General features: G+C 35.4%; 1 protein-coding gene across 7 annotated transcripts; it reads left to right on the top strand.

Moving 5' to 3' along the window:
• Positions 1 to 11,076: 11,076 nt before the first annotated feature.
• ATP2B1 (ATPase plasma membrane Ca2+ transporting 1) lies at positions 11,077 to 126,032 on the top strand. 7 transcript variants are annotated; one of them, XM_077111581.1, is made up of 22 exons: positions 11,077 to 11,171; positions 62,791 to 63,219; positions 73,008 to 73,205; positions 79,124 to 79,378; positions 79,464 to 79,589; positions 83,120 to 83,260; positions 85,459 to 85,497; positions 86,249 to 86,410; positions 87,899 to 88,113; positions 90,578 to 90,820; positions 92,154 to 92,395; positions 95,007 to 95,244; positions 99,931 to 100,110; positions 100,794 to 100,881; positions 101,233 to 101,339; positions 106,736 to 106,927; positions 107,160 to 107,373; positions 107,788 to 107,999; positions 111,751 to 111,858; positions 113,680 to 113,862; positions 114,238 to 114,324; positions 122,255 to 126,032. In XM_077111581.1, the coding sequence occupies exons 2-22, from the start codon at positions 63,012 to 63,014 to the stop codon at positions 122,564 to 122,566; spliced, it is 3,750 nt and encodes a 1,249-aa protein (XP_076967696.1). In that variant the 5' UTR covers positions 11,077 to 11,171; positions 62,791 to 63,011; the 3' UTR covers positions 122,567 to 126,032. The 7 variants fall into 7 exon arrangements, with proteins under 7 accessions (XP_076967696.1, XP_076967693.1, XP_076967692.1 ...); XM_077111578.1 differs by lacking the exon at positions 11,077 to 11,171 and adding an exon at positions 11,379 to 11,503; XM_077111577.1 differs by lacking the exon at positions 11,077 to 11,171 and adding an exon at positions 11,903 to 12,126.
• Positions 126,033 to 126,319: the final 287 nt, after the last annotated feature.

The following is a 126,319-nucleotide window of genomic DNA, read 5'->3' as shown; positions in this document are numbered from 1 at the left end:
AACGTTGCCTTATACTTACTACTTAAGTACTCAGTACAAAGAATATATTTAATAAACATTCAATTTGATGATTTCTCTAAAAGCTTGCTTAAAAAATTTAGTCAATTCTACAGTTCATCTCACTAGATTTTTTTCAGATTCTCTTCTGAGGAATTTTCAGAGATCCTAACTATAACAGCTTATATTTATTGAGCATTTACTATATGACAAGTACTTTTTAAATGCTTTGCATGTATGGACTCATCTATACTAAACAACATGCTAGAAGGCTACACACGAAAAACTGAGGAACAGAGAGGTTAACTTAGCCAAGATCTCACAATTAGCGACTAAAAGAGCCAAAGTTCAGGTTCAAGAATCTGAATTTTCATCCACTGAACTATATATTGCTAGTGGTGTCACTGATATTGGAAATTCGTGTTAGTTATTTCAGGATAATTTAACTGCTTTTATTTTGTAAGAGGTGAATGAGGAAGTTGAAATTAGACTGTTGTTCTCATTTCCCAGCTGATAAGACAAATTCACAATGGGTTGGCTTAAACAACAGGAATTTATCGGTTCACAGTTTTGGGGTTAGAAGTCCAAAATCAAGGCGTCAGCAAGGCAGTGCCCTTCCCTGAAGACTGCAGTTCTAACGCTGGCCAGCAGCTATCCTTGGCTTTCATGTCACATACGGATGCACGTGGCTGCGTCTTCTCTTTCCTCCTCCCAGTTTCCCTGGCTTTCTCTTCATAAAGCCTCCAGTAGTAGGGTTAAGGCCCACCCTTATTCAATTGGGCCACACCTAAACCAAAAATAACATCTTTTAAAGGTCCTGTTTACAATCCGTTCATCCCCACAGGAATGGGATTAAAATTAAGAATGTGCTTTTTTTTCTGGGGGACATAATTCAGTTTACCACAACTGTTATCAAAGTATGAAAATGCCTTGAATTTTTCTTGTGTACGTTTGATATCTAATAATAATTATCATATATAGGAATTGCGGTATTTAAAGGAAAATATTGGAAATGATTGGTCTTTTCAAACTAAAACAACTTCTGAAAATAGAAAAAAGTGATAAGGAAAACAGCAAAAAAATATAGAGCAACATTATTAATCAGTAGCCTCTAAAAATGCAGAAAACTATTATGAAAGTGATAGTCTATATACTCTTTCCAATTTAACTATTGAACAAATACAATGCTTACATATATATATTGAAAATGAAAGATAAATTCATTTTCAAATTCTGAAAAACCTAGAGCAGGTATATATATTAATTATTCTAACAGAAAAAAATAGCAAATATATACCTTGATTTTTAAAGCTAAAAGATTACTTAAAAGAAGTAAAATCTTAAGCATTTTTCAAGACTGGCATATGAAAGTATTGGATGAGTTTGAATTCATAATATGAAATGAAAGTACTGCAAAAGTTTATAATACATTTTTAAGAATTCTATTGTATCTACTATAGCCATTTGTAACTTGCAAACAGGTCTTCTCTTTAGGCAAAGAAATACCTTTGACAATTAAAGTACAAACAGAAGAATTAATAAATGTATTTATTAGCCATGACATTTTTCACTATGATTGACACATCTATTGATTAACCATTTTAAGCAGGCAGAAAGATACAGTCTTATTTAGACTCTTTCTAAATGCAATCTAAAAAATATCAAACAAAATTACATGGACATATCTCAGTATGTTACTTAGGCTGTTTCCCATCCTGATACAAGGACAAGTAAAAGAGGGGCATACACTTTCATCCTGGAGGGTAAGGAAAGTTACCACCAATGTAATATAATTCGAAGTAGAAGAAAGGTTAGAGGAGGGAAAGAAACCTTTGAGGTTCAGTAGCTAGATATAAATTCACTAAAATTAATGAACTTATTCTTCACTTCCATCTCTGTGAGGCAGTATCATCTACCCATAAAAGCCTAAGAGAAAAATAAACACTCCCTTTCTCATTCAGACAAACTAAATTTTGCTACCCTCTGTGTAAGTCCATGGAAGATTTCCTTATGTGGCTTTAGGCAAGTAGGGAGCCAAATCAATCATTCAAATATTTCACTGTGGAAAATTATATAGGCATTCTTTTAGGTTTTAATATATCACTATTTTTTCTAATTCAAACAATACAGAAATGTATAATGTAAAATATGAAAGATCTCTGTACTCAATCCGGCATAACCAGAGTAAAAAGTTATTATAATTTGTCAAGAGTTTTCCAGTGCATAGTTCAAAATACACATACACAGATTATTATCCAAATCTACTATATTCAAAAATTTTAAATGTTTTTTATATTAGGAAAGAAAGTAAAAATAATGTATTCGTATTTGTATGATAATATACCTGGATTTACTGTTTGAACTCTTGAAGATAAAAAAAAAAGAGTTAAGTGGGAAGGCAGTTTTTTTTTTCTGTTTATAATAGTAATAGAGAAGATTCTAAGTATCTGGGAAAGGACTGATAAGGCACAGAAACAGGAATAATATGAGGCAATTAAGTACCCAGCACTGAATATCTATTTTTAAATACTCAAAGAGGGATTATAAAAGATAATGAGAATGGACGTCCCAGTCAGAAAAGGATGGTAAATTGTATGCAAAACAAGCATAAAAATCATGATGGGAAAGAGAGCTGTGCCGCAGCTAAGAAATTGGGAAAAGTAGAAAAATAATGATCTTTAGTTAGAATAGGTCTACCCAAAAAAACATTAAGTATACAGAAGGCCATGTGTACATGTTAATATAACAGTAGACTAATGGAATCCAAGAAAATTTAGTATGACAAAACCAAAATGATTATTTAGTGTAGAAGGCTTTCTACACTAAATAATTATTTAGTGTAGTTCTATAAACTTTCTACACTAATTATTTAGTGTAGTTCTATAAACAAGGCATGATTTTTTTTTCAGTTGGGCTTTAGTAAATAAACGCAATTTCGCTGTAGTAAAGTTTTTGTTCTATGGTAGAGTGACTTCATATAACATATAGAAATAAGGCATTTGAGAGATGTACTCAGAAAAAAAATAGGTGAATAAAATATGAAATGAAATAGTAATGCACAAACACACTCAACTCTCAATTTTGGGATTATGTGTGATGGTTGGAGAGCATTAAAAAGGGGCTAGAAATGGAAGTACGAAAGTCAGACACAGAGTTGAGAATCTCGACAAAGCAAAAGAGTCAGCCCATCAGGATATTTTTCAAAAATAGGAATAAATAATTAAAGTTCAAGAAGAGCCAGTGAGATCAGAAACTAAGCAACGAGCAAGCAGAAACGAGTATAAATAGATGTGAGAAATCTATTCACTGGATCAAAAACTGGGTAGGCGAGCAGAAGATTAAGGAGAGTACACAGTTACTAGAGTTCAGGGCAGATGGTGAGAACCTGGAGGACACAGGTTCTGGAAGAGCAAAGCAAAACAAATCATAAGAACTTGGCTGTTAGTCTGGGAAATTCAAAATAGCCAGAGTGGTAGAGTAGGTTGAACAATTTGATTCTACAACAAACTTTGTCTCCATATGATTCTCCATTATCACCATAAAGAAAAGGTCTCAGCCTCTCTACGTCACAAGAGTGAAATAGTAAGATGCATTTACAATCATCGTCAGTCAGGAGAATTCCTATCAGAATTACTTGGGGAATTTTTTCAAAATACAGACTCTTCCCAGATTCTGACCCATTGGGTTTGCTCTGCCCCCACCCCCTCTGGTTTATAAGTTAAACATTCTAGTGTCAGATTCTTTTAGTGGATACCCTAACACTTTTATTATGTAAACTTTATTTAAAATTAAAATGTAGCTCTAACCTCCTCCTGAACAATATATAGACCTAAAATGCTCAGCTAAACATTTCTCCCATCTTTTATGTTAATGATGTCCAATATTTTCATTCTACTTTTTTTAAGTCCTTGTCTCTTATCTGTTACTATTATCTTTGTTTTATACAGTCACAATTTATGTAGATTCACCAGTTTCATTGTTTGTCAGTTCTTCTGAAATCAATTCTCTTCTTTTTGAAATATGTTCTTTGATCATTCAGCAATAATCGGTGAGATGTATATTCTCTTAACGTTTCTCTGAAAATTTTTAATTCATCTTCTCTCTTGTATGATATTTTATCTAGGTATGGAATTGTAGGACAGTTATTTTCCCTTAGAACTTTGGAGATGTTACTCATTTATCTCCTGGTCACTGTTATTGCTAATATGAAGTTCTTCTGTTCGTCGTTTTTCTTTTTCTGTTTTATCCTCTGGTTGCTCTAAAACTTCTTTTTATCTTTCATGTTATGCTGTTTCTCAGGGATGTATCTAGGATGAATTCCTTTTCTATCTTTCCTGCTTAGTAGCTGTCCCCCAAAGTACTGACGTAAGACAAATGTCCCTGATGCTCTTTTTTTCCCTGATGCTTTCTTGACACTTCCCAGGCCAGTTAAGTCGGCAGGAATTGGTACTAGCACACCACCAGCTAGAACGATTGTGACTTTAGAGGGGGGTCAATTCGAGCCTCTGAGTCACTGAGGTCCAGCCACCTCTTCTCTCATTACAACTCCACCCTTACACCTTTATGACATATTTCCAAGTTCAGGTAACTCATTGTGTTGATATCTGCTTATTGCCTATTTACTGTTCTACCTTCAAGTTCTCTGTTTCAAGGACCTCAGATTTCTTTTTCTTTTGTGCTCAGCTATCTGTGTACATTTTTTTTCCTTTCCCCCCACCCCCAACATTATGTACACAACCCTCCCAGCCTCCACACGCAGACTTTTAGTGGGTGGGGTTGTGTGATGCATGGATTCTGATCTGAAGAAGACTGTGATATGTGAAGTCAGAGGAATGCTCAGCAGATGTGTCTGCTCCTCAGTGCCTGTGGCCTTCCCTGGTGAAGCGATGCCCCAGTCTCTCTCGAACTCTTCACACCCGTAACCACAATGGGAAATCCCTTACTCTGAGTCATCAGAGAATATTATGCAAACTCATATTACTATAAAATCATACTCTAACTTTACTTCAGCCTTGGGAAACACCTTCTTTATCCTCCCGTTCTAATACTTTGCCTAACTCCATTTCAGCTGATAGATCTACTACCTATCATAAAAGGAATTGTAAGATTGGCATTTATGTCTTACACCATCATCCTTCTAAAGTTCAGGTTTTACTCTGTCTTCACACTTTTTATTTTTTGACCTTTTTCTACCTTTTCTTTCTAAGGTGAATCAATTCTACGTGTAGTGAATCTTACCCCTCCCTTATCTCTCCCGTACTCTCCAGAATTTTCAATTCTCCTTTCATGGACCCATCCCCTCTGCCTTTAAAAAAAAAAAAATGAATAAACTGGCTTTCAGTGACTTGATTCTTGAGGGCCTGTGAATTGACTTGCTTTCATCATCTCTATCTGGAAGGAAAAAAAAAATTGACCCAGAAAGAAGTTCTTTCAGGTCACCAGAATAAAAGAATAAGGCTGTGGACATAAATTTAGAATTCATCATCTGATAGCTTATTTGCTCATTCATTTATTTCAACCGATTTTTATTTCGAGCACCTTTTAAGTGGCAGTCCCTGTTAGGCCTGACACACAATAAATGCTTAACAAAAGCTTCTTGGCATAAATGAATACATGAATATCACCTTTCTGCGAATGACTCCTAAATGGGAATATATCTTGGTTTCTCACCCTAGAAAGCTGAGAGGACATTTGTCAGGATCAATAAACAATAAATAAATGAATGAGTAGCATTATAGGGGGTGAAGTCACAAAAATGAGTGAAGTTTATAGATGTTATGATACAGAGATGGTATCAGAATACACAAGGGAGGAGAAAGAAGAACTTGTAAAGAACACAGCAAAAGAACATGCTGATAAAGGCAGGAATTAGAGGCAGTGCGGTGCTTTAGAATCACCTGAAAAAACTAACATGCAGATATGTTGTTTCCACTCCAAACTAACACAATCAGAAGGTCTGGGAGTGTGGCCCAGGAATCTATATTATTAAGCTCGCACAGGTGATTCTTCTGCACAAGCAAATGTCATGAAAAACAGAGGAATTTCAAAGAAAAGTTAGGCAGCAAAGGAAAATTATATAAAAATTTAAGCACTAAAAAAAAAAATCTGAAAAATGTAGGTTATTTCTATATAGCTTTCAACCTTGGATTGGCCCCGAATGTGAGAAAATCCTGCTGTTTTTTCTATTGTTAGCATAAAAAAGAAATCGATGTAAGCATAAACCGGGGATGGTGGCGCAGACAGCTTGGAACCTGGATCTTGGTGACCTTGTCGAGCAGCTGAAGCAACCACACTGTCACCTACCTCTGAATTTCTTATGTAAGGACAATAAATTCTGTTCATGAAAGCCACTATTGGTCTGGGTTTTGGTTACATACTGCCAAAAGTATGTCTAACTAATTCAGTAAATTTAAGATTTTTATTTGCTGGGAGGAGGTTGAGATCCAAATTAGTTAAATTAAGAGGTGATTAATGGTTAAACTTGGCGCGTGCCAACAGGATCTCCAAGTGTCTTACAGGGGCAAACAATTCTGTGCTAAGATAGTAATGCATTTGACCAAACAGTAAAAATGTATACCTTGTTTGCAGTACATTTACTTGGTAATAAGTGGTAAAGAGTGAAAACGTATGAATAATGACAATTTATTGAGCATTTACTACACACCAAGCCTTAAGTGGGCTTTACATATCTCATTGAAATCTCACTATGCTTTGATACCCCAACAATAAAACTCACCATTGTAATGGGGGAAATTAATGAGTTCTATTTTTGTAGGTGAGAGACATCTTTATATCTAAATATATCAAAGCTAGTACAATACATTTTATGAGTAATGAGAAGATAGGCAAATCAATGTGCTAAACTTAATTCCCAGGTACTTTCCCCAGCATTTTAATTAGCCATCTTCTTTTGCATTAATCTAAATCCTATACTTCTTCCATAGCACAAGTCAAGTCCAAACCCTCCTTTAGGAAACCATCCTCAATTATATTTTGCTATGAGCTTTCCCACTTTTGAGTCTCTGGAATTTAGATTTAGAACCATACCTATATGACCTAGATTATACAACACTTGCGGCTGTAAAATGCTGTATACTTAGATAGGGTATTTGAGTTGATACAAAGTAATTCCTGTCAAATGATGAGATCTTATCATTTTGGGTTTTGACCTACAAAAACTTTCCATTATGCGATTTGAAGATTCTTTACTTTTTTAGGTTTACCTTTATCACACTACATTTAATTCAGCAACTGTAATTAATTTGTAAATACTAGATTAACAACTCTCTGCTTTTTCAAAAACTATGTAATGTTTCTCTTAATATCTCCTGATGATTCAGGTCAGTGGAAATTTGACACTTTATCATCTACTTTTTATGAAGCATGGAATATCCCTCTTCCCCCACCTCCTCACATCTATCATTCTTCTTTAGCATTCTGCAATGATCACAATTGATACATACATACATATAAAAGTGTGTATTCCAGGAAAGGGTATAGTTTAAAAAGCACATTGCCACTTCATATCTTTATTTTGTCCTATTACTAGATACATGTGACAAAATTCTTGAAGGGGTGAATATCCTAATGTTATTTTTTCCATTTAATTACATTTAAAAGTAATTTCCATTTAATTACTTTTGAAAGATTAAGTATTTCAAAAGTAAACTGTATAATATATATTATATATGTATATCACTGTATAATATATATCAGCACTAATATATATCTAGATCAAAATAAATCCATGGGATAAGTGTGCTACCAGATTAAAAGGATATGGTTATATCATATACAGTGATATCTTTGAATTCAGCTAGTTTAATTCCAATATTTTCTTGATCTTCACAATGAGAAACAGCCTATTAAGAAGGTTTCAATATTAAGTCTGTGGGAGAAAAACCATATTTACATTTCTCAATGTAATGCGCCCAGCTATTTCTGTATACGCTACTTGAAGAATGAAAATATAAAAACTAAACTGCCCAGCACAATTATCTTGGTTATGGCAGCATAAATGTATCATTGTATGTGACTCACATTCATTAAAATGCATATAGCTATAGCCTGGGATAATATAGTTGAATATCATGCTTTAAAATGAAGATTCTGAATAATTTTTTCATGACCCTAACACTTTTTTTTTAACTTTTTTATTGTATAGTATAACATATACACAAAGCAAAGAAATAAAAAAACAATAGTTTTCAAAGCACTCTTCAACAAGTAGCTACAGGACAGGTCCCAGAGTTTGTCATGGGCTACCATACGATCCTCTCAGATTTTTCCTTCTAGCTACTCCAGAATATAGGAGGCTAGAGGGCTTAAATTTTTTTTTATCATCACAATCAACTGTTTTTCCTTCTTTTTTGTGAAAAATAACATATATACAAAAAAGCTATAAATTTCAAAGCACAGCCCCACAATTTGTTGTAAAACATATTTTAGAGTTTAACGTGGGTTACAATTTCACAATTTTAGGTTTTTACTTCTAGCTGTTCTAAAATACTGGAGACTAAAAGAGATATCAATTTAATGATTCAGCATTCATATTCATTTGTTAAATACTATCTTCTTTGTATAACTCTACCATCATCTTTGATCTTTCCATCCCTCTCTTTAGGGGTGTTTGGGCTATGACAATTCTAAATTTTTCATATTAGAAGGGTCTATCACCAACATGGGGTAGGGAGATGAACTGTCTGATGTTCTGAAGAGGCTGGGCTAGGTTTCAGAACTTATCTGGACCAGCGACCCATCTGGTGGTTGTAGGTTTCTGGAAAATTACTCTAGTGCATGGAACCCTTGTGGAATCCTATATATCGCCCTAGGTGTTCTTTAGGATTGGCTGGAATGGTCCTGGTTGGAGGTTGGCAGGTTATGATAGGTAGCAAGGTTTAACTGAAGCTTGCATAAGAGCAACCTCTAGAGTAGCCTCTCAACTCTATTTGAACTTTCTCTGCCACTGATACTTTATTAGTTACACTTCTCTTCCCCCTTTTGGTAGGATGGAATTATTGATCCCATGGTGCCAGATCTGGATTCACCCCTGGGAGTCATCTTCCATGTTGCCAGGAAGACTTTCACTCCTGGATGTCATGTCCCATATAGAGGGGAGGGCAATGATTTCACTTGCTGAGTGGGGTTTAGAGAGACTGAGGCCACATCTGAGCAACAACACAGGTCCTCCATAAGTGACTCTTAGGCATGTCTATAGGTAGTCTAAGCTTCTATACTACCTACATAAGCTTCACAAGAGTAAGCGACATGTTCGAGGGCATGGCCTATTGATTTGGATGTCCCTAATATTTGACACAGTATTAGGGGATTCCCTGATAAATGGTTTAATATTCCATATTCTTTCTCCCAATCCTCAGGGGACTGACCCTAACACTTTAAGAGCATATATCTCATTATTTGAAAGTGCAACAAACCCACAAAGGGAACAGGTTCTAGTTTATTATCCATTTTTCTAGTGTACTATAGCAATGATTCATATAAATCTGTAATATCAAATTCTTTATTAAAATAGAATGCACAATTAAATTTTTCTTTTATGACTTCCTTGGAGAAAAAGAAAACAGCCAATGATTGTAAATGTTTCTCCACCGTTTTCAAAAATATTCAAGGGAAAAGGAATACCGAAATTTACAGAAGTGAAATTTAGCTCATCTGTTAAGAATGCTCTGAAATAACGTCAGGCAAGGCTACTGTACCACACCAACAAATTCCCTAACAATGATTAAAAAAAGAAAAAACAGTATTATCCTACTCAGTACTAATTTTGCATGTCAAGGGCACAGTTCAAAAGGCCGGCAATGTCTACCCTGATGAGATATTTCAAAAATTCTTTTCAACAGAATCAACTTGGAAATTTTCACTTTTTAAGCTTCTTTCATCTAATTTGATTCTAAGCCTTAAAAAAAATTAAAAAAAAATAAATTCTACCAGCGAGTGAACATATATAATAAACTATTTCGCATCGCCTAGATGCTTTTGAGAAGACATTACAAACATTCATTTTGCCAGTCCTGGAGTTCAGGGAAAGGAAGGACTCTGCAGATTCCATCCTTTTATTCTGAATAAGTAATACTGAAAATAACACTGAGGATAGAGCACGGCACCTTAGGTAAGACACACTTTTTTAAATATTTGCGTTGTGTGCGTAGAAAGGAAAACATACATTTTAAAAGTAGATGTCACGAAGGGTGGTTGTTTTCTATTTTATTAACCTCCTAAATCTCTTGAAGGTTGGGACAAAGTAGACTACCTTTTAGAGTCTAAATTCTGCACACTACTCGGGCTTTTCCATTTTCTTTTCCTCTCACGAAAGGGTGCGGTGTTTAGATGCTCTAAGTGAATTAAAAGAGCCAGCAGCTTGGCAAGGGTAGAAAGCAACCCCCAAACGAAAACACAGGGATTTTAGGCGCGGATCCTGCGGGGCCTGTTTGCACCGGCCGTTCGCTTGAGTTAACCCTTGGGGCGCTGTAGCGGCCGCGGCGCGGGAGCCGGGCGTGCTCGCTCAGTGCCTGCGGGCCGGGCCAGACCGGCGACCGGCGCCCAGCGCCAGCAGGGGCGGTGGACTCTCCTCCTCAAGGAGGGAGTGAGACCAAACGCACTTTTGTCATCCGGCGCGTGCGCTTCGGCCCGGGACAGGCATCGAGTCCAGCCTGCAGTGGGGGCAAAGACTGGGGGAAGAGCCGCGTGTTCACTGAGGCGGGGTCCGCCTTAACCTTTCCTCGCCAGCAGCGTTCGCCCCCACCTTCGCCCAACTCCAGGCCCCTGAAGGGGTCCCGGCCGGGGGCGTCTCGGGAGGGGTTGCAGGTGAAGGGTACCCGCGCTCCTCCTGCGGCAGTCATCGCTCTCCTGCCTCCACACGTCGCGGGAGCGAACCGATCCTGCGCCGGAGCGGCAGCTGTGACTGACTGAGTCACCGCCCCGCGCACTTCAGCCACCCCCTCCTCCCCCGCCGCTCCCCCAGCTCCGACACGTCATGGAAACACAGACGTCAGAGCTCCTCAGCCAATCACAGATATCGGCAGGAACGAAAGGGCGAGGAAGAGGGGGCGGGGGCAACGGCGAACCAAGGCGCTCAGGGAAAGAAGAGAGGGAGGGCCGCGCACAGGCTCGAGTACCCCCGCCCCTCACCCGGGCCACCCTTTCCCGACCGCGCGGCAAGTTCTAATCGCCGGGGGCGCGCCTGCCGATCGGGAGCGCGCTTGCTGGGTCCTCTTGACGCTCCCTCCGTGCAGCTCCGCTTCGCTTCCAGTCCCGGTTCCAGCCGCGCTCCCCTCGCTCGCGCGCGCGCGCGCGCGCGCCCACCCTCCCGCCCCCAGGTTCCCCGCGGGCCGCGTCACGTGACCGCGCCCAGCCAAGGGGGCAGCAGCGACGGCGCGAGCTTTGGCGGCGGCTGTGGTGGCGGCTGTGGCAGTGGGAGCAGCTGCGCCGCCAGCGTGGAGCGGGAGGCGAGTGGGTGTGGAGAGAAGGGCGCGCCGGACCGGAACGGGTGAGAGTTTTCCTCCCCCTGCCTGCCCCGGCGATCTTGCGGGACACCCGCTGCAGACGGGGCCCCTCCCCGGAGCTGCGTGCAGCCCCCTCGTGTTCAGCCACCGGCTCTCGGGTGGCTGCGGGCCCCGCCCCAAGCGGGCCGAGCTGCGGCGTCCAGAGAGGGGGCTGCACCCCGCCCGCCCCTGCCGCTGCGGACGGCGGCGTGAGGCCGGCGGAGCTGTCCGTGCGAGCGCGGCGCGCCCTGTGTGCGGCTCTGCGGAGCCGAGGAGGCGGGTCCTGCGGGGACGCGGGCGGCCACTCCGCGGCTGCCGGCCTCTGGGCGGGGGCCGGGCCGGGCACCGCCTCCTCCTCCTCCGCCACCGCCGCCGCCTCCTCGCAGTGCAGCGTGAGTAGGGAGCCCCGGCTGGTGGACGCCGAGCCTCTAGGCTCCGCGGCCGCCTCAGCCCCGAGGTGCAGCCGCACCTCCGCCTGGCGCCCGGAGCCCCCGGAGCCGGCTGTAGACGCGCGGAGAACCGAGACCCCATTCTCTGCGCCTCCCGCTGTCTTTCATCTCCCCCCGACCCCACTGCAGCCTCCCCTTCCTTCTCCCCCCTCGGAAAATGGTTCCTACTGCCGGGCGAGGTGAGTGGCGGTCGCCGGCTGCCCGCGTCGGGGGACGGCCGGGCAGGTCACCTGCGGGAGAGGCCGGGCGGGACACGGGGGTCGGGGCATCGCGGCGGAGGTCCTGACCTCTGGGGCGCTCGGCCGACTGCGGCGCTTTGGGGAGAAGTTGACTGGAGCTTTCGGGGGGGGGGGGTTGGGGTGGGGGTGCTCCTCGCAGGTTGTCGTCTGCTGTGCCCGCCCCGGGAGATTGTAAAGGTGAGCGGGTTTCTCGCGGTGTACCCGACGCGCCGGGTTTGGCCGTGTCCCCGCCCGGAGCCTGAGGGACAGGGCTCTGTGGGGCTTGGTGTCTACACCTTCAGCACTTCGTCTTCTCCCAGCCGCCTCGGCCGCGCCGCAGCCCATCCTGCCGCTGGCCGCCCCCGCCCCGGCGCGTGGTGACCTTGAGGGCAGCGGTGCCCGGCGCTCTGTGTCCCCGCGCCCGGGGTAGGGTCACCCCTCTAAATCCCCGGCTTCGGGCCCCGTGGCCGGCCGCCGGCCGGGGCTAATTAATTGATGCATGTCAGACTCAGGACGGTGATTCCCGGCGACTTGGAGAGCCTCTTCACCTCTCCTTTCTCCCCGCGTCTCTTGTCAGGTTCCTTAGGATGTTCGCAGTTGCTTCCGATTCCTTGTTTATGGAATTAAAAAAACACAAAACTGTGCCCCCCCCCCCTTTTTTTTTTTTGAAAGGGTCAGTAAGAAAGAAGACAGCATCCCAGTTGCGGGGGAGTGATGGTGGTGCTCCCTTGATTTCATTCTGCAGGAGACCCCTGAGCTAAGCTAGTTAGTGACCCTTGGTCCTGCGCCTCCGTCACCAGCCACATTGGTCTCTGTGCGCATTTCATTCACCAGTTTTCTGCGGGACTCGCGGCGCCGGGAGCGCTCGCACCCTGAGCGGCGCGGCGGTGCTTGGCGCCTGGGCGAGGGCAGAAGGCTGTGAAGACAGGCTGGGGGAGGGGAGTCTGTAAATTCACCGAGGGCTGGACTCCTTAGGCGTTATTTTTACCTTTCTCTGGTCGCTGCAGAAGGCCACCTTTGGCTGCCGTGCACGCTGCTTTTCTTGGTGTATTAATAATCTAATAGCTAGTGCTGGTATGGATTGCTGCTCATGATAAATTAGTTATAGGGATTTTTAAATAGGTGTGTGGATATATATATATATATAAGCATCTGCTTGGACGGTCTGCCTTTAAACATGGAAGCCTTTGTTGTGTTCAACCTCCCCCACCTGGGGACAGTCATATTTTAAAATAAGGCTCTTATTCAGCGTGGGTGTATCTTATAATAAAAACTACTTGTAAAAGGCCTGGTTTGTGTGAGGCTCTCCTCGGTCCGAGTGTGTAACCCGTTGGAGGGTGGCCCCGTGAGTGAATGGAGAGAACCTTCACCACTTGCGGTGCTGCCAGCCTTCCCGAGACTCCCTGTCCTTGTGTGTGCCACGGGCGGATTGGGGGAATTAAGAAGGATTGGAGAACCTGCTTTTTGTAACTTGTTCGTTCACTTGGGCTCCCCTCTCCCTCTTTTTTCTCTCTGTTCTTCTGGTGAGTTCGAATTTGAAATAAATAGGAACGTTTTTCTTATAGTGAGCCTTTGAAAGTTAGTATATGAAAATGGGCTTATTCAGCCATGATTTCAGGGGAACGTTTTACTTTCTACCTAGCTTTCTGTGAGACAGTAAATTGCTGTAATTAAGGGTGGATCTCTGTCCTGATTTTGGCTTGAGTGTAACTGCAAGGATCTTTGAAAAGTAACTGTTATTTCCTACCATATAGTCTGCAAAAGTGAGTCACATTCGGGTGAGTTGAGGACAGAGCGCCACCTTTAATTTAAAATTTCGTGATTTTCTTTTATTAAAATGGTGAGAATTCAAAGTATGCGTTCCTGATTTTTATCTCGGTTTCATTACTGGCATCCCCATTTAGACTTATAAGGAGAAATTGTCTTCATTATTCTGTGTTCCTTAATTCCTCACCCTCCTTTGGGGGAGGGGAATTTCTGCATTATATGAAAAACTGGGGGTTTTTTTGTTTGTTTGAAGATTGGGATTTATGTAGGATTCTGAGATGAGGTGAGAAACGAGTTTTGGTTCATGTTTATGATAAAATATGGGGTTATTGATGTCTGGATATGCTTAGAGAAAGAAATAAGGAAAGTAATAGCTGCACTGTAAGTTGATGTTGAAATGTAGCCATTGCCACCAAATAAGGGTACCTACCAGATAGCGGTTTTACAATCTTTTTTTTTTTTAGCTGCTGTGCAATTAACAGATTCTAAAATAAACAAGCAAACTTGGTAAGATTATTAACCTTACCTGAACAAGGTATATTTTGTTTACCATCTTCCAGCAACTTGCTATTTATGGTTTTACTTAGGTTTAACAATTACCTGTTCCTGAATAATACAAATGAGGATTTGCAGCAGAAGTACTTATATTCAAAGTGATTTAAGACCATGTTGGAAAAAGTAGTTTTGATATGTGGCTCCTTTCAAATGCATCTTATATAAAAATAAATGGGGGTTTTAATGCTTAGAAAACAAATACTAGTGGCAGCTGAGTTGGTGAGATGTCCTTCCCTGACCACTTGCTTCCTATCCACTTCCCTCCTTCCCCACCCCCATCAAATATTTAAGGTTCACTGTCTCTTTAGGCACGGAATACTTTTTGGTTATTTTTGACTGCACATATAGCATGTGTACACATATAGCAAAAGGTTAAGCTCTCAAGTGTAATTTAACATGTGCATATTACCAAATATAGTTTTAGTTGCAAACCACAGAATATTGCCCTTCTCTCTGCATTTGTGTTAATTCAACTGGAATTCCTTCACACACTACTGTACAGCATCAGCTGTGTGCTGTAGACTTATGTCTTTATTAAAATTGAACAAAAAAATCTATTTGCAATGGAATATGGCCCCAGGTTAAAGAATGTTATTTGAGCAGTTAGATTGATTTATGCAGTGTACTTGTATATTGTGATGCATAGTTTGATAGAATCCTTAATTTGGGGTTTAAATTTATTAATCCTCTGACTGACCTACATGTAAACTTTATCTTGGATAGAAACAGTCTCTTACCCTGCAAAGAAAGTAAGTTGTGTAGGTTAACATATTTTAAAATCAATGGCCAATTATAACTATCATTGTCTTTTGTAATATTAAAAAGTATTTTCCTCGTTATTCTTAGTTTTTTCATTATACATACAGCTAAAACTGGTCGTTTTCATTTAATTCTGCAATATTGGAATGAATGCGCAAACACCAAGAAAAGGAGTAAAAGATAAGGAAGCAGAAACTTAAGAATTAAATTTTTAGAACACAAGTTAAAGTATTTACTTGAAGGAATAGTTATTTTCTAGTAGTTATGATAGAAGAGTATAAATAGGTTATTTTAGAATATATAGGATCTGGGGTAATAGTGCAAAGAAAATGATATACAGTAGTTCTGAGATAATTTTCAAAAAGATATAATCAAGGTGGGCCACAGTGGCTCAGCAGTCAGAGTTCTTGTCTGCCATGCCGGAGACCTGGGTTTGATTCCCAGTGCCTGCCCTTGCAAAAAATAAAAAATTAAAAAAATAATCAATAAAATAACTTATTTTTTCACTTTTACTATTATATATATATATGTGCATGCGCATTGTTGACATGTTAAAAATTTTTTATCATGGAAACTGTCAAACGTGAAAGTAGAGAGAATGATATATTTACTGACCAATTTTGACAGTTATCAATTCATGGCCTACAAAGTTTCATTTGTATCTTCACACAAGAAATAGATATTCTATAAATGGAGACATAGAAAATCTAATTTAGTTATTCTTTCATGTTTATAATTTACAGAATACACACAGTATTGTCCATTATCTAATTGAGCCTGAAAGCTCAATTTTTGTAGTCCTTGTTTATATAGCATATACTTTTAACATTTTTCTGGAGTTAATCTGTTTTAAAGCAGACACATAAAGATAGTCTCTGAAATTTACTTATCTTAATAGTAATGCCTTTGATTTATGAAGTGCTCTACAGCTTTCCAGAATGTATTTACATACTGTCTCATTTGATTCTCAAAATAAATTAACCCTGTGAGAAGAGTAGACATTTGTACCTTTTTTTCTTTTTTTCAGGTAGACAAAATAATTTGCCTAGGCCCTGAGTTCACATAGCTTGCAGTGAAACTAAGTAGCTTCTAATTTTTGCTCCTTTGCTCTTTCCATTAAAATGTTTATATAAATTTATGAGTTATGTAAGTTTATGAAAAAAATCAATTTCTGACCAAAGTAAATTTAATAGTGAAATATAAACAGATTTATTTGGGTTTAGCTTTATAAATTTAATCATTGCTTGTATTTGGTATGCATACACTGATTTACTTAACAGCTGAATTAAATGAATTTAAGCGTATTTGAAATACTTTATTTTTAATATTATAGATTGGATTTTTTAAAGTTTGGATTTTTGTTTTCAAAGACCTGGTAGTATTTGAAATGACTAGGGGTGTCTTAAATCTCAGGTTAAAAATAAAGTGGGCTGTAATAAAAGTTTTTTCTTTTAATTTCAGCTTTAATTTTTTAATGTACTGGTTTTTCTTACCAAAACATATTTATTACCTAGCTCTTTCTGAAATATTAACTTGTTATGTAATGAAACTTAGTTTAGAAAGGTCCCAAATGAGGAGATTTTGGTTCCTGAAATCCAAAACCATATTGTAAATTTCATGAGGGAAGGTAGTTCCCAGCATTATTGTGTATGGGAGTCACCTGGGGAAGTTAGTGCATGTGCAGCTTCTTTGGTATTGTCCCTGCAGTTCTGATTCAGCAGATTTGGGGCGGGTCCCCAGCAGTCTGCATTTTGACAAACACTGACATCAAATTTCGAGTATGTTATAATTATATTATACAGTAGAAATGCCTTTATTAATCACAAGGATGTAATTGATTTATTTTACTCTGAACATAGTGATTGTTGTAGCATAATTTGTTTTGATGATGTTGGTGGGTGTTGTGACTGTTGTAAAACTGGCAAATTTAAAATATTTCTATCATCAGTGTGCAGTCTTCTTTCAAAAGATCTATTTGTAGTTATTTTTAAGATACTTGCTAAGTACAGTACGCTCCTAGACAGAATATTCTTCACTTTTTGTTTTCATCATCTTGGTATCTGCCATTTTTAAGTGACTTGATACAGGGCTTATTTTCATAAAAATATTGCATGCTGTTTTAGTACATTATTGTATAATTATGGTTTAGTACTTAATTTTGTTAGAAGGAAAGATTTTGGAGGTTCTTTCAACTTTAAAGGACATAAATTGGTGAATAGTGGTCTTTATTACTTTCAGTTAACAAGCAGCTGCTTCTTCAAAAACAGCCGATTAGTGTTAAATGATCCTTTACAAGAACACTGCTGATAATCAGACTTACTGATAACTTTCTTTTCTGTGTATTATAATGGAAGTTAGTAGTATTTCATTTAAATGCTAATTAACAGTTTGTGTAGTTCATCGGACTACTGTAAGAGCCATTGGATTTGAACTGATCTGACTTCTTGAACTATTTTATCTAATACTGTGTACCACAAGTTGTTATCCTGTTTTCATGATTTTTCTATTAAAGACAAGTTTTTAAATGCATTTTTCATCATTTTAAACAATATGTTAAATAGTTTTGACTTGCATTTAAAATACATTTATAGTAAAATTCATTTCAAAGCAAGACTCTGCTAAACAGGTTTTTATGTTACGAAAACTAGAGTAGTTGGCTGTGCCTTAGGGAGTATATAGAATCATAGGTTATAATTTGCAGATGATTGTGGAAATCTAAATTGATATGAGATTTCTGCAGAGAGCTTAATAAACTGTTGTTAAATTTATCCCCATATTCATTTAAAGCTATTTTCTATTAGATTTTCCCAGGACGGTTCAGTTATTCTAAATAGTATGTGGTGTTTTTAGTTATTTCTTCAATAAGAATATTATTTGATATTTCTATGTACTATAACTTCCAAAAGTATGGCTTCTCAGAATCTGGAATACCAGCCTTGAATTAATATTACAGTCACCTGGGCTTCTGGTGGAAAAAAAAGGATCGTTTTGAATGGACCAATGTTTGCTTACACTGTGAAATCTGAGATTACACTGCCTAACTGTAAACTAGTAAAGACCTTTACTACTGTAAAGACCTGATAAATTTAGGAGTAAAATTTATGCTTTCTGAAAAATAGACCTTAAAAAGAATTTGGCTGTTTAATGTAAAAAATACTTAACTAACATGATTATTAGCAAAGTGTATCTGTTGTTGATTGTATTAACCTCATGAGTTAGTTTGCTCCTAAGAGGAGGATTTAAAACAATCTTTTACTTTCAGAATTCTCGGTGCTACTTTAATCTACCATTTGTATTTGTACCATTTTTTTTTCTTTTAAAAGCTTTCATACTGTTACTTCTTCATTAAAAAATTCAGTGGTTCACTCTTTCTCTCTATCAAAATATGACTTGACTCTGAAAGCATTTTATAAGGTAGCTTAGTGTTTCCTAAAGTGTTTTAGAACACTGATTCTAAGAAATGTTTAACAGGGGGTTCACAGGAAAAGGGGCTAAGTCCAAACTCCAGGATGTGCTGGTTTATGCCGTTTTCCCTTTGGAACTTCTCTGATCCTTTAGTATATTAACATCTGTAGTATTTTGTCCCATTTTCCCACAGAATCTCTTTCTGTGGATTATGTCACACAACTTTTCTATACTACCTAATCAGAATCACTACGATGCACACCTCCAGAGGGTGCTGTTCATATGAAACACAATATGAGTCATGCTTCATGGAATTAAGCAGTGCTGCAGTATTGTAGTACTGTGATTGCCCTCTATAAGACAATCATATTGTCTGGCAGTTTCTAAATAACACTTTTCTCATCCCCCTTTTTGACTTCGTGTATGTTTTTCTTCTCACCTGATAGGACCCACAATCTTCTTGGCTATCTAAATCTGCCAAAAGTCAGTATTAGTCTATCTTTTCCAGTCATGCTTCATTAATTTTCTTGTCTGAATTTTTCTACATTTGTAGTCTGAGTCAAACACTGCCTAACTATTACTCCTTTTGTTTTATTCACTAATTACACTTGGAGATAATATAGGGGAGTTGAATAGATAAGACATATAGATTTTTATCCAGCAGCTGTTGAACCAATAATTTTTGGTTGAAAAAACTTGATTTAGAATTTAGACACTGTATAGCTTGTATTATTAAAGCAAAACTGATATGGTTTAGGTTACTCTTCTTGGAGAATTTCTGAAGTGTTTTTATCTTTGAAATTCTAACCTTGCTTAGATGCGTTCATAAAACAACCAGTTTTACCTCTTGGTGGGCAGCCACATTTCATAGGACAGTAGAATTTAGCTTCTGTATAGAAAGCTCTTTTCCACTTCTGAATTTCAATGTGGTTATTCGTTTGTACATTTTTAATTTTATTCTGATTCTAATAAATCATTATAGCAGGTAAAATTTATATTTTGAAAGAATTAATTTCACCTTCCTTTGGCTAGGGTTATCATTTCCTTTCATCAAGGTTAATGTTACTAAGATGTGCTTGTTGCAAGTCCATTTAGCACACTTATGATGGAAAGTGTCATAATTTGTAAAACATATATGGTTTAAAACTTAAACTTGTGGTTCCTATTTACTGGTAGGTTACTATTGGAACCAAGTTTTGAAATGTTTGTTTGCTACAAGTTCTTATTTTTCCAGGAGAGTATTTTCCCTGATCGGAGAGTGAATTGTTTAGTGCATAACCTGGTGCAGAATTACTACAGGTTTCAAGGAGAAGTGTAGATAAATAGTTTCTTGTTAAAGTTTAAAACATAGTAATATGGTAATTCTTCCTACTGCCTTCCTTAGATCTAGAAGGAAATACTGTACTTTATTATTTCTATTGAATGCTCATGTAATACATTGAGGAGTAATTTTAAACATTTAATTAATAATTTATGTAGATTTATACATAAACCTTTATGTTAAAAAATGGTTGAAAACGTACAAGTTACTCTCTGCTTGTTATATTCTGGTGATTAGCACAGCTTGAAACCATACAGGTGCACTGCTATTGATTGTTCTCCCAACCTTTTAAATTTTATAGACCTAATTGTTGGTAAGGCACTGTAGTGGGAATTCTTGGACTTGCCTCTGTTTTAACATTGCAGTATTAATCATAATAAAATTATTTATCAAAAGAGGCATATAAATTGGTTTTGTTACTGAAAGAATAAAAAGAAATCTGTGAAGGCAGAGATAAATAAAATCAGTAAATGTTAAATGGGTTAGAGCAGTAAGTCTGTTTTTCTTTTGAGAGAAACATGGATGACATTGGCATATATTCTATGCTGCCTTACTAATACTTAGGATTTTGTGAGATTTTCAGTTCCTTTGCTACAATTCTTTTTGTTCTTTCAAGAAATCATGTCCCAAGTCAAGTGAGTGGTGCTTTAAGGATAAATGCTCTCTTTCATTAATTTGTTTTTCAGAAGTGACTCTCAGACTTCAGGTGCTTTACTTTTGACACTCCAGACAACAATTACTATGGTTGAGAGGTGCTGAGTTAAAAGGCACCAGTACAAATAAAGGCTGAAAGTAAAATGGGAAGGAGGTGATGGCAAAGCCTAGGGAAAAGGAGATCCCCCAGCCTCAAATCCTCTGAATGTTGGGTGTCAGAAAAACAAAGATCAGTCAGTCCAGGGGTAAAGTTTCAATTAACTTGCTTTGCGTTTAAACGCTACTGTTTTTGTATATGTTTTTGGATACCAGAACCTCCCTGATTCTGTTACCTTGGAACTTTATAGTGGTAGCATTTCTTTCACTAGAAATTCCCGCCTTTCTTAAAGTATTACGTATCTTTATGGTATTCCGATCTGTGACTTGATCTAAATTTTTTTTGGTTTGGTTTTTGCTCCCTGATGGTGTCTAAAATCTCTCCAGATCTAGGTTTGAGTTTTATCTTTGCCACTAAAATAGCCTGTGACAGTGACTGTGGGTAACTCACTTATTTCTTTATCTCCTGGTCCCCCTCAATTGTCTAAAGTAGTATGCAGATAAAGTCAGGTGATTATAAATTTTCAGTCTTTGAAATTTTGATTTTTTAAAAATTTATATTGTCATAGTAGATATGTTGGTTTTTTATTCTTTTAGATTTGCCTCGTAATTTTGTTTTTTATATTAGCTTATCATCATTTAATGTTTTAACCTGTGATATGCTGTATTTAATTTATGAAGATAAATGCATTTATTGAAAAGTAAATTATCTAAAATTTCCATTTAAAGCAGTGGCATATAACCGGCATGTAACTGTTTTCTCTGCCAAGAGTTTATTAAAATGAGAGTAATGGAATTCTTAAAAAAAACACAAATCCACAAGGGAAAGGAGAAAATCACAGCAAAATTTGGAAGGCGCTGATTGTGTGGTACCTGGCTTAGTAGGCACAGAAAGGTCAATCCTAAATCATTAATGGAAAAGTCCAGAAGAAATTCAGTTTACATTACAAAATTTTCCAAAGGCCTAGAGTTGGGGAAACCAGGTATCTCTGGTAAAGAGGTGACAGTGGGGTTAAAACCAGGGAACTGGTTGAAAATTTTAAGAATTTGCTACCCAGTTCCCTTTGCCCCATTCTGTGCTGCTCAGTGAATCCTCTTCCTGGACCCTTGCAGCGCGCTGGAAGCTTATTTTCTGGTGAAGGCTAAACACCCTGGGGAACACCAGGCACAGTTGAAAACCAGGGAGAGTTTACATATTGACTAAGGCCCTTAGCTTTGTTGCCCCACTTTACTTTCAGAATATTGACGGACAGAGGGGAAGTCGTTTCTCTGACTTTAAACATCTCAAGAAAGAAGACCTAAAGATTCTGGCATTGCGGGGCTTGAGTGTGTTGTGAGTTGTCCAAGAAAATGTCTCCATCACATCATGCTGCAATGACCCTGTGTGATCAAAAAGCCCACAGATCCAGGCTTCTGTTTAAGCTTATTCATGCCCTGTTCATTTCTCTCATCTATATATATTTTGAAAACAGCTTTAAGATAAAATTGGAATGGTATAAAACTGCACATATTTAAAGTGAAAAGCTTGAATTCTGACATATGTACAATAAGACCTTGTTTTATACGAACTCAGCACAAGTGAATTAAGGTGTTCATGCGATTGGCAATTGGAAAAAAATAAAGGCAGAGAGAATGAAAACTTTAAAAATTATTTCTATAATTAATTTTGTTTACTTATTGTTACTACAGTGTTCATTTGCCTTTATTATTAAAAAGTATGTGATAGGTATGCTTGTGTAAGAAATATTTATTAAATAATGGGATTTACTGATATATATGTGATTTTCAACTTACACACAAAGTCTTGGAAAGTATTGTTGCATAAAATGAAGTTCTACTGTATATGCAAGTGAAACTTCCACCACAATCAAATTACAGTCATTCCCCTACAAATTTCCTTGTGCCTGTTAGTAACCTTCTTCCTTCCTTCTCTTCCGCTTCTCCCATCTTCTTCTGTCCCCAGACACCATTAATCTGCTTTCTGTTACTGTAGGTTAGTTTGAATTATCTAGAATTTTATGTACATGGAATCATATATTATGAGTTTAAAAAAATTTTTTTTGGTCGGGTTTCTTTCATGCAGCTTTATCCATGTTCTATATATTAATAGTTCATTGCTTGTTATTGCTGATTAGTATTTCATTGTATGAATATACCACAGTTTGCTTACCCATTCCCTCACGAGGGATGTATTAGGTTCCAGTAACTTATATCTTCTATGACAATGTCTGTTTAAATCTTTGTCCATTTTATAAATGGGTTGTTTTATTATTAAATTGTTATTTCTTTATATATTCTAGATAAAAGTACTTTGGGGGCCACAGTGGCTCACCAGGCAGAGTTCTCGCCTGCCATGTCAGAGACCTGGGTTTGATTCCCAGTGCCTGCCCATGCAAAAAAAAAAGTACTTTGCCAAGCATTTGTGTTTTTGCTGGGGGTGAGAGGAAGAAAATAATGGAAGATAAATGTGATGCCTAAACCAAGAAAAGCAACTAGAAGCACTATGAAATTATTTGTAGGGATGGAGGTAGGTACTAAAACAAATGGCCAAAAGATTGAAAAATAGTGTTCCTAATTGCTGCCGACAGGAAAATGGGGGACGGGGACAAAAAAATTGCTGATGTTAAAGAGAAGCTTTCTAGATCTCTTTCTCTAGACAGATTTTATACAGTTTTCAGTTTGTCAAAACTAAAAATGGATATGTATATGGAGTAAGTTTAAATGTGTGGATAACCCAGATATGTGATTTGATTCCTGTTGTCTGTGTGCAGCGTCATTTAGATGCAGAACTCACTATTACTTTGGGTAAAATAATCCATTTTTACAAAAGCATAAGTGAGCAGTGTGGACTTGACTGAAAATGCCCTTAGCGAATGCCATCTACTGCAAACAGCCTAAAGCCCTCTTTCTTTCCAAGATTGCTCTATCCTCCACTTTCCAAATTTTTTACACTATTCATTCCTTTATTGTGTAGAGCATTGGCTTTCCTGGGCAGTCCCCTGAGATCACCCTCTCTGCCACAACCCCCCCCCCCCCCCACTGTGGCACACATACACACCCAGCTACTCAAAGATATTTCTTTCCAATTATTACTTACAATTGACTCCCTGAAAGGAATCTGATGTATTCTCTCTCTATTTCTTTATCTGGATAAGTAAATAGAGTTTAATCCAATGGAATGTTGAGAAAGAAGTACATTTTTGTAGGTGTGTCTTAACAGTCAGTCATATTTTAAAATTCCACCCACCTCATTCTCCTTATAGAACTTGATTTTTGACTGAATTTCTTCCTCTTCTTCTTTCTTTCAAAAGTAGGAACTCTAGGGGAAAAGTGGTTGTCTTTTTTTTTTTTTTTTAAACGAAATATAACATATATACAAAAAAAGCAATAAATTCCCAAGTACATTTTAACAAGTAGTTATAAAACAGATTTTTAAGTTTGGTTTGGGTAACAGTCCCACGATTTTTGTTTTCTCTTCTAGCTACTCAGAGACACTGGGGACCAACGGAAATATCAATATAATGATTCAGCAGTTAAATTCGTTTGTTAAATCCTATCTTCTCTGTTATACTTCTCCTTCTCTTTAAATAACCTAATACCTAAAAGCAATAAATTTCAAAATACATCATAACAAGTATCTGTAGAACAGATTTCTAAATTTGTGTGGGTTACAATTCCACAATTTTAGGTTTTTATTTCTAGCTGCTCTAAGGTACTGGAGGCTAAAAGAAATATCAGTATAATGATTCCACACCCATACTCATTTGTTAAACCCAACCTTTTCTGTATAACTCCACCATCACCTTTGATCTTTCTCTCACTGTTTAAGGGTATTTGGGCTATGTGCATTTTAACTTTTTTCATGTTGGAAGGGGATGTCTATAATATGGGATGGGGGATGGAACTAGTTGATATTCTGGAAAGGCTGTCTCTTCTGCATTTCAGGACTTACCTGCTCCATGGACCCATCTGAAGGTTTTAGGTTTCTGGAACCTTTGTAGAATCTTATATAATGCCCTAGGCGTTCTTTAGGATTGGCAGGAATGGTTTTGGTTGGGGTTTGGCAAGTTATGATAGGTAGCAATGTCTAACTGAAGCTCGCTTAGGGTGACCTCCAGTGAAGCCTCTTGACTGTATTTGAACTCTCTCTACCTCTGATAACTTATTTGTCATACTTTTCCCCCTTTTGGTCAGGGTGGCAGGCTTATCCCTGGGAGTCATTTCCCACGCCACCAGGGAGACATCATCCCTGGATGTCATGTCTCACGTAGAGGGGAGGGTAGTGGTTTCACTTGCAGAGTTAGACCCAGAGAAAGGCCACATCTGAGCAATAAAAGAGGTCCTCCGGAGGTGACCCCTAGATATACCTGTAGATAGGCTTCTCCACTACATATGTAAGCTTCACATGAGCAGGCCTCAAGATCAAGGGTATGGCTATTGATTTGGGTGTCCCTAAGTTTGACCCGGTATCCGGGGTTTCCCCAGTGGTAAAGTTTAACAGTTCCATAATTTTTCTCTCATCCATCAGGGGACTTTGCCAATACTTTTTGATTATTTGTTTAATATACCTTGGAATGTATCCAGGCATTACATTAAACTATACGAGATTAAAGGCTCTCATTCTTATTCTGGGCTCCCAGTGTTTGGATTGTTTAAATGATCTATCCAGACAGGTTGAGTTAAATTATGTGCTACAGAAAACTTAGGGTCTAGGCATAATAAAACTTTCTTCCTTTGGTCTCAAAGAGTACATATAGTTCAAGTTGTTTTTTAAGATATTAAAATTCAGAGGGGGGAAACCTAATATTCTTTTCTGAAGGTGCTATGCAGAAAGAGACCAGCTTTAAAACAAACTAGTTACTCTTTCTGGATAATGGGAATTTGAAATTAATTAATAAAATGAATACTTATGCAGCTGTTTTCTACCTACCTGGTACTGTTCTGTTCTAAGCAGTTTTGCATATCTTAATTCATTTAAATGAGTAGATTCTGCAGAATTTGTGGGTGAAATATTCTTTATAGAAAATGATGAAGAGGGTTATTAATACTTTTAAAGGGAAATCCTAAAGTATGGTGGCTTACATTACCATTTTACCAATTAAAAAGCATAACACTGTATAATTGGAAAAAATAGTAAAGTGTAAAAAAAAGCACAATCACTTGTTATAATCCTACCTCTGAGAAATAACTTGCTTTATTATGTTAATTTATTTTAATTTTTTTTTATTTTTGATTTATTTTTAATTGGTTTTTATTTGTGCACTTATTAACATGCCTGAGATAGTATAGGTAAAATTGTATGCTTTAAAAAAAAGATTATATCATTTTTCATGACATTAAAATTTTTCATTTACATAGTTTTAGTGAATATAGTACTCCATCCCATGGCTATTCCCTTATTAGTGGATGCTTTGGTATTGAGTTATTCTCTTTGTTAAATAATCCTCCATCCAACATATTTATTTGTGGATAATTATCTTCATTTATGATTATTGCCTTTGTAATTATTGGGTTTAAAGGGTTTAGGTCATGGTATTTTAATTAAAATTTTCATTGAACCTCCTTTCAATGAAAGGTCTTTGGAATTTTTTGCCTTTTCTTGCTGTGCTTACAGATTGTGCCTCTCCTAGGTCTCTGCTTTACTTTCCAAATTCCGGTAGCACTTTTTAAAATTTATATTTTTGTCGTTATTTACTTGTTTGATAGCTCCATGAAATGTTTAGCTTGATGGTAGGGATTGTTAAATGTTTACTTTCTCCCACCCACCCCTGGCATAGTGCTTTATACCTGTGAGATTTTTAATAACTCTTGAATGAGCATCTTTTGTCCAGTCATGAGCCTGAGTCTACTAACATTAGACTCCTGTAAAATGCTTGTTTTGCCTCTCCTTGGAAATTGCAATATGCTTGGAGTGAGGATTCATCACAAGGCACTGTTTTAACTTCAGTGAATGATGTATCAGCTGAATGGCGTTATTGAAGAAGAGAACTATTTTGTTATAACTATATATATAAATTCTTAGACAAGTACCCCTCCCTCCCTCTTTCTAAAGAGCAGAATATTAAGAAGCAGCTTATAGAAAAGGAGTTATTTTTATTTCAAAACACTGATGATTAGTTGAACAGTCTGTTTATGATTTAAAAAAATTTTAACCTTTAATTTTAAGTGCAAATGTAAGTTGAGTTAATTAAAAAAAAGTGAAGCTTCTGTCCTATAAATGAAATAAAACTTTAGAGAAGTTTTAGAACACAGCAGACTCTTTTTGAATAGCATTTTAGGTGGCCCCCCTTTTTTTTTAAGCACTTGACTTTGAGTGGAAAACTTAAGATTTTGGCTAAAAATTTTCTGTCAAAAATATTTGTGTGATCACTGTATCACTGTGCTAGACAGTGACAACTGTGAGTTGCAGAGAAGAGGCACTGTACTGTATAAGCCTGCCTCACAGAATGTGTCCAGTGTTCCTTCTCAGTTTCCTTTTTTGTACAGTGATTCATCAGGTGCTGTATGCTTCCAGGCAATCTATGTAAGTATGTGCACATGTCCCTTTCCTCGTCTTTGATCTCTTTTTTTCATGAATACGGATATATTCTTTCCAGCTATTCTTATACAAAGAAGACAGGTATTCTGGAATCTGTGATCAAACCTTCAAATCTCAGTGGTTTTGCTGTCATTGTATCCTGTTCTTAGAACTCTTGGTGGTGATCTCTGCCTTTCTGTCACTATTTCTTTGAAAGCATTTTACAAGTTGCACATAACTCTGTTTTTATTTCCACATGCAGCCAAAGTAGAGAGCCAAGTTATCAGTTCTGAGTTGAATTATAATTGAACTTGTTCCTATTCTTTCTCTTCCTGATGTATGTATATCTATATCCCTAAGTTCAAATTAAATATTTACCCAAGTGAGGACTGTATGGTGAAAGCCTTTTTTCTTAAAGGAGGAAAACCCCTTAATGAGCTAAAAGCCCCAGAGGAGATTCTTTGGCTTTGCCCCTCCAGTATATTCAAGACCTGGTAGCCCCATAAGTTGGATGCCCCAGGGAGCTGAAAGGAAGAAATTTTGAGTGATATTGGGGGTTTGAGAGATTACGGTTGAACCTAGAGCTGTAAATGTACACACACAGTTTGGTATTATCATTGAAAGTCATTGGATGATAGTGGTGTTGGCAACTTTAAGATGACTGCTGCAGAAAAGATGGGTCATGTTAAGGGGAGGGAGAATGGACAGGTTATGTAGCTGGTAGAATGTAACTTTTTGTATTTAGTTAATAGATAGGTGTTTTAACATTCAGGACAGGTGAGTTTATTTTTTTTTCCTCTCAGGTAATGCCTTTTAATTACTTAGAAAGTTATTAGTATAAAAGGATGAAATGTGCCAAATTAATTGTACCATGACATTCATCTGATTTTGTTGAAGTCAGTTAATAATATCTTGACCTTGTGGACTAATTACCATCTGGAATGCCTCTGTTATGGAAAGGAATGAGAGGAGAAGAAGAAAACTAGAAAAATAATGAGAGGCCCATAGTAATTTCTCTCCTAGCCTAAGGCTCTTTATCTGAGTTCCTGAATCATGTAAAACAATGTAGAGAACCAGGAAATTGGCAAAAAAGGCCCTCTAAGAAGCCAGAAGTCTGTTTGTTAAAACTCTCATGCCCATGCATTGAATTCACTCAACTTTAGATGTTTATCTACCGTGTTTACTCATATTTAAAATGTATTTCTGTAACATTTTGGTAACTGGTTTCTCAGCACATCACAGATGAAATGGAGAATATTTGAAGAAACTGGAAAGGTTGTTTAGGGCAAGTACAAATATTACAAGAAAGAGATGAAAACTCGTACAAATATTACAAGAAAGAGATGAAAACTCGTATTTTGGCAGTGTAAAAGGAGGTTTTGAAATAAAAGATAGGAATTCATAAAACGTAATAGTCATGGACGATTTGATTCAGAAACAGTGGCTCTATGCTGCACTTCCTATCTAGAATATCCTCATCTGGACTAGTTACCTATCTATCAAAAAAAAAATTGTAATAACAGAGTTACCCACTTTAACCATTTTCAGACATAGAATTCAGTGGCATTAATTCCATTCACAATGTTGTGCTACTACTGACTTTGTTTGCTGCGGCTGCTATACAAATACCACCAACTGGTTGGCTTGAAAAACAAGAATTTATTCTCTTTTCATTTTGGAAGCTAGAAGTTCAAAATCAAGGTGTTAGTAGGCCATATTTTCTCTGAAGTCTATAGTTTCTGTTGTTGGCTTGTTGGCAGTCATCTGTAATGCCTCAGATATGTGGCAATCTGTTTCCTGTCTCTTTGTGTTCCATCTTGTAGCTTCTCCTGACTAACTGTGTCTGAATTTCCTTTGCTCTCGAGAATTTTAGTCATATTGAATTAAGGCCCATTTGATTCAGTTTTGCCGTATCTTATTAGTATCTTTGAAGATCCTATATATAGATAAGTCCGCACCTGCAGGACTGGGGGTTGGGACTTGAACATGTCTTGTAGCAGGCATGATTTAGTCCCCAACAGCTAGCACCACCACACTCTGTTACTGAAACTTTACTTCTGCACCTATAAGCATTGAATCTCCGTCCCCATTCTCCATCCACCTCTGGTAACCTGTGATCTACTTTCTGCCTTCAAAGTTATTTTAGTTAGTAAGTGAAGTCATAAAATATCTTGGGCTGGTTATCTGGTAGGACTTATTATGAAATTTCTTCATGAAGCCCCCCTAACCTCTCAAGAAAATTAGGTTCTTTCCCTTGGCACTCACTCAGTTTACAGGTCTCCAGTTAGACTCTGAGCCTCCTGTAATGCCCATCCCTTCCATAATAATGGTCACCACATCGTATCATGAGCTCTTATTGTTTATACACATGCCTGGTCTGTTCTCTAGTCTGTGTCCTTGTATGTTGTAGTTGCCTTCCCTAAATTCTTCTCATTACAAAATCCTACTCTTGCTTCAAGACCCTAAGCCGAGTCTCTGGTGAGGCATTCCCCCAGCTTACCTAGGCAGGGGGTCAGTTCCTACTCTGTGTTGCCATTGCATTATATTAAGTCAGTGTTTCCTTGATTTTGAAACATCAATTAGAAAATAAATTATTAGTTTAATAATGGTTTGGGGGGAGTAAAGTGGTATGTAAATACACATACAGAAATATTTTTACCTATATAAGCATGTATTAATTTTTATAGACACATTCCACCTTCTTTTTCAATATAGAAAAATCTGAGTTCAAGCCTTTCAGAATTAGTAATCTAAATCATTTTTTGCCATAGATTAAGAATAATGCTGTGGTACTATGTTCCTTTTTATAACTTAATGTTATTTGATCTTAACATCCTTAGCACCTTTAGAATTGACTTATAACTTAAACGTAGCGAAATTAAGCTTTATCTGAATTTCCTGTTGGTTAAATGCATTTTTTATTGCCTTTGTGTTTAATATATTTTTTTCATTAATGGACTAGTGACCCTGAGTGCCAGTGTATAAAAAGGAAACACTTCTGTTTCTTAGTTTAAAAATTCTGTGATCATTTCTGAGAGTTGACAAATTCTCTTTCCTTTAATTGCTTTGCTGGCTCTGACCGGCAATCTATGTATAAATAGCTTTTGATTTTACTTCTACTTCTTAGTTATTGACTTGTGAAAGATATTTTAAGCAAAAAAATAGGGATTCAAAAAGTTTTCGTAGTCTCAGAATAGAAAAGGCTATGTTTCCTATTTTATGGGGTATGGATGCTGGTAAATAGAAAGAACAATTCACAATATATATTTGAGCCAGAGAAATATAATATTTCTAAAATATTATTTATCTTCTTATATTTATCTGTTTGCAAGTCCATCTGCATAGGCAGACTGAGTTTTCTGAAGGCTAACTCTAGGTTTGTGGGAGTGGATAGCCCCAAGATGTAGTATAGTACCCAGTACATAGTAGATCTTTAAAAAAAAATGAGTAGTAATCTTGAGTCATCACTTGCTGGTTTAATTATGTTTGAAATTTTAAAAATTGTCTAAGGTCATATTTTGTAGTATTACCAGAAGATTTGTGTGTACAATGTCTAATATAAAGTTTCCACCTTCATTAGAATTCAGCCTGTAACACGTATAACTTGAATCTGCCTAATAAATGAGAGCTTTCTTACCACTAGCAGTCACAGATTTCAGAGCATTGCTTTACTTTTAGAACGTGAATTTGGCTTTTTGGTTTTAATATTTGAGGTCATGAGGGCACAGAGTCTGATTTTCTTTTATGGGTAGAAGAAAAGTAATTGTATCAGAAGCATGTTGCATGTAATAGTTCGTATCATTTAGTCTGTATGGCAACCCTCCTGCTAAGGTGATGGTTTCTTTCTGTATAGACAGATGAGTGATTTTACCTGTCCAAATGCTGAGTGCCAAAAAGGCATGCAGAACTTGGTCTCTTATTCCCTAAAGCATTGCTCTTTCTGCTGTGTACTCTTACTCCTCTGATGTTTAGCAAAAGTTTTAAATAATGTAGAGAGCTAGATTTTTTCTTTTTTCTTTTTTTTGTAATTAAAATGTTATTGTATGATTCTTGAGTACTTGTCAATTCATTAAGGATTGATGAAAAATGTGGTAGTTGTTAGGAATCTGCTTTATTTTTACTGACTCTAGATATAGTAGGCCCCAAAGCCAAATTTACGTCTCCTTCTGCATTGGTTGTGGGAAGATTGTGCTACTCCTTTAAAGTGATAAAAAATCAGTGAAGACTTGATATTATCTTGATCTTAAAGGGATAATTTGTACTTAAAGGTTTTAGAAGAACATCAAAATTGTGGATGAAGTATGGTGTTTTTGATGATACCTGGGGGAAAAAGTTAAGGCCTATAGTAGAAAATATTACAAAAAATAAATATTAAGGTACAAGATAGCAGTCAGATTAAACTATAAATGGCAAATATGTTTATTAAGTGAAAAAGCATTATTCTGTTGAGTTCATCCCACAGGATCAAACACTCATTTGGGCTTAGGATGTTGGCATTCTAAATTGATTTAGCAGATTATTCTGTGTTGGAAAATATTGCCTTGCATAGAGACTTACCTCTGATAAAACAGCAGTTTTGTGATACAATTTTTTACCAACATCTCTATAATATACAAGATGTGTGCAACCCACCTTATTAATGAAACATATTTACAAAATTACTCTTCATGATACATTTTCAAAAAAGTGAAGATTTCCTGTCATTGAGGATCTTTTTTAGAGCCTAGGCTCTAAAGGGAATTTCAAAAAAGGAGTGCTTGAAATGTTTTAAGTAATGGAAGTACTATTAGAATAAACTAAGGTTATTCTTGTTGGAAAAATTAACATTTATCAGACAGTGTATATTCTGATACATACTTATTTTAAAATACCATCCTTGCTTTGTAGTCATATTGCAGAGTAGATAGCATCTAGCACAGAGTCTAGAATATATAAGATGCTCAGTAAATGATTACTGGAGAGAATTGAAGCAACTAGAACGTTAATAACTGGAATTTCTATGTATTTTATGCTAAGACTGTGGAAAAGTCAAGCAAAACAATTGATATTGTGAATTTATTTCAAAAAGTGAATTCCCAGGTTTGTCATAGGTTTAGTACAAATTCAGTACAGACCATCACAACTTCGTATTTACAGTATTCTATAATAACAATATTTAGAAAACATCTTTGTATATATAACTGAGTATACTGTGTACCTTGGGGAAGGGTAGATGGTGATGATAAGAATGGAAAAGAAAAAAGAATTTCCTTAACTGGTTTGTGATATTTGTATTAGATAAGAGAGATAACAAAACTACTAATCTAGTAAATTAAAAAAGGGGTGAAGATTAAGGAGCCATATTGAATATGGATTGAATGTGAAATAACTGCTGCAAATTGGCAATTTAATGTTTTTAAGTTCCATCTCAGAGGCATGATGGTTATTAATCCATTAGTGTGGGGCCAGAAAGGCAGGCCAGATGGAAGTGACTGTTTGAAAATCCATTTCCAATGTGTTGTAGGTTAGGGGTCCAGAGGGAGGTAAATCAGCTACTGGAAGATCCAGTTGCCTTCTGAATCAAAGAAAGATTAAATTATACTTAATGCGGGCTTATCTTTTAAGGTTTTATTTCTTTGGAAACTGGTAACATGTAAAACGTAGGCAGTCAGTTTCTTCATGTCAAGGACCAGAGTTGCAGGAGTGAGCAGATAAAAGTACTAAGACACATCTTCCCAGTAGCTCATGGGGTCTTATATTTTATCTGGCCACCCTATTAGGACCTGACAAGACAGATATTACAATAGGGATTGAATCTTTTGTCTAAAGGTAGTAAACAGGAAGGTGAAATTTAGATGATACAAATGCTTAAAAAGAATGCCAGTGTGAGGCACAGAATTTGAAGAATATCTGGTTATTGCTGATCATAGAGGACAGGAGGATTTTTTAGAGTCAGGTTGGAAACACTTAGGTCCATACAGTGAACTAAGATTCTAAACCATTAAGACTGACTTATACTGAAACTAAATTGGGACCTTGAGGCTACTTGTGTATTTTCTGGGAGAGGAGATATGAACCAAAAGACAAGAGTACTTCTAAGCCCTTGAATTGGGAACGAGAGATGTTTTTGCAGTTGAACTGGGAATGATAATGTGGGCTAGACTTTTAAGAATTTTAGAGCTAAAAAGTTCTTAAAGATCTTGATTCAGTCCTCTCGTTTTTAGATGACAAAACTGCGATCTGGGGATACTCTGCCTTGCCCAAGAGCATGGAATGAGAATGAAAACCCAGATCTGACTTCTGGTTGAGTGCTTATCTACCCTTTGGTGGTTAGCTTTCCTAAACTTTGACAGACATATTATTCATTCAGCAACGTATTTGAGTACCTGTTACATCCCAGGTGCTATGCTAGATGTATAAAAGCTGGTAGTCTCTGTCCTGAATAAATGGAAATATATTATTTTTTTCATTTATTTATCATAAATCGTTGATGCTAAATGGGCAATAATGAGAATAAAATGGCTTTATTGAAGTGTATAGTCCAAAGCTGGAACTCTGACTCCTGATCCCTGTAGCTCACTCCCGTTTCTGCAGCTTGTGATAGTTGTGCAAAAATTCATGTGAACCTCCAGATATTTTATAACCTTACGAATTTGTGCTATTAAATGTTTTGTAATATGTTCACTCCTTTATTTATTGTTGTTTTGGTTTGCTAAGGCTGCCAGAATGCAATATACCAGAAATGGATTGGCTTTTACAGAGGGGGGTTATTAGTTACAAATTTATTGTTCTAAGGTTATGAAAATGTCCAAATTAAGGTACCAATGAAAGAATACTTAACTCTGAAGAAAGGCCAATGGCATCTGGAGTTCCTCTGTCACATAGGAAGGTACATAGCGTTGTGTCCTGGCCTTCTCTCCAAAATGACTCTGGACTTCTATGTGTCCTTGCTTGTTCCTCCTGGGACATTTCTGTCTCGGATCTCTTTCCTTCCATGAGCTCTCTTAGAGGACTCGTAAAGGATTAAGACCCACCTTGAATTGGGTGGGTCACATCTTGTTTGGAAGAGAGTGTTCTTGGACATTTTTTATTTTAAATAATCACCTAATAGCATTCTGCATATGACTAAATTGATGGAGAGGTTGGTCTTGCACATTCTATAGATTTTACCTCCTTATTTTGATAGTCTAGTGAATTCTAGAACATCAGTTGATAGTTTGCAAATACATATGTAAAGCATATTTAGTTTGATTTAAACACTGAAAAAGCAAACACTTTAATTTATATAACCTATTAACTGAAATTGCTAAGTGTAACGTTTGTTTCAGTCCCTCATTGAACTTATCTGTAAAATATTAGTATTTTTCTGTTTTTGTAAATAGCATATATAGAATAAAATTTATTGTTTCTTTTATTCAAGTGCCCCAGTTTTATAATTCTATACATCAATTCTTTATCAATTAATGTACATTAAGAAGCAGCAGCTAAATTTGTGCTCTTCCAAGAACATCTCAATGTGATTTTAATAGAAATCTCATTTATAAACTTGATTGGCTCTTTAAGTTGAAACAAAAATGTTCTAATTAAATACTCTGTATAGACTCAAATTAATTAAAAAATTATTTTATTTTATTTTTTTTGCATGGGCAGGCTCTTACCCATTTTTAAAAGACGTTTATTTCATGGTAGTGTCTTTATAGGATAATGACGTACCCATTCTTTAAATGAGGAAGGGAGCAGGTGATTAGCTTGGCCACCTTCTTGACCTTACTGAGTAAGAAGTTGAAAGAAGCTAATTATTTGTGTTTATAGAAAATACGAGTAACTCCAAAAGGTTATTATATTAAACTAATTTGGGATATATGGTTGATATAGGGTCATATTTTCATCTAAGTTAATACTCTTAGTGTATATGTGGCCTCCATAGTGTTCAGTTTAGCTAATGTAAATTTGCTAAGTGATTTTATGTAAGCAAACACACTTACCACACACTTACAATATGAAACCCTTCCCAATTGTGTTGTTCATGTCAAGGTTGGATGTAACTGTGTCATGCATTGATACAGACATGGGGAAGGTTATTGAAATGGCCTCTGTCTGAGAGAACTCTTAGGCTGGTCACCTTGTTTATGAATATGATTAGTTGGCTAATGTTCATTTATTATATGTTAGTATCTCTTAAAATCTGTACTCAGTGTGGCAGCATTTTGCTAAACTTTCTTTGGAAGGTTTAATGATGTGCTCCATTAAATTGGATAAAAGGGAACGTGGTTATGTTTTTCAAATCCTTAACTACTAACTGAAATGCAAGTGAGTGTGCTCAAAAGCATGATAATTTTCTGGCATCCTGTACTAGGAGAGAACAGGGAGGAAAGTTTAAGAAAGGGTCTTTATCTTTGCTTAGACAGGTTGAAGAGTAGACCTAAGTCACATTAGGGTGGGTTGTTGATCCAGGAAGCAATGTCATTTTGTACGTGGAAATAGGCTTCCAACAGCTTAAATAGGATATGCTTCTGGTTTATCTTCTCAAGGAGTGGAGTTTAAAATAGTCCTTCCTGGATCATCTGGAAAGGGTGAAAGATGGACTTGAAGAGTCTAAGTAAATGAAGAATCTAAATGAAGCTAAATTGTTAGTAGTACTAGCTTGAAGTCTGGGAGTCTATGATTACATTAATATGGGAGAGGGCAGAGGGGAAAAAAAATAAGTCTCCTTTCCCCAATCCCATTGAGCCAAAATAGAAGTAACTTTGAGAGGGCAAATAAAAAGCTCTTCATTGGATGTTGTAAAATATCTAACTTCTCTTTTAACATCTACTCTTCTCTTGGTGTGGCTCATTTTAGCTGAGTATTGAAACAGTCCTAATTCATGTCACAGTCACATGTGAATAGCCAATATTTCCCTAATTCTTAAAAAGATTCTTGGATTTTAAGAAGTGTTAAATATGTATATGTTTTCTGTGTATGTGTAATTATATATAAAAATATATTAAATCATTAATTTGTACTGAAACGGTTTGATTCCATTACTGCACACAAAGTTCGTTCTTGCTCCGAAGCAAGTTGCTATATGGAACAAGTTGCTATATGGTACAGCATGGGAACACAGTCTCAGGCACAACAGAAACTTTCAGCAAATGGCTGCTTTCTTACTTACACAACACAAAGGGTATAAGAGAGCGGGGGAAGAGATCCCATTGTGGCTACTCTCCCAGGGAGGCCAACTGCTCTCCCCGGGAGGTTGGATGATGACAGCTGTGCATGCTCCACTTTGTGGCAGAGAGTAGAGATAGACCCTCTGCTGTTTGAGTGTTGAGTATTTATACAACCTGGGGTGGGAGGTGCTGCCACTGGAAATTTCTGCCCTGATAAGCATCTGGGCCTGTTTTTCCCCAATTTCTGGATTTGATAGTGTGTTAGTTAGATTCAGTTGTCAACTTGGCCAGGTGAGCATACCTAGTTCTGTTGCTGCGGACACAAGCCAATGGTATGTGAACCTCATCTGTTGCTAATTACATCTGCAGTCAGCTAGGAGGCGTGTCTGCTGCAATGAGTGATGTTTGACTTAATTGGCTGGTACTTAAAATGAGAGAACGCAATGTAGCACAGCCTAGCAGCTCGGCATTCCTCATCTCAGCACTAGCAGCTCAACCCAGGCCTTTGGAGATGCAGAAAGAAGTCACCCCGGGGAAAGTCAGGGGCCTGGAGAGAAGACCAGCAGAGACCATCCTGTGCCTTCCCACGTAAGAAAGAACCTCAGTGGAAAGTTAGCTGCCTTTCCTCTGAAGAACTAACAAAATAAATCCCCTTTTATTAAAAGCCAGTCCGTCTCTGGTGTGTTGCATTCCGGCAGCTAGCAAACTAGAACAGATAGTATGGCCTTTTCATTAGACCTAACATCTCCCCCAGGCTGTGATCTGCAGAATGGAAACTGAAGCATCTGCCCATAAATTGAGAAGGGGTAGGGCCCATTCCAATTTTGTATCTCTCTTCCACAGTGCAAACCCTGCTTTCCAACACTAATAAGACTACTTCTTTGCTCAGTCTTATAGTGCAAATGATACTGTTTGAAATTTGCTAGTACAAATCTGTTCCAGTTTGCTAGCTGCTGGAATGCAATATACCAGAAACAGAGTGGCTTTCAAAAGGGGGAATTTAATTAGTTGCTACTTTACAGTTCTAAGGCCAAGAAAATGTCCCAGTTAAAGCAAATCTATAGAAATGTCCAATTTAAGGCATCCAGGGAAAGATACCTTGATTCAAGAAGGCCAGTGAAGTTCAGGGTTTCTCTCTTACATGGAAGGGCACATGGCACACACAGCCAGAGTTTCTCTCTCATCTTGAAAGTTGAACACGGTCAGGTTTCCTCTCTCATCTGGAAGGGCACATGTTGAGCATGGCATCATCTGCTAGCTTCTTCTCCTGGCTTCCTGTTTCATGAAGCTCCCTGGGAGACATTTTCCTTCTTTATCTCCAAAGGTTGCTCGTTGGTAGACTCCCTCCTTCATGGTGCTGCAGCATTCTCTGCTCTCTCCAACTCTCCTCCATTTTCCAAAATGTTTCCTCTTTTATAGGACTCCAGAAATTTATCAAGACGCACCCAAATGGGTGGAGACATGTCCTCACCTAATCTAGCTTAACAACCACTCATGATTAAATCACGTCTCCAGGGAAATGATCTGATTACAGTTTCAAACCTACAGTATTGAATAGGGATTATTCTGTCTGTATGAAATGGGATTTAGATTAAAACATGGGTTTTCTAGTGGGCACACCTCCTTTCAAACCAGCACACCATAGTAGCAAACATACTAAGATTTGTTTGCACTTTTCTTTTCCTTAGGGTATAGGATTAAAATAATACAGTGTCTAGGGCAGGCCCCAGTGGCTCAGCAGGCAGAGTTCTCACCTGCCATGCTGGAGACACGGGTTCAATTCCTGGTCCCTGCCCATGCAGAAAAAGATTTTCTGCCTTGGATTATATCTGCCCCCCCCCACCCCGTTTTATTCATACAATTAGGTTCATTTGCTTATCCTTGCGTACAGTTTTAGTCCCTGCTGTCATCCTTTTTGTTTCAATTTTATATTTTAAATATATGGAACATAAATATGCTTTCAGAAGTCAAAACTATACAAACAGTGAACATATACTCAAAATTATCAATCCTTTCTTTTTCCCTTAACCTCTCCTCACCCCTGCTTTTTTATTTTTTTGCAAATAATCAATTTTCTTGTTTTCTGGTATTTTTATTTTCTGTGTGTTTCCCCCCTAAACAAACACTTTATGTATATTTTCTTATTTCCTCTTTCTTACATAAAAGGGGTATGTGTGTATTCCATTTGATATATCCTAGAAATCACTCCATATTGGCTTAAAAAGAGCTTTCTCATTCTTTTTTATAGCTGCATTGTATTCGGCTGCCTGTGTCATTGTTTATGAAGCCATTCTCCTATGTTTGAACATTTAGGGAGTTTCTGGTATTTTGCAGTTATAGATAATGCCATTTTACAGATTGTGTTTTCTTAAGAAATAATTCGTTTCCACTAGGTTTTAAAATTGGAGTATAGATAAGATTTTTTAAAGATTTCCTCTGTGTAAATAGATATTTTCTCCTTTGTCATTTTATTTTGTGTATTTATGTATTCTTTCTGTTTTGTCAGCATTTACATTCTATTCTTTTACCCATGTTCCCACCTTCTCTTAGCTCTGTAATTAAATGCTCACCATTACACCTTTTGCTAAAGCTTTCTCAGTTATCTCTTGGTTGGAGGAAGACTATTCTGTAGTAAATTCCTCAGGAAGGGCACAGTGTTTATATTTTCCCTGAAAGCTTGTATATTCACAAGTTAGGTTAGTTTTGTTTTGTTTTTCCTATCTAAATACTTGAAGGAAAGCTTGTCTCCCACATTCTTCCTTACATCTCTTAAACGCTTTCTTTGTATGTTGCTTTTGAAGTCTAATTGTCTTAGTTTTTATAGTACTTTGATTTATTTTCCAGTTATAGTACTTTGATTTATTTTCCTGTTAAACATCCTGGGGATGTTTTCTTTGTCTTTAAACTCTAATAGTTTTACCGGGATGTATCTCAAAATGGATTATTTATGTCAGATTTCTTAGGTATATGGTGGATTCTTTCAATATGGTAGTTTAGGTTTTCTCTTATTTCTGGAAAGATTTCTTGAACTATACTTTCAGACATTGATTCTGTTCTATTGTTTTTGTTTTCTTCTTCAAGACTTCAGTTATACATATCTTGGTTCTCTTGATATTTCAACCACTTTCTGTTGGCTCTTTTTACTGCTTTATCTCAGTCTCATTTTCTTATTTTCCTGCCTATCTTCTAAGTGTCTCTTAGTAGATTTTCACTCAAGTCCATTTTCCCTTGAGTGTTTTGCAATTTAAAAACAATTTCTGAGATGGCTTTGTTTTTTCCTTTCAATTTTCTTCTTCCATATCACATTTCTTCTTGGGTTTTTGTTCATTTCTGGTTTTAGTTTTTGGATTTTTCATTCTAGTTTAACTTTGTTTTTGTTTTTAATATCATCATCAAATACTTGTTTTCATATCTCCAAATATTTATTTGAAGGTAATTTAATTTTATGTATTACTTTACAGTAATTTTCTTCTACAGAAAAAATATTTTCATGGTTTTGTTGTTTTGTAGGAAGAATGTTCATCAGCTAAAATGTTATGATTTACATTTTTTTGCTTTCCTTCTTTTAGTAGCTTTATTTGGAGTTGGTTTAATCCTCTGACTATCAAATCCATCTCCCCCCCACTCTGTCTTCTTCCCCCCACCCCACCCCATCTCAATTCCTGGCATCTTGTAGATAGGTTTCCTAGTTCAGAATGCCTTCTTCTGTTAAAATAGTGATGTGTGTTTTTTAATGGATAATGGCTGAGGTGAGAGAGGAAGTAAGTAGGCAGAGATTTGTGTGGTTTTTTTCTCTTTGGTTTCTATCAGCTCCTTAATTTTCCTGCCATATTACTAAGGGACATGTCCCTCCTTTGTCTGTCTGTTGTATCCTCAGAAGCAGTGTTTGAGTTGCCCACTTTATTCCCTTTCTGTTTCCTTCTCTGTAGTTGCTGTTGTAAACTATCAATTTTGAGTGCCCAGTATTTTAGCATTTGATGTAGAACTTTCTTTTTCTGTGTCTGTGTTCTGTGGTTTCTTCTTCTCTTTTTCAGAGAATCTCTTAATCTTCCCTTAATTGTGCATTGCAACCACAGACTCTCAGAAGCGGTGGGAGCTTTGTTGGATTTTGCTGTTTATTTCTCAGTTTATAGGTAATTTGAAGTTTGTAGTATTTTGTCGCCTAGTAATGCTGAAACCATTGGTCATGTATGGTTTTATTTTCACTCCTTGTGATTTTATACTCTTCTTGGAGGATGTGGGGAAAGATTGGGATTGAAGCTGTTGCCATTATCCTCCTGACTCAGAAGTTCCGGAAGAGCTTTTTAAATAAGAGTTTAAAGACCTAGTCTTGGAGACTCTGATTCTATTGATATGGAGAGGGGCCTAAGGCTCTGTATATTTAAGTGTTTTAGACTTTTTGGTTACAAAGCCAAATTTTGGAGCTGCTTGCCTTAGACCAGGGTCCAGTATATTTTTTCTGTGATGGGCTAGATATTAAGTATTTTAAGCTTCTGGTTCTTTGTTACATATTTTTCTTCCACCACCACCACCCCAATCCTTTAAACATGTAAAAAAGATTCTTAGCCTTAGGCTTTGCCAAAAGAGGCTGTGGGTGATGATTTAGGAACCCCTGCAATTTCAAAAATCATATTTTTCAGTTTGACTGGAAAGTGAGTGTAATGTTTACCCTTTTTTTGAGATCCTGGAACAAGAAATGTATTTAATTCCTGAAGCTGCTTTGGATCTATTCAGGGATATAAATCAAGACATGGGTTGAGGTACAAAGTAAAAATTGTGGAAATGACAATATGAAACGGAAAATGTAATTGTAGGTGTTACCAGTCAGATAATTCAACAACAAAAGAACGTTGTGTAATCCTATAAAACACCTGATTTCACAAAACGCTTGATGAGTGCCTAGCATACAGGCTACCACAGTACTTAGCATGTAGTTTATATATATATTTGTGAATGAGGAGTCCTTGAAAAATAAATTATGAAAATCCTTCCAAACATTTAAATGTTAAAGAATTTATAGTAAAATTATTTAACTTTTGCATGGCTGAGATTCAGCTTTTCTGGCAGTATACAGTTTCAGTTGCTTCTTAAGGCAACTCTTAATTTGTGTTAATAAGACATATGTAAAATATCTTCCTATTTCCCATGGCCAGAGAGCATGTTCTTAGATTTAAAGCTGTTTTGTGTAAATGGATCATAGAAGGTGAGTGAGATCTTATGGTTTGAATGACCTCACCATCCTTATCAGTTCTAATGCCTGAGTAGTGCTATTAAACAGATTTCAAAGGCAAAATACTCATTTAAGGAGCAAAGAGACCATTCTTGAAAGGATAAATAGCATGAATAGCATAGAGGTGAGAATGAAGACTCATTAGCCAGTCAGGTCTCTGACTGATGTTTACTGACGGGTCCTTCTTCCCCAACCACTAGAAGAAAACAAGAAATGAAGGCCAAATGGCCACTTGTTTTTTTAAATGGCCCTTTTTGGCTTCTTTAGAGTCATGTTATTCAAGTCTTCTTTGACTTATTTCAGTAAAACGATTGATTTCCATTGTCCTATCACTGTGGTTTGAAGCAGGGCAGTCTGTTAGTCACTTTTATTTTTGGCAGCTTATCCTGTTTATCTTCAGCAACCACTGATCCAATCTGCATTTAATAGTCCCTTTACTCACAGACTCTTCTTGTTGGAAGCAGGGGTCAGTTATCAGGTTAGGTTTTTTTTTTTTTTTTTTTGATTCAGTGTCCTTGAATCCTCCTTCACTCTTTCGGAGATGTTATGATCTTCATTTCCTTGCCAAAAAAAGAAAAATGGACACACACAGTTTCAGCTTCATTCCCTCAGCCCCTCCCTCCATGGTTCATTTTTTCACAGAAGCCAGGGTGATCTTAAAGCATAAATCAGATTGTATCACATTGTAATTAAAATAATATCCTAAGCCCTTGCCGTGGCCTGCAAAGCCCTCAATAGCTGACTTCTTGTCCAGCTCTCCAACTCATGGCCTGCTGTTCTCCACCTTGTCCTCCATGCATCAGCCACACTGATCTTCTTTTTGCCTCATTTGAACTTTTCGGGCACGTTCTACCAGGGATGCTATTCCTCCAAATCTTCTTGAAACTGTCTATCACAGTGTAGGAGACTCTGAAGTTGCCTCAGATAACGACATCTGACATATCAGAGACATTCATTTACTCCAATTCCTGAACCATCCTCACTAAAGTAGTGCCCCTGCCTTGCACACTTGTTCCTTATTTTAAGTATTTATCACTCTTAGAAAGTGAATTATATGGGGGAAACAGAGTTAGAATTCAGGGTTCATTAGGGACACTGCCACGTTCATCACTGCGTCCACCTTGGTTCATTGTTCCTGGTACACGATAGGTGCTCATTTTGAGAAATGATTGAAAGTTTTTGCTAATTGTATGACTTTTATTTCAATTATAATCTCTTACATTAGTGGTAGATTATGAACAGTGGTTTAATTCCTCCACCCCCACTCCACTACTTTCAGTAGACTTTAAGGGCTAGTTTGGCTGAACTTGAAAAGGTACCTGGTGCTACCTGTTACTTGCTTTGAGTATCCCTGATCCTAGATTGTAGAAGTAAAGTTTTGTTGAAAGAGGAAGATTGCAACATTGTCAGTATATAATAATGACTGTAACTGGGAGAATTGTCTGTAATCAGTTACTTTTTAAAAATTTTTGAGGTTCAGTTCCACCAGTTAGCTAACGAAGAGTTGCATTTACCTGAGCTTTTGTTTGATTTCCGGAAGAAAAATGGAAAATGTTTTTTGTGTTTTCCCACAGAGCATCTGAATTTAGATTTCTATAGAAGAAAATTTACCCTGAAGTTACCTTAAGCATTGACACACACCAAAAATGGAGCTGTTTTTTTTTTGGGGGGGGTGGGATTTAAATCTTGTACCCGATATCCCCTTTCCCAGAAATATATAACCCATGTACTTCTAAAACTGGTCACGTTACATCAGTATCAAAAACCTATTGGGGCAAATATTGTTTATCTTAATTAGTTTCTTCAGGAAACTTTGAAGATGTACTTCTGCCTTCTTTACTTCTGAAGTTAATGCTTGTAGGTGGGGTTAGGTTGAGTCTGTAGTGAACTAAAAAACCCCTAGAGTTTTTATTATTATTTTTTTTTATTTTAAGTTGTCTTTCCATTCTCCACTTAGACTTTTTTCCTCTTAAGAACTCTAAATACAGTTTTGTATTTGTAAAATTTTGTCCTTTTCTTTTTTTGGCCCACTTTTTGAACACGTAATCTGCCATCTGAGCGCTCCCTAATTGTGGTATTTGAAATTGTCTTTTTTGTCTTCATTTAGTTGCTTGTTAAAAACTGAACAGGATGAGCCAATAATTGAATTTGATGTTCCGCTACTGATGAAATTTTCAAAGTCACACCTAATTTTCTGGTATTATAGAGAAGAAGAAATGAATACTGGTAAGGTTTGTTATTAGGAATAAGCAAGTGAGGAAAGAGTTGAAAAGGAAATGTTCATGTAAGTAATTTCAACGAAACTATTACTTCCCAAAGTAGTTTTCCTTTAAAGATAATAGAGGAGGATGCAGAGTATATTTGTTCTGTGGGATTTTTCTGTCTTAAAATTAGTAAAGCATAAGTTTCATTTATAAGTCTGTCTTGTGTTCTTCCATTTAAAATATATTGAATCAGGTATTGCCATTAGTGAGTTAAGAGGAGACTACTTGAAGGATATATTAATCTCAGTTGGAAACTATTCCTTAAAATGCTCATTAGTGTGCTGGTAGAAAGATTTGGGGAGGGTATAATCACTGCCTCCTACTTCCCAGCACACAATTGAAATTAAGCTCCTGTGGATAAATCACTCAAAACAGCTGGGCTCTGCATAGGAGTGCTTCAGAAGCTGGCCCCTGAATCCATGTAAAATCCAAGATGTTTAATATCCTACAGGGTCCATATTCAGTATCATTTGGCGGTGATAAAGGAAGCATCTATCTGCTGGCCTTTGTATAGTGCCAAGTGTATGTCTTGGCACTAGATGAAGTAGTTAATCTTCAAAATTGTGAAATGCTTTTCAGAGTATAGCACTGTGATTGGCTTGTTTTGTTGTGAGAGACTTCTGGAGATTTTTTCCTGTTTTATCAGAGTAATAACTAGTGATTGAATCATATGAAAAATTTTAATAGTAATAAAATTGAGTTGTAGGGGTCACTTTTTTGGAATGCAGTTTCAGTTTCTTAGCTGCTAAAACAGATTCCATATAATGGATTCATTTAACAACAGGAATTTTTTTATCTCATGGTTTCAGAGGCCAGAAGGCTTGCTTTAACCATTGGGGGTGGCTACCTCTGGCTACCTGGCAGTCTTTGGGGTTCCTTGGCTTTCTATCACATGGCATGCACTTGGCGGCACCTTCACCTAGTTCTTCCCGGTTGTGTTGACCTTTTTCCAGGTCCAATTTCTTTTGCTTATGAGAACCTATAAGGACTTCAGCCATACTGGGCATAACTTCAATAATATCTTCAAACCCATTAACAGATGCCTTCATATCCCCAGGATTTCAACCAATACTAAAAGCGCTTCATTGCTTTAATTGTAAGTTATGTAATAGCAAATATTGAGGTGTGTGCAAATATTGTACTTGCATATTTTTTTCTAGCATTGCAGTAAAACAGTACCTTTGTTCATTCCGCAATTACTTGTGTCTACCTTGTGCCAGATCACATACTGCTCTCTAAGGATAAAATAAAAAAGGCTATTAATATAGCAATAACACAAATATCCTCAAAGTTCAGAATAATGTTTTTTTAAAGAATGCATAACAATGTTGCCTTCAGAAAACAAATATCATCCTTAAGAATAGATGAATTAACCTCCCTTGAATATTTTGACTGAAAGAAATTGCCATTTAGGTAGTATGATGATTCCCTTTGTACTGTTACATATGTCTTACAAAAAACATTGACATAAGCTTAATCTCTAGAACAAATAGTTTTTCTAGCCCATTTTTAATGAAGAATTCTGTTCTTATAAACTGGGCCGAACCTTTTCTGTTTTTTAGCCTCTTTGTATTTCATTAATCTCATATTATGCTTTTCACATAATAGTCTTCAGTAAATGATGGTAATGAAAATTCCCGATTTCATAAACATAGCAACCTTCAGAATTAAAATTGCCAGGATTTTAGTGTACAGTTTCCTAATGCGTAACAACCTTCCTGCCCTCCTCATTCAGTTTCTAGGATACATGCCTGGCTTTATAGATTTTGTTTTTCTTAGCATATGACAATTTCAAGAACTCAGATATCTGATTCAAGTAAGTACACTTTCTATAATAGCCAGTTTTTCCGGTTATATGTTTCCAGCAATTATGTATTTCCAGTTACGTGTTTTACTTCACATATACCTGATAAGCTATTTTTTTATGAATTATGTTTTTAACTTTAAGTTCCACTTTTCCAAATAGGTGATCATCTCCAAAGGGTGAATTGCCATGTTTCCATGTACATATATGCAAAGACAGTAAGGGAGGAGTGATAAGGAGAGACCTTATTGCCTAGATGTGAATCCCAGTTCTCCTCCTTTAATAGTTGTATGACCATGAGCAAATGACTTAATCTGCTTTGCTTCAGTTTTCTCACCTGTAAAGTGGAAAGTAATAGTATCAGCCTCATACGGTCATAGTACACACTGTGTAAATGTTAGCTGCTATTATTGTTACCATCCTCATAATTATTCACTTTATATAAAATCGATAGTACAGTACTTTCTGTATAGTAAGCATTTGGAATTGGGTGATTTTTCCTTATATTTGTCAACATTCCAAAGCCGTGTAGTTCTTTTAATTGTGTTTGCTGTTGTAGCACACTTTCAAATGATTTGCTTCAAATGCTACCTTATGGCCAGAGGTTTCCCACTTGCGCATGCCTGTCTTTCCCCAAATATCCTGTGTTCAAAAATTGTCTCTTGTGGCCAATTCCAAAACAATTAGTCACACTGTTTTGAACCCTGTATGAGTTTAATGCCTGCTCTTTATTTTCCCTCTTACTGAACTATGACTAACCAAAGGTTAAAAAAGAATCAACTGACATATGCTTACCACAATTGTAATTAAATAACAGAATAATTAATAGCTTTGTGTATATGTGTATCCTCTAAAAGAATATCATCTCTGTGGGGACAGAAGCTGCTCACCACTCCTGTCTTGTTCACCACTGTGTTCTCAACACCTAGTGTTCAAGTACTCCTTGAATGAAGAAATAATGTTTGATTGCTTCTCTTTTCATGCTAAGAGACTAAAAGTAATTGTACATGGATAATGTGATTCCACCCCTTCAGAAACACATAGGTTATTGAGAGAAATAAAAAATAACAGATTTGAAGACTCAGAAAAACCCAACTTTAAATGCCAGAATAAATGAGTAACTAACTCTAAGCTGTTACCTATTCTTTACCTCCTGATTATGTTTCGGAGAGGATGGTCAGCTCATGCTAGCTATGATATCCACTATACCACTTATGCCATTTTCAAATAATCTATCTTTCTTACCTCATTTAGAAGTAACCAGTCATGGCTAATATGTATAAGACGAAGGCTATACATATTATGTTCTTATCAAGAAGATGGAAATTCTTAATGTTTAAATTTAAATTGTGCATAATAAAAAACAAAATCCAACAACCTCAGAGGGAGAAATTTTGTAATCTTGTAAAAAAGATATTCTACAAGACATCACACTCATTTTATTTTAATCCTCAAGAAACTTTGAGGGATTGAATCATGTCTCCCACAAAGACAAATTCAAATCCTAACGGCTGGTTTTGTGTGTGTGAGCTGATTTGTAACTGGGATCTTCAAAGATGCTGTTAAGATAAGGCCAAACTGATTGAGGGTGGGCCTTAATCCAGTATGACCACAATCCTTATAAGCAAAGAAAATTTGGACACACAGGAGTAAGGGGGACAGAGGAGACACAGACTGATATGTCATGGAGGCAAGGATTGAATTATTGACTTCTGGCAGGCCACCACCAGAATGCTACACGCTCAGAAAACATGGCTTTCATTTTGGACTTCTAGTCTCTAAAACTCTGAGATAATACATTCCTTTCATTTCAGCTACTACTTTGTATTTGTTATACTAGCCCTGGCAAACCTAAGACAGGGATTGATAGCAACACAGCTAATATTTTATTTATAGACAGGGGGTATAAGTCTTATATATGATAGGTTCTGAAATTATTTGTGGTTTTGGAAGGAATAGACAGCAAAGATGAATGGGATAAGGTTGAGAAGGAAGAGGAACTCTGAAAACTGATTGGTTATTGGGGAGAGAGATCTTGAGTTTTTGAGCTTACATGGTGGATACTTTGAAATAGGAAAGAGTAGAGCAGTGTTTCCTAAAGTGTTCTGTGAAACACTGGTTCCAAGAGATAATAATAGGTGCTCTATGAAAAAGAGTAGTTAAAAATAAGTTCAGGAATTGCTATATGTTATGTTTCTTTTTTGTAGATTCACAAATGTGCAAGACTATGAAAAGCCCCTGGCAGAAGAGAACTGTTTAACTGTGCTGAGCATAAAACACCTTTCTTGCAGTATAACTATTAACATATTGTGAGTCTTTCATAGGACATAAGTTTGGAAAAGGCTAGTACAGAAATTTGGGGACTGGGAGTAAGAATGGAGTTTTTGGTTTTGAACTTGAGTTTAGAACTAAAAATTAGAAATTATGATCAAGGTTTTGGAGATGAGACAAATGAGACTTGGAGGGAATATCTTAGTAGGTCAACTAAGTGGAAGCAAGAAAAATATTTTAAAAAGGAAAATACTAATATTGGTTGTAATCCTGAACCCAAGACTATTGAGTTTCATATGGGTCTTTCCTATATTAGGTACAGCTTTTCAAGACCTCGAGTGTATAGAGATAACACACTAGACTCACTGTAGTCAGGTAGTGAGGAGTACAGTTGGCAATCTAAAAATCTGTCATCATAATCGTGGGTACTGTTTAGCTAAGAGTAGAGGACCCCCGGGCTGAACATTGCTTGGGTCAGAGAGAGGCAGAAAGAAAGTCTGTGGGGGAGTCATTCAAAGACATGGAGGAGAAATGCTCAGCAAAGTAGATGTGAAACTAAATATTGCGAAGGGAGCAAGAAGAGGAGTGTTTCACAAGATAAACAGCCATGGGTGCTAGGTAATGAAGGAGTATAAGATCATTGAGTCTAAGCTCTTTATTTCATACGTGAGAAAAATGAAATGGAAGGAGATAGTTCATTAAATGTTAGCACAGCAGAGTCAGGATTAGAATTTTGTCCCTTCATTGTCAACATTTTTTTTCTTTTTGTACTCAAGAGGTTTAAAAAGGATGCTACTACGTAGTAATGTGTCATGTTGAGGTATCTCTTCCTCTGGAGGAAAGGGTACTTGGAGTTTCACTGGATAGGGATTTTATGACCGTAGGGATTTTACTTTGGTAAAGTAACTTGCAGACTTTGAAATCCAGCTCATCCATGCTGCAGTAATCGATTTTTGGCTCATATTAACAAAACTCATGAGATTGATGTTAAATCAGAATGCAGCTTTATTAATTTTTAGTAAGAAATATAACTGCTCTGGGAAACACTTTCAGTTCCTGGCTAGCACATTCTCTTTCCCATAGATTTGCCACATGGGAAAACAGATTAGAATTAGAAGGTTGCTTAGTGAGTATGTAGGCAGGACAAGTGGTATAGTATGTTTGGAATGTATAATGTAGTCAGGCTATTCTTAACCTCTCAAAGACCAGTTACCTTCATTTAACAATTGGGGGGTGATAACAGACCTTGCTAATAGAGTTTTGGAAGGATTAGGTAAGGTGATCCATGTAGAGTGTATTGTAAATTGCTTTGCACAGTATCTGGCACAGGTGTCCTATTCATAACTGGTAGCTGCTATCAACATTATAATTCTCTACACAAATACTACTAAATAAGCATCTGTGGGCTTACAGTACTCACTTTGCTGAATGTTGTTTGAATGAGAATGGCCAGATTTTCTTATGTCTGATGGCTTATCCTGGGGCTGCGCTTTCATGGTTGACCAGCTTGTTTCTGTTATATGTTTTGTTTTGTTTTTTTCTTTCTGTTAAATTGATTTATTCAATCTAGCTAATGTCAGGTCTTGAGTCCTGGATTCCATTCTGCGCTATATTGGTGACTTTTGGGTGATTATTATGTTGAACCGTAGGGAATTGCTGGTATTTTTACTGGGTTTTGACCAACAGAAAGGCAGTCATATGGTTTAATTTATTGATTTAAAAGTTTAATTCCTCCCAGATGGCCCCAATAGTTCCTATTAAGAGAGGCTAAGTTTGATGAGGAGTTAGGAAGGCTTTCCTTTAGATGCAACGGACTGCACCATTATACTTTTCTTTCCCTTGGCCAAGTTTTGAGACAGTTCCTTTAGTATATGTTTGCATGTGTCTTCTGTGTAGTGTATCTTTTTTTACCTTTTCTCTTTACATTTAGGCTCTATTGCTCAGACCAGTGTCAAACATATGAATGATGGATTTGTTATTACCTTGGTTGTTAATTTAAGCTATGCATTTATTAACAAAAAAAATCTGATTATTAAGTCAGTGTTTGCTGTTCAGTGTGCATTCTGTGTATATATTCTAGATCATAGGCATTAACTTTATAATGTTCACAATTTTGCTAAGAGGCACAAAAGGAATATAAGTTGTGACTGCTGTTCATAGGAAGCTTAAATTGTATTTGAGAGAATATACATTTTTAAGATACCCTCCTGTGATACAAATAGATGTGTTTTCATGGTAGTATTGGCTTTTTACTAGTCCTCCTTGTTTCCCGTGTGTTCAGCTATATCAGATTATCAATCAGAGTTCTGTACTTTGGGCCCCTTCCCACTCCTGCCCCACTCCATCTCAGTTTATGTGAATCACAGACAGTGAAGCCTTTTTTGAAGCCACACCTGTTTTATCACTTACTCCTTTGTGTTCCCCATACTTTTAATGATACTCTTTACAGGACTTTCTTGTACTTGTAAACTTGTCTTTCTCCCTCATTTAGGCTGTGTAAACTTCCTGAAGACAGAACCTTTGACTGACATAGATGTGTTAGGGACTGATAGGAACTTTGAAGAACAGCAAGTTTGGGAGAGACAGTGTAAAGTTAAGTGTTGGAGATTGTGTATGAGGTACTGTGAGACGTTCATGTCTATTAACAGTTGAAAACATGGGCCTTGAGCTTGATCAAGATTCTAGATACAGGTCATGGTGTGGTATAAGTTGCCAAGAGAGAAAGCTGTAGGGAAGGGAGGTCTGCAGATAGATCCCTAGGTAGTATCATTATTTAAGGTGTAGGAAAGTTTTAAAAGGCAATGAATTCAGGCAGAGGAGGATTATTTAGAGACGTAGAACTGTCGGATGCAAAAATATAGAGGAGATGGGGGTCCAAGGGGGTGGTTCAGTGGTAAAATTCTCACCTACCATGTGGAAGACCCAGGTTTGTGTCCTGTTCTGTGCACTTCCCGAAAAACAAACTAGCAAAACAAACAAACAAAAAATTCAACAAATGGTGCTGCAATAACAGGATATTCACATAGAAAAAGGAAACATAATGATATGTGACCCTGCCATACAGCATACAAAATATATATATAGAGAGAGAGAGGGAGGAAGGGAAGGAGGGAGGGAGGGAAGGAAGGAAGGAAAGAAGGAAGGAAGGAAGGAGAGAGAGAAGGATGAGGGACTGAGAAAAAGCCTGAGATCATTAACGGCTGCAGAGAATGATCTCAGTAGTGTAAGGATGGATCAGGCTTGTTAACAGTCAGGGTGAAAGTGGGTGATCAGGAAGAAGCATTGAGAATAGACCTTTTTTTTAAAGAGGTGTAGTAAAGGAAAGGGGAAGGCTGATAACTTGGGTAGTTAACAATACAGGAGAAGCTTGTTTTTCTTTGGGGGGGGGGGAGGGAACTTTCGTTTCCTAGGCTGCTGGAAGCAGATACCATGAAATGGTTTGGCTTGAACAATTGGAAATTTATTCGCTTACAGTTTTGAGGCTGAGAAAATATCCAAATCAAGGCATCAAGGCGATGCTTTCTTCCTGACCAGCTGCCCGCGATCCTTGGCTCATCTGCCACTTGGCAAGGCCCATGGCCATGTCTCTTGGTCGCTCCCATCTCTTCTAGGTTTCCTTGTTTTCAACTTCTTGCTTCCATGGCTTTCCTTTTTTTCTCTCTCTATTAATTCTGTTTGTAAAGGATTCCAGTAAGGGGGTTGAGTCCCATCCTGAATGAGATGGGTTACATGTTGACTGAAATAATCATATCAAAAAATCTTTTTAATACTTTTTCACCAGTTGTAACCAAGGTAACTACTGTTTAAAAAATTAGTACAATTTTTAAAAAGTGCTGACATCAGTTATAAATGTTCCATGCCAAAAGAGCCTACTTACGATGGGTTTATACCACCAGGAATGGATTAGGTTTAAGAACATGTTTTTCCAGGGTACACACAGCTTCAAATCACCATGGGAGAGTTGGGGGGGAGTTTTTATGTGGTAGATTGGATCTGAGTATTGTTAGGATAAATGAAGCAATCAATAGAAAAGGGGAGATTGAAGCTGAGATGATGGTGGCTTGCCGTGGTAGTCAAGGAAGTAAGGTCTGGAAGCAGATTTGAGTAGCCTGGGTAGAGATGAGAGCTGGAATAATTTAGGAAAGGCTTGGAATAGAAAGAACATGCTAGAGAGTTAGAGATAAATCCATGGGTTGTGTATGACTGAGAAAAATAAGTTTCTAATGGAACTAACAACTCGGTTTTAGCAGTTTACTGGTGTTGCTCAACCAGTTGGTTTGTCTATTCAGGGATAGCTCATTAACCAGATGGGTAAAGTTAGGAGGATAAAAGAACAAGGGAGAGCTAATAAGAGCAAAATTAGAGTTGCTGCCAATTGGAAAGTTCACTTTTTTAGTGAGGCAAGTGTGATTAAAAGGGTCTTGCCAGCCTTTGAGCCTGGAGGTCAAATCATATTACCAAGATTCAGTGTATGGGAGGCCACTGTGGCTCTGCAGGCAGAGTTCTCACATGCCAGGTTCGATTCCCAGTGCTTGCCCATGCAAAAAAAGAAAAATTCAATGTAAGTGGGGAAGAAATAATGGTAAATAAGTTTTGTCTAGAGAGGAAATCTTGAAAATAGAACAATTCCAAGAGATGATGGCTTCTTCATGTGTGGCTCCATATTTGAATAATAGTCACACAATACAAAGTAAAGTCTTGGAATGAAGTAAGGACCTATGTGAAACCAGAGAGTTTGAGGGATCATCAGCATAATGTGGGGAAGTAGTTATGGTTCAACATATCTCTAATGTCCATATTCTTTGCACTTTGGTGAATTAACCGTAAATCAGATTCTTGCCTAAGAATCTTAAAACATAAGCTTACCTTTCTTTTCAGGAAGATTCTTTGCATGTGTTGCAAAATTGAGTATTGATTTAATTGAGGTGTTCTTTAATAAGCTTAGTTGGACATTGCAAAAGACCATCAATTATCAAACCATATAAATACAGAAAAAGGAAGTAAAGAAATGGAAAAATATCTTTTACCCTCAGTTCCTCTGTTTAGCTGTTCAAATACTGGAATAAATCATCCTTGAAATCTAGAGTTTTAAATTAAGAAAACAGAAAGCTCATGTTAAATTTACAGATAAGAATTATGCCTACTTAAATAATGCCAACTTTATTTTTATAAGCATGTTCGGTCACATAATGAGCATCCTGTTTCCTTAAGCATTTAAGCATAGGTTCTTGTGAACTGACAGGATAGAAGCTCTTAAGAACTGAGTAGGCTGATGGAGCAGCTGGTATGACATTCAAGTGTTCATATTGCCTTCTAGCTCCTGAACAGAAGGAGAAAAACACTGTTTAATTTAGAAATCTTGTCCTTGAGTATAGCTGAAATTCTCAACACCAGTGAGACTAGGAAATGATAGAACATTTGGTGCTCATATTTAACTGGAGATATAATATGTTCTTATATTTAGTGGTAAACTGCATAAGGTTATATAAAATAACTTCCCTAGTTTTTGAGTTTTTCAAAGGCTTACCTTTTACTAGGAAACTATTACTGTAAAGGTGCAAACGTCCTAAAATACCTAAAGAGAATAATGGAACAGGAGAAAATGAAGTATAGTTTATTTGAGGGGAGCGCAGAAGGCATCTAAGTTATAGTGCTCTGTTAAGTTTGTTAAAATTAATACTTTTAGGTGTTTAAAATGATCTTATATGTTCAAAATGTGGGAATGTGAGTCTCCTCATTTTTACTTTGAATGAAGGAAATTATTAGCAATCTTTGTGTAATAGGACAATATGAATATATTTGGATTTAAAAATCAAAACTATTCAAAATAACAGCTCACAGAATATTTTCAGAATGTGGTGTGCTTTCAATTATCCTGCAGATTAAGAATAACATAATAAAGAACTATGAGTAATTTGCTTATATTGTTAGTAAGAAACTTGGATTAGGATGATGATTTAACAGTTTTGTTCCCTAGTCACAGTTCAAGCCACGTTGTCTACAATAGTGGTTCACCAAATCAGTAGTATCAGCATCACCATCACCTGGGAAATAGTTAGAAATATAAATTCTCAGAGCCCACCCCAGACCTACTGAATTAAAACTGTGTTAGTAGGGCCCAGCAATCTGTTTTGTGTTGTGTTTTGTTTTGTTTTTTAACATTTTTATTGTGAAATATATATTCAAAAAAGCAATAAATTTCAAAGTACATTGTAACAAGTAGTTATAAAACAGATTTCAGAGTTTGGTATGGGCTACAGTTCCACAATTTAAAATTTTTCCTTCTAGCTGTTCCAAAACATTGGAGACTGAAAGATATATCAGTATAATGATTCAGCAGTCATACTCTTTTGCTAAATCCTGTCTTCTCTCTTATAACTCCTTCATCTTCTTTAATCTTTCTCCCAGTCTTAGGGGCATTTGGGTTATGCCCATTCCAACTTTTTCATGTTGGAAAGGGGTGTTAATAATATGGGATAGGAGAATGGAACTAGTTGATGTTCTGAAGAGGCTGGTCCCTCTGGGTTTCAGGACTTATCTGGCCTAGGAACCTATCTGGAGGTTGTAGGTTTCTGAAACATCATTTTAGTGTGTGAAACTTTTGTTGACTCTGATAAAGCCCTAGATATTCTTTAGGGCAGGAGTGGTTTTGGCATGCCATGATAAGTAGCAATATCTAGCTGAAGCTTGCAGGAGAATAGCCTCTTGGCTCTATTTGAATCCTCTCAGCTACTGATACCTTATTTGATAAGTTATAATTCTTTTCCTCTTTTGCTCAGGAAGGCGTTGTAGTTCCCAGGGTGCCAGGGCCAAGCTCATCCCTGGGAGTTATATCCCCCATTTGCAAGGAGACTTTCACCCCTGGATGTCAGTTCCCATGCAGGGGGGAGGTTAACGATTTTACTTGCAGAGTTGGGCTTAGAGAGAGACCACCTCTGAGGGGTGTCCTGTGGAAGTTACTCTTAGGCATAAATATAGGTAGGCTTAGCTTTTCCACTACATAAATAAGCTTCACAAAAGCAGCCTCAAGATCAAGGGCTTGGCCTATTGACTTGGGAGTCCCTAACGTTTGAGATAATATCAGGGTCTCCCTGGTGGCCCAGCAGTCTGTTTTAACAAGCTCTTCAGGTAACTCTGATCACTGTGAAGTTCGAGAAACACTAATCTACAATATATATAATTAATATATAAATGATTTTAATAATCCAGGATGAGACACAGCACTTTTAAATTTATTCTGCCTGTGACAGATTCAGAGGGATTAGGTTTTTTGACTCTGTATATGCAACTTTGCAAAAAATTAGGCCAGCTACTCAAGAGATACAGGTGTCATGAATAAGCTGATTTGACCATAAAGCAAAAATCTCTATAGTGAACTTCAAGATACTGTATTTGGAATTATTCACATTAAATTTTTATCACATACTCTGCTTAAGTATATTGTGGGCATAAATAATCTGAGTTGGGTGACAGTCATCCAAAATGAGAGTAATTATTTTATAGCAACAGGAAAGGGGTTAAATCACCATTTTAGAGAAACTGTTCTGCTTTGGACTGGCATATTTCTTTATAAACTAAAGGCTGTGGTGAATAGAAGTTGTGTTTGGGACTGGGATAATGAAACTAGGTGTTTTTTCACACTTTCACTGAGCCAGACTGCTATAGTGTGGTTTCATTATTTTAATTGAATTGTGAAATTCTGAAATCTGAGGGGAAAAAAACATAAATAAAGCTTATAAATTCCTGTGCAAATAAATTTTGCTGTTATCTATATACTGATCTCATTCTCTCTGAATGAAAACAATTATGATACTGAATGTGCTCTTTAGAATTCCAATGCCACCTGCCACCCAACCCTTCCCTTGATAATTACTGATTAAAGATGTAGAACTGGTAGTGGAAAGTGAGAACCAGCAGCCAGAGATGGCATTCGGAGGGAAGAGGTACTGGGAGCAGAGAAGAGGAAGACAACAGAATATTTCAAGAGTGATGGAATGATTAGCCGTAGCAAAGGTTACCAATAGGTCAGGTAAGAGGGACTAAACGTGTCCATTAGATTTAGCAAGAAGAGGAGACAGTGGTCACATTGAGTAATTTCAGTGCAACAAGGGAGAAGAAAGATTGCAATGGGTTAAGCTGTGAATAATAAAGTAGAATCAGCTAGCTTCATTCAGAGAGGATGATAGCTGGCTGTGGAGTTCAGGATTTTCTAACCAAATAGTTCACTTTAAAATGGTTAAATTTATGTTATGTGAATTTCACTTCAGTCAATTGAAAATAAGAAAGAAAGAAAGAAAAAAAAAGAATGGTACAACTCCTGCCTTCAGTTCACAGTTCATTAGGGAAGATAAACAAGTAAACAAATCTTTGCAACTGTGTGATAAGAGCTATCATAGAAGTAAGAACAAAGTAGTACTTCCATTATTCTAATCTACTTGTTTTCCCCCTGAGAGATTTGCTAAAGTAGTCAGGCTGAATTTGTAACTGTCAGCACCTGTGACTTGCTCTTCAACATACAGTATTTAGTCTCTGCCTCTGGTAGAGTCTAATAGATAAATAAATTATTGAGGGTTGAGACTGATTTTCCCACCACAAACACAAGAATGGTATTAATTAATCTCTTCAGTCTAATAAATCAGGCATTGTAGACAGTGTTTATTTTCTGCTTTTTCAGTTCTATAAAATTATAATCCTGTTTGGTGAATTTACTGTTGTTTATATATATCATTGTTTACTCACCTGATGTAATTACTTTTCTAAACAAACTTTATAGGCTTTATGTTCTTTTATACAAGTGTATTTGTTTTCTTTTAGCCATCTTAAAAGTGAAAATTGTGAGTTCACTATATTAAAATTGAAGTCTTCCCTTGTTCTTTGGAGTGTTGTAATAAAACATTGTGAACATACCTAATTTTCTAAATGAAACTATCATTCATGATCTTGATACATACAGTATTAGATCATCACACACATCAGTATTTTGTACTTGGAAATTTACCATCAATTACTGTTTTCTGTTAAAACTCGTCGAAAGTTACTGCTGGGAGATTTCAAATTTTTGGGATTTGAATCAGGTAAAAAGTTTTTTTGGTTTCTACAGAAAGTGACTATATAAGAAAATTGATAGAGCATACTGCTTCTCGCTAAAATGTGCAACTCAAAAATGAATAAGGCATGTTTTTTGCCTTAGAGTAAATTTTTAGTATAATGAACCTTAAATTTAGTCATAATTATGTAATAATTATACAGTCCGTCCCCCTTCTATGGATTTTGGGTTGACACAATGGCACTTGTCACTGCTGGCATCTAGAAGGGTAGAGTGGATCAGGACCAGATTTTCTAATTGTTGAATTAGTGCTCGCTGCTATTGAAGAAAGTGTCCACCAGAAATGCCAGTAGCAATCTCAGTGAAAAACAGCTTTAAAGACTAGTTATCCCTCTTTCCACAACTGCCTGTCTATGGGCAAAGGAAGTTGAATTGATTTTTATGTAAAAAATAAAAACAAGAAACAGCAGCTATGAAAATGGAGGTCTCTTGAGTGTTGGTTTTTTTTTTTTTTTTTTTTTTTTTTTGAAAGGCTATAGTCAAAGTTTATCTTTTAGCCTGTTGTCAGTCAAATAGTTTGTCTGGGTTCCATTACCCATTTTGAAGTGCAGTGCCAATTATTTGTTCCCTTACGGTAGCATTCTTAAAACCTATACATTGTTATATTTTATCCCATGATTTAAATTTTGGACTTTTAATGATTTTTGTGTGTGTTGTTTGCTTTCTTTTCTTCTAAGCATCTTTGTCCTTTTCAGAAGTAGGTGAGTATGAATGTTTGATGTCCATGGCTATAAAATGAACAATTGTATTTGATCTCCAACATCCCTTTCACCTTTTAAAACTATGCGTCTTTCCTTTGTAACCATATTTAACAGAATGATGGGTTTTTTTTTTGTAATGACTATGGTATTTTATTTTTATTTAGATTTAGCAACTTTAAAAAATGAATACTTACTCCAAAAAGTTAGTAATGACTCTGATTAAGGAATCATAGTACTATATTTGGCCTCCAGTACTACACAGACCATGCATAATCATATTCTTGCTTACAAATGACAGAATTTCAGGTATTGGACAATGACCTCTTGAGTCATTCTTCCCTGGGCTAAGTTCCTTTTGCAATTATTGGATGGATTGGTTTCCTGACTCTTCAGCAATCTCTTTATTCGTATCTGTTTTGCCATGTATCTTTCACATTTGGGTATAGCAATTCAGACCTGATCAGTGCAAAGTCCAGTGGGCCTGTCATCTATAATATAAATAGAACTTGTTGCCTCTCTTTGAGATTAATGACAAGTTTTAGCTGTATGACAGATCTTCATTTATATTAAAGACATTCATCATGATTCTTTTTTCCTCTAGATTTTATAATCTTATTTCTTTAAACATTCTTCCATTGAAATGACTTTGGGGTCCTCATCTGGTTTATTTTCTCCAAAATGCATTTATTTGTAAATATCCTTCATTAATAACTGTAATAATAACTGACATGTATTAACCATCAACCACTTACTGTGTTCCAGGCTAACTTCAAAATGCTTTACATGGATTAACACATTTAAAGAAGTGATTATATCTTTATTTTACAGATGAGCCCCTGTACGTAGCAGGTGTGTTTGTCCAAGGTTAAAGTAGCATAGGACTCTCACCTCCCTTTGCTAGTGATTAAGCTCCTGTCTTTGCTGTCTAAGAAGATATTCACTTTGGGGGTGGGGAAAGAAGAACATCATGCAATTAATGCATATTGAGGTTTCAATAAACTGAATCCTTGTCTTTGCATATTATTTTCTATATATTACACTTGTACACTGTTTTTTAGAATTAAATGTAGGAGGCCATGCTTTTTTTCCCACCTGTCTGTCTGAATTCTAATTCTATATCTAATGTATTGGCTGACTACATGTCATTTACAGATTGGGTAAACATAACTTCTATGTTTTCAGATTGCTAACAAAAGTGTAGAAGAGTTTGGGAATTAGGAACCAATAATACATTAAAAACACACACACCTCTTTCCATGTTGTTCCTCTTATAACTAATGCACCAAATATACTAGTATATATTTTTAGCTGTCCTGCGGGAGTATCATGTAGCTGTATAATTATTTTTTATAACTCAATATTTCATCCCATAATTTGGTACCATTCCCCTATATTTCTTTTAGTTTTTCTAATATGGAGCCTAAACATTTATACAACTTTTCCGTATCTATAGAAATCACCTGACCTTGTGAAAGAAGGAATTGAAATTGTATTATTAACAAAGCTATTTCCTATGAACTCTGCGTATTACTTGGACTTCAGAGTCATCCTTTTGTCGTCTTTTTGGGCTCCTCTCCATTCACAGTTAAGTTATTTGTCGTTAGGAATCAATCTTATTCTCTTCTTCAAAAATTGTAACTATTTTTGCCCAACTCTAGTCTTCACCTTTCTCTGTCTTTTTTTGTAATACCTCAAAGACTGAACAATAGTGTGATCAGAGAGATCCTCTTGGGATTCTAGGTTCACTTGAGCTTCCACTTACCAACTTTTCTTCTTAATCTTTTGAAACGGAAGATAAAATTCTTTAAGAGAACAAAGAGAAAAAAATAGATGTCTGCTTTCTATTATGTTCAACCCTAAATACTGTCTCTCTACTTTCTTGATCATCATGTTGTAGCTAACAAGTTGAATACAAGACTCTCTTGTTGTCTTTGGCATTTTTGTTAGTTAAGATAGTTGTATATGGAAGCATGGGTAGGGGAGAAAATGGCAGAACAATCTATAGACAGTCTAGCAGACTGTTTGTTGTCTTGTAGACGGCAGCCTAATACATAGTCTTTTAAGTAATTGGTAATCCAGATAGTTCACTTTTGGAAAGTGGCTCTTTTGCATTTGTTGCTTTTGCTTGGACTTCCTTTTCTTTAAACAGTGGGAGAATTGAACATGATTGAAAATCATGTGCATATCACAGCTCTCTTGGTTGCAAAGTGATAGAAAACTCAGCCCTAAGGGGAATTTATTGTTTTACGTTAATAAAAAGATCAGGGATAGGACAGACTTTAGGTATTGAATGTTTTAGCACATGTTGTCTAAAAGCCCCACTTTCTCTTGATTGGATCTGTTCTCAGAGAGCTTTTCAACCCTTTTGGTACTAGATGACTCCTCAGTCACATTCAAGTTTAGTTGGAGGAAACAAGTCTAACTTAGATTTGCAAGAAGAAACAAGTGCCCCAGAGTTTCAGCAGATGCCTCATTACAACTCATTGGCCCTGGTTGAGTCACATGCACATTTTCTGAACCAACCATCACCAGGAAAGTATCTGGATGCAGAGATGGAGCCCCACTCAGAATATATTGTGAGTTGGAAGGGACAGATCCCTAACTAGGTATCAGGGCAAAGGATGCTGAAGTGGCAAATAACAAATATTCATTACAGTATCCCTTCATTCTGATTATATCGCATAATTTTGTATGTTGCTGTTTTGCTTTGATATTATTTGACTTTCATTGTTTTTTAATCATGAAAACTTCAGCCTAATAAATATGAAGGCTTAAAAAGTGAAGGCAGTATAGTGAAAAGAGCATGGCTTTTTTAGTCACAAATCTAGGTTCAAATCCTAGGTATTATCTGTATTGTTGAGGACTTTAAAGACCTAACAGATAACGCCATTTTTCTCCTGCTTGAGTGCTATAGAGAGAAATAGCAGAGATTGACACATAAGAATAAAAATACCAGTTTTATCTGTTTAAATAATAATACTCTCTTTCAGGATCGGTGTGATGTACAAATGACAACAAATGTTGGGCATGAAACTTAGAAAGATTATCAAATAACAACACTCCCCGTTTCTTGAAGTAGTTAAAGCAGTTGATATGTTGTGAGTAGGAGGGAATCCACTTGGCTTAGGAGTAAAATCAGTAATGATTAGGTGTGCATAAGGATTTGTGAAGTGGGGAGAAGCAAGCAATGAAAAGAAAATGTTTTTCAGAATCTGTAACTGTCTCAACACTAACACATCCTTGAAGATTTAGACCAGGACAGGCAAACTTTCTCCGACCAATGAACCTTAACTAGGTGGTATGAATTAGAAGTTTTTATGGATTAGAAGTTTTTAGCCATTCTCTAGTCCAGTGATTCTCACAGTGTACTCCTATGACCAGTAGTATTAGTATTGTTTTAGAACTTGTTAGAAATGCAAATTATGAAGCCCTAATTTCTTCCTACTGAATTAAAAACTCTGGATGTAGGGCTAAACGATCTCTATTTTAACAAGCCCTCTAGGCAATTTTTCTTTTTTATTAATTTTTTAAAAAAAATTACAAGAAAGAAACACAAACGTTCTTAACGTGCTCATTCTGTTCTACATATATAATCAGTAATTCACAATATCATCACATATTTACATATTCATCATCATGGTCTAGGCAATTTTTATTCATGCTATAAAGGTTGAGACCACATAACAGCATTTGCAGCCATCCTCATAACAGTTGATTGACTAGTTACCTTTTCTAGTTCCTAATTATTAAACATTTTATTTATTAAATATTGGGGGTGTTTGGGGAAGGAGAGAGGTTAAATAGGTAAAATGGGGCTTAGTCTCAGATGTCAAACAGGCATAAGCAATAGGATACCATTTTCATTATGTAGATTTAAAGTTATGCCTATTTTAAAAATTAGGTGTAACAGCAAAATGCATAAGGGATAGGATGTGGGAAATATTAGAAAGAGGGACAACCTGGGCGTAGTGATTATAATTTGTGTAAGGAGACTTCAGGATCAGGGAGAAAAAAGGTTATCTAGAAGAAGCTTTACAAAGGAAAATTTAACTGACCAAAGCTAGAGAGGATGGAATTAAGATTGAACAGAGATTTCAAGCCCAGATGATTAGGATAATGGTGATGCCACAGACAGGGAAAATTGGGCATGTTAACTTTGAGGTGACTGAAGGGTGACTCAGGATACATATATTTACATGTTATTAGACTATAAAATCGTTGAAGAGAAGTCATTTTTTAGACTGAACTAGTTGGATGAGTTCTATAAAGAACATACATTTATGAAGAAAGAAGAGTTGGAAATTCATCTTTAAAGAGATTGGAGTAAGAGAAGGACTTGACAGTATTGTGAGGAGAATTTAAAGTAATGCATCCATTCATTTCTCACACGTAAAATAGTGAAACAATAAAGAGTGGTTAAGTGGTGGAGAACTTCTTTAGAGATATAGATAGTCAAAGAAAGACTGGAGGTCAAGGTGTGAAGAAGTCTTGGTAAAAGATAGTTTTAGGGAGCCAAAAGATGCTGGAGTCACAGAGAGGCAGAGGAGAATTGCAGAAAGGCTTCCTAGTGTATTTGTTGTGCTTTTTTGCCCTTTCAAAGCAACTTGATATGAAAGTTTCAGAAACGTAGACCCATGTATTGGCAATAGCCCAGCTCAACCAACCATTTTTAGTAGAGCAGACATGCCTTAATTTCTCTGAACTTTATTCCTCTCAATAGACTAGGTAGTAACGCGTAATGGGATTAAATTGTGATGACTAAATGAGAGAATTAATTAAGTGCTTAAATGATAATTATTAATAGTAATATTGAATGGAATATTAAACTCAGTAATGTAATGTTTCATTTACTATGCAGTTTCATTTAGAAGTTATACTTTGCTATTATCATGCAGATGAAATTGATATTGAAAAACCTTAACAAATATTTTTGTAAGTAAATGATGTACTTCAGTTAGCAACCTAATGACATTTAGAGAGTATACTCATATGTATAATGCTGTAAGGTACATGTTATTAACCTTTAAATATTTTCTTCTTACAGATATGTACATCTCATGATTGATATGAAGAAACTAGTCATGGGCCAAAGGTCAAGACACTTCTCTGGGAAATCTTACTGCTGATGCTGCTTTATAAAGTCATACAATGAGTGTTTGGTTTAAGGAAGATTTTCATATTTAAAAGATTTTCATCTTGAAAATATATCAAGTGAGAATTAGATTCTTTTGGGAAACATTTTCCTCCTAATAAGTTATTCTTGTAATGGGCGATATGGCAAACAACTCAGTTGTCTATGGTGGTGTGAAAAATTCTTTGAAGGAAGCTAATCATGATGGAGACTTCGGAATTACGCTCGCAGAGCTGCGTGCTCTCATGGAGCTCAGGTCCACAGATGCATTACGTAAAATCCAGGAAAGCTGCGGTGATGTCTATGGAATTTGCTCCAAGTTGAAAACATCTCCTAACGAAGGCAAGTTTTATTATGTTTGCACCTAGTCCTTTGTGTAGAGAGTGTTGTAAATTTGGCTCATAAACAAACATGCTTATGTTTTCTTGACTATTATATGATTATGCCATAATTTCAGTGATGTTAAAGTTGGGTTAGTTATCAGATTGGTACAGCTAAATAATTTTAGCTCAATAAATAATATTGCAAGAGTACATGTTTTAGATTGGGAAGATGAAATATACTGTACTATTGTACATGTTGTTGAAACCTGTTTATGAGAACAAGATTGTCTTTCTGCTCAAGCTAGAGTGGATGGAACCAGGCTTGGTTCTTACTACTTACTGGTAACCCAAGGGAATTCAGTGGAAATAAACTATGCTCACCCTTCATTTTGCCACATAGCTTAAAATAGTTACCGCTGCCAGTAGCTAACCAAGTTGTTTTTAGCATATGAGGCTTAACCTGAACTTTGTTAGTTCAGGAGGTCCTAAAGTAAATGAAATGGTTAGATGGCAGTTTGTGTTTGTTTTTGTTTTTGTTTTTTTTATACATGGGCAGGCACCGGAAATCGAACCTGGGTCCTCTGGCATGGCAGGCAAGCATTCTTGCCTGCTGAGCCACCGTGGCCCACCCTGGTGGCAGTTTGTTTTGATCCAGCAAACTTTTCCTTTTATTAAAAATATTTGGTTAGTCTTTGAATTATGTTGAATTTCCCTCTGCTCAGAGAAGCCTTTGGTTTCATAATTCTTGATTTGTGGTGTGTTTTTGAGATCATGCAAAGACAATTCATTATAACCTCACTGCATTATACTCCTTGAAGTGGTTTGGGAAGGATGTACTTTAATGCATTGATCATATTAAACATAAAATTAAAAATAGGAAGGTTCAGGAAGGTGCCCCAAGTTGTAGAGGAGGAGAACCACATGAGGGTAAAGAGTATCACTTAGTGAAGAAGAAATATTGGGCAATTGCAATTTATTTTAGTAAGAATGGGAAAGCTATTAATGTCTAAAATATAAAGTATGTTAGTATATGTTCCAAAGCTATATCATAGGGAAATTATGCAGAAATGTCTTTCTTAACATTTTTCTGAAACATCTTATACATGCTACTTATGATAAAATCTAAAGTGATAGCAAAAAGTTATTTATAAAATTGCTAAGACAGTTTCCAGTCATACCAAAGAATTCCTTACAACCTTTATATAATTCAGTGTAAATGCTAATCACTTTAATTGCAGTAGCTAACTTTGATTTCTCTGAGGTAGCATGATCTAGAGGAAACTAAGGACTTCTTCAGATTTCTTGGTGTATATTCTTTTTCTGCAAAGCCTGTTAATTCTTCAAGATTATCTGGATCTTTTCCTCAAGTTGGAGCCATTAGAAACATGGATTCCTTATTTGTTCCTTAGATATGCTGTTCCATTTTAAGATAGCTGGAGTCCTTGCTGTTCATGTCGATTCAAGAAATCAGAAACAGATCTATGAACTTATTATCTACGATAATAACTTGACAAAAGTTGAGCTTGCTCACATGTGAATTTTTAGCTAAATGTATAACGCTTTAGACAGTTATGTATTAATATGCTGTTCTCAATTGGTAGATTCATTAACTTAGCTTAACCATATGTACTTGTTCATTTAATCTAAAACCTACCTATTGGATGTTTCTTTATTGCCATTATTGATAGGAGATGTTAGTGCCCACAATATTATAGCATAATTTGTTCATAAAGCATTATTGAACTTCAGTTTCAAACTTTACTTCACCATGTCTTTATATTTCTCCACTATCAGTTAATACAAATTCTGGTCTCCTTATAACTGAATACCCCTCCATGATGCATTCTTATTTTCACAGACAAGAGTTCACATAACTTAGCATATAATTTCTTTTCTCACTCTCATTTTGAGCAGTGAGCCTCACTGGTTTTGATTTCATCAATGAAGTTAATGAAGCTTAAGTGAAAACTTTTATCTAGTACATTGGTTTTCAAAATTTGGTGAGGGAATGGGGGAAGCAGGTGCCTCTTTGACACCATGATGGAAGCTATGGATAATCTTCAGAAAAAATCACTTTCATTCAGAATTTTATAAGGCAATGTGTGGTAGTGCTGTAGAGCAAAGACTTCTGTGTTTTGGTCTAAACATTACACATTATTACAATTTCTTTTGTATGTATTTTTATGTACAGATTATTTGAACTCTTCCTATTTAAAGTAGGGATAATATTAGTAATCATCTCTGAGAATTGAATGAGAATGCATGTAAAGCATTTAATATATAATAAATAATAACAAAAAACTAGTTGGCTATCATATGCATTTTTCCATGTTCTTAAAAATGTTCACGAAGAGTTCTTTAAAATATTTTGTGTATGTACTATAATGTAGTCATCCTACAATTAGACATTTAGTTGTTTCAGTGAACATAATCTACTTAAATATTAGATTATTTTCTTGGCAGCTCTTTCCCCCAGGTTAGAGTGTGAATGTAAATTCTTAAAGGTGATATATATATTCCCAAATTGCTTTCCAGAAACATCACCTGTTTGCACAGCACAAGCAGTGTGTAAGAAAGCTGTTTTTTGAGAAATCTTTATCAGCATTAAGTTACTTTATTTTTAAACTTCCTAATTTGATAGGTAAGAAATTTGATTTCTTCATATACCAAAGGGTTTTGGTTATTTTTCTCATTTATGGACCATAAGTGGTCACAGATTATGTGTGTCTAATACTGTCTGAACACTGGTTTATTTCTGTACTTCTGTTTCTTTCCTTTTTTTCACTGTGTTTCTATTTCTTTTCACTTTTCCTTTTCTTATTGCCTGTTGAGTTTGATATGCCCAAGTTTTTATGTAATAGCCATTGCCTTTTAGAAAGTTCTTACTCATTTTCATCGCAGTGTTTTGAATTTAATTTTTACTAAAATTTGTACAAATACTGTCTTCATGCCATTTTGAAATGTTCTTTTAAAGAGTGTGAAACAAAGCATTTTAAGGTTATATTGTGTTTGCAGTTTTTGGAAGTATAAGTCAAAACAGCATCAACCAAAAAAAAAAAACCAGCATCAGCCTTCACAAGAACATTATTTCCAAAGAGATCGTCATAGTTTTGGTTTAATATAGAAAATTTTAGTGAAATTTTGTCACTACTATCTAGGAAAATGACAGGAAATGAAGCATGATCAGGAATGAGAAGCTAGTAGTTTGTATGCCTAAGGAAATAATCTAGACAGCAGGTATTCTTTTGTTAGAATATACTGTTTGTATCAGGGAAAAGCAGAATTAAAACGATTCTTCAGGGGGTGCACCGGTGGTTCAGTGGTAGACAGCTTGCCGTCCATGCAGGAGACCCGGGTTTGATTTTGGTACCATGCACACACACCCTCCCCCAATAAAAAAGATTCTTCAAAGTAAATGGGTTTTGTTTAGGTAGAACTGAATATTTACCTATCGCTTTGGTCCGCTTTATCTGTTCTTTCATTAATTAATTCATGCGTTGGTATATATAATCTTTCATCAGACTTAGGGTGTCATTTGTAATATATTTTATATACTCCATTAAAGACAAATGGTAATTATAATTGTAAGATACCATCAATTAAAAATCACATCCCAGTATCAGAGATCTTAATAAAATATTAAAATATATGCATCTTAAAATTGTTGAAATACAGTGTTTACTCGTTATCTCCTATGTGGCAGGCACTTTCTGGGCCCCGGGCATATGTTTATGAATAAAACAAAAGAGTTGAGACATTCAGAAAGTACCACCTGCATTTTTACCTCTCATTAGTTTTTTTCTATGGCAGAAGTTACATGGTAAAAAAATTTTTAATATAACGTTCTATTTATAAATAGGGTTTTTAAATATGTGCTGTATTCAGAAAGCTGTATTTATGTTTCCTCATCCTTTGGCCAACCAGTTTATCACTTGTTTTCTGGCAGAATAGTTCTTTAACTTGTTTTGGAAAATATCATCTGAGTACTAATCAATAGGAAGTGTTTTGAACGAAATATGATTTTCATAATAAAAACTTTTCAGTGGTTCAGACTAACCATCATCACTTTTAAAGGAATTGGAAGTCTGCATTTCATGGTTAACTGGAATTGAGACTTTTAATGTCGTATTTTTAGATTTTTCTGATAGAGTAAGCACCTATCTCAGTCCTCTGAATCCAAGAGTGCCATTTTATACCAAAATAACCTGCTTATGATATCGTAATTTCATTAAATTTCCTTTGCAATTCTCCCCTCTGTATGTGTCTATATATGACTGTTATTCATGTTCTGAATCACATTTCTTGATCATTTTATTTTTATGCTAGCTTTTGGTATCTTTTCCATCTTAATGTGTTCCTATGTTATCTATATAGTATTTTATATTGAATGGTAAAGTAGTACTTCTAATAATAAGATTTCTGGAATGTAAGCCTCTAGTGCTGATGTCATACTGAACATTTAACAGTACTGCTTTAATCTAAGAATAAAAATGAATTCATAAAAATTAAAGGCAAGTGTTGCATGGTATTTTCTAAGAGACATAACTCTGTGAGCTTGCAATGAAGACAGTTTTTTAAGTGGGATGGAAGAGAAAAAAGAAAAGGAAAAATGTAATGGAAATCAGAAAAGGAAAACAATAATAGAGAGAAACAAAAGAGATATTGTAGTAGAAAGCAAGGTAAGATTAACAGTAGTTGTCCTGGCTACCTAATATTTCTGTAATTTTTTAAACAGCAATGTTTCCTTGCAGCCACTAGAAGTAAGGCTGTTAATAATGCTGTGGTTTGACTTTATCTTCATGCTTATAATAAACTAACAATAACTTTTGGAAATATATTTTAACTTTTTAAAATAAAAATCAGCCCTTCCTTTGCCCAGGACAAATCATTACTGACTTTAGGCTAGTAGAAGAAAGCTCTAAGGCCCTGTTGTATATGCTTGGTTCTACAGGTGGGCACAATCTTTTCAGGCATTTAGCAAGTATTTGCATGACTGTTACATGCCAGGCATATGTGTTTTAATACTTTTGTAGCATTACCAATGAGAATTTTATATTGATAATCTTGCATGACCTTGTCCTAGACATTTATTGCTGCTGGAGTAGAGAATTATACACTTAATTTAAAACCTGCTCAGGTCAGTAATTTTTAACACTTGTAAACTTTGAAGAAGGTTGTAATACAGGGTTCTTGTCCTATAACTATGTAGCATATATATTATTTTTAAAAGTCTTACTTGATAGAACCTAACATAGCATGGGCTTTTAGTTAAAAGTTTTTTAAAATTCGGTTTTTTGAGTACAGCAAATATATTTCCTTCTTAAGATGTTCTCCTTTGTCTTTTTTAACATTAAACTCTTAGGGTTTTCTTTCTTCCTATCTTCCCAGTCTCATCCATCAGACTCCTCCTCTTCCTTTAGATGTTGGTGGCCCTCAGTTTTGTTCTAACTCTTTTCATTTATATGCATTCCCTGGTTGATGCCATCCACTCCTACGATTTCATTTTTCATTCAGTTGCTAGTGCCTCCCAAGTCTAGATCTCCAGTCCAGGTTCTCCTCCTGAGCTTTGGGGCCTTACAAAGACCTGTTCCAAAAGCATACTTTTTCTTGTTCCCTTTTCCGGTGTAATCATTATTCACCGTATTACCCAAATTAGATATAGAGGTGGACTTCTTGACTTTGACATGATTTTTCTCCTGCTGTCACTCAATTGATAGTACTAAGTCTTATAAATTTAAACCCTAACTTTCTCTTAACTCAAGGGTGTCCTCTTCTGTACCTCTCTACTTCCACTAACCTGTTTGAGACTGCTGTCTCCTCTTGTAGTAATTCAGTATCTATAATTCTGATATCTGTTCCTCTCTCCCTTCACAATGCTTGTCACTTCCCTGGTTAAAGCTGGCAGTGGTTTCACGTTGCTCAGAGAATGAAGTTCCCACTTCACACTGATACTTACAAAGGATCTGGCCCCTGTTTATTTCTCTAATCTCATCTCTTCTCTCCAACTCTTCTCAGTATTTGAGCTAAAGCAGTATCTTCAGTTTTTGTAAATACTATTATGCCAAGCTCACTCTTATTTCTGAACCTCTTATATAATGATTTCTCCACCTAAAGCATTTTATCTCATCCTTCATATGAATGTTTATCTCCTAATCATTCTTAAGATCTCACATGAGACATTTTGGCATTCCTGATCTATGCTGAACCCCTAAATTGGGTTTCAGTTCCCTTTGTGTACTCTCATAGCATCCTCACACATTCATCAAAAATTTAACACACTTGGTCATTCTCCCACCAAACTATGAGTTCTTCGAGGGTAAGAACGGGGAAAGGAATTCTTCCTGATTTGTTTTCTTTTGTATGCTTAGTGCCTGTCACTGTGGCTGTCATATGATTGGTACATGGGAATGAATGAATTTGATTTTAGACCAGTAGCTCTTACTTTTGGGGATCACTTACTCTTTTGAAATTGAGAATATGATGAGACTGTTAAGCAGTTTCCCCAAAGGAATGAACACAAATAAATTTTCCACATATTTCCTTGGTCTGCATGTTTTCCCATGGCCCTCTTACAGAAGCCAGGTTGGTTAATGCCACCCATACCATCATTACACACACATACATACACAAACACACAATTTAAAGTACAGAGTTTGATCAAAGACCATAGTATGTGATGTGTATTTGCCATGATTTTCATTTAAACCTACCTGCTTCCTATAGTCCAACACCCTCACCCCCATTTTCTAAATTGAAATATGATTTTAGTAGTACCAACATTGGTTGCTTCCTTCAAAACATCAAGGTATATTTGCATTTTATTCCATAATATGTCATATTATTTTCAAATATAAAGACAATGGTAAAAAGTCATTATATGTTAATTGAATAAATATGGAGTTTTCTAACTCCCCACTGGTGGACCCAGATTCCAGAATCACATAATTCTGAGCCTGCTTTTGCTGGAATTGGAATATATTTTCCCTTTTTGAAACTAAGTAGGCCATAAGGAGATAAAGCCCATGTATGAACTCCCTCACTGGTGTTTTCTTCTCAAGTGCTTTTCATTTGTCTTCTCCTACTGTACCATCAAATGTTGATGTATGCCAAAGCTCTAGCCTCAGCCCTGCTTACTTCTTGTCTACTTACTTACTCTCTCACTGGGAGCGCTCTTCAAGCCACTGGTTCCAGTATCACTTATATATAGATGACTCTCTGGCTCAAACCCCTCCCTGAGTTCTGAATGTGGATAGCCAGTTACCTACTGGACAATTCCAGTAAGAATGGTTTGTTTAGTGGGCATCTCATGTTCAAATCTTATAAAACAGAGCTGTTAACTTTTGACTCACCCACCCCTCCCCCTTCCAATTCTGCAGTTCCCAAAGCCTGCTCTATTATGTAAATGACTCTACATGCATCCACTCAGGTGCTTTGGCAAAACAATCTAAAAATAATTCTTCGTGCTTCTCTTCCTTTCTCAACATCCAAGTCCTTCAGCAAGTTCTGTCTGATGGTACCTGACACATCAGTTATCGCTGCCCTGCTTTACAACCTTCTGGGGATTTTCTTCCATTGCTCTTGAAGTAAATGCCAAACCTTGTTCCTTATTCCTATGATCTTCCCTCTGGCAGCTTTATCCGTTTTAATCTTTTCTTTTAACCCCTTTGTTAGTAGGCTGTAGTCACAGTGGATTTATTTTGACCCTTGAATCTTCTAACCTTGTTTTTTGGTTTTAGGGCCTTTGTCCTTGCTTTTGTTCTCAGAATGCTCTGCTCAAAGGTCTTCTCATAGCTGACCCCCCATCATTCAAGCCCTAAGTCAGATGCAGCCTCAGGAAGGCTAACACAGTCCATGAGAACTCGATTTCTACCACTGCCTGCTTTTATCTACTTTATTGCACTTACTCGTACCTGTAATTATTTAGTCATCTATTTGTCTCCTTCCAGTATGATGTGAGCTTGTTAAAAGTAGAAACTTTCTTGTTCACATTGACTCCTTAGCCCATAGAACAGTCCCTGGAAGTAAATACCCATTCGGTAAATCCCTGTCAGTGAATAAACTATTGCTACAAAGCTCTCTACTGCATTATATTTAGATTATGTAAATATATTATTTTAATAAAAATTAAGTGCTCCCAAAATGGGGCTAAAACCTATAGTTTTCAATCAGTTTGCAATTTGCCTTACTTACTTTTAATAACATTTCTCCCTGTAATTTGTGATTTATACACTTTTCATTTACCTTCTTTGGTTCCTCAAAGACCTTGTAAGACCAACAAATATTAGTGCACCACACACACACACAAACACACACACACTTTGCTTCCTAAATAGATCAAATTACTTGTGCAAGATTTCAGTATATGAACTGGACCTAGGACTTCTGATTCATAAACCAGACAAACCTTCTTAGCATTGTGGCCAAGAATGTGTGTGTGTGTTTGGTGGAGGTTTCAAGGAATTACAAGAACCTTTAGGAGCAGTTCCTTTTTTTTTTTTTTTTTTTAACCTCCCCAAATCTTCTCTCCCACATAGTTTTAAACTATTTTTAGGTCTGTGGGTATTTTCCTCTGCATAAACATAAAATATTTGTCCCTTTATAACTAGTGTAGGTAAAGATTGTGATCAGTTCATTTTGTAGTTATAGAGGTGATGTTTAAAATTACCAGGTATTATGTGTATGTAATATCTGGTAGGCCCTATTAAGTATGAGTTAAACTGATAAAGCCAATATCTTCAGACAGATTACTTAGAAGGCACAGAATATTATAACTCTTAAATAAGCATTTTTGACACAAAAGGCTTGTTACGCGAGTGCTCTCTGAAATCAAGATATGTGTATGTTTTGAAGATTGAGGAATAGGCATTTGGATCTAGTTAATACCTGTTTCCATCTAGGCTTCTGGAATTCATTGATCAATAAAATTTCAATAAAAAGTTGGAGACTATATCACAGAGGGATAGTAATCTTTTATATTTACTAGTAAGGTCATTAAAACAAGATAAAACAAACCTACTCACTATCTACTATCCTTTCATAAAAGAAAACACATTTAATCTAAAAAGCAGGAAAGATATAGTCTCAGAGCATCTCATAAATCTTTAAAATGGATAAATTTTTATTTTGTGGAAAACTTCCCTATAATGACCTATCTCCCTCAGTTGTACTCCTGACTGATGTAGCTGGTTGCAGCCAAGTTTGATTGAGGAGCACTGATCTAGTTAAAAGGCACAAATGTGTACATTCTAAATTATAATTTGCAAGTTCATCTCCCATATTCTTTCCCCCAATGAGTCATTATAGTCCTTTGCTGACTTTCTTTGTAGTGATTCTCTCAAAGTTTAGAGCTCTGTGGAAATTTCACTGATTGAAGTTGCCCAAGGTACAATATATAAATCAAATCTATTTCTTTATATATATATCACCTTTTATTAAGAGAAAGCATCATAAATAATGGTTGTAAAATGTTTAAATATTAAAACCATCAAGCTCTCATTATCACTTCTAGTCTCTAGCAGTCTACATGGTGGTATAAAATATAGTATGGTAAAAACATAAGTAGTTTGAAAAAGTGGAAATCCTTAGTACAGTCTTGAGTTATCTACTTATCTTCTTTTAAAGCACTACAGGTGTTTGTTAGTGATTTAGAATCTGTACACTGAACTTGAAGCATGAAAATAAATCATTTTGATAGGATCTTATGAATTGAAATCTAAAGTGTAATGAATTAATACGTTTTGGAAAAATTAATATTTTCATTTTTAAATACTAAAACGTAATTCACCAAAATGTGTTTCCTTTTATTAGGCTTGAGTGGAAACCCTGCAGATATAGAAAGAAGAGAAACAGTGTTTGGAAAGAATTTTATACCTCCTAAAAAGCCAAAAACTTTTCTTCAGTTAGTATGGGAAGCATTACAAGATGTGACTTTAATTATATTAGAAATTGCAGCCATAGTATCATTGGGCCTTTCTTTTTATCAACCTCCAGAAGGGAATAATGCACGTAAGTAAATAAAAATAACTTTCATGCTATTAAAACTAATATGTTCGAATGCAGAATAAAAAAATAAAGGAAAAAAAGCTATTATGTTCAGTTTTTCAGTTTATACGCTACATAATAATAGCAGGCCAACATTTATTGACTGTTTACTATGCATATTTTAATAAAATCACCTGATATCTTCACAGTAACCCTTTGAAGTAGTAGTATCACCTCCATTTTACAGGGAGGCACAGAGGTTAGGTAGCCTGTCCATGTAAGAATGCTATATGGATAGCACAGAGCTAAGTCACGTATATGATGTGGTCTGTGTCATCAAGATTTTGGGGGATTTTTAGAGCACTGTTCTATTATGAAAAATTTCAGTTTTTAATTTCTGGCTTTTGGAAAACATCATTATGAAAGCAAAACTCTATTCCCAAATACATTGTTTTTCAAGTCCTTAAAATATTTTGTCATATACATCGTTTGGGTAATTTTCCTCTCAAATTCTGGAAATGTTATACCCATTATCCTAACCAATAGAGAAATACATTATAGAATGGTAAGTCTGCTTTAACTTATCGCTTAAAATGGTTTTGTTTTACTTTTGAATTTCTGTACCCTTCATTTCTCTTTTAAGTGTCATTTTCACGTTTTTTTTTTTTTTTTTTTTTTTTTAAAATGCGTATTCCAGCAATGTTCTATAACGGCTAGGAAGTCTAGCTTGGGCTTTGGTTACTATATTTAAGAAGTTAGAGAGTAAACCATAGTTTTCGTGTTATATAGCAAAAGAGTGGCTCACCAAAATTTTGTTTTTAAGAAAGGGTTTAATAAATATTTGCTAGCTCTAAAGTTGGTTTAGGTAACTCCTTAAAGTAATCCCTTTAAAAGTTGTCTGGGACTCTTATGAGATTTTTTGGGGGGGGAAAGTTGGTCACAGAATAAGCCAGTTAATTTGAGATCAGTTTGTTAGCAGCATTATTGACATTTTGCACTACAATTTTTTTTTTTGTTATGGAGGAGCTGCCCTGTTTACTGTAGGGTATTTTATCAGCATCCGTGGTCTCTACCCCCACTACATGTTCGTACCATCCCCCAGTTGACACAACCAAAAATGTCTCCAGACATTGCTGAGTTTCGCCTGTGGAGGAAAATTGTCCCTGGGTTAGGATCACTGATATGATCATACCATATCGTTTAGCCACTGTCATCTGAATTCTGTAGTTTTCAGTTTCCCCACTTTTTAAATTTTTATTTTAGGAATTGGCATTCTGAATTTGAGTGAGCTAGCAGATTATTAAAAACTTTTTGCTTTTAATCTTATTTTCCAAGAGACAAGATCCGGGACAAACGTTTTTGAAATTCAGAGCTTCATTTGTAAGGTGTAGTGACAGGTCCCTTCCCAAACTTGCTTAGGGAGATGCTGGTGTTAGAATTTAAGGTAATTTAGAGTCATCAATGCCATAGGCCTTTTTAAAAAAGGCATCACTGCTTTCTCTGCCAAGTAATCTTGAATCCTTATAATTTCAGCATGTTGATAATTGACCCTTAGATTCTTCAGATGTTTGAGAGAGATGTTTATTTTGTCCTTAATAGTTTTTTTATTTTTTGGCTGTTAACACAGTTTAATGCCACTTTAATATTTTCTGAACAGTAAACTTTAAATGTATTACTTTATGTATATATAAATTTTTTAAATCTTATGTTTTATTTGTTTCGGTTAGCCTTTCCAAGGTAAAATTGTAGACTTTGCTCACTTCTGGGCTAATAAATTTAGAGTATTTAAAATCCAGCATACTTAGTAAAATTCTGATGGAATGGACCTAGTGTTACATCACAGTTGTTCGTCACTGCCTTAAGCCTCACACTTGTAAATCTGAATTTAACTAATTTGAAGCTAAAAGTTTGCTGTTTCCTACTTTTGCTCTTTAATAATCTTTCCTACTTTTGCTGTTTAATAATCACCTGGTTATATTATTTCTCAAGAGAATTAGTGGTTTGAAGGAGAAAATATGAAAGTCACTGTTTCTTGTAGCTTTTTATCCTACACTCAGAGCAAAATAAGCCATTTTCTTAAGAAAAAGGCAGAGATGGTTAATGTTAATTGAAAGTTTTTATCAGAGGGACATGGAGTAATATTACAGCTGGAACAAGACCATAAAACTTTGGTACACTGTACTGTGCTCAAAGCAGACCAGTAGATAATGGCTAGGAGAAGGAACAAAACACATCATAACTCTACGATGACACACAAAAACACACACACAAAAAAACGCAGATTATTTTTAATAAATTTCAAATGGCATATTTGTCCATCCTCTAGTACTTTAAAATGAAAGTAATGGCTTACCAAGATTTTTAAGTTTGGGGAAATATATTTTTTGCAGTTTCCCTAATTTTTCCCTGCATTCTTTTGATATTATCAAAAGTTTCTTATAACTGTAATAAATTGAGAAGTAAATGATTGGGTGCTAGGATAAAGGACAGCATAAATGATTTCAAGTCATATCTTCGTTAAGAAACTTAAAATAGATATAATAATAGCAATGGATATATCTATGGTGATATGTCCAATTATAAGTGATTCCTTATTAAATACTTGTTTTCTTAGCAGTTTCATTGTTGGGCTCTGTAGTCTCAGAGTTCATTTATACTCTTAAATTATCAAGGCTTCCAAGAGCTTTTGATCTTATAGATTATATTTATAGATATTCATGTATTTGAAATTAAAACAGAGAAACTTAAAAATATTTACTAAGATGTTTAAAATAATAAAATATTTACATGTTAATATAAATAGCTAACTTTTCCAAAAAAATTAATGGGAAGAGTGCTGTTTCTCTTGTTACCCTGTTTCTGTATTATCTGGCTGACTTGAAGAGGCTGGATTCTCATATCTGCTTTTGTGTTCAATATTTTGCATTATTACATGTAATGTCTTTGGAAAATTCTTCTGTACATTAAGGAGTGAATGACAGGTAACAAATGTCTTAGTATTATTATGAAGATAGTTTTGACTTCAGGGATCCCCCCATGGGTTCCTAGGTAACACTTTGATAACGGCTTCTTTATATTATTAATGCACACATTTGAAACACCATCCAAGGAATGGCACAAGTAGGGGGTTTTAAAATGAAATTTGTGGTAGACAGCATAGACTAAATTTAGATTGTATATATTTACAGTGGAAACTTTGGTAAAATAGATTTTTGTTGTATTTATACATGGGCTTTACTGAAAACTTTATTAAAACACATTTTTTTTTGTAACAGTAAATTAGAATCCTTTTCTGAGTTTTTTCTTGGGATTTATTTCTTTTTTTCCCTGCAGCTCATCTAAAAGTTTATAATGGTCATCAGTAGGTAAATGATTCAATTTCTAGAAATATTGTATTACTACCTATTTCATGATCATTCTGTTGTTATCTATATAATATAGAGAACTATGAAATGAAATATGGGGTAGTTTTGTCATTAACTTCCTTAAAATTCTCTTAAAACACTCAGTATTTAGTTATGAATATGCATGTGACATTTAAAACTTAACATTATATAATCGTCTCACACTTCCTTCTCCCTTAACCTTTGTCATGTTCTTCTTCCAACTTTTTTGTTTATGTACCCCATCAGGAAAAATTTTGAGCATGTCCCACCTCCAAATGATGCATTTATGAATTTATAACTGTATCTATATAATATATACATTTTGAAAATTAGAAAAACAAATTGAAAGGATAAGAAAAAGATAAAGTTTAAAAGTTAGATTTTCTTTAGTGACCATAAAAGCCTTTTACCATCATTATTTATAGAATGTGCATTATTATTTTTATCATCTTGGTTTAACCTATTTGGGTATGCGATTGCTTTATTTTAAAACTTGTTTCCTTAATGTCTCTGAAAAAACTGAAAAAAACTCACAAAGTTATGTAAATCCGAGTAGGAGATGTGTACTCATTAAGTAAGGATACTTATTTTCAGTCCCATTCACCAGTTATGAAAGAATTTTTTTAAATTAAATTCCATCTTCTGATGACAGTATGTTGTTCTCGCACACTACTATAAAGTATATATTTATATTTTTAACAGATGAGAGCAAAGCCCATTGAAATGCTTCATTTGGAAGATAATATTTTAGCTGTATTTCCAAGTTGGAGAAAGTGAACAGCACAATATTTCCACCTTTGTCTGTTCCTGAGTCCGGGCTTGTTCTACCTAATATGGAGAGTTAATCTTCTGTCTTCTAGATGGGGGAGCAGGGGTGGTTGAGGGAGAAGCTGTCCTTACAGTTTCTACTGGTTAAAAAAATATTACCCACAGATCCATTTAACTGATCACATACATGAGGATACCTGCTAATTTCTTTAGATAGAAAAGAATTTAAATGAATCTTCTAGTATTTGGAAAAGAGGCAAGCAACACTCTAAATGTATCATCCTGCCTGTACCTCATTTTGGAAAACATTAATGGCTAAATCCTACTGATTGTCTTAGGGTTTTGCTCACCTCACTCCTTCCATTTCATCCCCAGTAGATTTTCCTCAATTCTCTGTCTTCCCTTCATTCTCCCATCTGAATCTTTAGTCAGCACCCATACACTTCAGGTGTTCACTCCTCTGGAACATGCCTTAACTCATTTCTAGTGTCATTCATTTATACATTCTTTTCTTCTAGCTTGAATAATTCTCCTGCTTTGTCTGCCCTAAGAGAACAAGTACTATCAGAGATTTGAACTCATCCCACATGAACTCAGTAATAGATAACTTTATATAGCAAACTAAAAGAGCATATCCCTTCATGTGAATTTATTAATAGCCAAAATAGTTTTTAGAAATGATAGTTACTTTTACTACTTATATGTCCTTTCTGTTTTGTTCTTTTTATTTTTTTAAATGCTGGTCATGAGCCACTGAACTGATTTTAGGACTCATAATACATTATAACCCGATGTCCAAAAAACCACTCTTCCATCAAACTTGCTTCACTCTCCTCATCTCCTCACTCTTTTCTGAACTCTTTTCTGCCATGAGGCATTTGTACTGACTTTTTTCTCTCCCCAGAATGCCCTGAAATGCTCTTCCCTCAGATCTACATGGCTGGTTCCTTTTTAACATTTGACTCCTAGCTCAAATAATGTACCTTAGAGAGGCCTTCTCTGTTCAGCTAACCGCAATTAACCTTCTTTTTTCATTTGGTAGCACATTACCCTGTTTTATTTTCTTCACAGCACTTATCAATATCTGAAATTGTCTAGATTCTTCATATACTATTCCCAACTACAATCTGAATATATTTTCCATGAGGATGGGGAATGTGTGTGTCTTATTAACTGCTATATCCTTAGCAACCAAAATAGTACCTGGCACCTAGCATGTACTCAAATAGTGGAATTATCGAGTAGCACTTCATTTAGCTTTTTGTACTAGGAAACCTGGTAAAATTGACATAGAAAATAAGCATGATTCACAAGTAGCACATAATACTTAATGTTTCATGTGTGTCTTCTCTCCCATATATAATAATTAATAGCAGTAACCATAAGTTGAGCACCAGGATGTCCCTACCACTGATCTGCTTAATTTACAGCTGTTCTCTCATTCAGTCCTCACAATAGCACTGGGTTAAGTGAGGTATCCTCATCTGACATGAGGACACTGATTCTCAGAAATAAGTAACTTTGTCTTAGGGCCCAGAATCAATCTTCCCTCGTGTCCTTATTTAACTGTCTTCCTTTCCTAAGGTTGAGAATCTCAGAAGCAGGAAACCTGAAATTGACATAAGCATTCTTGTTGTAGAATGCTTTGTATTCAGTAAAGGATTTTGAGTTATAAATAAAATTTATTGAGTAAAGAAACATGATCATAATTAACAACCAAAATATGATTTGAAACTTATTACATGCCCATTACCATCAAATCTTTTCATTTTCTTTCTTTCCAAATAGTTTGCGGAGAAGTTTCTGTTGGGGAGGAGGAAGGTGAAGGTGAAACTGGCTGGATCGAAGGAGCTGCAATCCTCTTGTCAGTAGTGTGTGTGGTATTAGTAACAGCTTTCAATGACTGGAGTAAGGAAAAACAGTTTAGAGGTTTGCAGAGTCGAATTGAACAAGAACAGAAGTTCACAGTCATCAGAGGTGGTCAGGTCATTCAGATACCCGTAGCTGACATTACTGTTGGGGATATTGCTCAAGTGAAATACGGTAAGTAAAAGAGTACGTCTTACACTGCATGTAAAATTATTGTGATCTTGTTAATAGTTTAGCATGTCATTGCTTTTTGTTTTAGGCGATCTTCTTCCAGCTGATGGCATACTTATTCAAGGCAATGATCTTAAAATTGATGAAAGTTCATTGACTGGTGAATCTGATCATGTTAAGAAGTCTTTAGATAAGGATCCCTTACTTCTATCAGGTGTGAATTTCTTTTATAAATTATAATGTTCCCCCCACACACACACACACAACCATATACTGTTGTCAACAAACAAAACATTTTCCTGAAGAGCCCATACTGCGAATGGAATTCTGTGTTTTATGCTGTCTTCTGTCCTTCTATTTCTTAGAATTTTTTATTTTTGTTTTTTTTGTAAGCTGGCAGAGACATGAGAGACCTTTCAATCCAGACCTGTATTTTACAAATGAAGAATCTGAGTCCATGAAATTAAGAGATTTTAGAGTTAAACAACGGGTTAGTGTAATGATAAATCTACAGTGTAGGCCTAATAATATTTATTGAATATTTCTGTTTTTCTGTATCATGTTTATTCTTAGGACCTGTTGAAGTATGAAATTTAAAAATGTTAAGAACTAATAAAATCCTTAAAGATTAACTAATCCTACCTCCTCATTACATGCTGAGGAATGAATCAGACATAAACTGTCTAAGATTATATGACTGATCAACAGTAGGTCCAGGAGTAGCACCCACATTTACCAGTCAGTATTTAATTTGTTAATGATTGAAACATATTGAATGAAAGGATTTGCGGTAGGTGAGGGTACTGTTTGAGAGGAAGAGGTGAATGCCTACTTGGAGACTCTTTAACAGTGTAATTACAGCAGTTTGAGTAAAGATTAATAGGAAATAAATGGAAAGAATGATGGGAAAAATTACACACTCCTTTCTAAAGTATTGAGTGCAGAGGAAGCCAAAATTTCATGACTTGAAAACGTGCCAATTCTTTGTCCTTCAGTTTCTAGGTCCTTACTCTTAGTTTTCATTTTAGTATCTTTATAGAATTTATAAAATTCTCTATAAGGATTGTTTGTTAGATTGAATGTATACTAGAGTTTTAGATAACCAGAATGATGCTTTGTCTTCTGTTACCATTAGCTCTGTTACATTAGTAGATGTTAATGAATTGTTAACATTTTATATATTGTCAGAAGATTTAACTATGTAATGACTTTGCATCTACAAGTTTTCAAACCTCCTCTTTGAACTTTATATTTTAATTGGTTGAACCTGATTTTACTCAAGCTAAGGTCAAACCTGTGATGTCCTTAAGTTAGAATCACAACTTTGGAGCGCATACCTCAGTTTAACCGTTACTTTAAGATTTGCGAATGTGTGCTGAAGAAGTTTATTATAAAACATCCCCACCACTAAAAATCAGAGTAATTATTACATGTATATAAGCACCATTATTGTTGAGGTGCATTTGATATAAATGCATCTTCCTTTAATGAAATCTCAAGATTTGTATACTGTCAATATTCTGCATCACTTAGTACATTCATACTCTCTTTGGGCTGTTTCTTTATAGTTTTGTCCACTAATTCATACAAAATGGGCAGACATATCTTGGATATTTAAGTATAATGTATTTAAATATAATGTATATTTGTTCCACTTATTTCTTGCTAAGCTCCTAAGAAACTATAGTTAATATTAACTAAATTCAGTCTGTAGCCTTTGCAGAGGAGATATAAGCTAATAATGCCTTATCACCACGAATTAACTGGGCCATGATATTTGGGGAACTGAGATAGTTTCCTAATGCCTTTTTTGCTCTATATAGTTCATGAACTTCATGTGCACATCTAGCTTTATTTATGTAGTGCTTAGCTTTTCAGGCCAACTTCCTTTAGCTGAACTTTGGTCTCTTTCTGTTTCAGCAGAGATGACTGGTAAGCTTTAGTAGACTCAGGTTCCTAACACACTGTGTATACCAGGAGAACGGTATAAATTTTCTATGTTTAAAAAAAGACTGAAATAACATTGTAGTCCCTTATCACGATATGAGTGGGAAAGTTTTTCTGCATTTATTTCTGTGTTCCAAAAATGTACTGAAAAACATGAAAATGTGTTTATTTTTAAATTTACTCTCCTGATGCCATCTCTCACTGCTGTTCTTGGCTTCTTAAATTTAGATTTTGAAAAGCAGTTATTCAGTTAGCAGTGGGGATATGAACGGAACAAAAACTGTTTACTTTGCTTAAGCACATTAACTGCCAGTATATCATTACCTGTGGTAAGGAAGAACAAAACATTAAAAAATGAAATCTGCAGAAAGCCAGAATTGTCAAAAGAAACAAATTGTCTTTTTTTTGACATGGGCAGACTCTGGCAATCGAACCTGAGTCTCCAGCATGACAGGCGGGACAAATTATCTTTTATACGTAATACTTACTCAGTAAATATTGGCTCACTATCCTGAATTTCACTTCTTGTTTTCCTTGTATTTTCATTGGCAAAGAAGCTAGAGTATGCTGTATCTTATTTAGCAAATAACCTTTGAGCATCTATTTGGTATACAGTATGGTGATAGGTCTTAGACCTGCCTCTCCAGAAGATTGTGAACTAGGAGGAGATCAAATACAAATAAGTGATAACTGTAAAGAAGGTGTCACCAAGTTTTAAAAAAAAAAGCTAAGTTTGGAAGACTGCTTACATTTACAAAAAGACTAGAATAGAAGGTCAGGAAGCTTTGTAAGGGATAAGGAAAGAGGCCAAGATGTGGATGTTCAAGTTGGAAAACTGTAAGTACACCTATCGGCATTGTATTATAGAAGGAATATGACCTTTTTCTCTGATAGAGCTGGGTGGAATCTTTGCTTTGCCATATAATAGTGTATATATAACTTTGGACAAGTTACTAGAAAAATGAAAATAATGCCTGACAGCTGCAAGATTGTTGTGAGGGACATAGTCAGAATTCAGTAAATGTTTCCATCTCTGCTGCTAGCTTTGTATAATGGAATTTTATGTTAGAATAATGGGCTAAAAGTTTTGAAAGGGTGATTGGTCTCAAAGTGAACAATTTTGACTTAATCTATCAGGTGGTGTAGAGTCAGAAGTTTTTTGGAGCCAGGAAAGGCATTTGATGAAATCAGTATTTTAGGAAGATCAAAATTGATCCCAGGATGAACTGGAAAGGCAGAGAGACAAGCTAAGAGGCTCTTGCAGTAATCTAAGTAGATTTGAATGAACGCGTGGTTAACTAAAGATTGCAGGATTGGGGATGGAAATAAATTTGTGGCTATGGAATCCTTTCAGATATCAGCACATTTCTTCATAAGCAATGCACCTCTCAGAGGAATGTTCTAATACCTTAGGTCATAATTAATAATAGTAATAATGAGCGTTAGTTGACCCCTATAAATTCCAGACTCTGTGCTAAGCATTTTACGTGCATAGGCTTATTTGATTCTTACTATGTTTCTATGAAGTGTATGTACTGTTACTTCACAGATGAAAAATTGAGAGGTTATAATTTTCCCAATATCACATGTAAATGAATGGTAGAGTCAGATTTTCTCTTGAATATGACTGATTACAACACAGGTTTGTTTTGGTTAATAATCTTATTAAATTTACTTCCATTATATACTGAAGGATGTTATAGGATACCAAAGACAATATTACTCAAGTTTGAGATTTGATGATAGGAAGTTAAAATATATTACAATTTTAGAAAACAAATATGTTTTCTATTGTAGGTACTCATGTAATGGAAGGCTCTGGAAGAATGGTCGTTACTGCTGTAGGTGTAAATTCTCAGACTGGAATTATCTTTACCTTACTTGGAGCTGGAGGTGAAGAGGAAGAGAAGAAAGATGAGAAGAAAAAGGAAAAGAAAAGTAAGTTTATCAATTTGCTTTAAGAATTAATATTTGGAAATCATTGTGGCAACTAGAATGTAAGAACTGGTACAGAAAACAGGCTTCCTTCATGAAATTTGATATTAAAAATTCTAAAAAAAGTTAATTACCCAATACTGTACTTTCAAGTAGTACAATTAATTGAGGAAAAGTTATTTCATAGTTAATAGTTTGTGAAGGGATTCAAAGTGAATCCTTCTACTTAACAGTAGCCAGACAAATTTAGCGTCTGCTTGAATACATCCATTGGTTTATTATATTTATTCCTTAGTTTTAGAATCTTCCCTGTCATCTGACTAAAAAAATGAATTGAACCTTCACTTCCTAATTGTCTGTTTTCTCCTGATACTTCAATAGTAGCTTTGTTTGTCAGCCATACAACATTTTGGTCTTGTTGAGCTTTTAATCTTTTTCAAGTTTGCTAACTGTTTGCATTTCCTATTCTGTTCTTATGCAGTTGGTTTTTAGACGTAACCAGGACTTTGACACCTGTTATTACGTTTGTCTTGCTGTATTCTGCCCATGACTAAATATCAAGGGCTTTTTTTTTCCTTCAGTTTATGTCCGTTATATCTGCTATCAATGTTTTTGATGTTTGGATGTTTATTTTGTTATTTAGGTTGAGTTTTATCTTTGGTTATGAAATCCTCATTTCAGACAAACAAGTATTTGGAAGTTTCTAGCTACAGGTGAGGGTGGGAAGTCACACTGCCCTGTTCCTCACAGTGGCTCTTGCCGTGCCTCCATAGGTTTCTTAAGGTTATGTAGAATGTAATTTGAAAATCAGTAGTAACACTATCATTTTACGAGTGTTTTACGTGCATTAGCTCATTTGTCCTTACATGCGTATGAAGTAAAGACTGTGAATCTTTTTTATTCATGATTAAACTGAGACTTTATGAAGGTTATATAAACTTGCTCCTGGTGAAAGAGCAGTAAGTAGCAGATCGAACAAACTTCTCTCTGACTCAAGGCTCTATGCTCTTAACCATACACTGTGCCACATCCTATGATCTATAGTCTAAAATCAAGGAACCCTATCAAAAATGGAAGGGAAGTTTGCATCATGACATTATTCATACTGATTCCACAGTGTCTTTTCCAGTGAACACTTTTCCTGAAGTCTGTGTACCTGTTTTTTATTAACCCAGTCCAGGATATTCCTAGGAATTAACATCTAACTCACTGTCTACTATTTTTGTCTTTTTTTTTTTTTTTTAATACAAAACGACAGCATTTTTCCATTTATGGAATTTCGTCCCCTCTCCTGTTCCCTTGACTGCTTTGTGGATTCTCAGAGGCACTCCAGGGTTATTTGTTGTGGTTCCCTCAGTAGCCTGGAATGTGGCTGTCTGGTCTTTCTACAAACTTGAGCTCACTGAAAGTAACTATTTTCTTACTCTATCTCCTCATCTACCTAGAGCTTCAATTCCCTCTTGACCATTCTTGTTCCACCTTTTCCAGTTTGAAGGTAGTTCTCCTTGATAGAGAAGCTGGAAGAAAAAAATAACCTGAATGATTCTACTTCCTCTGTCATTTTTAATATGGTTCTGCCTACCCCAAACAATAGACTGATACCCTCCTTGATCACTTCGTTGTTATATTTTCATCTTTTGTCCTCCTCTAAATCTAACCTAATTTGGGGCATTACCTTAACTAATAGCTTTATTGCTTATTCTATGCATTCATGTTGTAGTTTTATTTAATTTTCCTCTCTGATCTCGTATGCATACCCGTTTTATTCTCGCTTCCTTCAAAGTTCTGCTGTGTGCCTGCCGTCTTTCTGTGATATTCCTCCCTCCACCTCCACCCTTCCCCTGTTTTGCTTTCTTAGTGCCATGTGTATATTTAGTTTGGAAACCTCTTGGACCGTATTTGGCTTTTTTATAGTGTTTTTTAGGGTAAAGTCTTATGGAGAAAGCAAACAGTGTTTATTAGGGTAAAGTCTTATGGAGAAGCTCCACATTATTTTGTAGTATTCTCCCATGGATTAAAAAAAATCTAGGAAATACTTGACCATGCAGGTCATTACAAGCCAAGTGTTGTCACGTCTGTAGACGCACATGCACACCATTGTGTAACAATTCTGTTATAGAAACGTGAACTACCTCTGCATAATTTAGCATGGTTGTATTCATTTCTTTTGGAAAGCTTTAATTCCTGTTTTGTTCTAACAGATAAGAAACAAGATGGAGCTATTGAGAATCGCAACAAAGGTAAATTCAGGAACATAAACATACAGTTAGATTATTTTTATTATACCCAAAAATATATGTCAACTGTATACTAATATCCAGAACTAGAAGACATGTTGCAGGTAATACTAACAATTTATATTAACCTAGATTAATCTTTCTTTCTGCCAGTGCCATATGCATGCTACCTCTATGCTGTTAATAAGATTATAATAATGATTTATGGTAGTGAGTTTAGAAAATTCCAGATGTAGATAACTTTCAACTTGAACATTTTAGGCATTTTAATATCTGTTACTGTGTACACTATTACCAGTAAAAATGCATGAGAAAACAAAATAAGCACTATATGTAAAGTAAATGATTATTGCATTTATTTAGGAATCTGTAATGTGTGCAAATTTGTCTTAATATCTGAGCATATATTATATGAAAGTTATTTGTGCTGTTTGCGATAAGTCTTAGATTACCTAAACAGTACACCAAAAGAAAAATGATTTAGTATTCTTTAGTTATTAGTTTAAGGGACCTGTATTTCATTTCAGTGCCTCATCCCTATTGTCTAAGCACAACATTCTCAAATTGTGTATAAAATTTCGCAACCTAAGGTAGCTGTTTTATTTTCTCTATATAGAACACACACAGGCTGAATGCCTAAACGTTTTTTACTTTCTATAATAAGAAACTGATTTTTTTTTTCACTTGCTTTGAAATGTTACCAGTGATGTGTGCCTTTAAAAAGTAGTGAAGTGACATTTGCTCTTAAATGTAGCAAAAGCCCAGGATGGTGCAGCCATGGAAATGCAGCCATTGAAGAGTGAAGAAGGTGGAGATGGTGATGAAAAAGACAAAAAGAAAGCAAATTTGCCAAAAAAGGAAAAATCTGTTTTACAGGGGAAACTTACAAAACTGGCTGTTCAGATTGGCAAAGCAGGTATGACGATGATGAAGGTGTTCTATTTTCAAATATACTTTCTGCTTAGAAACTGCCTTTTGACACACTTAGTTGCTTAGCGAGTGGAAAAGGAGTTTTTAAAAATATCAATTTTATCCACAGTCTGCCTGGCCCTTTGAATTACTGTAGGTCGTCATAATATCATTGCAGCTTAGGGCCTATTATCTCCATCTTTAACATAAAGGGAATTGTCCACTGTCAGCTAACTGGTAAGTGGCCAGGGTAGAACTAGCTCTCAGATCTGACCAATTCACAGGTCCCTGCTCTGAATCTCTTAGTACTGTGTAGACTCCCAAGTGAGGTTATTCAGTATGGACTACTTGACTACAATTAATTTTTTAAAAAATTTCAGCACACAGTTTGCTCAACTTTGTACTGGTTGTCTGTGCAACAATTTAGGTAAGTGGGTTTTTAAAGGTTATAGTTTAATTTGGTTAAACTGAATGGAATAGTTAGAGCATTATTCCAATGAAACTAAAGTTGCTAACTGGCTGCTTTCCTTAGAAAGCACCTATTAATAGAGCTACTTTTTAGAAAATAATAATAAAACCAGAGCATGCCCTCCAGCAGTATCATCTTTGTTAAAGAACATTGTATAGCTAAATCAGCATATATTATTAAAATCACATAAATTGTATCATTCTATCAGCTTGTAGGAATATGTTAAAGAAGTGAAGTTTTTGCTTCTCTCCTCAATAAACTTGTTTTCTAATAGTAAATATTTCCTTTTTATAACGTGTAATCAAATGGTAGTACTAATTCATATAGTATTAGGGGAAAAAGTATATTTGAGATGGTGATATCTACTATCCAGTAGACATTGAGTTGGATTATTAGATCAATCCATGAGCCTTCCGTATCTCCTAATACTCATTTTTAAATGGCTAAATGTCCCACAGAGAAGAGAATTAAATGCTTTTTAATGCATTTAATGCAAAATTAAGAGTAATTTTGTAAGTTAATAGAACTGTAAGGATAGACCAAAATTTTTTACATAATAATTCAGGTAATTTTGTATATTTTTTTCATAAACATATACGGTTGAATATTTAATTCTAAGCCTCCCCTTTGAAGTGATTCTTACCAGCTTCTCTTTCAGCAGTAGGCAGGTTGACTCATCGATGTGAAAGTACCCACTTTTGCTAAGCTTTTGATATTTCCTTGTGCTTGCCTATTATTTTGTTACAGCTTTAGTAGAAATTAGAAGATACAATTAGGTTTAGGAAAGAATTTTAAATGCTTTTATCCCAGCCCTTCCTAAGGAGAGGGCTGTACCTGGAAGCAAGAATTAGTCTGACAAAGTCAAGTGATGAGTGAAGTACAAAAAGAGGGTAACAATTTCTCAGAGAAATTAAAATAAATATTTTCCAACTAATTATAATGCTTCCAGTGCCTAATATGTAACTGGCAGTGGGTAGTATCTGGAATATTAAAGTAATTGCATTTTTCTTTTTTATATACTGCAAGGTCTATTGATGTCTGCCATCACAGTAATCATCCTAGTATTATATTTTGTAATTGATACATTCTGGGTTCAGAAGAGACCGTGGCTTGCTGAGTGCACACCAATTTATATACAATATTTTGTGAAGTTCTTCATTATCGGAGTTACAGTTTTAGTGGTAGCAGTGCCAGAAGGTCTTCCACTTGCAGTCACTATCTCACTGGCTTACTCAGTTAAGGTAAGTAAAAAATAGTTAAGTAAATGTCTCAGAGTTAAAGCCTCAACTGGAATAGAAATGCAAATCTGGTTACTTTCTTTTTTCCTGTTCTGAAAATGGGGGATTTCCATAAATTTACATTAAGTTTCCTTTAGAAATGCTGTCTTTATTTTTCTCCCTCCCCCCAGTTGATGACTCTGTACTTAAAGCCCTCTGCATTTCTTGGAGGGCAGCTTTGACACAAAACTAAACAAAACTCTGCTGGACAAGGTTCTAGCCTAATTTTTATTATATGGTAGTTACATTGTCAAGTCTCATCACTTCTGTCTTCCCATCTATAAATCAAGGTAAGGATGTTTGTAATTTACCTGTGGTATAAGAGCACAGAGGGTTCACTTTAGTCCAACCTACCGAGGCCTCATTGCATCTTCTCTTCTACCCCTCCCACTGCCACCCCCAAATAATCTTGTCTCAACACAGTAGCCAACTCAGGTTTCTAAAAATATAGTTCAGGTCCTATTATTTCTTTGCTTAAAACCCTCCAGCGACTTCTCATCACACTTAAAATAAGACCCAAACTCTTCACCATGATCCTGTAAGGCTCTGCCTCATCTGGCTGGCTTGCTTTCACCTCTCAGTACTCTCCCACCCCTCACTCCTCTCTCTGCTCTAGCCTTATCAGTTTTCCTGGTGTTTTGCAGATATTCCAACCATGTTCTCACTTCAGGACCCACTTGTTCCTTCCTTCGAGTTATGACTGGCTTTCTCACTTTATTCAGATCTCTTCAAATGTCACCTTATAGCTCAGTCCTTGTTTTCCAGAAAGAATGCTAAAAAATGAGCTTAGCTGGCTTTGTTAATATTTACTTAATCAACTCTTTGAAGATTATTAATTTATTTTTTATCAGTTTTATATATTATGGAAAAGGTGAATTGAAAAAAAAGTTTAGCTTGGATAATTTTGATTCTTCTTTCAAAATCTATTTGCAAGTTAAACATTTTATACTTATTGGAAGAATGCTGCTTTTGTAAATTTTCTAATATTAATTAGCAGTTCTCTTTAAGTAGCATTGCTAAGAGCAGTATAAAGTAATTAGTTTCTGCTCACTAGCACTGTTATCTTCAGTATCCCAAAGTGTTTTTTGCTAGACTGATCATGAAAATAATATTTTTTGTTTATTGTTTGAATTTATATTCATTTCAGGCATTTAACATCTTTTGGTTTACAAATAAATGGTTAATATATCAGGATGATGATGAACTAGTGTATTCATCTATTTGTCTTTCTATTGATGTTTGAAATAATCAGAAATAGTGGGAGGAAGTATAAGTTTTAGATACATCAATCATTTTACCTAAATTACCATTAGTCTATTTTGAGTAATCAGTGATAATAATTTTTCAATTGATGAAAACAGAGGCAGGATTGATTTGTGTGCTGTTAACAGAGAATTAATAAGAGCACTTTATTATTCTTTAAGCTTTTATTAAATGGGTATTTAACCCTTGTGTTATTAATTACAGATCTTTTCACTGAATTGCAGTCTTTATGGATCCTGTTAGTGTTTTGCAAAACTGAACAAATTTTCTTCACTGTAAAACTTAATACTTTCAATATGTAATGCACAACACAAGTAATTTGGGAGGCGCATATCTGTTTTCCCCATATTTATTTCTTTAAGGAACCAGTTTTTTACAGCATCATGCATAATTGTAGTTACAGAATATATCGTAAATAACTCTGTGGTTTTTAAGCCATTCCGCATACATGTCAAGACTTAATTATAAAGCATTTTGACTTAAGTGCTCTTTGAGATAACACTATATATATATATATAGACAGATAGATTTTTTAGAAACTATCATTTTTGTTGTTCAGAATGAGAAAGAGGTGAGATACATTGTGATGCTGAGGATGAGAATTCCAGTCCATCAGCACACTGAATAAATGAAAACAATCCATTCTGGTTTTGATATGATAACTCAGTCTGTAAGAATAAAAAAAGTTGGGAACTACATGTCCACTTTGTTTATTTTACCTGATAAAAGATTGATAGAACACTTTCATTTTTCACTTAATAAGGAGATTTAATAATTAAATGTAATTTAATATTTCTACTATTGTAAGTACCACTGTACTTAGAGTATAGATTGTTATTACTCTTGTAATGCAAGGACACTTTGCAAAAACTGTCGGAGACGTATCATCAACGTGATTTGCATATGGGTGCAGGTATCAGCATTCATTTACTAGATTATGTTACACATTGGTAAAGTGATTGAAACTACAAAAAGCTGTATGCTCCTTAGCTTATTTGAAGAGGTCAAATATACCAAAAGTCTTCCAATCTGAAATTGGTACTTTATGCTGTGCATCTGTGTATAGCTGGGGATTTTAATTCTGATTTTAAAGCAATTTATAGTAAATTTTAATATAATGAGGTCATTGGTTTTAAAAATAACTAGATTTTTTCTGTCACTGTAGAAAATGATGAAAGATAATAACTTAGTAAGGCATCTGGATGCGTGTGAAACCATGGGAAATGCTACAGCCATTTGTTCAGATAAAACAGGAACATTGACAATGAACAGAATGACTGTTGTCCAAGCTTACGTAAATGAAAAACATTATAAAAAGGTTCCTGAACCAGAAGCTATTCCACCAAATATTCTGTCCTATCTTGTAACAGGAATTTCTGTGAATTGTGCTTATACATCAAAAATATTGGTAAGGTTTCTTGAATAACTAATGTTGTCAAATCTAATTTTCAGATTTGTATTGAGTAAACTACGTATAATTCTTCAGACCTGGTATTAAAAATAAGTGGAAGAATTGTGTTGTCTTAAGTTTTTAAAAAGCGTGTATCCATGTAAAGTATATGTTTCTTTTGATTTACTATATCATGAATAAGAAGTATTGATTAACATATACATACTATTTACTTGTATTTTTCTCTTCAGTTTTGTATTTCCTTTGTTCAAAAACTTTTAAGCATTAAAATGAGAAGTTTTTAGTTTTAAATTCTTATTAAGCTCATTTTGTAAAAATCCAATCTATCTTATCAAAGAAAGTCAGTGCTCCATTTTCAAGAGAATATTTGAAGCCAGACTTCAAAATACTATGCTTTATATGCTTGCTATATGCTCTGATTGTCTTGATTTCTCAGTATTTCCTACCTATGAGATAGTTTTTAGCCCTTTTCCAGAGCTAACACAAAGTAGTTCTATATTTGTGCTACCTTAGAAAGAAAGTATTTTCAACTTCACAAGTTTTTTTTAATCTTATTTACAACTTAAAGCATGATATGCTTAACTTGATATATGTTCTAGTGATGTATGTAGGAATACCATGACCAAAATAAATATTGTAAGTTGTTTAATTACTGAGAATAACATGAATTGGATTCTTGGGCTGGAAAGTTATGGGATCTTGGTTCTAGGTCTACCTTTGCCTTTTACTAGCTGAAAGTCTGAACTTTACACTCTTCAGCTCTTAAGACAATCCTGTTTGCCTTTAATACCACTAGGGTATGTAAGGTGATATTCGTGAAGATACTGTGAAAGAAATAAAGCTTTTGTATACATTTAAAGCATATTAATTTACTGCATTCACTTTTATTTTAATCCATTAAAATGTGTTTAAAGATTTAATTTGAATTATTTACAAATATATAAGTATATTTTCAGTGAAAATAGAGAAGAGGAAAGGAATTAAAATTCATTGAGTCGCATTACGTGTCAGGAATCACCTGTAAACTGCTTTTTTCTCATTTAATTCCTGGGTCGTAGGTGCGTCTACTCTACAGATGCTGAAGCTAAAGATCACAACGACAGGGTGACTTGCCAGAAGCTGATTATTACTCGTAACTGACAGGGCTGAGATCAGAATCCATGTCATTCCCACCCCAGAGCTCCTTTCCACCTTACCTTTCTGTGAACTGCTTGTATTAGTAGTTTTCCTAAATAATTTTGTTTAGAATGTGGCACTCTGTTTTACTTTATAAGTTAAACTTTCATAGATAACAAGATGATACTAGCTTCTAAACCTTTTTTTCTTATAGCCACCAGAGAAAGAGGGTGGATTACCTCGTCATGTTGGTAATAAAACTGAATGTGCCTTGTTGGGACTGCTTTTGGATTTAAAACGGGATTATCAGGATGTTAGAAACGAAATACCAGAAGAAGCACTATACAAAGTCTACACCTTCAATTCTGTTAGAAAGTCCATGAGTACTGTCCTGAAAAACTCAGATGGAAGTTATCGAATATTCAGCAAGGGTGCATCTGAAATAATTCTGAAAAAGTAAGCGTAATATGCTTAGATGAATAAATTGCTGACTATCATTGCTTTATGGAATATCTACTATGTTGTTATTACTTTCTTTTTGTGAACATCTGGCATTTGTTAGGAGCTCAGAGCTTTGGGGCTATAATTTATGGTAGCCAGACATTTGCCCATGTTATTCTACCATTTCACACCCTGACTCCTCTTATTTCTTGGTATTTTAACGTAGGGAATATAAAACCATTACAGTTAGTGTGGTAAATTTATTGATATAAACTTTGATGTTTGTTTTATACACATTGATTCCATTGTTATATAGTATCATGAAAATTAAAAGCCTCCTCGGAAGAAAAACTCAAGCTTATCTCTTCAACAGTGTGTAGTAGATAGTAAATTTAAAAATGTGATAATTGAGTTATAGATTAGTTTCTAGAATAGAAAATCAGTAAAGCTAGATCTTGAGAGTTCTTCTTTTATATCAGATTGAGGCATATCATTTTATGCTGCTGCAGTGTCATATTTAAATATCTTCTTTCATTTTGAATAGTGATCTTTCTTACTGCCCTTTAACAGACATCCATTTTGACCTTACATGTTTATATATCATTTCCTTAATATTTCTGTGTTAGTACAGGAGTTGAAGTTATGTAAATTTCTTAATCCTAGCAGAGAACTGCTTTAAAAAATTTAAGAGCAATTTTGGAAAAGTTGGAACTTATTTAAAATTGAAACATAAAATATATTTCTACTGTTAATCATAGAAAATATTTCTACTTTTGGTTTGTTTATACGTGGATTATAATCTAGTTTTATCTTAATGAATGCTTGAAAGATTGTAATCTAACAAGTTTAAGACAAATACATAAATAAATGAAACAGTAGCTGCTGATAAATGGATATATAGTTTTAAGTGAGAAAACACACTATAAACGATATGCCATTGAAGATAGGTTTTAATGTGAAGTAAGAACAGCAAGGTGAAGAAAGTATCTAAAGCAATGGAGAAAGGGATATACAGGTCATTTAGGGGGAATAGCTAGTCATATAATGCAACTGCGTAGTCATGTGGCCACATAAGATCAAGATTTTTCCTCACCCCATAATACACCTGGCTATTTTATTTCACTGTTAGAGATTAGAAACCATAACCATTCGTTGTTAGACAGGCAGCAGATAGATGGCATAGTGGAAAAATTAGAGAGATATTTGAAGTGAAACAGATCAGACTTTGACTCTTTTTCTGCGACTAACTAGCTGTGGGATCTTGGGCAGGTTCTTCCTTAGCCTCCATTTTCCTCCACTGAAAAAGGGGGTGATGACCACCAACTCTGTGAGTGAATAAAATAAAACATATCAGACATCCAGCATGGAACCTGATATTTAGTAAGTATACAGTAAGTGTTCCCACAGTAAAATTTACATTTTGTTGAAGAGGCTCTTAAATGTTAGATTGAGCAGTTGAAACTTAAATCGGCCAGATAACGCAACTACTGTATTTTTTTCCTCGGGTAGCTGAATGATCAAAGCTGTAATTGAAAACAATTCTTACATCAGGGAATAATATGGATTGGAAGAAAAAGAGTGTTCTAGAGATAGACATCAGTTAAAAATCTATTACAATAGCTTAGCTCAGAATAAGAGCCAAAAGTGAGATGGTAGTGTGGGGAATAGAAAGGAAAGGATATATTTAGGAGACTGTTTCAAGGAGAAATATATAAGGTTTAAGAGATTATAGTATATAGCTTATGAGGAAAAAGTAAATATCAGGTGAGATTTTAGGCTTGTATTGAAGTGATTGAGGTAACGTTGCCCATTATTTTGGAAATGAGAAAGTAGCTTTCAGTCTTGAATGCATTGTGTGTAATGTACTGATAAAACATCTGTGGCACTTTCAGCAATGATGAAATGCTTTCAAAAAAAGTCAAAATGAGATATGGATTTGGGAATCAGCTCCATAAAAGAGGGAAAAGAGGGCATCACCAAGGGAGAGGAGTGTAGAGAGGCAATGTGAAAAATAAACTTTAAATAGGAACATATATAGTATGTATTACATATATGTAATTTTTATTTACATAATTAAAGAAAAGGTTGTAGTTTCACTGAAAACAAAACTATTTCGGCATTACCTCTCACATTCTGATAAGCCATTTTTCTTCTTTTATGGTTAAAACAATATAGGTGGTGAAATAATGCCAAGCAGGTAAGGAGCTGATTGAACATGGCCCTTTTACTTTAAAAGAAGAAAATATTTGTGAACTTTATTTAATTAAAATTAATGTCTTAATTCTATACCGAAATGGTCTGTGTATTGTTTATTCTGCTCTGCTAGTAGGGTTTTGGGGGGCAAATTAAAAAGCACTGCATTTCCGGATAGAGGAAGTTTAGAGTATATCTAAGTAACTGATAAAATGGAGAACTGGCAAATGAATAACAGAAAGAGTAGAACTCACTCATTTTTGTAAAGAGGAAGGTAAAATGGAGCTATAACTTGTCTATAAAAATGCAATACATGTAATTCTTTAAATTCCAGATATCAGATCCCATGATTTCTAGCCCTTCCAGTTCACTTAAGTGGCGTTAACTATATTTTTGTTAATTATTGATGTTTGGATTCAACATTTCCTTTTAGGTGTTTCAAAATCTTGAGTGCTAATGGTGAGGCAAAAGTTTTCAGACCAAGGGACCGTGATGATATTGTAAAAACTGTGATTGAACCGATGGCATCAGAAGGCTTGCGAACCATATGTCTTGCATTCAGAGATTTCCCAGCAGGAGAACCAGAACCAGAGTGGGATAATGAAAATGATATTGTCACCGGCCTTACATGCATTGCTGTTGTGGGGATTGAAGATCCTGTGAGACCTGAGGTGGTGAAACATTCTGTGTTCTGCATGTGCAGACTCTTTCAACTGTAGAGTATCAGGGCATTAATTGTAATCAGTTTTCTAGTAAAATTCTTGATATTCATGATTTTTTTATTTCCTATGGAAACTGAGATAAGTGAAATAATAGTGCTTATCATGCATATACTACTTTCTAGGGTTTTCAGACAACTTCTCTTTGGGATCCTGTGAGTTTGTAGCATCATAACAGCAAAGTACCTTTACTGGGTAGTTTTTCAGATAGAGTTCTTGAAGTGTGACTAGTGTGACTGAAAACCTGAATTTTTAATTTAGTTTAATTTTAATGTAAATAGCCGCATGTGACTGTTGGCTATCATATTGGACAGCATGCAGCTCTAGACTTTGCTTTTCTTTTAATTTTTTTTGTCATTTTTTTTTTTTAAGTTTACTGAGTAAACTGTGTGCTGGTCACTGTAGAGGATAGTAGGGACAAAGATTTTTGAGATCTGGTCTCAGCTCTCAAATAAGTCATTGTCTTGAGTTGGGTTGGACAAACATATGTTAATTACAACATAGAATGTTAATACATTGTTAGATATGTTCAGAGCATGTTATAGGAGCCCAAAATCTAGACTAAAATAATATCCTTTTATTGAGTTTCACTGTGTTCCAGGTGCTATGCCAAGTGCTTTAAGTGTATTATTTCACTTGATGTTCAACTCTATGAGGTATGAGTACTATTGCACTCTTTTGATAGTTTGAAAAAATGAGATGTAGGGTGGTGCGACATGGCTTAGTGGCAGAATTCTTGCCTGCTATGCTGGAGACCCAGGTTCGATTCCCGGTGCCTACCCATGAGAAAAAAAAGAGATGTATATAGGTTCACTCTAAACCATAGACTTACTTTGTTCAGATCTTGTCTCTGTCTAAAACACATGTACTTAACACCACTTTGCTATATTAATCACCAGAGGGGCCAGATAAGACTTCCGAGAGGTTAATTACCTGATCTGAGTCTTAAAGGATGAGGAAGCATTAACTAGATCAAGAGAACAGCGATAAGCATGTTCTGATCAAAGGAGACAAGGCATAAAGATGTAAAGGCAAAACAGCTTTTGTTCAGCTAATTGATACCACACCTAATGTGTAGTTCCAGACACTCTTGTAGACAGTGGAAATACAGTGGAGAACAAAATAGGTTTGTATCTAGAGAGAGAGAACACAGCCAAAAAGGTAGAATGATAGATGCATGGCCAGTATGCCAGGTGAAAATAAGTGCTATGAAGAAAAAACCTAGTCCCTGCCCTCCTAGATTTTACATTCTGGATGACATTTGGGTGTGGGAAGCGAGGGGGGCAGGGTGGTGACATTAAGTAAGACATTACAACTCTGATGAGGGATACACACAGGGATATGAAATAAGTAAGGAAGACCACATTAAGAGTCTTTGAGGATATGATATTTGAGCTATGATCTGATGGCTAAACATGAGCCAACCATGTAAATAACTGCAACAGGAGCATTACAGGCAAAGGAAACAAGAATGCAGAGGCCTGAAGTGAGAAAATTATTTAGCTATTTCAAAGATGGAAAGGAGGCCAGTGTGGCTATAATTGGGAAGAGGAGGGGGGAGGCAAGATTTTATTTGGTCTTCCTATGCTATAAAGACTCTGAGTTTTACTGTAAAACTTAATGGGAAGTAATTTTTAAAATTCCAGTTGGGAAGTGACATGATTTATGTTGTTAAAATACTATTTCACATCTCTGTAAGAAATGAACTAGTGAGTAAGGTGGAAGCAGAGAAGCCTCTGAGATTATTTGCAGTGATCCAGGCAAGAGATGATTATGGCTTAGACTATAGTTTTGGCAGTAAAGATGGAAGGAAACAGATGTTTTCAAAGAAAATGAATGTAGAGCCACTAGGATTGAATATTTTAGGTTTGTTTTTTGACATTGTCAAGATGCATGAGATATCAGCAAATGAGCATTTGGACCTAGAAGCATGGAAGTGGTCTAGGCTGGAGAATTCACGTATAAGAGATCTCCTGAGGGGCAGTGTATAGCTACAGAAGAGAGCTTAGAACTGAGATATCTCCACAATTAGATGTCTTGTAGAAGAGGAGGGAACCAGTATCTTTAGCTTCTTTGACTGGGCAGATGGTAGATGGTATTATCCACATGATAAGAGAATCAGGAGAAGCAGCCTGTTTAGATGTTAGGATGATCTCATTGTGGGTTTTGGAGTTTACGATGCTTATGAAATATCCAGATGGATATGTTCGCCAACCTTTGGTCAAACAAAACCATTCAAAGTTTTATACATTGACTTAATGACTTAAATCTTACCTAAACCTAATATTAAATCAGGAGGACTACTACTTTTGTCCTTTGAAAGACATATTACTATCATAGTGTTGTTGGCATTGAGATTGATGGAGTGATTTGTCTTTTTCAAAACATTTAAGTTGCACTTTATTTTTTCAGTATTACAAAATGAAGTGAATATTTTTATAAAATGAGACAATATAATATGAACTTCTTTCTCAAAATGAATATTCTGGAGTGTGCACTTCTGGCCTGAGTAGATATATGGGACAAACCCAGCTTTATTACATATTCATAGATACTTCCACAAAATTCTTGGCCTCTTATCTCTAAAAGTGGAGATAGTTCATGAATTTTAAGGAAGTATTTGGTGATTAATAGACAGTCAAAAAATTTTAATTTACCTTTCTTAAACAGTTGGCCACATAGTTTTAATCCTAGGCCAGTTTCTTCCTCTTACTTGCTCCCCTATCCAAGGGATTGTGGGATACTATGCAATCAATGAGTACATGTATTTGCAAATTAATGCTGTTATCTTAAAGGAATAACAGGATATATGTTATATTGATACAGCAGACTTTTCAAAATCTAATGGAGTTGTTTTGTTTGTTATGGTTTGGTTTGTTTTTAGATAATCTGAGCAAACTCGGGTTCATTAGCACCTAGCACAATGTCTGACATTAAGTAAACATTAGTCTGAATGAATGGATATGATATACCTCACCTGTAATTTGAATGGCTAAAAGTTGATTGGGTGGAGAGAAATACTTGTACATTATAAATCTTAAAACTTACAGATACATATTTAAGTTGCTAGTGGTAAAGTTGCACATATGTTTTTAAGATAATAGAGTCCTGGTGGTTTACCCTGACTGGAATGTGCCCCCCTTGGAGAATACCTCAGGGTGACCATTTTCCTAAAAAATTCAGCAGTTTGATAAATACTAATCTCAGTTATATACTAGGCACTTATTTTTTTTTTTAATGAGTGAAAGACAATGTACTAGACAGTGGTGATCTAAAGATGAGAAATAAGGGTCTGTCCTTCAAGAAGCTCTTGACTTGCTGAGGACTCAGGCAAACAACTGTAGTATGATCTATGGGCAGTAACGGAGTATATGTGAGATGAAGGCACAGTTTTGTCTTGGTAGACTATTAAAGCACAGAGAAGTTAGGTTTAAATTTGTCGCAAACAGGTAAGCTACAGATCAAATTTAGCCTTCAGTCAATTATCTCTGGCCCATGGTGGTCGGTGGATGTATATAAGCATGTATGTGTGTAAATTACATGAAGTATTGGGAGATTACACACAAATCTGGATTTCTGCTTTCTCTTGAGATCATAGGTTCTTTCAGCATTTGGGCTTTAATTCCACCATGGCAAAAATTAAGATAAAGCTGAGTAGCACTTTGATTAGGCCTTCTTCTTGGGTTTGTTACTTTCAGTGTTTCCCACATTTATGCTTCCTGCATAACCCTGTGGGCATGTGAAAGTGCCTTTACTGGAAAATCAGTACACATTTGCCAACTAGAGAAAAGCAAAAAAGGATTTTCTAGGCAGAAGAAACTGTAGAAACAGACACATGGAAATAATATATAGACGATTCATCTACCAAGTGTGCAGTAAAGAGCAATTTTAGATAAACTTAGAAAACTAAGGTCAAGATACAATAATCTGACTGAGAACTTTATGGTTTACAGGATATCAGTTGAGGAATCCAGATATTTTTAAGAAAGTGTATTGTGTTAGAAAAAGAGTTTTACCATCAAGTGTTTAAGATGTTTGAAAGATGGGCACATGTAAGGCAAGGATGCCAATAAAAATTAATATAACTCAGGCAAGAGTCAATGGGGATGTGTGGTACAGGGATATTTTGAGGTGGAATCCTCAGGAGTCATTGACCTTTAGGGGTGTATGGAGTAAGGGATATAAAAGAGTTACAGAAGACCTTTAGGTTTCTGTTAGATAGGTGGGTAGATTAAAACATGGGCCTCTCTTAAAGAACAAATTCAAGTGTCTACTTTGCAGGTGAAACTATGAATCCAGCTTTCCTAATGAGGTTGGGGAAAGATTGTAGATTTGCAAGTCATTAGCACATGGAGGGTAGTTGAAAGAATGGAAGTAGATGAGGTAATCCTTAAAAGGGATGGAGTGAGAAGAAGGTACAATGACAACTGAAAATGAAGTCTCAACTAGGACTGTAAGAGTAGAAGTGGTACAAAGATTATTGGGAATAATTCAAGAAATATTGAGTATTTAGTTATGAAATTAATGTTGCAGTTATTTGTGAGACTCTGAGGTAAGCATAGTTGTTCAGTGTAAGTTTTTCCCTCTGGAAATACTAATAGTCTTATGGTTATATGATTTTTTTTCTACATAAACCAGGTACCTGATGCAATAAAGAAATGCCAGAGGGCTGGAATTACTGTGCGCATGGTTACGGGTGATAATATTAATACTGCCCGGGCTATTGCTACCAAATGCGGTATTTTACATCCTGGGGAAGATTTCCTGTGCCTAGAAGGTAAAGACTTCAACAGGAGAATACGAAATGAAAAAGGAGAGGTAGGTTTTTTAAAAAAAAAGTTTCATTAAAATTTTTAATAAGAATTCCATTCAACAAATACATATTGTGTATGTATGTGTGCACTGTGTATTAGGCACCATATATGAATAGATGCAGTCCACACCTAAGGAGTAAAAAACTAACATTCAAAGAGATAAAAGGGACAGTTTACAAAGCAATTGCCCTGAAGGGAGCGAGCACTTTTACTCAAAATGCTTTATGAAAGAAGTGTGTGTTCAGCCTGGATCAGTTCCAGAAGTACAAAATGTGAAAGGAAATACTGGAGGATGAGTTTGGAAAGGTTGATATGGAGCATATTTTAAGGAACCCAAACTCTACATTCTTTATTCTAAGCTAAAGGATTTCCATTTCCATAAGCAGTGGGGAGATTTTTAATATTTGATCTTCTGGTGATATATAGCAATGATTCCCAAACTTGAGTGTGTTTCAGAATCATATGAAGACCTTATTAAAACACATTGCTGGAACCCACCCCAGAGTTTCTAATGAGATAGGCCTAAAGAGATACTCAAGAGTATCAGTTTCTAACAAGTTCCAGGAGTTGCTGATGCTACTGGAGTATTGACCATACATTGAGAACATATGTATCATATGATGGATAGCCAGTTTGGAATTATGAAACTAGGTTTGGACATATTTTAACTTTCATAAAAATTTATAGATTGAGCAAGAGCGGATAGACAAGATTTGGCCAAAGCTCCGAGTACTTGCAAGATCGTCACCTACTGACAAACATACACTGGTTAAAGGTGAGCAGATTTTACCATTATTTCACATGTTCTACTTCCTAAAATAGAATGCAATACTGACTATGAGATTGAGTCATGGATATCAGTTTTCAAATAAAATCTAAATAATATTTTTTTTTCATGTCTTAGGTGAATGTATTTAATCTTCGATGTTTAAAACAGGTTATTGCTTATACTGTTACCACAGTTTCTGGAGTTGGTCTTTGCCCAACATCTAAGCAGTTTGTATTTCTATGTTCATTTACTTATTTTTGATTTTGAAGTCTGTAAGACTAGTCAAGATTTTCTGCAGAATCACCTTATTATTTAAAGAGAATTTTCTTAAAGCCCAAATATTTACTTTTATTTAAGGTATAATTGACAGTACTGTGTCAGAACAACGCCAGGTTGTAGCTGTGACTGGTGATGGTACAAATGATGGCCCAGCACTAAAGAAAGCAGATGTTGGATTTGCAATGGTAGGAACTTAACCTTTTCAAATATTTAGATGTAATTCATTGGCTGGGTTTTTGGGGTTTTTATTGTTGTTGTTAATTAAATTGCTATTGATTTTAAACACTGTCCCTCAAAATTCGTTTGAGGGATCATCAGTAAACCTAAATCAGTCTAAAAGTCTAATTAGTTTATACACTGCCTTTGTTTGATACAGTGAAATTTGACTAGAAAATGACTTTTTTTCAACAATTGTAATAATAGGATAAGTTTGCCATGTATTCTTGGTGTATTTAAATATCTGTCATCTCATCTGAACCACACAACAATCCTCTTAAGCTGAAACAGGCTTAGAGCAGTGGTATATATTTGAAAATATATTTCATAATCTTCCATTCAATCTAAACTATCTTTTATAAGTAATAAATGTCATCATTTAATATATGGATATAATCTTTTTTGATTGAAAAATATCTACTTAATTTCTCCCAAGTTCTCAATTTAGATTTGATTATTTAAAGTTTTAGAAAATGTCAGCATTTCATTACAGTTTTCTTATGCTGTAGCCACAGGTACTGATGAAATGTTTACTATAAAATGGACATCATGAAATACGTATGCTACATAAATATTAAATGACTGAAATTAGGTTGTTGAGTCTTTGAACCAATTTCTGCTATATATATCTATGTAATCCACTATGTTTTGTTCTGGAAAATATAGGTCAACAATCACAATTTACAAATCCAAAAATCTCTGGAAACTGAATTTTTTTTCCCCTAAATTGGCAACAGATTCATTCACTGCAAAACTTGTTCTGAACTCATGTGAGGCCATTATTTATCCCACTTGGTATGACTATTCAGTCACTGTAGAGATAAAAATATGTTTTACTGGGGTACGAGCTCTTTCTGGGAATGTTTCATGATATAAGGTATATGCTTCATTATTTTTCTAAAACATGGGAGATTTTGAATTCTGAAACATATGGCCCCCAAAGATTTCAGGTAACAGGATGTTTGTCTGTTCTAATGTTTATTTGCATAATTTGACTTCTGATATTTTGCTGCTAAAATAGAAGTGTAAAAGAAGAACCACCGTGGTGGCAGTATGTCAACAGAAGTGTGGGAAAAGGAAGTAGTGTGGGTAAATTGCTCTCAGTAACCATGAGTCTTGAGATCCCCACCCTATCCCACACAACTTACATGGTTGACGGCTGCAGAGGTATGAACCTCTGAAGACTTGTGAAAAGTAGCAAAAGAGGGATAAGGAATACATTCTTCTGTTGCTTTAGGCACACAGGATCATTCACTTTAGAAACACATGATCACCCACCACTGCTCTTGAGCATTTATTAGAATTCTTATTGCTCCTTTTATCCATACAGCTGACCAGGAAGGCACTTATATAGAATGCATTTTAAAATAAAAAAAAAGCTTTCACCCGGAACATGAGTGTAGAACAAATGCCGGGCTTTAAATAAATACAAGTAAGCATAGCACTTCAAACAAAACTGCAGTGCAGTGACTATTTTGTTTCTGTTTTTGTCTTTTTTTTTTTTTTTCAGATCTGAAGGTCCTAGGCCATCACATTTTTAAATAATAGCTCATCAAAAATCCAAATTTATTTCAAAAAATACAGAGAAAGAATAAGTGCTTGGTAGCTTGGACTTGAAAGCACTTTTGTTCAAGTTTTAATGTATTGGGTATTTGCTCATTTCTCCAATTATGTGTTTTAAAACTGAAAATCAAAATTTTTTGTCTTAGAGATTTTATTAGATACCCATAAGAAATTGTCGTCAGTCCCTTCTTAATAGTAAAAATGTCTCCTATTTTTCAAACAGAAATAGCATTGTAAAGACTATATATTTAGCAAATCCAAAGTAGAAGTTGGTCTTAAATTTTAAATTATGGTGATATCTTCATTGGATATTTTGAGAAATTTATTTGAACTTGTTTTTTATCAAAATATTAAATACTCGTGATTTAAAAGTTGTGTAGTTGTATAAGATGATGCCACAGTCCCTTTTGGCATATCATTTCTTCTACCCCATATTTTGGTTCTCCAAAGAAAACCAACTAACTGTTTTAACTTCTTTTTTTCCTTAGTATTAATTCCATATCTCTAAATGACATGATTATATAGTGCTTTTTAATGTTTTTTTTTAAGATATAAGGCATTAGCTATTGTCTTATTATGGGAGATGAGGCTTTAGCTCTTTTTCACACATGAACACACACAGACACACACACCACTTTTACTCCCACTATACATTCACATACACTACCTTTACCATCATTCTTTCACTCAAGTTATATCACAATTTTAGTTAGATCAATATTCAATCCTTTGACTGTAAATACTGCTCCAAGCTGAGCCATGTGGCCGACTATAATTTTCTTTCTTACCCAACTTCTTGTATTTTCTGTAAATTGTCTTTTTCATTGCTTCTTTCCCCTACTACTTGCTTAGTTTTACTGTGTATTTAACAGAATCATCCCCACATTCTCCTTTCGGCATCAGAGATAATTTGCACTCTTACCAATTTCGCTTCTTGGAGGTAATCTCTCCCAGATCTCCTGACTGGCTGTTTGCTAGGCCTGGTACACAATTGTCTGTTTTATCTCCATATCTGAGAATTTCTGTTCTCTTCTCTCTTTTTTTGGATATTTATTTCCTGGATTCAGTGTCATCATCTTTTTTGTTTACTCCCTCATCTATTAGAGCTACTTCATCCAATAGCTTCCTAAGAAAGGGTTCATGGGAGGCAGACTTTTTCATAATTTACTGAAAATCTCTATCCTCATTTCACTCTTAAAAATAACTTAATCTGACTTTGTATAAAAATCTAGGTTGAAAATCACTTTTACTCAGAATTTTCATTTCTCCATTGTTGTTCATACCATTTTGAATTTTGAACCTGTATAGCTCCTCTATGTTAAAACTCATGTTCTTCAATTTTGCAGAGTTTTCCTAAATTAGTCATTTCTCCTCTCCTGTTCTTTTTTTCTGGAATTTTTTCTCCCCCTCCTTCCTTCTTTGATTTTGGACCTCTTGGAAACTGATCATATTATCTTTGTCTCTTTTTTCCCTCTTTACCGTACCTTTACCATCCTGTTTTATGTTCCGGGCTCTTTCCTCAGCTTCTGTTGTTTTTTATTACCATTATATTTAACTTCCAAGAGTTTCTTTTTGATCTCTAAAATTTCCTTCCTCTTTTACCATCCTGTTCTTGTTTCATTCATGTACGTTTTATTTTTCTGAGGATTTGCTTTTTTAAAAGTAAGCGTTTGTCTCCCTGCAGAGTCTGTGCCCCATTTGCTTTTTGGTATAGTCTGATTCAGGTTAGTACTTTTCCTCAGATGTCAGGTTGTGTGTGTGTATTTATCAGTGTGAGGCTGAAAAGCTGGTAAGCCCTGTTCCTCTAAGTGGGGTTTGTCAATAGGAAACTTCTTGTTAAAGTGATCTGGCTCAGGGGGGGCCACAGTGGCTCAGCAGGCAAGAATGCTTGCCTGCCGTGCCAGAGGACTCGGGTTCGATTCCCCGTGCCTGCCCATGTATGAAAAAAAAAAAAAAAAAGAGTGATCTGGCTTGGCCATTTCCTTAGGGAAGTTTTAATGCAGTAATTTTAGATCTTTTCTCCTAGTGATTACAGTCCCTAGAAAAGACTTCAAATCCACTGCCTAGAGAGCAGTCCTAGCTGTTGCCTTCCAGGAGGCAAACAGAGGAAAAAAAGCTGACGGTCTCAACTTTTAATAAGTGCAATTACTCTTTACCTTCATTTTTCAAGAAGTGCTCCTCCACAAAGTGCCTGGTGTCCTCCAGTCTAGACACCCTCTGTCTTACCCTCTCAAGTAAATAAACAGGTAGTGTTCTGCCAGGCTGGGGGAGGGGATGATTTGCTTGGTTACCTGAATTTGGGAAGAGACCTGAAGGTTCTAGCTGCCTTTTCTTCTAACTTTGTTAGTGACATGTGTGGTAGTTGGTGTCAACTTGGCCAAGTGATGATGCCCCTGTTGTTTCTGTGGACTTGAATCATTAGTATGTGAAATTGCGCTGTGGCTGATTACATTTGCAGTCGGCTAAGGGGAGTGCCTTCCACAATGAGTGAGGTTTAATTTAATTAGCTGGAGGCTTAAAAGAGAGAAGTCACAAGAGCTCAGCAGCTCAGCATACCTCATCTCAGCACTAGCAGCTCAGCCCAGACATTTAGAGATGGAGAGAAAAATCGCCCCCAGGAAAGCCATTGGAACCCAGAAGCCAGGAGAGAAGAGCAGCATACTTCCCCATGTGCCTTTCCATGTGACAGAAAACATGAACGCTAAGCTGCCTTTCCTCTGATGAATTACAAATTTTTAACAAAATAAATCCCCTTATTAAAATCTGATCCATCTCTTGTGTGTTGCATTCTGGCACATTTAGCAAACTGAAAAACGTATATCACACATACAGAAAAGTGTGTAAGTCATAAGTGTACACTTGAATGAATTACCACAAGTCAACAGGCCTAGTCTATACAGGACAAGAAATAGAACATTACCTATACTCTCCCATTCACACTCTTCCAGTTACTACCTTCTCTTTTTCTCTACAAAAGTAATCAGTATCCTGATTTTTAACAATAAATATTACTGTTTTTGCCAGTTTTTTAACTTTTTAGAAAAGAATCATACCATATAAATACATACGATTTTTTTTTTCTTCTTGAGTCTGGCAGCTTTTCAGCATTGTGCATTATGTTTGTGAGATTCATCTGTGTTGCTACATGAAGCTGTAGGTCTTTTATATTTTTAGTAATTCATTCCATTATATTGTTGAGATGAACATTTCAGCTGATTATAGTTTGGACCTCCTAAGTATGCCCTCAGTGTCTTTGGTAGACTTTAAAAAAATCCTGTTTTTGTTCCTACCTCTACCCCTACTTCCCAGCATTGTCTAATGCTTGTAACTCTAAGTGTTATAAGGGTTCTACAGTGCACATAAGGATACGCCTTGTTTTTCTTGCCATTGGATCTGGTCAATTATCATTTGATATCTATTTTCTCAGCCTCCATGATTTTCTTGTGGTATCTGTTTTTCCACTTTGTACTTTGTCTTTGTGAGCTTTTTTTTTGAAATGCTGAATGTTCTTTTTAGTGGACTTTTGTAAGGAACTAGGATAATGCCTCTGTTTGCTCCTCCTGCATTTTTAACCCAGTTTGAACTTTATTATGTTCAATGCCTCATTCTGTATGCTTGCCTGCTACTAAGGTAGAGTGTCTTTCTGAGTGATAGCTTGGAATAACTGTATTACCTTTTTTTAAGTAAATTTAATAATTATTAAGTATAACAATAAATTTTTCTTTATTTTTTATTATCCTTTTGAATATTTAAAACCTATGTCCTAAATATTTAGTCTAATTCACAGAATTTTTTTTAATAGGGTATTGCTGGAACTGATGTAGCTAAAGAAGCATCTGATATTATTCTCACAGATGACAACTTTACAAGCATTGTTAAAGCAGTTATGTGGGGACGAAATGTCTATGACAGCATCTCAAAATTCCTTCAGTTCCAGCTTACTGTTAATGTAGTAGCAGTGATTGTTGCTTTCACGGGCGCCTGTATCACTCAAGTAGGTGAAAATTTGTTTATTGAAACTAGTTTATTTTAAAACAAAATTGGACACAATCTGCTTTTAGAAAATACCTAAATATTTAAATAAGCTGCAACTTAATATTTTAGGTTAATTACAATAAAAATGTAATACTGTTCTGTTCCTTAAGTTTTAAAATACTAAAGGCTGCCTAAGAACTTTAAGACTCTAGATAGTTGTGAATGTCTATTAGGAAACATGTCTTTTTTAGGATTCACCACTTAAGGCTGTGCAGATGCTGTGGGTAAACCTCATAATGGATACTCTTGCTTCCCTGGCTCTGGCAACTGAACCACCCACTGAGTCTCTCTTGCTTCGGAAACCTTACGGTAGAAATAAGCCTCTCATCTCACGCACAATGATGAAGAATATTTTGGGTCATGCATTCTATCAACTTGTGGTAGTCTTCACGCTTTTGTTTGCTGGTAAGACTTCATTCCTAACAAAACTTCACTTGTTCCTGTTCCAAGCTAATATCACCCAAGATGTTTCAGTGTTGAAAAGTTTTCAAAAACCTAAGTTTTTCTGTTACTCTCCATTTATCATTAATTTCTCTGCTTTATCAGTGGATGTCTAATAAATTTGGGGAGGCAGTATGAGGAGAAAATATAGAGTCCTGATTTCTTGTCTCTTCTGCCACTAACATAGATATGTGATCTTGAGCACATCTTTATAGTTCTGGGGCTTTGGTTTCCTCTCTCCAAGCAAGTTTATACTGTCTAGTACTTTGTCATTTGAGATCAAATAAAGGGTTTTCCTGAGTTTTATTATTGCATGCTTCCTTGAAATGTTTAAGTTTTATATGATCTTTACAAAATAGTAATTTTTCATTCTTTCAGGAGAAAAGTTTTTTGATATTGATAGTGGAAGAAATGCTCCTTTGCATGCTCCTCCTTCAGAACATTATACTATTGTATTTAATACCTTTGTGCTGATGCAACTTTTCAACGAAATAAATGCCCGGAAAATTCATGGTGAAAGAAATGTGTTTGAAGGAATCTTTAATAATGCCATCTTCTGCACAATTGTTTTAGGCACTTTTGTGGTACAGGTGGGTAATTAGAAAACATAGTTTCAAATTTGATTATTATATAGGAGCCTTTAGATAAATGGGTAGCTTGTTCCAGAAATAACCTGAGAGCTTTGTGTGTGGGTCTTGTATGTATTGCCTTAATGATGTTTAAAAAAGAGTTTTATATATCATAACACAAGTGAAATTCTACATTATGAATAGGATATTAAGCTTATATTACTTTAATTGTGCCACTTTTTCTTTGATTGAGATACTTCATACTCTGGTTTTAAGTATTTACATAATTTTTTAATAATTATTATTAAAATAATTTTTATATTATTTGAAGAATATTTTACAGTTTACCACGTTTTCTAGTTTAGCTAGAGTGATCACCTTAGGGCTTCTAGCAATTAATAGCAGTGGAATTTTTGCAGTAAAATAAAGTTTAGAAATGAATTATTGTAAAATCTATGTGATTTTGAATGGCCACATCATGTGGTATATTTCAGTTTTTTGTTTTGAAATATTGTCAAAACAAAGACTGAAGAGGAATGGAGAATGGAATGTCAGGGATATGATTAAGTATAAATAGGAAGAGGGATTGAAAAATTTCCCAGGTTTTTATAGAAGCCATTCTAACAACAAAATGGGTCACTTTGTATATAGTGATTTTGCATAACTATGCATTATATCTTTGTCCTTATATGATCTTTGGTTCTGTGTTACTGTTCTGGTAAATGTTAATAGTAGAATCTGGAATCAAAATAGATAAGTAAATTGTGCATGATCACATCAAGAAGTCAATGAACACAATAATATTTAGAATTAAAAAGTGAGTTTTTCAACCATAAAATCAGACAGTGATAGCACATATTTGGAAATGAAGGTCTAAGAATTTTAAACAGTTTATCCTGGCTATATCTTGTGCACTGTGGATAACAAAACCCTAGCCGTAATGATTTTGTTTTAGCTCTCAATTTCTGTAGCCTTTGAAGGAATTATTGCTTACTTGCCATGTATTTTCTGGAATTATTTTATTTTGATTTTATAAAAATCATTGTTCATGATGTGCTGAAATTTTAGCTTTTAGTTGCTTTGAAATTGGGTTCATTTTATTTTTTTTTAATATATGAGGATTGTAAAATTCAGTTGTGTATATATCAATCAAGCAAATCTGGTAACTCAATCCCAACAAAGGTCATTGTCCACCAAAAACAGATAATATGGAGTGTTGTTCTTCAGTGAGTTAGAAATTAATGCTACCCAAAGTGTGGTCCACAGACTAGCTGTTGGTCTGCTGTTTGTTACCAGTGCACGATGACATAAGGAGTTTGTGCTAGAATGTAAATCAGTGACACCACAATGTTCATTTCAGGGGAGGGTTTTCTGCTTTACTGCTAGACTCCTTTTTGTTTGTCTGTTTTTAAGTAGTAGTGGTAAAATTTCTTGATGAAGAAAACCGTGCATTCATTTACATGCTAGCACACTTACCCTGTCATGGACCAGCACTTTGAATTGTACTGTTGTAGAAAGCTGACTGATTAGGAAAACATGACCCTTGATTTACACGTAACTCATTTTGTTTCTTTCTAAAACAGTCTAGCCGAAGTCTTGACTGTAGATCTGAGGTACTGGAAGGATTTGACATCACAGATTGTATTACATCTAATTTCTATATTTTACTAACTGATTCTCAGTTTTACTGTTTTTGATCATGAAATATATAATAATCCTTAGCTCTGAGTTAATATTTATAGTTTCTTTCCTACTGTGTAGCATTTAACATGAATCAGCGTTTTCAAAATTTGTTCTAAGAAACACTACTCCTTTGTGCTTAAATCATTAGTAAGTTTCGGAAATGTTGCCTGTTCTACCTCTTGGAAATCTTTAAAGCAATGTAATCTTACTAGTTCTGTGACTTTAACAAGTTACAATTTCTTCATCTTTGAAATGGCAATAATATATTAGTTTACATCATAAAATTAGTAGGCATTAAAGGGAGCAGTACATATGTAATGTACTGAGCTTAGTGCCTGATAGTAAAGAGACACTCAAATATCAGCTGCCCTTTTTTTTTTAATTGACAGTTTATCTAAATTTAGGAGAAAATACCTCATTCCCTCAACACATTTAGGAAATGCTTTAGTAGTCCACTTAAATATACAAAATTCAATAAAAAGTACACAGTACTAATTTATTAACCAAGTTGTTTAGTATATAAATTATAAACAAAATGGTTGAAGTTGAGACTACATTCCATCAGTACAATGTTGAACTAAAGTGTTTGTTAAAGAATATGAAAGCTTAACTTCTTGTCCTTTGAAATAAATGCCTTCAACTAATTAGACATACAATTTTATTTCTTCCAACTTTAAAATCAAAGATTAATAATTTCTTCATGAAATTGAATCAGCCACTCATAATAATCATGGATTTGTTTCTCTAGCATCCTAATATCCTTCTTTTTACGGCCTTCATTATATGAAAAAAAGATAAAGTTTAGGTTTTTTTAAAAAACTGGGATTGCTCATTATTTATTTAGTTTACAAAAGAAATTTATTCCAGGGTTCAATTCCCAGTGCCTGCCCATGTTAAAAAAAAAAGAAAAAGAAAAGTATTCCATTTTGGTAATCTTTTAAAATCCAAGTTAGAGGCGCAGTGGTGGCTCAGTGGCAGAATTCCCACCTGACATGCTAGATACCAGGGTTTGATTCCCAGAGCCTATCCATGCCAAAAAACAATGTACTTGGAAATTTAGGGTGCATAGGTGGTTCAGTGTTAGAATGCTCCACTTCCATATGGGAGACCCGGGTTCGATTCCCAGACCATGCACCCCCCAAAAGAAAAATCCAAGTTAGACTGTCAGTCTGGCTAGTTGTGCTACTCATGTGCCATTTGATAATCTAACAGTGCATTGACAATCTAACAGTAAAGTGTACAAATAATCCTGACTTTGGAGAACAGTGGCATTGATACTAATACATATTACTTGAATTGGAATAAAGTACAGTTGCAAAGAACAAAGTTCATATATTTCTTTTTAAGTAAGTTTAAAAACGATAACTACTTGTTCTTTTTCCTTTCAATGTTTGGCAGCTACTGTCTGCCTTATTGAGGAGAGTCCTGTCAGACTCACAGAGGATGAATGTTTTTTCCTAACTCTGAATACTCCCTTATACATTGTTTAAGTCTTTTAAAATAGGAAAGGAAGCATAAGTGCTATATTATGAATTTAATTTATACCAATCATTGAATCACTCCTTTATAAAGGAGATCAAAATGCTACCTGTTGGCACTTATTTCATAAAGCTCTGCCAGTTGCTTTTCTTCTTTTACAGTCCATTTGTATTTATCCTCACATCTGAATAATACCTAGGAATGAATAGCACATAGAACAGAAAGATTGAATACCATGTCCATTATTCTATAACATATGATCTTTTTCATAAAAGTATATTATTTTAGTGGAAAGTCATGAATTACTTAAAGAATTATGCTGTTTTCAAAAGTATGTGGAGATGTTGCTTGGGGATATGGATTGGAAACAGTGCAAAGTTATTCTTAATCATAAGAATTAGTAAATATAATTAAAACATGAAATATGCCCTTAAAGTCTTGGGTCAGATTTTACTTTTTTCAGTTTTCGTATATTCATTTACAAATATTGCAGTATACTTCATCAGAATAACAATTCAGATTGAGTTTTAAAAGATACTATTTAGGCATTTTTAAAAATACTAATTTTAAAACATAAAGGAATTAAATTTATTCTTATTTATTCCTCCAGATAATAATTGTTCAGTTTGGTGGAAAACCTTTCAGTTGTTCAGAACTTTCAGTAGAACAATGGCTCTGGTCAATATTCCTAGGAATGGGAACGTTACTGTGGGGCCAGGTAAAAATTTCATTATTTGTTTCTAAAGTGATTTTAAACAGTATTTCTAACATGTTTTCTTTAACCAGTTGTGTTAATTGATTCTAAGTATTTACCATTGTGGGTCAAAAAAGTGCATTCAAAGGATATGTTTTTTGAAATGTAATATTTATTCCAGTACATATTTTGAGCATGCCTGTACACATAAAAGAATATTTTCATCTCTTATGTAGTTTTTAATTTGTTTTTTAGAACAAATTTTACAACAGTTAATAAAAATGCATGTCCAGCTGATTAGGATGCCATCTGTATCTTATGTTCCATGAAATATTTTTAGTGTGAAAAAAAATCTTAAACTACTGCTAGAGAATATTTTCCAATAAAAATAATGGTATCTGGAAAAAATGGGCAACATTACATTTTAGATTATTTAGATTGAATGGCTTTAGGAGTATATATATAGATATATATGTTCATATATAAAGCATTATCTAAAAGGTGAGGTATAGGTAGCTGACTTGCAAATGCATGTCATTATTTTTTAAAGAGAAGTGATAATAGCAATACATGGTTCGTTTTAAGCTCATTACCATTACTGTAAACCTAGCTGATAGAGAATCTATAACATTTCCAAAAATAAGGTTATCATGTATTAACAGTGTATAACTCATGTGAACTAATTTATCATCATTCTGTAAACCATTCAGATCTAGGTTTTACTTAAATTTAGCTCAGTTTTTATATGCCTTTTATTTTTGTTTTTCTTAATTGTTTCTAGGTTTTGAGGTTTCTCTTCTTACTCATTTTGAGGACCTCATTATTAGAGATTTTCTTTTAAGTTGGAAATATACTTGATTCCACTTTGTATTTTGATTACCATTATATTTTGTAATGTTTCCTCATGGATAGATTAGAGCCCTACAACCTCCCCGCAAAATGTGGCTAACTTTAGGAAGAGCTAATTCCCCTGTCAATACAGCATACTTGACAGGCTCCAGTTTGTCTTTTTTGGTTGACATTGTCTATTGCTTTTAAGAGTGCCATGGTAGAAAGAGCATTGATTTTGGTGGTCCAGAGACTTAAGCTCGTTGTCATTCCATGGACTTGTCACTTCACATGACTCTGAGCCTTTCATTTCGGTAAAGTGGGGAGGTTTGGACTAGAAGTTCTCCAAGCACTTCTGCGTCTGGCTGAACTTCTTCCCCCTAATGACTCTCACTTCTGTAGGGAATGGCCATTATTACTTATAAACTAATACTTATTAAGATTTTGTATCATTTATGTTTTGTGGGGCAGCTGTTCCTATTTGGTGTCATTATCAATCAGTACTGATCCAGTTATAAATAGCTGCATTTCATAATAAGAAGTACATTTAGTAAACAAAACTATTTTTGGTGTAACTTTGAAGATTTTTCAGTTTTTGGTATGTGTTTTTCTCATTGAACTGTTACAACACTGACATGTGAACTCATTTTCCATCCAATAAGAACACCTGTGTTTTTCATTTTTTTAGAAGTAAATACAATTAATAATAGTTAAAGCAAATATGTCAATGGTTGTATAATTTACTGTCTTGTGTGTCCTTAATATGAAAACTTTAATCAGATTAATTTCCATTCAGGAAGACTTTTTACTCTTCAAACTTTAAATCATATGTGTAGCTAACGGAAGAATATTTTTTGTTCTGGGAAAGAAACCTTGACCGACAGGAGCTCACATACATACTTCATTGGTAAAGAGAGTTGGCAATGCTTGCAGCTTTTTAATCCCTTCTATATTAAAGTTGATCAGTTTAATTGCATTAATATGATTTATTTCAAAATTCTTCCCCCTATGTTATAGCTTATTTCAACAATTCCGACTAGCCGCTTAAAATTCCTTAAAGAAGCTGGTCATGGAACACAAAAGGAAGAAATACCTGAGGAGGAATTAGCAGAGGATGTTGAAGAGATTGATCACGCTGAAAGGGAATTGCGGCGTGGCCAGATCTTGTGGTTTAGAGGTCTGAACAGAATCCAAACGCAGGTATGGGACTGGTAGAGAGGTAGGAGAGGTGATGGGAACCAAGGGCTTTTTGACCTGGGGAGGAGGTTTGAATGTGCTCCTTAACTTCCTTTCTAGCCTTCCCAACCCACAAAACTTACTGAAAAATAGTACTGGTGACTGGAATGAGTGAAAGTTTTAACTGTTCATGAAAGACTGTGCCGATACTGCCCTAAGCTCCTTTTCTCCTAGCTTTTCCCCCCCGATCATCTCAAAATGCTACTCTTTGCCTATTTATCTGCTCTGTAAAAAGTGCCTTTTTCTTTACTTTTTATATGTTGATAGATGGAATGGTCCTTTCTCTTGTTCTCTCTCTCTCTTGCTGAGCAAGCTGTCACAATCTCTGATTCCTTGCAGATGGATGTAGTGAATGCTTTCCAGAGTGGAAGTTCCATTCAGGGGGCTCTAAGGCGGCAACCCTCCATCGCCAGCCAGCATCATGATGTAACAAATATTTCTACCCCTACACATGTAGTGTTTTCCTCTTCTACTGCTTCTACTACTGTGGGGTGTGAGTGTGTGTTCCTAAGTGCATGAAATTAACATTTCCTACTTCACACACCTAACGTTTCTCATTTTCTCCTTAATGTTTAAATTCATTGTTCAGGCTTTTCATAAAGCTTTCTTTTTGTAAAGTGGATTGAGACCTCAAAGTGTTGTCGTTGTTGTTGTTTTATTTCTTAGAGGGCTAGATAACAGGTGGAACAATTGAACCAAAGATCAAATATGAAATCTGTGAGCTTGTCTCTGTGCTAACACTCCTAGTTAATATGGGGAATAAAATTGTAGCTTAGAATTTGTGAAACTACTATAAATTTTTGAGTATATGCCTTTAAACATGTTCATACTGCATGATTGCCAGAAGCATGATTTGAAACTGATTTAATAGAGCAAGGAAATTGCATTTTTGAAGCTAAAAATGAATTTAGTATTTTGACTTTTATCTTGTTCAGTTGGAAAAGAAAGTTCGTAGCCAGAAGAAAAGTGCCATTTGCTTGCCTTCCTTAGCCTGAACTTCCCTTGCCTTGCTTTGAGCTTGCTTGTTTGTTTATTTTTGAGAGGGGGTTCCCTATATAAACTTGAAGGTTCTATGAAAATTACATGTTTTTGTTTTTTTCATTTTGTATAACCCATTTAATTTAAAATTGCAGACTAGATAAGAAATGCTCTGAAATCTTGTTTTCAAAAGAAGTAGAAAAATTGTACTATTAATTAATAATTGATATTATATGTCTGTAATCTCCATTAATTGCCTCGAATAACATTTTTCCAGGTTTTCAGAAAATGGCAAGCTCCCTAAAATTAGCCTTCTAATTATTTTATCCTGATCTGATTTTATGGTGGATTCTTGGTGTGTTGTGGGCACTAAAGATATGTAACATATCCACCCCACCTAAGGAATCTGCTGCAACACCTAAGGTTAACCTTGTCTTAGGCAGAGACCTATCCACATTTGGTCTCCAGTCAGTTAAGCATTGAGGAACTTTCAGAAGCTGGAGAGAGGATAATTGAGGGAGAAGCCAGGGCAGGCATCTGGGGCCAGTTTTGTTATTGGCTGTTTTCCCAGCGGCTGCAGCCATGCTGGTGCATCACAGGTGCCCAGTAACTGCCGACTGAATGGATAATCATTATTTTAACATTCTGCTCTAAACCAGTCTGTCCAGCTGAGGCCTGAGATGATAGCCTCATGGCTTCTTTCTATGAACCTCAACACTGACGTAATTTTATTTTCAGTCCTTTCCTCAAAAGGAAAAAAAAAGCATCTTTTAAATGCTTTATGAAGCTTAGATGTGAGAGTGGGGCAAGGGGCGTGATGGGCTGCAAAACCGGACTGGGGCTGTTTGGGGAAAGGCATCAGTGTGGAGTCTCAGGCGAGATTAAAAAAAAAAAATGGAACATTTATTCAATGCCTACTTGTTCATTGTTTGCTTAAATAATTTTTAGAAGCCCTTCTGGAGGTCAGAGGAGGTAACATACTTTGTAATGAATAACTTTCACAAGGCTTTAGTTTTCAGAGTTTAGTTATTTCATTTGATATTTTTAACAATGTTGCTAAAGAAGTAGAACAAGAACTGTCCCCATTTTACAGATGTGAAAACTGATTTCAAGTTTAAATGACTTGCCCATAGTCACGTGGTTAATAAGTAGAGGCAGCATGATATAGTGTAAGAATAGACAAGTGCTCTAAGGAAAAACTGACCCTGTGATACTAAATAGGATATTAAATTTACAAACATATATGTATCTTTATAAAGATAATTTGATAATACCGGCTTGAATGAGATGGCAAAGGTAAGTTAAATTGCCTGGCCTTATGCCTGGTACAGTACATGTCAGTTGCCTCCCCTTTATCTGTGGATTTTACACTAAACCAGGATCTCTGGGGCTTCCTACCACCTAGCCCTTCACCCCCCACTGTTGGTATTTCTTCGACTCTGTTCCACAAACATTTATGGACTGCCTATAATATGCCAAGGCTGTGCTAGAACCTCTAGAACCTGCGGTCTACTGAGGGAAGCAAACAAGTAATTGGAAAATTCTGTATCTTAAGAACTATGAAGCACAGAATATTCTAATAGGGGTTAGTCCTTTACCCACGTGGGAAGTCAAGGAAAATTTCCTAAAGGAAATAACTCCTGAGATATTTCTTGATGGAATTTGTCAGTTGAGGAAAGTATGCAGTGCATGCTAGGCCTTGGTGATATAGTTTAGTACTAAAAGAGTAATAAAATGTCAGGAGTTGATGGGGCTGGAGGGAAGGGAAGGTCTGTTCATCAACATGCCAAGGAGCCAAAGTAAGACAGCCTTTAAGTCCCCTCCTTACCTTGAAATTGTTAATTTCAAAAACTTCAATCATACATACAAGTTGGAAGATTCATATATGAATACTCTTCACCTAGGTTTACCACTTACTAACATTTTGTGACTAACATTTTATGACAGCTGCTTTATCTCCATCTATATCCAAATATTAATACATACCTTTTTTTTTGCCGAACCATTTGAAAATAAGTGGCAGATGTTATATTGGACCCCTAAATACTTCAGTATGTACATTCTAAGAATAAGAAGTCTCCTGTGTAACCATACCATATTATCACCTCTAAGGAATTTAACTCTGATACCATAATATGTGATATATATAGTTCATATTCATATTTCTCCCTTAGCCATCAAAATATCCTTTGTGCTTTATAGATTTTTTTTATTGTTTCCTCATGATTAGTTTCGATGGGGTTGTCTCACAGATGATGTATATTCTATTCATTTGTATTTCAGCAACATTTTAAATAATTGACTCATTCTTCTTCCTTTGAGGATTATCACATTTAGCCGTAGGTATATTTACTGTATTCCTTAGCCTAATTATGTTCTCAGTCTTAAAGATCAGTCACAGACTCTGTTTTAAAGATTCACATGCACTTCTCCCAAGGCTGTTTTCTGGTGCCCAGGTATGTATGAAACCTTGTGGTTCTGAGCCTTTGTGGCAGATGCTGATGGAAAGGTAAGTTTAAGTTAGACTGACACCAGCCAAAGATCTTTTGCCCTGGCTAGCTAGCACTACATTCCTGAGGCAAACTTGAGAGTGGCAGAGGAAGATTTGTAGTAGTTTTCTTCATCAAGTTGTTTACTTCTTTATTCTGGGCTCTTGGAACATAAAGAGGCATCCAGGGACTGAGTTATATCTTATATGTTAGGTAGTTACTATTATATGCTAACAGTTACAAAAATTATATTGCCATTATAATTTTCTTTCAATTTTGCTGGTGAAACATTCTCTTAGATGATACAGAACATCAGCCAATATGTAGGATTAATAAGCAGTGGTAATATGTTTAATGAAAGGTTTTATTTCTGCTCTGTGTTCCTTCCTTAATATAGAATAGTCTTAGAAATGTCAGTGGGTTTCAGACTTCTTTGAACTCTTACTGGAGTCCCTGTTAAATGGAAAAAAATAATGATCCATTTCAGCTTTGTTGATTACTAGGCTTGAAGCAACTCTGGGGACATCTTTTTCCTCTTCATTTATTAGTCAGAACTTTACTATTAAAGATATCCACAGAATACATTCTGTGGTTTTTCTTTGTTTATAAGACATATCTTTCTTATATTGGTCTCTGCCCTTAGTAAATTATTTTGTTGAGTCAATAGCTAAGCTTTCCTAGAAAGGATAAATCGAAAGAAAGCTTTGTCTTTTAAGTGAGGACTCAGCAAACTACAGCCCGTTGGCCAAATGTGGCCCACCATTTGTTTTTGAAAATAAAGTTTTGTTAGAATATAGTTCATGCATTTAAGTGTTGTCTGTTGCATTTTTCACATTTCAAAGGCAGAATTTTGTTGTGACAGAGACCATATGTCTCAGAAAACCTAGAACACTTACTGTCTAGCTCTTTACAGAAAACATTTGCCAATCATTCCATTTCTCTGCATTGAGAAAATTAAATGTAAAATTCCCAACTTTGGAAAGCATTCTAGAATTTTCTTTTTGCAAAATACCTTTTTCTTTACCGTTATAATTCCTTTAGTTTGTGCATGTAGTAAAAGTGATGATTACTATAAATTTCGGAAATAGGCAATCTGTTCTATCTGTTCTGTAAGTACAGATAAGTCAACTAGTGATGAAATAATTTAGAATGTTAGAGCTTTCTCCTTTCATATCACATTTTGGGCAATTAATTATAATTTTCTGCTATAAAACTTAGGAGTGTATTTTAGGAAAAATGAGTGGGTTTGCATAGCACATTACCTGGTTTTGATTTGTTTCTTAAATTTAATGCATTGCTTACTTGAATAACCATTTGCAGAATTTTTAAAAATTACTTTGTGATTATGATCATTACTTTTTTGATAACCATATATTCTTTGTGTAATATTTTCCTCTAAGTTCTTTTTTTTTTTGTATGCTGTATGGCAGGGGTCACATTTCATTGTTTTTCCATGTGAGTGTCCCATTATTGCAGCACCATTTGTTGAAAAAAAATTTTTTTTCTTTTTGGACGTGTGTGGGCAGGAAATTGAACCAGGTCTCCCACATGGCCGGCAAGAATTGTACCACTGAACTACCCTTGCACAACCCTTTCCTCTAGGATTTTTGTATTGAAAAATTAAACTTTAAAATTTTTCTTGACATAGGAATTATTATTTTTCCTAATTATAATGATTTTAGGAGTTATAACTAGGTTTGTATATAGTGGTTTTTGATAGCTGTTAAAGGAATAGAATTAAAAGACTGGATAAAATAAACAGTAAGTCTTGGATTATCAAGAATGGGTAGAGAGAATTACCCACTTATGTTTCTTTGTTACAGTCTCCTACTTATCTAAAGTTATTCTGAATACAATTATTCTTTTCTTCAGAGTTACTACTGTACATGAGAATGTCACTGGAGAAGGTAATTAATATCAGAAGGAGCGTAAGCTAAACTCAGTGTTGTACCTAATTCAGGATGCTTTCTTCTTTCTATTTGTCTGAGTAGAAAGCAAAATAATCTGGTTCGTGACACCTGGTTAATCTAAACTTTATTGTATGAACCTAATATGAGAACTGTTCTTTGAAAGTTGTATTGCTTTGGAGCATTACTGAACCATCCCATTTCTGTGCTGATTACTGACCACCAGGCAAAATGTGCCTAAAGAAGAGGAATCAGAGGAAGGAAGTGTTAACTTTAACCTTATGAAACATTGGTTACCTATAAAGTAAATGTCCATATGTCCTCTTCTTTTATCAATTTCCAAGGAACCTGGAATTAGGAGTCCAGAAACCTTGGTTTTGACCCTCTTGGTTTAAGTAGTGACCTTAACAAATCAGACGCACATTCTCTCTGTTGCTCCGTTTGATGATACATCAGGTGGTTAGAATACAGTATCTCTAATGTCTTTTCAAGTTCTGGAGTTCTGGAATAATTTAACATAAATTATTTCTGATAGGAAAAATTCTTACCAGTATTGAAAATTTTTGTCAAAAAGAAGTTTTAGTCTGATTTCACCAGCCACTGGTGTGTATGTGCACACATTTACCAACCTTGCCTTCTCACTTTTTACATGCTACCCTTAGAGCTTTGCTAACTCCCAGATCTGTAACTTGAACTCTGGATGTTTTCACTCGGACTTTCCACAGCTAGCCCAATTTAACAAGTTCCAAAAAATGCGTTTTTCACCACTTCCTTCCACCCAGACTGATACAAAAAAAACAAAGAAAAACCAGCAGCAAACTTAACAGTTTCTATAGCTCCAATAACAGCACCCCTAGCAACTCAGTCAGGCATGCGACAGCTTAAGGGTCATGTTCACAACACTCATCACTCTTCAAGTTTGCTGGCTGGTCTGCTTATTAAATCTTTCTCTAGTTTGCTTTCTCCATTCCTACTGGCCACTGACAAACAAGTATTTTTGAGGTTATTTTTATTCTTTTTAAGACTAAATAAATGTTAGGGCAGTCAGGATACTTGCTAAATGTCCACATGTGTAAAATGTGAATTACAGGAGGACTTTACAATAAAACACTCCTGTAATGATTATAACAATATATTTAGCAAGCATTGTTTACATACCACATATAAAACACTTTACATCTCTGTAAAGGGGTAATAAAAGTAATAAAACAAATTAAAAATGAAATGTGCTTGCTGCTATTCGTCTGTCAAATTAAGGAACTTAGGTATAAACACATGAATAGGGTATTATGAAATAGCATATGATAAAGTTGCGAGGTAATGTAGAGTAGATGCTTGCTGCTCAAAGTGTGGTTTGTGGACCAGCAGTGTCAGCAGCATCTTGGAGCTGGTTAGAAATGCAGGGTCTCAAGACTCAACAGAATCAGCGTTTGCATTTTTTAGCAAGATCCGCAGGTGATTTTTACATGTTTTGAAGTTTGAGAAGCCCTGGTATTGATGATACATACCCAGCACTTGTGAGCCAACACTGTTCAGACTCTGTGCCCATATAACTAAAGTTCCTAATGACCCCGCAAGGCAGGTACCATTGTTATTTTCCCATTTTGCTGTTGAGAAAATTTGAAAGGTTTAGTTTATCCAAGATTCCTCAGCTATTAAGTGGCAGAGCTGGAAATCACCCCTAAATTCTGTGATGGCTCTGTGCTCTTTCTCGGTATATAATAGCCAAAAAAAGCATGGACAGAAGCAGCCTGTGGACAGGGCTTGATAAGTAAGGAAGACATCTTTGAAGGAGAGATGAATTTTTAGTCAGAAATGGGATTATAGCCCAAAAGTCTGCCTTATGTATTTAAAAAAAAATGCATTCAGATGTCCATAAATTTGTAGAAATTTATAATTGTTCTATGAGATGATTTTCATGACTACATGTTTTTTCTTGAATTCCCGTTACATCTCTTACATTATGAATAAATGATATTTTCATTATTAAACAAGATTTATTAGAATCAAAGCAAAAGCAAATGCTGTTTGATCTATAGTGGGTGCTCAGTTATTTAAATCTATCTTTTTTTAAGTCTTTGCTGGTTGAGTGAGACCTAATATTGGTATATACAGTAATATTTTTTAGTTTGATTGCACATTAACCTATTTTCATCCATACAGTAGACTTCCAGGAAGGAAGGTGATAGGGATTGTGTTGAGCTAAGTGTTTAGAGGTGAAAATATCAGAAAATTTTTTATCTTCTTGGAAAATGTTTCACAGAAAAATCTCAGGGATTTTTTTTCTGTTTTTGTTTTTTTAATAATATTCTTCCCAGTAATCTATAGTATGTAAATTGATTTAAGTTTAATCTCTTTATTATAGCGAAAATCACTAACATTTTATAGACAAATGGCATATACTCAAATATTTATAGCTGTTTAATGGCATTTTATAGATATTTATTTGGGTTTTGTCTTTATTTTTTAATTAAGGGACTAGTGGGGTAGATGTCAATTCATTGTGGCATTCAGCTTATATTTGCTTGGCTTTTTCATAGTTGGTGACACCCTAATTCCTAGCATGATAAGTAGTAACCCTTTGTGCTTGACTTTAACTTTTTTTAATTGTTTTTAAAATTACATTCTTTTTTTTTTAAATCAGCAAAGCTTGTGTATGGTTAAGTTTTTGTTTTGTTTTGTTTTCTGTAAGAAAAAAATCCTATAAAATGGCTATTAAATTTTTAGCCAATGACAATGAGGTTTTCTTAGTATTACTTTGAATTCTGTACCTCTTAATTCTTAGAGTATGTGGTTTTGTTGTTCTGTAGTGTCCTACTAAAATATTCATTTTTTTACAGTGTATTGCAAGTTCCACTGCATTACATGCAAATATGATTCACTCATACCTAGCTGTTTGTGGATTCAAACTCATAAGTAATCCATTTTTAAGTTAACGTTAATAGTGTACTGACATCTTTCTGTGTTTTCTGATATTTGCAGATTCGAGTGGTGAATGCATTTCGTAGTTCTTTATATGAAGGGTTAGAAAAACCGGAATCAAGAAGTTCAATTCACAACTTTATGACACATCCTGAGTTTAGGATAGAAGATTCAGAGCCTCATATCCCCCTTATTGATGACACTGATGCTGAAGATGATGCTCCTACAAAACGTAACTCCAGTCCTCCACCCTCTCCCAACAAAAATAACAATGCTGTTGACAGCGGAATTCACCTTACAATAGAAATGAACAAGTCTGCTACCTCTTCATCCCCAGGAAGCCCACTACATAGTTTGGAAACATCACTCTGATTGTAAGCTGAATGTTAACACTCTAGCTGCATTGTAAAGAAACAAATTGAAACTGGGTCTTTTCACATATTGTGACGGACAAGATAGTATTCTTGTCTGTGGACTTCAACAGAAGACACACTTGTACGAATGTAGATTTATTTTTTTAAAAAAAAAGCAAAGCTTTCTGCCAGACTGAGGGTGCTTTTTGGGGGGTGGGAGAAATGAACTGACAGATAAACAGTAACTCAGCGTAAGTGACCTGTGGATCATCAGTAGTACCTAAGAATGGTCCTGAACAGTGTATTAGTGGAGCTTTAGTTTATCTCAATCCATGATGGGAGTGAGGGAGGAGTAAAGCTGGACAAGACAAAAGAGCCCTGGATCATTGAATTGATTAATTTCTGCTGTTGGCTGTTAATAATTTGGATTATTTATGTTTATAAATGATACAGATCTGTTTACAAGGTTTGTAGATACTTTTTTTGTTCCTGTTCATAGATGGGAAGCTTCCTTATAACTGATGCAGAGTAAAATTAGTCCTTCAAATACTGCTGTATTTTCAGGAAAAAAAAGGGGTGTTTCTATTGAAACTGTACTAAATTTTTGCCTACAATTTACCTTGTTAAATATTGTAGATAAATTGCTAATACTAATAGCCAAATAGATAACACTAATGCTTTGTTTAAATAAAAAAAACAAAAACAAAACATAACAAAAAAATATGAGCAGTGGTGTTCTAATGAAGTTATGGCATCTGTCCTAATTAGTTTCTTAAATACATTTACTACTTAATGGTTTTGAAACAACTGTTTAATTTTTAAAAATTTTGAAAAACTTGCTAATAACCTTTTGTTCAGAATTTAGTAGATTGTTTAATGCGGGACATCAACTACATAATGAAAGATGCTTGAAATGCTTTTGTTATTTCAGGCAAATCAAATTAAATCAAGCTACAAGAGAACCTTAGTCCTTTTTGTTTTTGTCTAAACATGTTAGTTCAGTGATGTCTTGGTGAACTGTGAGTGAACTGTGTTGATTTTTCTAATAAATCCTTAGAAACCTTCATACAGCATGAGGGCTGTTGGCATTTTGAAAAAGGTTAATAAGTCAAGCATACATGTTTTCCTTTTGCTTTCAAAACTTGTTTGTAAACATCAATGTGCCCTTTTATTAAATAAATACACAGCAATGTTTTTTTTAAAGAAATTCCAGCTTCTTTACTTAGTTCTGCATATGTGGTACATCAGTCTGTCTCTTTAAGCACAACTGGAATAAATTTCAAGATGGTAACAGCCCTGTGAAGTACCACTTTAATTACTTAGTGGTAATCTAATAGAATCAGGTTAAGAAAATTATTGGAATTTCACCATTTGACATGTTAATCATAGAATTAGGTTTGTCTAAAATAGTCTCAGTTTAAAAAAAGTTAATTATCATCATTGTCTTTGGTACGTTTGTTTTTATTAAGTGGCCAAATAACAGATTAGATCATTGAGATTTTAAGAAAAGATGGAAAAGTTCCTAAAAAGACATATTTAGATTTAATAAATTAACCGTATACTGGAATGCCCATCTCTCAGCCAATTGGGTTCTTTAGCTCTATAATTCTTTCTTTTGTCTACCTTTTTTTGCTTCTGTCTTTTTACCCTTTAGGAACTGCCTTGTGTTAGGGACCAGGCTTCACCGGATATTCAATCCTCAGGCTGACATAAAGTTTACGAGGACTACTACAACATCTGAAAGTGCTGACCCAGCAAAGAAACATTTAGTTGATGGTGCTTGATATTTTTGGTGGGTGGGGGGAAATCTTTTTCTCACCATCAGTTCTTTGCAGTGTTCCTCTGCAAGTCTTAGAAACATTGGCTCTGTCAGCATTTGTAAACTGTACATTTATTCATCAGGTATTTATAGTGAATCATACTGTAAAAAGAGGTAGCATGATATGCTGGAAAGCATACTAGACTAGGAATCAAGATTTGGTTTCTAGTTCTGGTTTTGCCATTAACTTGCTGCATGACCTTGGGAAAATCATTTACCCTGATTGAGGGTGGTGGACCTAGACTGTCTTGAAGAACCCTTTCAACTCTAGAAATTAACCCTATCAACGGAGAGCCTACAAGGCATAGGGAATAGAGCAAAGGGAAATGTTTTCAGCTTTATTTTTTATTTTGGTTATGCTTAAATATGAATGTAATTACCAGAAGATTTAGAAGTGCATGTGCTTTGGGGGATTTGTATTGAGCTTTTACAGTATTCATTTTTCAACTCAAGGCAATGGCTTTTTACACCAACTCGAATCCATAAACGGGTCTTATGGCATCCATGAAGTAGTAGCAAGACATGCTTAGTTGTGTATTTCTCTTTTTGAGACACTGTAATTTCTACCAGAAATTTCCAGAGCATTATGTAAGTAGAAAAAATGAAAGCAAGCTGTTAAAGATCGTGGGTCCCATTATATAGTATGTATCGCTGAAATCAGCATCTGTAACTCAATCACTTTTTCTCTTTTATCCTCTAACCAAAAAATTGTTTAATTTTGCACCCCAAATGTTTTTAATCTTTGTATATTTTTTAAAAATCCTTTTCTCCTCATCATTGCCTTTTCTGTGGTTGTAAATAGACTTACTTGCACTTTGAAGATGAGTTATTCCTTGTCATCTTACAAATATGTGATATGGTAATTTTCATAACAGATGTCAGTTTTGAACCAAGAAATGGTGATTTGTTTATAAGAAAAAAAAACTGGCTTCATTTCTGTGAAATTGCTCTTTGAAAATTTCTTTTTACACGTGTAAGCCAACTGAGATACCGTGATGGTGTTGATTCCTTTAAATGATGCTTACCATCTATTTTAGCCACTGAGCCTTTTATTATTTGTCTATTTGTAAAGTTTATTTGTCTTAACTCATTTAATAAATATACTGTTTATCTGTTTCTGAATGGGGACTGAACTTTTTGAATATTGAAATTTATTTGATCATATTTTGAAATTACATTTTTCTACTTGGAATTTTTAAAACCTAATTGATGAAAATTCTATAATGTACTTGAAATGGTATGGTTGTGTTACAGTGAATCAGTGTTCTAACATGCATGGTCTTGCCTCTAAAATGAAAATTGGAACATTCTCCTTCCTACTATCCTGCTCACCATTTTCAACCCTTTTAGCACAATAATCATTTCTGCAGCCCATGGGAGTATAATGTTTTGGTTTTAGAACAGATAAGTATTTTACATTACCTGTAAGAGCGTATCTTTTCATTAAATAATCCAAACTTGTCAATAGCAGTTATCTGAACTCTATGGTAAAAAATTAATAAAATTACCCTGTTGGTTTATTATAATAAATTATTAATTTAAAGTAGCAACTTGTTGAAAAACTGATTAAACATTAAAGGATTATGAATGTCATATTTTTAGTAGTATAAATTATTAAGTTATTATTAGTAAATTATTGATTATATGTGAGTACCATATTTATGACCTTAAAGCTATTTTCCATTTTGTCAAATTGAGTTTTATATCTGTATTATGTATTGAAGTTATGAATTAAGTTCCCTTTGTAAAGTTAACTGAATAAGAAAAGGGAGTTTCTCTAAATCTTTGCTTGTTGATCTTTTCCCTTCACATCTTCAGAGAACTTTTGTCATATTGCAGCTGCCTTCTTTAACTTAATCTCTGCTGCTCTTGAGACTCTTATGCTCAAATCCCATGCAATTTTTTTTATTTTTTAAATTACTATTACATCCTTTGTAGACCAGAAAAAAAATG

This window comes from Tamandua tetradactyla, chromosome 7 (assembly GCF_023851605.1).
Source record: "Tamandua tetradactyla isolate mTamTet1 chromosome 7, mTamTet1.pri, whole genome shotgun sequence".
NCBI classification, from domain to species: Eukaryota; Metazoa; Chordata; class Mammalia; order Pilosa; family Myrmecophagidae; genus Tamandua; species Tamandua tetradactyla.
This window is presented reverse-complemented; position numbering and strand designations above follow the sequence as displayed.

Coding starts and splice junctions, on each gene's coding strand:
- ATP2B1 (XM_077111581.1), top strand. CDS start 63,012: ATGGGCGATATGGCAAACAACTCAGTTGTCTATGGTGGTGTGAAAAAT. Junction 86,411..87,898: donor TGTTCAGATTGGCAAAGCAG/GTATGACGATGA, acceptor ATATACTGCAAG/GTCTATTGATGTCTGCCATC. Junction 114,325..122,254: donor TCGCCAGCCAGCATCATGAT/GTAACAAATATT, acceptor TGATATTTGCAG/ATTCGAGTGGTGAATGCATT.